Consider the following 144,179-nt stretch of genomic DNA (forward strand, 5'->3'; position numbering starts at 1 on the left):
CATTAAAATTGTAGCTCTAGTAGAGGGATTGAAGCATAATATGTTACGTGTCAGTCAAATCACAGATAGAGGTTATCATGTCACTTTCTATGAAAATCATTGTGAAGTAATCAGCAAAAAGACAGAAGATTGCTCTTACTAGTTACAAGGATGGTAATATTTATGAAGCTAGCCTTCATATAAATACTAGTGACCCTGCAACATGGCTCATAAGTAAAGCATCAATAGAATACAATTAAAACCGGCACAAGAAGCTTTTCCATCTTCATTTCAATAACATTAATGAGTTGGCCAAGAGAGATTTGGTGAGAGGATTACTAAAGGCTCAATATAATAGTAATGGACTTTGTGATGCATGTCATAAAGCAAAACAAAAAAGAACATCATTCAAGAAAATTTGAATCCTCAACTGATGAGCCAGATTAAATGCTACATCATGATTTATTTAGATGGTAAATGTCATGTCAATCAGCAAGAAAAGGTACACTCTAGTAATATTTGATGAATTTTCTAGATTTACTTGAGTATACTTTATGCACAAGAAAGATGAGGCTCCTGAAATTCTACTTGACTATGTGAGACTGATTGAAACTGGTACCAGACATAAGTTTAAAATTCTAAGAAGTGATAATGAATCTGAGTTTAAAAACTCAGTGATGGAAAAGTTCTAAAAATGTAGAGGAATTACTCAACAATTTTCTACACCTAGCATTCAAAAAAGTGGTTTCGAGGACAAAAATAACAAAATCTAATTGAAAATGGTAGGAATGTGTTGGAAGAAGTAAAGCTACAAACATATTTTTAGGAAAAGGTAGTCAACACAACATGCTATACCCAAAGTATACTCTAATCAACAGGGATGGTGTTATACTGTTGCGTAAAATACTAATGTGCAAGTGTACACAATCGCAAACAAGTAATATAGTAATAAATACCAGATATCGTTCCTCAAGGACTATTAAACGTATCAATAACAAATAAAATCTAACAGTCTAGCTATCAAACACACAATAAATTGGTGATGGTTTTTATACCAAAACTAAATTTAACCAACTAAAATTATACTAAAGAGCTTAAAGAGTTTCAAATATGAGAAGATAAGTCAGGATAATTACTTCCCCCTAACACAAGAATATCAGTAAAAGAGTCGCGAAATATTGTAGCAAATCACAATTTACTAGCTAGAATTCAATGGTCATAGGTTTCTCTCGAAATCACCATGATATAATTCCTACAATTAAACCAACATATGTCTATGCCAATTTAATATTCGGAATCCAATTAAGCATCAATTCACAAAGCTATGCATGGTCACAATATATGTCTATACCGCAACTATATTATAATCAAGAGATATAATCATGCACCATTCAAGTCTTGTGTCAATTAATCATAACCTCTCAGTATTGTGATTAACTCGATAACCCACTAAAGTTGATCAGACAATAGCAAGTATTAACATGAAAAACACTTGAATGAGTAAACCATGAAATTGCATACAATATTCTTAACAAAACACCAAAATCCTCATGCTAGGGTTCCATAAAAATCCCAACTTTATATAATTAGTTCATACTGAAAGTATCAAAATCAACTAAGAATAAGAAACACATGTTCATGATAACAAGAGTTAAGGAAAGAATTCTAAACAAAGAGATGAAGAAACAAATCCACTGAATGTCTTCAATGGCTGAAATCTCTTCCGTCTCGCTTCTGCACCTCTCTTTGCTCGAGCCTCCACTCTCTATCTCGTATCGTGTCTCTCTGGTCTCAATACCAAACCCTAATATCTATATTAAAAGTATTTTTAATGAATTAATGAAAATACAAGGAGGTTTCCGAATCAGAATAGAATTCCAAAAGAGGAAATTCGCAGTTGACTTTTTGACTCTGATTCTGGGCTGATTAGACTGGGATAAAAAAGCAAGTCCACCTCTGAATTAAAGGCCTTGTTCTAAGCTTCGCGTGGGCTCTTGAATCGCCTGATTTGGACTTCTAGAACGCCAGATATGGCCCAAACAGTGAATGCTGCGCAGCTAGCTTCAAAATCCGAATTTTATTCGAATTAATCACGAATTCTTGCCATTTAAACTCCAATCCATATTTGATTAGAATTCCTTGCATCCTACAATAAAACATTAATATTTATTAAACAAAAATCCAATTATATACAAAATAACTAAAATACAGGGACAATATTAAGATAAAATGCACGCTTATCACATCCCCACACTTAGCATTTTGCACGTCCTCGGGCAAAGAAAAAACAAAAAAACTATGCCTAAACTAACTAGTACCACTTCCGTAGGTGATCACGATTGCATTTGGCATATGCAATAAGCCCTTAAAACCCCTAGACAGCTCTAGTGGACGAGTAAGGTCTCGTGAGGGTTTATAGTGAATATACCCACAAAATCCTTTTTTTTTGTGTGCCAAGTCCCACATATGCAACATACATGAATGCAAACTATATGAATATCATAATTCCAATCATGCAAGTATCAACCTTGTTAACATATAATCCTCAGAAAATGCAACAGTCAAGGTATTCATCTATCTCACATATTAGTCATGCTACTCTTTCATTGTAAGTGCGGAGTGCATCGTGTGTGTTCAAAATGCTCTCTAGTGAAACAAAATAGAGACCAACAAACTTCAACAGAGCTTTAATCATGAGTCGTTAATCAGAATAATGCTTAAACACTCCGTTACATTAGAGTCAACTCTCGCTTAGGGTCACGAAGGAACTTCCATGCCTCTCTTATATTTTTTTTTCACTACCTACTATTTGGTGTGTATGTGCTCGGTCTAAGGTTAGGACGCTTCTCAGGGTAAGTGAGTTACGACCACCATAAGACTTCACCAACCAAATTGTTCACACATGCAATTTAGGTGGCTTATTTGACCGTGCAATGGTTGAGATCCCTAAAGATTTATGCACTAATACCCATTTAGCGAGTGTTGGGTCAGCAATCCCAAACCATAAAAGGCTTTAGGTTACTAGGCACAAAGTCCCTTCAGACTTAATTACTCGAGTATTAATGAGCTCAACCTAGTCAATTATACCACCATTTTTTTTTTCGTGAACTTTATTGCTACTACATTCTTTTTCTCTTTTTTTTCAATTTTTTTTTCTTTCTATTTTTTTTCTTATTTTTTTCTAGAAAGGCATGTATATCCCAAAGTTCCCCCTTACTTAAGAATTATAGACTCTAAGCTCAAAAGAGAATAATCAAAATTCTACGCCCGGCTCATAGCTAAAACTCAAGAAATAAGCTGATCTAAAATCTTGTCTCTAGAGCATTATATAGTGTAATTAAGATTTCCGCACAAACAACTTCTAAGCATGCACAACATCACATGTAATCAAGATTACTAACCAAGACATCATGCAAATAAGCTCATCATAGGATGTCAACATGGTACAACAACATTCATGGAATTATGAAAATGCACCTAAAAATTAAAATAAAAAAATGCTCTACTAAAAAAACATGCATCTATATGCTCTACAATTAATGCAACTAATATGAGACAAGGCAAAAGAATTTTAATATTTTAATATTTTAAAAAATTTCTAACTAAAAAAAATATTATTACTATTATTATTATTTTTTTATTGAAAACCCCTCCCCACACTTAAGTGGTTCATTGTCCTCAATGAAAAAAAAAAATTTAACAAATATATTAATATAATATAATACAATATAATACTATTAATAATATTTAGAAATTAAAAAGGAAACTCCCCTGAAAGCCGTTGAATTTGTTCTGAATTGCTTCTGACGATAAACCTCTTTATTAAAGTAGATGGACTTGTTAAACAAGTGAAGCAGTTGTCCAAGTGGTGATTTGGTGTCTCACAAACTTTAGATAGGTCACAAGTTCAATTCTTCTCATGCTCATTCTTGCCGAAGTCAAGATCAACTCCAGGACTTGAGCTAGACTGGATCAATTGGACTGGGCCCATCAGGATGGGCTTGGACAAATCAAATGGGCTGAGCTTGAATACTGTGGATTGAGCTGTTAAGTGGGCTTGAGGCCCAGCCCAGCGGAAGAAAAGCGCAAGCTTGTGAGATGAAGACAGAAGCCTGGGACGCCCGTTTAATAAAAATTGAATGTTGGTAGTCTGTCTCGCGCTCAGCAACATAGCAACAGGTAGTAGCTCAGCACCGCGGAACATAATAAATAAAACGCCGCTGTATACTTGCTCTCAAAAATATACATCCAGCTATGTTTTTTTTTTCCAATTTCTTTTCTTTTTTCAGAAACACTTCTCCCAAAATTTAAATAAAACACTGAGTGTCTTAATTAAATTATTTTCTCAGCTAATAAATTACCTGAAACACTTCATAAAAATTCATCAAGGCATCTTGTGGGAGTAAAAAAATAAAAATAAAAATTCTAAAATCCTAAGAAAATTACCAAAATATATTATATAATATAATTAACTTACAGAGACCTTGGGTTGTCTCCCAAGAAGCGCTTTTCTTTAACGTCTTTGGCTAGACGTAACTTCTTTTCAAGGCTCCATTAAATGAACAGAGGTCTTGTCACGAGCAAATTGACCTCCTCAGTAATGTTTCAACCTTTGTCCGTTCACTTTAAATTCACCCCCTTGATTATCGCGCAATTCCACAGCTCCATAAGGATACACTTTGATGATAGTGAAGGGTCCAGACCACCTAGATTTCAACTTACCGGGAAATAATTTTAGCCTTGAGTTAAATAATAAGACTTGTTGCCCCACTTCAAACACTCGAGATTGAATGCCTTTATCATGCCATTTCTTTGTCTTCTCCTTGTAGAGCTTAGCATTCTCATAAGAAAAAAATCTGAGCTCCTCTAACTGTAATGACCTGGATTTTTAAAAATATTTTTATTAGTATTAAAAGTGATTTTTCTTAAAAAGAAGGGAATAAGATTTAATATTTTATTCCAGTTTAATGAGTTTTCAAAGTTTTATATTAAACCCCGGGTTATTGTGTTATTGATAAATAATTGTATTTTTAAAACTGATTTTCATATATTGTTTTGAAAATTTTAGATGATTATTATGTGAATATATGTGTGATGTGAGTAAGTGGTATTGGTGGATTTGTTGGTTAATTAATTATGGTTAATTATGAGTATTATATGATTAATATATGAATTTTTGTGAATTTTATATTATCTGGTTTATTGCGTTAACTGCTCATATGTGTTCGTATTTGAGAGATTTCAAATTCTATATGCTCAGGAGAAAATATAGTTTATTTGGATATTTTCATATCGATTTATGGAATGTTAGATGATTTTATAATCGATTTACGGATTTAATTGTGTATATTTATATTTATTTATTAATTATGTGACTTCCGTAAAACCGTCCACTCGTAACGGTGTAGCGATTTTTCTTCCCGGAAGTTTCGAGAAAACTTACCTTTAGCCTAATTTCAATATTCCGGACATTTTTCGTGTTTTGACTTTTTCGATCCGGAGTACGGTTTTCCCCGGAGTCGGTCCGGCGGAGTTTTTCGGGTATTTTAATTGTTGATAATTATCCAGTTTGTCTCGATAAGCGTGAAACGAGATATTTTGATTATTATATTCATCCTTATCTTGTAATAATTGCAATGGGACCCGCAGACCAATAATTGAGTTAAAAAGCCCCGTTTTGATGATTATCTCGAAAACCGGTACCGATTGGACCCCGCTTTATTAATATAAAGCTATTAAATACGTATTTTCATGTCATAAACGATCCAAAGAGGTACCAATTATTTGTAAATATAAATAGACTTTCCTGTAACTTATTTTCACCGTAGAAATCATTTCAACAGTTTCTCTGCACGAATATCGAGAGAAACCGAGCGGTGTTCTTCGTGTTCTTCATAATCAAACGAAGATTTGAAGGTGTTATTGGAATCCGATGGAGGCGTATAAATAGTCAAAACGAAGCTATCGACGCGTAGAATCAAGCTTAATCATCCGGTTATATGCAGATTCAACAGGTGATTTTAGATTATTTTTCTAAAATTCGAGTTTATATGATTTAAATGATGAATTTTTGCAAACGATTCCGTTTATGTGATTTGATGATTCTATGATGTAGAGCATGTTTTTCTCGTCGTTTTGGTATATTATATGTCAAAAACGGAGTTCAATAACATGTAGAAAAGTCAGTTTGATTATTGAAATTGTGTTCTTGGTGTTCTTGAGCTTGTTGCCGGAAAAGTTTGAATTTTGGCCGGAAAATGGGTTCCGCTAAATCTGGGCAGTAGTGGTATATATGAATAGAAAGAGGAGAGAAAGGGGAGTATGCTGGTGTGCTTGGTTTGAGCGGAGGTGGCTCGAATCGCCGCCATCGGCGGCGGGAAGTCGCCGACTTCGGCCGGATTTTCCGGCGAATTCGCGCGACTTCTGCCTAATTAAAGATGGGGGATTGATTTATGGGTGTGTGTACTACTGATCTGGAGTAGATGGTGAGTGGAGGACGCCTGGAAACGAATTTCCGGCGAGTTAGTATGGTGGCCGGCGGCTTATTGCTGTTTGGTCACCGAAGTTTTGAAGATGATGAAGTTTTTGTACTCAGGTTTTGAAACTTGTGAATTACCCCCTGTAACTTTGAAAAATTGCACTTTAAAACCTGGACAAAACTTTCAAAAGTTGACACTTTAAACCTTTGATTTTAATTTTCAAAAATTATTTTATTTAATTATTTTAATTTCAATAAAATGCTTTTTAATTATTTCTTTATTCAAAAATAAATCTAAATTAGTTTGTTAATTAATTTTAATTAGTAATTAATTATTTAATTGGTCAATTAATTTAAATATTAATTGATTAATTATTTTAATTAATTATTAATTGATTTTAATTGATTAATTAATTGGATTTAATTAATCCTTTTTGATTTAAAAATTCCGAAAAATAGTTTCGAGCTTTAAAATATTTTTCCAAATTATTTTCAAGGCTCGATAATTGTTTATGAATGATTTCAAGTCCAATTTCAAGTATTTGGGACTTGATTATTTATTCGAAAAGTGATTCTTTTATCGATTTTAATTCCGAAAAATGTTTAAAATTTTCCAGAAAATTCCCGAAAAATCATTTTAAACCCAAGACTTGATTTAATATCAATTGGGATGGGAGACCTTATATGAAATATGTTGTATGCTATCTGTTTGATGTGTTATGTGGCGATAGGAGAGTGAGAAAACTGTTTTGAGCATAACTTTTGATCCGTAAGTCGGAATCAAGTGAAACGAAAGAGAGACAGAAGCTTATAACGTCTATTTTAATATGATGTGACTATATGGCTGAGTTTATAAGGTGAATAATTGTTGATAAGTATGCATAATGTGATAATATGTGATCTAAGTGCTATCAGGTGATGATTATGTGAAGTACGTGTTAGTTTTGATATTGTGAAGTGATAAATGATTCGTATGATTGATATTGGATAAGAATATATGGATTATAGCTATTGGATTTTGTTGGTTGATTAATGATTGGGATAAGATAATAGGTGGATAGTCTTATACATAGACGAGACGATGTCGGATTTTCGATAAGGATTTATATGATAATTGATTGGTGATATGTTATGTGGAATATGATTGACTATATGTAAGAGTCAAAGCATGCTTATGTGTTACGTGGTATGTGATAGGTTTAAAGGGGTATATAAGTGGGTATCGATATACGTGATATGTATATGCGATATATTGCTTAGTGACTATAGCATTATCTTATTCTCGTAAAGGATGTGGACGAGACGTGTACGCTCGAAGACGTCAGAAAGTCGGAATGGTATTGCAAAGCGAATAAGGGATGATTGAGTAAGCGAAGCGAAGTGGCGAATAGAGTATAGCTAGAGATGGTCTAGAGATTACGAGATGCATAGATTGTGAAAGTTGAAAGATGAGGTTGAGCTATGAAACTGGAGTCAGATTTAAGGCAAGTATCCTAAACCTTTCTCTTGGATATATTGCAAATATTCTGATCCATTCCTTTGGTATCTGTTGCAAGAATTCGTACCTTTCCTTTCTATATTTAAAAGTGCATATGTTCGGATCTATTCTTTCTATTCTTCAAGTTTCTAAAGAATTTCCATTTTATTAATTAATTCGAAGTTCAGATTGTCATTGAAGCATGTGTTGCTCAGTGATAGTTGGAGCTTTGAATGAATTGGGATCTTCTTGATTATTCAACCCGCCATTGTCATGCTGGTTTAGCAGGCTAAATTCAGTTGCTTAGCCGATAATGGAGGATACTGAATAGTTGAGGATTTCCTGAACTGTGATTTATGAAATGATGGATCATGATTTATGAATAGATTATTATCAAAGTTTGAATTGGAATTATTCTGTTGTTGATGATATTTATGATGATGTTCTGTTAATTTACATTGGCTTCTTGAATTGAATTAGAGAATTGGATTATTGTTTTTATATAAACCTGTGGACCAGATTCGTGGTCATGTTAGGCCAATGAGTGCCTTGGATCCAGTGATAGAGCATGGCGGGGCCTGCTCGGGGTTAGTGCGGAACTGATCAGCTGCCTAACCTTGGTTTTAATTAAAATGTGATAGTCCAATTCAATAATTCTTTGGAAAGATTGAATTTCTCAGTTTAAATGCTGCAAGGTATTGTAAATCATTCTATACAATACCATGAACTCATGAAATCAGGTTGAATCCTCTTATATCTTGAACTCGTGAACTTTTGTTATATCATTTCAGAACTATCATTGTTTATTATTACTTGCTGAGCATTGTTGCTCACCCTTGCTATTCCTTTCTAACCATTTCAGAAAGGCTTAAAGTTGAGATGATTGATTGAGATTGTGGATAAGGCTAATGCTAGGCGAGGAGACAGAGTTGAGGATCCAGTGGTTGAGGAGTGTTCAGGAAAGTTGATGAGGTTGGTGCAAGCTAGAGCTGTGCTATAGGGTTTCAAGTGTAAGTCATAGCTGGAATAGTTGACAGTGATTCCTCTTATCGAAGATGATCTGATTTGGTAAGAAATGCTGTGTAATATTAGTGGTGGATTCTAATTTCAATACTGTAACCTGGATGCGATCCTGTTGTTTTAGGGGGTTGAAATGTGCTCTTTCAAATATTTTATGATGGCTTTCAAGTTTTGAATTTCAAGTTTTAAAATTCTTTTGGATTTTCATTATCTTTATATAAAAAAAAAATATTGCAGGTTTTTTTTTAAGGTGTTTTAAAAATGGTTTTTGTGTGGTGACGTCAGAATCCAGACCCCCGGATTCTCGGGCCGTCACAGTTGGTATCAGAGCAACAGGTTATAAGTATTTGAAATTAGAATATAGATCATAGTTATAGGTTTTCTAGAGAAGAATGTGGTGTAACCTCACATAGAGGTATGGTCGGACTATTTAGGAATAGTCTAGAGATGTGAGTGAAGCATAGAGTTTAGTTAGATGATCAAGTTAAGTGTGGATATTTAAAGAGATTAGGATTCTTAAGTTTAGACGTATGATTTCTAGTATGTTGATTAATTGAGATGGTGAATTGTGGAAAAGGTCAGTATTAGACCTAGATAGAAGAGTTTGATAGTGAATGATTGAATTGAGAATGGTGAAAATGCAGAGTTCAGAGTATTCTGACTATACTGCATATTTGAAATTGGATTATTGTATTGACTTGAGGATGATATAAATGCATGGTTCATAGTATGTTGACCATGTCAGATATTTGGGAGATGTATATTGTTTTGAGTGAAGATATGAAGTGTAAGTGTAGAGTATGAGTTGTATTGGATTAGAAGGAGAGATTGGTAGATAGAGGTTGATAGGTGAGAAGTGAATGATAGAGAATACGTGGAATTGAGTCCAGTTATTAGAGATGATGTCTACGAGTAAGTTAGAACGTTAGTCCTCGACGACAACGCTTCGAGCTAATCGGGATTTCAAATGGCATCAAGGTGGGCCCATAACCCACAGGTTGATGATCCAGATAATCGACGATATGCTACGTGTTTTTGCTATTTACTTCACAGATAATGGGGATGAAGTGGAGGCCAAGACTTATTACGAACGATAACGTCTACTATGAATTTTACAAGGCTGCTACGAACGAACGTTAATCAACTATCAAGAACGTTGAAAAGATGACATAAATCGAATAAACGATTTCGTAAAGTAGAGTGGGAATTTGAGAAGACCTTGGCAATACCTCTCTTCAACTAAAGGTTCTTTTGATTGTTTTCTCATCAGTGAGATATTATCATGATATCTTTTCTACAAAAGTTTTGATAAATGAGATCTTCAATTTCTCAAATTCTAAGATGACATTGGTATTGATTATTGGTATGAGTTGGAAAGCAAAGATGTGTGATAAAGGTTTGTTGTAAAGAGATAGTGATGTTCCTTGATATTGTTTGACATTTCTTGACATTCCTTGATACCCTTTCATCTACCTTGATATCCCTTAGTGTTCTTTGATATTGTTGATATTCATTGATATTCTCTGATATTCCTTAACATTTCTTCAATTTGATTGGGATGAACAACCCTATTTATAGGGGACACAAGGTATACCTGTCTGTGTGATAGGAGTTGGATGGGACGCCATCACTTGTGTGTGTTGTGATTACAAGAAGGTTAACAACCTTTAGTAGTGTCTAATGTGGACACGCAACACCAAGTTCGTTGATCATATAGATCTCTCAGTCACTCCTTTATTCAAATGTGATCTACCTTGAAAACATTTTGTTCTATTCAAAATTCCACAAGATTGATTCTTGGGAAATGAATTTTGCAATTGTAAAAGTTTGATTTTCCTTTTTCATTAAAGTTAAAGGTATGCCAAGATCAACCAAAGGTGAATGACGATATGATATTACGAAGCGTGTACGTTTTAGTTTCTTCGGAGGATTCCGAGGACGGAATCCTTATAAGGGGGGTAGAATGTAATATCCCATATTATTAAATTTAGATGTGATTATTATAAATCTATTTGTCTAGATATTATTGTTGGCTCTAGTTGAATATTGATATGATTATGTGAATAGTTGTATGTGATTATACTTGTTATGTGGATTAATATGGATTTTACAGATTATGCATCCTCCTTCTTTTTCTGATTCCGAGGACGGAATCCCTATAAGGAGGGTAGATTGTAATGACCTGGATTTTTAAAAATATTTTTATTAGTATTAAAAGTGATTTTTCTTAAAAAGAAGGGAATAAGATTTAATATTTTATTCCAGTTTAATGAGTTTTCAAAGTTTTATATTAAACCCCGGGTTATTGTGTTATTGATAAATAATTGTATTTTTAAAACTGATTTTCATATATTGTTTTGAAAATTTTAGATGATTATTATGTGAATATATGTGTGATGTGAGTAAGTGGTATTGGTGGATTTGTTGGTTAATTAATTATGGTTAATTATGAGTATTATATGATTAATATATGAATTTTTGTGAATTTTATATTATCTGGTTTATTGCGTTAACTGCTCATATGTGTTCGTATTTGAGAGATTTCAAATTCTATATGCTCAGGAGAAAATATAGTTTATTTGGATATTTTCATATCGATTTATGGAATGTTAGATGATTTTATAATCGATTTACGGATTTAATTGTGTATATTTATATTTATTTATTAATTATGTGACTTCCGTAAAACCGTCCACTCGTAACGGTGTAGCGATTTTTCTTCCCGGAAGTTTCGAGAAAACTTACCTTTAGCCTAATTTCAATATTCCGGACATTTTTCGTGTTTTGACTTTTTCGATCCGGAGTACGGTTTTCCCCGGAGTCGGTCCGGCGGAGTTTTTCGGGTATTTTAATTGTTGATAATTATCCAGTTTGTCTCGATAAGCGTGAAACGAGATATTTTGATTATTATATTCATCCTTATCTTGTAATAATTGCAATGGGACCCGCAGACCAATAATTGAGTTAAAAAGCCCCGTTTTGATGATTATCTCGAAAACCGGTACCGATTGGACCCCGCTTTATTAATATAAAGCTATTAAATACGTATTTTCATGTCATAAACGATCCAAAGGGGTACCAATTATTTGTAAATATAAATAGACTTTCCTGTAACTTATTTTCACCGTAGAAATCATTTCAACAGTTTCTCTGCACGAATATCGAGAGAAACCGAGCGGTGTTCTTCGTGTTCTTCATAATCAAACGAAGATTTGAAGGTGTTATTGGAATCCGATGGAGGCGTATAAATAGTCAAAACGAAGCTATCGACGCGTAGAATCAAGCTTAATCATCCGGTTATATGCAGATTCAACAGGTGATTTTAGATTATTTTTCTAAAATTCGAGTTTATATGATTTAAATGATGAATTTTTGCAAACGATTCCGTTTATGTGATTTGATGATTCTATGATGTAGAGCATGTTTTTCTCGTCGTTTTGGTATATTATATGTCAAAAACGGAGTTCAATAACATGTAGAAAAGTCAGTTTGATTATTGAAATTGTGTTCTTGGTGTTCTTGAGCTTGTTGCCGGAAAAGTTTGAATTTTGGCCGGAAAATGGGTTCCGCTAAATCTGGGCAGTAGTGGTATATATGAATAGAAAGAGGAGAGAAAGGGGAGTATGCTGGTGTGCTTGGTTTGAGCGGAGGTGGCTCGAATCGCCGCCATCGGCGGCGGGAAGTCGCCGACTTCGGCCGGATTTTCCGGCGAATTCGCGCGACTTCTGCCTAATTAAAGATGGGGGATTGATTTATGGGTGTGTGTACTACTGATCTGGAGTAGATGGTGAGTGGAGGACGCCTGGAAACGAATTTCCGGCGAGTTAGTATGGTGGCCGGCGGCTTATTGCTGTTTGGTCACCGAAGTTTTGAAGATGATGAAGTTTTTGTACTCAGGTTTTGAAACTTGTGAATTACCCCCTGTAACTTTGAAAAATTGCACTTTAAAACCTGGACAAAACTTTCAAAAGTTGACACTTTAAACCTTTGATTTTAATTTTCAAAAATTATTTTATTTAATTATTTTAATTTCAATAAAATGCTTTTTAATTATTTCTTTATTCAAAAATAAATCTAAATTAGTTTGTTAATTAATTTTAATTAGTAATTAATTATTTAATTGGTCAATTAATTTAAATATTAATTGATTAATTATTTTAATTAATTATTAATTGATTTTAATTGATTAATTAATTGGATTTAATTAATCCTTTTTGATTTAAAAATTCCGAAAAATAGTTTCGAGCTTTAAAATATTTTTCCAAATTATTTTCAAGGCTCGATAATTGTTTATGAATGATTTCAAGTCCAATTTCAAGTATTTGGGACTTGATTATTTATTCGAAAAGTGATTCTTTTATCGATTTTAATTCCGAAAAATGTTTAAAATTTTCCAGAAAATTCCCGAAAAATCATTTTAAACCCAAGACTTGATTTAATATCAATTGGGATGGGAGACCTTATATGAAATATGTTGTATGCTATCTGTTTGATGTGTTATGTGGCGATAGGAGAGTGAGAAAACTGTTTTGAGCATAACTTTTGATCCGTAAGTCGGAATCAAGTGAAACGAAAGAGAGACAGAAGCTTATAACGTCTATTTTAATATGATGTGACTATATGGCTGAGTTTATAAGGTGAATAATTGTTGATAAGTATGCATAATGTGATAATATGTGATCTAAGTGCTATCAGGTGATGATTATGTGAAGTACGTGTTAGTTTTGATATTGTGAAGTGATAAATGATTCGTATGATTGATATTGGATAAGAATATATGGATTATAGCTATTGGATTTTGTTGGTTGATTAATGATTGGGATAAGATAATAGGTGGATAGTCTTATACATAGACGAGACGATGTCGGATTTTCGATAAGGATTTATATGATAATTGATTGGTGATATGTTATGTGGAATATGATTGACTATATGTAAGAGTCAAAGCATGCTTATGTGTTACGTGGTATGTGATAGGTTTAAAGGGGTATATAAGTGGGTATCGATATACGTGATATGTATATGCGATATATTGCTTAGTGACTATAGCATTATCTTATTCTCGTAAAGGATGTGGACGAGACGTGTACGCTCGAAGACGTCAGAAAGTCGGAATGGTATTGCAAAGCGAATAAGGGATGATTGAGTAAGCGAAGCGAAGTGGCGAATAGAGTATAGCTAGAGATGGTCTAGAGATTACGAGATGCATAGATTGTGAAAGTTGAAAGATGAGGTTGAGCTATGAAACTGGAGTCAGATTTAAGGCAAGTATCCTAAACCTTTCTCTTGGATATATTGCAAATATTCTGATCCATTCCTTTGGTATCTGTTGCAAGAATTCGTACCTTTCCTTTCTATATTTAAAAGTGCATATGTTCGGATCTATTCTTTCTATTCTTCAAGTTTCTAAAGAATTTCCATTTTATTAATTAATTCGAAGTTCAGATTGTCATTGAAGCATGTGTTGCTCAGTGATAGTTGGAGCTTTGAATGAATTGGGATCTTCTTGATTATTCAACCCGCCATTGTCATGCTGGTTTAGCAGGCTAAATTCAGTTGCTTAGCCGATAATGGAGGATACTGAATAGTTGAGGATTTCCTGAACTGTGATTTATGAAATGATGGATCATGATTTATGAATAGATTATTATCAAAGTTTGAATTGGAATTATTCTGTTGTTGATGATATTTATGATGATGTTCTGTTAATTTACATTGGCTTCTTGAATTGAATTAGAGAATTGGATTATTGTTTTTATATAAACCTGTGGACCAGATTCGTGGTCATGTTAGGCCAATGAGTGCCTTGGATCCAGTGATAGAGCATGGCGGGGCCTGCTCGGGGTTAGTGCGGAACTGATCAGCTGCCTAACCTTGGTTTTAATTAAAATGTGATAGTCCAATTCAATAATTCTTTGGAAAGATTGAATTTCTCAGTTTAAATGCTGCAAGGTATTGTAAATCATTCTATACAATACCATGAACTCATGAAATCAGGTTGAATCCTCTTATATCTTGAACTCGTGAACTTTTGTTATATCATTTCAGAACTATCATTGTTTATTATTACTTGCTGAGCATTGTTGCTCACCCTTGCTATTCCTTTCTAACCATTTCAGAAAGGCTTAAAGTTGAGATGATTGATTGAGATTGTGGATAAGGCTAATGCTAGGCGAGGAGACAGAGTTGAGGATCCAGTGGTTGAGGAGTGTTCAGGAAAGTTGATGAGGTTGGTGCAAGCTAGAGCTGTGCTATAGGGTTTCAAGTGTAAGTCATAGCTGGAATAGTTGACAGTGATTCCTCTTATCGAAGATGATCTGATTTGGTAAGAAATGCTGTGTAATATTAGTGGTGGATTCTAATTTCAATACTGTAACCTGGATGCGATCCTGTTGTTTTAGGGGGTTGAAATGTGCTCTTTCAAATATTTTATGATGGCTTTCAAGTTTTGAATTTCAAGTTTTAAAATTCTTTTGGATTTTCATTATCTTTATATAAAAAAAAAATATTGCAGGTTTTTTTTTAAGGTGTTTTAAAAATGGTTTTTGTGTGGTGACGTCAGAATCCAGACCCCCGGATTCTCGGGCCGTCACAGTTGGTATCAGAGCAACAGGTTATAAGTATTTGAAATTAGAATATAGATCATAGTTATAGGTTTTCTAGAGAAGAATGTGGTGTAACCTCACATAGAGGTATGGTCGGACTATTTAGGAATAGTCTAGAGATGTGAGTGAAGCATAGAGTTTAGTTAGATGATCAAGTTAAGTGTGGATATTTAAAGAGATTAGGATTCTTAAGTTTAGACGTATGATTTCTAGTATGTTGATTAATTGAGATGGTGAATTGTGGAAAAGGTCAGTATTAGACCTAGATAGAAGAGTTTGATAGTGAATGATTGAATTGAGAATGGTGAAAATGCAGAGTTCAGAGTATTCTGACTATACTGCATATTTGAAATTGGATTATTGTATTGACTTGAGGATGATATAAATGCATGGTTCATAGTATGTTGACCATGTCAGATATTTGGGAGATGTATATTGTTTTGAGTGAAGATATGAAGTGTAAGTGTAGAGTATGAGTTGTATTGGATTAGAAGGAGAGATTGGTAGATAGAGGTTGATAGGTGAGAAGTGAATGATAGAGAATACGTGGAATTGAGTCCAGTTATTAGAGATGATGTCTACGAGTAAGTTAGAACGTTAGTCCTCGACGACAACGCTTCGAGCTAATCGGGATTTCAAATGGCATCAAGGTGGGCCCATAACCCACAGGTTGATGATCCAGATAATCGACGATATGCTACGTGTTTTTGCTATTTACTTCACAGATAATGGGGATGAAGTGGAGGCCAAGACTTATTACGAACGATAACGTCTACTATGAATTTTACAAGGCTGCTACGAACGAACGTTAATCAACTATCAAGAACGTTGAAAAGATGACATAAATCGAATAAACGATTTCGTAAAGTAGAGTGGGAATTTGAGAAGACCTTGGCAATACCTCTCTTCAACTAAAGGTTCTTTTGATTGTTTTCTCATCAGTGAGATATTATCATGATATCTTTTCTACAAAAGTTTTGATAAATGAGATCTTCAATTTCTCAAATTCTAAGATGACATTGGTATTGATTATTGGTATGAGTTGGAAAGCAAAGATGTGTGATAAAGGTTTGTTGTAAAGAGATAGTGATGTTCCTTGATATTGTTTGACATTTCTTGACATTCCTTGATACCCTTTCATCTACCTTGATATCCCTTAGTGTTCTTTGATATTGTTGATATTCATTGATATTCTCTGATATTCCTTAACATTTCTTCAATTTGATTGGGATGAACAACCCTATTTATAGGGGACACAAGGTATACCTGTCTGTGTGATAGGAGTTGGATGGGACGCCATCACTTGTGTGTGTTGTGATTACAAGAAGGTTAACAACCTTTAGTAGTGTCTAATGTGGACACGCAACACCAAGTTCGTTGATCATATAGATCTCTCAGTCACTCCTTTATTCAAATGTGATCTACCTTGAAAACATTTTGTTCTATTCAAAATTCCACAAGATTGATTCTTGGGAAATGAATTTTGCAATTGTAAAAGTTTGATTTTCCTTTTTCATTAAAGTTAAAGGTATGCCAAGATCAACCAAAGGTGAATGACGATATGATATTACGAAGCGTGTACGTTTTAGTTTCTTCGGAGGATTCCGAGGACGGAATCCTTATAAGGGGGGTAGAATGTAATATCCCATATTATTAAATTTAGATGTGATTATTATAAATCTATTTGTCTAGATATTATTGTTGGCTCTAGTTGAATATTGATATGATTATGTGAATAGTTGTATGTGATTATACTTGTTATGTGGATTAATATGGATTTTACAGATTATGCATCCTCCTTCTTTTTCTGATTCCGAGGACGGAATCCCTATAAGGAGGGTAGATTGTAATGACCTGGATTTTTAAAAATATTTTTATTAGTATTAAAAGTGATTTTTCTTAAAAAGAAGGGAATAAGATTTAATATTTTATTCCAGTTTAATGAGTTTTCAAAGTTTTATATTAAACCCCGGGTTATTGTGTTATTGATAAATAATTGTATTTTTAAAACTGATTTTCATATATTGTTTTGAAAATTTTAGATGATTATTATGTGAATATATGTGTGATGTGAGTAAGTGGTATTGGTGGATTTGTTGGTTAATTAATTATGGTTAATTATGAGTATTATATGATTAATATATGAATTTTTGTGAATTTTATATTATCTGGTTTATTGCGTTAACTGCTCATATGTGTTCGTATTTGAGAGATTTCAAATTCTATATGCTCAGGAGAAAATATAGTTTATTTGGATATTTTCATATCGATTTATGGAATGTTAGATGATTTTATAATCGATTTACGGATTTAATTGTGTATATTTATATTTATTTATTAATTATGTGACTTCCGTAAAACCGTCCACTCGTAACGGTGTAGCGATTTTTCTTCCCGGAAGTTTCGAGAAAACTTACCTTTAGCCTAATTTCAATATTCCGGACATTTTTCGTGTTTTGACTTTTTCGATCCGGAGTACGGTTTTCCCCGGAGTCGGTCCGGCGGAGTTTTTCGGGTATTTTAATTGTTGATAATTATCCAGTTTGTCTCGATAAGCGTGAAACGAGATATTTTGATTATTATATTCATCCTTATCTTGTAATAATTGCAATGGGACCCGCAGACCAATAATTGAGTTAAAAAGCCCCGTTTTGATGATTATCTCGAAAACCGGTACCGATTGGACCCCGCTTTATTAATATAAAGCTATTAAATACGTATTTTCATGTCATAAACGATCCAAAGGGGTACCAATTATTTGTAAATATAAATAGACTTTCCTGTAACTTATTTTCACCGTAGAAATCATTTCAACAGTTTCTCTGCACGAATATCGAGAGAAACCGAGCGGTGTTCTTCGTGTTCTTCATAATCAAACGAAGATTTGAAGGTGTTATTGGAATCCGATGGAGGCGTATAAATAGTCAAAACGAAGCTATCGACGCGTAGAATCAAGCTTAATCATCCGGTTATATGCAGATTCAACAGGTGATTTTAGATTATTTTTCTAAAATTCGAGTTTATATGATTTAAATGATGAATTTTTGCAAACGATTCCGTTTATGTGATTTGATGATTCTATGATGTAGAGCATGTTTTTCTCGTCGTTTTGGTATATTATATGTCAAAAACGGAGTTCAATAACATGTAGAAAAGTCAGTTTGATTATTGAAATTGTGTTCTTGGTGTTCTTGAGCTTGTTGCCGGAAAAGTTTGAATTTTGGCCGGAAAATGGGTTCCGCTAAATCTGGGCAGTAGTGGTATATATGAATAGAAAGAGGAGAGAAAGGGGAGTATGCTGGTGTGCTTGGTTTGAGCGGAGGTGGCTCGAATCGCCGCCATCGGCGGCGGGAAGTCGCCGACTTCGGCCGGATTTTCCGGCGAATTCGCGCGACTTCTGCCTAATTAAAGATGGGGGATTGATTTATGGGTGTGTGTACTACTGATCTGGAGTAGATGGTGAGTGGAGGACGCCTGGAAACGAATTTCCGGCGAGTTAGTATGGTGGCCGGCGGCTTATTGCTGTTTGGTCACCGAAGTTTTGAAGATGATGAAGTTTTTGTACTCAGGTTTTGAAACTTGTGAATTACCCCCTGTAACTTTGAAAAATTGCACTTTAAAACCTGGACAAAACTTTCAAAAGTTGACACTTTAAACCTTTGATTTTAATTTTCAAAAATTATTTTATTTAATTATTTTAATTTCAATAAAATGCTTTTTAATTATTTCTTTATTCAAAAATAAATCTAAATTAGTTTGTTAATTAATTTTAATTAGTAATTAATTATTTAATTGGTCAATTAATTTAAATATTAATTGATTAATTATTTTAATTAATTATTAATTGATTTTAATTGATTAATTAATTGGATTTAATTAATCCTTTTTGATTTAAAAATTCCGAAAAATAGTTTCGAGCTTTAAAATATTTTTCCAAATTATTTTCAAGGCTCGATAATTGTTTATGAATGATTTCAAGTCCAATTTCAAGTATTTGGGACTTGATTATTTATTCGAAAAGTGATTCTTTTATCGATTTTAATTCCGAAAAATGTTTAAAATTTTCCAGAAAATTCCCGAAAAATCATTTTAAACCCAAGACTTGATTTAATATCAATTGGGATGGGAGACCTTATATGAAATATGTTGTATGCTATCTGTTTGATGTGTTATGTGGCGATAGGAGAGTGAGAAAACTGTTTTGAGCATAACTTTTGATCCGTAAGTCGGAATCAAGTGAAACGAAAGAGAGACAGAAGCTTATAACGTCTATTTTAATATGATGTGACTATATGGCTGAGTTTATAAGGTGAATAATTGTTGATAAGTATGCATAATGTGATAATATGTGATCTAAGTGCTATCAGGTGATGATTATGTGAAGTACGTGTTAGTTTTGATATTGTGAAGTGATAAATGATTCGTATGATTGATATTGGATAAGAATATATGGATTATAGCTATTGGATTTTGTTGGTTGATTAATGATTGGGATAAGATAATAGGTGGATAGTCTTATACATAGACGAGACGATGTCGGATTTTCGATAAGGATTTATATGATAATTGATTGGTGATATGTTATGTGGAATATGATTGACTATATGTAAGAGTCAAAGCATGCTTATGTGTTACGTGGTATGTGATAGGTTTAAAGGGGTATATAAGTGGGTATCGATATACGTGATATGTATATGCGATATATTGCTTAGTGACTATAGCATTATCTTATTCTCGTAAAGGATTTGGACGAGACGTGTACGCTCGAAGACGTCAGAAAGTCGGAATGGTATTGCAAAGCGAATAAGGGATGATTGAGTAAGCGAAGCGAAGTGGCGAATAGAGTATAGCTAGAGATGGTCTAGAGATTACGAGATGCATAGATTGTGAAAGTTGAAAGATGAGGTTGAGCTATGAAACTGGAGTCAGATTTAAGGCAAGTATCCTAAACCTTTCTCTTGGATATATTGCAAATATTCTGATCCATTCCTTTGGTATCTGTTGCAAGAATTCGTACCTTTCCTTTCTATATTTAAAAGTGCATATGTTCGGATCTATTCTTTCTATTCTTCAAGTTTCTAAAGAATTTCCATTTTATTAATTAATTCGAAGTTCAGATTGTCATTGAAGCATGTGTTGCTCAGTGATAGTTGGAGCTTTGAATGAATTGGGATCTTCTTGATTATTCAACCCGCCATTGTCATGCTGGTTTAGCAGGCTAAATTCAGTTGCTTAGCCGATAATGGAGGATACTGAATAGTTGAGGATTTCCTGAACTGTGATTTATGAAATGATGGATCATGATTTATGAATAGATTATTATCAAAGTTTGAATTGGAATTATTCTGTTGTTGATGATATTTATGATGATGTTCTGTTAATTTACATTGGCTTCTTGAATTGAATTAGAGAATTGGATTATTGTTTTTATATAAACCTGTGGACCAGATTCGTGGTCATGTTAGGCCAATGAGTGCCTTGGATCCAGTGATAGAGCATGGCGGGGCCTGCTCGGGGTTAGTGCGGAACTGATCAGCTGCCTAACCTTGGTTTTAATTAAAATGTGATAGTCCAATTCAATAATTCTTTGGAAAGATTGAATTTCTCAGTTTAAATGCTGCAAGGTATTGTAAATCATTCTATACAATACCATGAACTCATGAAATCAGGTTGAATCCTCTTATATCTTGAACTCGTGAACTTTTGTTATATCATTTCAGAACTATCATTGTTTATTATTACTTGCTGAGCATTGTTGCTCACCCTTGCTATTCCTTTCTAACCATTTCAGAAAGGCTTAAAGTTGAGATGATTGATTGAGATTGTGGATAAGGCTAATGCTAGGCGAGGAGACAGAGTTGAGGATCCAGTGGTTGAGGAGTGTTCAGGAAAGTTGATGAGGTTGGTGCAAGCTAGAGCTGTGCTATAGGGTTTCAAGTGTAAGTCATAGCTGGAATAGTTGACAGTGATTCCTCTTATCGAAGATGATCTGATTTGGTAAGAAATGCTGTGTAATATTAGTGGTGGATTCTAATTTCAATACTGTAACCTGGATGCGATCCTGTTGTTTTAGGGGGTTGAAATGTGCTCTTTCAAATATTTTATGATGGCTTTCAAGTTTTGAATTTCAAGTTTTAAAATTCTTTTGGATTTTCATTATCTTTATATAAAAAAAAATATTGCAGGTTTTTTTTTAAGGTGTTTTAAAAATGGTTTTTGTGTGGTGACGTCAGAATCCAGACCCCCGGATTCTCGGGCCGTCACACTAACTCATCAAGCTGTAACATTCTCTTTTCACCGGCCAGTTGCATGTCAAAATTTAAATTTTTCAGAGCCCAATAAGCTTTATGTTCAAGCTCAAACGGTAAATGACACGCTTTCCCAAAAACTAAGCGGTACGGAGACATACCCAACAGAGTTTTATAAGCAGTGCGATAAGCCCAAAGAGCCTCATCCAATCTTGTAGACCAGTCCTTACGGTTCGGATTCACAACCTTCTGAAGAATACCCTTAATTTCTCTATTAGACAACTCAGCTTGCCCATTAGTTTGAGGATGATAGGTTGTGGCAACTTTGTGTCTCACATTATACTTAGCCAATGTATTAGACAACAATTTATTCACAAAGTGCGTACCTTCATCACTGATAATAGCTCGTGGAGTACCAAACCGAGTGAAGATATGTTTGTCCAAGAACTTGACGACAACCTTGGCATCATTAGTGGGATAGGCAGCAGCTTCCACCCACTTAGAGACATAATCAACAGCCACTAAGATGTATTCATTTTTATAAGAAGGAGGAAACGGACCCATGAAATCAATTCCCCACACATCAAACAACTCTACCTCAAGAATATTTGTCAAAGGCATCTCATTCCTTCTTGATATATTTCCAACTCTTTGACAACGATCACATCTAACAACATAGGCATGAGCATCCTTAAACAAAGAAGGCCAAAAGAAACCAGATTGCAATACCTTTGCAGCTGTGCGTTGTCCACCAAAATGTCCACCAGAAGGAGATGAATGGCAGTGGAATAGAATATCTTCTACCTCATAGTCAGGAACACATCTTCTTATCATCTGATCAGCACCTTGTTTGAACAAATAAGGCTCATCCCAAAAATAAGATTTCATGTCATGTAAGAATTTCTTCCTTTGTTGGCTAGAAAGATTCGGTGGCATCAATCCAGTAGCTAGATAATTAGCAAAATCAGCATACCATGGTGTAAAATCAGAGAGTTGTACCCGAAACATTTGCTCATCCGGAAATGTCTCTTTGATGGGAATCATTGAGGAAGATTCATCAATGTACTCCATTCTCGATAAATGGTCAGCCACTTGATTTTCCACACCTTTTCTATCTTGTATCTCGATATCAAACTCTTGAAGTAGAAGCACCCAACGAATTAACCGAGGCTTTGCATCCTTCTTTGCAATTAAATACTTAATTGCCGAATGGTCAGTGAAGACAATAACTTTCGTGCCCACCAGATAAGAACGAAATTTGTCAAAGGCAAATACCACAGCAAGAAGCTCTTTTTCAGTCACCGTGTAATTCAACTGAGCTCCTGTCAAAGTACGACTTGCATAGTATATAGGAGGAAATACCTTGTTCTTTCTTTGACCCATCACTGCTCCCACGGCATAATCACTAGCATCACAAATTAATTCAAATGGCAAGCTCCAATCTGGTGCAATGATAATAGGTGCAGAAATCAACCTTCGCTTTAATTCTTCGAAAGCTTTTAAACATGCTTCATCAAACTGAAAGGGAGTATCATTCTCCAATAACTTGCAAAGAGGCTTAGAAATTTTGGAGAAGTCTTGAATGAACCGTCTGTAGAAACCTGCATGCCCAAGAAAACTTCGAATGCTCTTCACAGAGGAAGGAGGAGGTAACCTCTCAATGACTTCAATTTTCGCCTTATCAACTTCAATTCCCTTCCTTGAAACTTTATGTCCCAACACAATTCCTTCCTTCACCATAAAGTGACATTTTCCCCAATTGAGCACAAGATTGGTGTATTCACATCGCTCCAAAACCTTCCCCAAGTTAGAAAGACAATCATCAAAAGAATCCCCAAATACTGAGAAATCATCCATGAATACCTCTAAAAAGTCACCAACCATGTCTGAGAAGATAGCCATCATACATCTTTGAAAAGTCGGAGGGGCATTACATAGCCCGAATGACACCCTTCTGAAGGCAAAAGTGCCATAAGGACAAGTGAAAGTAGTCTTGTGCTGATCTTCGGGAGCAACTGTTATCTGATTATAGCCAGAGTACCCATCAAGAAATAGTACTCTCGTCCAGCCAGTCTATCTAACATCTGATCAACAAAGGGCAATGGAAAGTGGTCTTTTCTAGTGGCTTTGTTCAGCTTCCGATAATCAATGCAAATTCTCCAACCGGTGACTATTCTCGTAGGGATCAACTCGTTATTTTCATTTTTTATCACCGTGATTCCACCCTTCTTAGGCACACACTGAACTGGGCTCACCCATGCACTATCCGAGATTGGATAAATAATTCCAGCATCTAGCCACTTAATTACCTCTTTTTTCACCACTTCCTTCATAATAGGATTCAATCTGCGCTGGCCTTCAATTGAACTTTTGGCACCATCTTCCAACAAGATTTTATGCATGCAAATAGAAGGGCTAATACCTTTGATGTCTGCAATACTCCACCCTATAGCTTTCCTGTGATTCTTCAGAAGCTCTACCAATTTCTCTTCTTCAGCAATAGATAATTCAGCAGAGATAATAACAGGCAAAGTGGAAGAAGGTCCCAAATAAGCATATTTCAAATGAGAAGGAAGATCCTTTAGTTCTAACTCTGGTGGTTCATCAATTGATGACTTAGGAGTCTTGAACTCCCTTGACGACAGATCCAAGGACTCAAAGCGTCCACTAGTTCTTGTAACCTGTGAATTAGCTTCTAGCCAAGCTAAGAGTTCAACATTATCATCTTCCTCTTGAGAAACATTCAATATTAATTGCTCCAAAGGATCATGAGAAGAATTAGAGTCTAATTTATCAGAAATTAGCTCATCAAATATGGTGATAGCTGAGCAATCTTCTACATCATCAGAATATTTCATTGCTTTAAAGACATTAAAAGTCACCTTTTCATCTTGAACTCTCATAGTTAGCTCTCCGTTTTGCACATCGATTAGAGTTCTTCCCGTAGCAAGAAATGGTCTTCCCAAGATAATGGGAACCTCTCGATCAGCCTCATAGTCCAACACGATGAAATCAGCAGGGAATATGAACTTGTCTACCTTGACCAGAACATCTTCAATCTTTCCCTCTGGATGAGCAAGAGATCTATCAGCTAGTTGAAGAGTGACAGTAGTAGGCCGAACTTCTCCGATCCCCAATTTTCTGAACACCGACATAGGCATCAAGTTTATGCTAGCCCCCAAATCACATAATGCCATTCCACAATAAGAGTCACCAATAGTGCAAGGAATAGTGAAACTCCCTGGATCTTTCATCTTTGTAGGCAATTTATGTTGCAAGAATGAGCTACACTCCTTCGTTAGAGCTACAGTTTCAAACTCCCCCAGCCTTCTCTTCTTTGTAAGAATGTCCTTCATGAATTTCACGTAATTAGGCATCTGCTCAAGAGCCTCTACAAGTGGAATATTGATGTGAAGCTGCTTCAAAACATCAAGAAATTTCTTGAACTGAACATCCTGTTTTTGCTTTTGAAACCGTTGAGGAAATGGAGGTTGTGGTTGCATGTGTGATTTTTCAAGAGAAGCCCTTGGTGGAGATACCTTGTCATTCTCTCTTTCTTTATCATCAGAAATTTTCTCATTGCCACTAGGTTCAACAGAATCATCATGTTTGGCATTAGTAGCATTGTTCCCCAAAACTTTTCCGCTTTTCAGTGTCATGGCTTTACAATGCTCATTCCCAACACCCTTAGGCTTTTCGGTGTCGCTATGGAGAGTGCCATGGGGTCGATTCCTTAGCTCATTAGCTAGTTGCCCAACCTGATTCTCCAAGTTTCGTAAGGATGCCGCTTGACTGTGGACCAAAGCTTCAGTCTGAGATCTACTAGCTTCATTCTTGATGATGTACTCCTTCAACATATTTTCAAGTGAATTAGACTGAGGTGTTTATTGAGAGAATCCGGGTGGATAATTGGACTTTACATTGCCATTTGAAGTTCCAGAATTTGCCCCTTGATTGCTCCAAGAAAAATTAGGATGTTGCCTCCATGACTGATTGTAAGTATTCGAGTAAGGGCCACCCTTATTTTGATTTCCCATGTAAAAGACAGATTCTGGATTTGAAGGACAACTATCGTAAGTATGAGCCTCACCGCAAAATACACAAGAAACATTCTTGGTTTGATTAATCTGTGAACTGAGGGATTGCTCCTTAGATTGAATATTGCCCATGCTCAGATTCTTGAGCATATGCTCCATAGATGCTAGTTAAGCCTTCATCGAAGTTATAGAGTCCACATCATGGATTCCAGCTACCTTTTTACCTGTTTGAGCTCTAGAAGATGACCACTGATAGTTGTTGGTAGCAATTGTCTCAAGAATTTCATAAGCCTGATTATAGGACTTAGAGAGAAGGGCCCCATTTGCTGATGCATCCACCACCATCTTTGTTTGAGCATTGAGACCATTATAAAAAGTTTCCATCTGAATGCAATGAAGAATACCATGATGAGGACATTTTCTGAGTAATTCTTTAAATCTCTCCCATGCATCATACAAAGATTCATCATCCTGCTGTTGAAAAGAATTGATCTCATTCCGGAGCTTTGCATTCATATTGGGAGGAAAATACTTGCTCAAGAACTTTTCTGTCAAATCATTCCATGTTGTGACTGATCCTGCTGGTAAAGAATTAAGCCAGGTTCTAGCTCTGTCTCGCACAGAATAAGGGAATAATTTCAAGCGCAAAGCATCTTCAGTTACTCCTTGAAATTTGAAAGAATCACTAATCTCCATGTATAGACGAAGATGAAGATGAGGATCCTCGGTAGGCATCCCACTGAATTGACCAATAGTCTGAAGCATTTGGAACATGACCGGCTTCAACTCAAACTGTGTTGCTTGAATATTGGGTCTTATGATCCCCGAATTTAATTCTTCGAAACGGGGTGCCGCATATTGCCGAATAGCACGATCTTTATCATCCACAATAAATGCACCCGCTGGAATGTCTCCATTATTAACATTGTCACCCATAGCTACTTTTGTTTGTTTGATCTTGCGTTGTGCTTTTCTTCTTCTATTGAATGTTCGCTCGATTTCAGGATCAAAGTCAAATACCACTGGGTGTCTTTCGCTCATGCACAAAGATACCTGATGAACACAAAAAAAAATTACTCCCGTTAGAACAGAAGTAACAAAAACCAAACTGTAAGAATAACAAATTCGCAATTAATAACTAAAATAGTCCCCGGCAGCGGCGCCAAAAACTTGTTGCGTAAAATACTAATGTGCAAGTGTACACAATCGCAAACAAGTAATATAGTAATAAATACCAGATATCGTTCCTCAAGGACTATTAAACGTATCAATCACAAATAAAATCTAACAGTCTAGCTATCAAACACACAATAAATTGGTGATGGTTTTTATACCAAAACTAAATTTAACCAACTAAAATTATACTAAAGAGCTTAAAGAGTTTCAAATATGAGAAGATAAGTCAGGATAATTACTTCCCCCTAACACAAGAATATCAGTAAAAGAGTCGCGAAATATTGTAGCAAATCACAATTTACTAGCTAGAATTCAATGGTCATAGGTTTCTCTCGAAATCACCATGATATAATTCCTACAATTAAACCAACATATGTCTATGCCAATTTAATATTCGGAATCCAATTAAGCATCAATTCACAAAGCTATGCATGGTCACAATATATGTCTATACCGCAACTATATTATAATCAAGAGATATAATCATGCACCATTCAAGTCTTGTGTCAATTAATCATAACCCTCTCAGTATTATGATTAACTCGATAACCCACTAAAGTTGATCAGACAATAGCAAGTATTAACATGAAAAACACTTGAATGAGTAAACCATGAAATTGCATACAATATTCTTAACAAAACACCAAAATCCTCATGCTAGGGTTCCATAAAAATCCCAACTTTATACAATTAGTTCATACTGAAAGTATCAAAATCAACTAAGAATAAGAAACACATGTTCATGATAACAAGAGTTAAGGAAAGAATTCTAAACAAAGAGATGAAGAAACAAATCCACTGAATGTCTTCAATGGCTGAAATCTCTTCCGTCTCGCTTCTGCACCTCTCTTTGCTCGAGCCTCCACTCTCTATCTCGTATCGTGTCTCTCTGGTCTCAATACCAAACCCTAATATCTATATTAAAAGTATTTTTAATGAATTAATGAAAATACAAGGAGATTTCCGAATCAGAATAGAATTTCCAAAAGAGGAAATTCGCAGTTGACTTTTTGACTCTGATTCTGGGCTGATTAGACTGGGATAAAAAAGCAAGTCCACCTTTGAATTAAAGGCCTTGTTCTAAGCTTCGCGTGGGCTCTTGAATCGCCTGATTTGGACTTCTAGAACTCCAGATATGGCCCAAACAGTGAATGCTGCGCAGCTAGCTTCAAAATCCAAATTTTATTCGAATTAATCACGAATTCTTGCCATTTAAACTCCAATCCATATTTGATTAGAATTCCTTGCATCCTACAATAAAACATTAATATTTATTAAACAAAAATCCAATTAAATACAAAATAACTAAAATACAGGGACAATATTAAGATAAAATGCACGCTTATAGAAGCCAATTCTCAAGCATCTATGTCAAGAGCTTATAGAAGATGGCTTACAAGAAATTCAAGAAGGGCAAGAAGTTCTCAAGGAGAGGTTCAAACTCTGAAAAAAGAGTTTCAGAAAAGGTGAGGGCAGAGATGTCAAATTTGGAAAGGGGACAAGTCTAAGATCAAATGCTTTAATTGTGAAGAAGAAAGATACTCTATACCCGAGTGAAAGAAAGGAAAAGCTAATAAAGGTCAAGCCTACATCACAAAGGAGAAAGATGGGCTTACACTTCAGATTCTGAGGATAAGGTGAACTATGCCTTGATGGCAAATGCTGAAAGTAGCTCTAAAGGTATTCAGATGCAGGCACCTCATTCTACTCTTATTTTTGATACTGATGGAATTTTTGAATTTAGAATTTTTTTTAAAAGTATGCAGGTCAGTTATAACTTATAAGGATCCGACTTTAGAAAATGAAAAATAAAATTTAAAGTCTAGATGTTAAGAGAAGAAATGACTTCCTAGAATCAGACTTAGTTAACATGCTAGAGGTTAAGAAAGAAAGAGAAAATGCTATTTTAGTAAAACTAGAGTTATTGAAAAAGCATGCCTATCTAGAGTCTATACTTATTATATGAAGAAATATTACTAAAACTTGGACTAATTCTGGTAAAACAACTCAAAATATATTGGAAAGTGGTTGTTGGAGAAAAAGGACTAGGTTATTCAAACAGTAAGAAAAATGCTAAGGATAAGAATTTAGAAGCTGATCTACTAATTCAGCATTTACAAAAAGGACTTTAAAGCCCAAAATAAATCCTGTGAAGTTTGTACCTAAAACTGAAAAGCCTAAATCAGTAAAATGAGGAAGGCTCCACATCAGAAGTTAAGAAAACGTAAACTCTGACAAACCAAAACAAGATGAAGTCAAGACTGTAAATATTGGCTTAATGTCTTAGGAAACAGCTTAAACATAAGCTGAAGGAGATCAAGAAAGTGATCAAGGTTAAAGAACCTAGGAAAAACAGAAATGGAAAGGTAGGCATCAATAAAAGCAATAACTATATGCCTATTCCCAATGCTCCTAGGAGAATTGTCGTCATTGTGGTAATTCTAACCATTTTGTTAACTTTTGTAGGAAAAATAAGGATATAAACTCTGTTCTCTCTGAATCAGAAGATAAGAGTAGATCAGGTAAATTTAAGCCACAAAACCCTTGTGTTAGTTCGCAATTTAATCAATAGACTTGAGCGGAATTTTTCTATTGTTAAATTGAATTTCGAATATACTAAGATAAACAACCAATCAGGATCTATATCAACTCAGCTCTTATTGACAACTTTAAGAACTGTTACAAAACTCTCTCAAGAAACACAATCGTTCTCAAGAGCTTCTAGGTTACACAAATATTACTCGTGTTGTGTATTTTCCTCGCTTATTCGCAAGACCTAATATTCTGTGTTTATATAGTATGCAACTACCACAATTACAAACTTGATATGTTCTACTAGAAGTATATATGTCTATAAATAAGCTGTTTCTTATCAATCTTCTTTCTTTCCTTATCAAACTGAATCTCCAAATACTGATTGTACTCGATACGGATGAAGTATCTGCATACTGGTGAAGTTTCATCAATTTATGATGCGGCCATTAGTTTCTGTCCATTGCACTGTTCCTTGTCGCTTCATTTTGATGATCTCCTGATGCATAAATGAATCTTCCGACGTAACACCTTGTTTTCACTGTGGTAGTGTTTAGCATTCAATTTATACATGCAAGGAGTATCACAGTTTATATTATGATTACTATGAACTTAAACCCTCTTTATATAAAGTAAAGGTTGATTCTTCATGTATAGATTCTTATAAAAATTATGTTAGCACAAACTCTAATAAGACCACTACTGTAAAACCTAACAAAAATTAATAAAACCAAAGGATCCAAGCAAGTCTGGGTCCTTAAAATTTTTCATTAGTGGTCTTTGTGATTGCAGGGCAACATGAAACATATCCTAGTTCTGGACAGTGGATGCTCAGGACACATGACTGGTAATAAAGTCCTACTATCAGACTTTGTGGAGAAATCTATCCCAAGTGTTTCTTATGGAGATGGCAACATAGAAAGGACTCTAGGATATGATAATACCAATATTGAAAATGTCATCATCGAAAATGTAGCTCTGGTCTCAGGATTTAAAACATAATCAGATGAGTGTGAGTCAAATCTGTGACAAAGGTTATCATGTTGACTTCTATTAAGAACACCGTGAAGTTGTAAGCAAATCTATAGGCAAACTGGTTCATAAAAGATATAGATATGGTAACATATATGAACCTAAACTTTCAACAAACTATGATGGTTATGTAATATGTCTACTTAGCAAAGCATCAATTAAGAAAGCAAGCGGGGGTTGGCACAAGTAACTTTCTTATTTGAATTTCAAAGCGTAAATGAACATGTGAAAAAAGATCTTGTGTGAGTGGATTGCCAGAATCAGTATTTACTGTAAATGGCCTATGTGACTCATGTCAAAAGGCTAAACAAAGGAAGACGTCATTCAAGGGTAAGACTAAAGTCTATTCTTGAACCATATCAATATTACATGATTATTTATTTGGTCCAGTTAATGTCATGTCTTTTGCAAGGAAAAGATATGCTCTAGTTATTGTTGATGAATACACCAGATACACATGGGTGTAAATCCTGCACAAGAAGATGAAACTGCGTCAATTCTAACTGATCATGTCAGGTGTTATACGCAAAAATCGCCATAAAGACCCGGCCCATAAAAGAAGACTAAGATGGGCTCAAGATTGGATCAAGCCCAAACTAGCTATGTCAACCAGAAGAACCCACTTCAATAAGATTGGGCGCGCCTTATCTTCAGGGCGCGCCAAGTTGAAGCTTAAAGAGAAATATCGTCATTTGAAGGGCAGAAGGGGACATATTATGCCTGGCGGGACGCCCTTAGGTGTATATGGGCTCTACTGTTAACTTTTCGAAAATTCTACCTTGTAGTTTGAGGAGTTGCCCTCCTTGGGAGATAGAGGATGAAGATTAGAGGAGGCCTTGCTCTGTAGTCTGACGAGTTGTCCTTGTCGGGGAGCTTGTGGAACCTTCTCGAAGATATGCCCTGGAAGGCTCTATCTCTGTAGTCTGGCGGTTTGTCCCTGTCGGGGAGTAGAGAAGTGCCCTTGCATTTGGGGTAAGTTTTGGGTGCTCGAGAGTCTACAAGGCCCGAGACTAGGCCTCATCGTATTGGGCCCCTTTCAGGAGGAAGATAGCAGAAGGGGAAGCCTAATCCTATTAGGTTTAGGTTTCTTAGGAGAAAAGAACTATGTACTGGCCTGATCCCATATAAATATAGGGGTACGTAGGCAAATTAGGGGACACGAGTTGGGAGCACATGGAGGCAACTCGAAACCCTAATCTCATCCACCCCTAAAATTTCATCACCACCGTCATAGATCTTGATTCCGGCCACGAACCTCGAATTTTGTTCACTACCAAATTCCTCCGTTAACAAATTGGCGCTAGAAGGAGGGGCTAGTTTCAGGATAATCATCTTTGGAGGAAAGATGAGTGACGATTTACGACAATTAAATTTATACAAAATCGGGAGGCCTGTATAATACAGTTGACACTGATGATGATCGTCGAATCACGGGAGGTCGTTGAAGACAACAATACTGTTACAGTTACTATTCAGGTGGCGTCTTGGACGGTTATCATGAGTTTTTATTTCCGCTACCATTACGGGTGTTTGGAGAGATACCAGCGGATTGAAGTTTGATAATCTTCTTTGATGGCAAGAATTCGATAATGGGCATAGTCACCGATAAAGCGTAGCGTCAACAAAAGTGGGGATATATATGTTAGTGCATCCAGATGATATGAGGATAATCCGAAAGCAAGACCCGCTGGGGGTCATCGTCATTCAGGTGATATGTGTGATCTATCCCATTCATCAGAGAGATAAGTTATCTTTCTAATTTGTTTATGATCTAGTTACAACTGCATATATACGTGTAGGTAGTGCGTATTAATTATTTATGAGCTTGCTTCCACGGGTCTGGCTATGATAGAATCAACAGGTTTAAGGCATTCAAGCAACAACATGAAGATGGCTCGAGATTTTGTAAAAGATGATATAGCCTGAAGCCGCGAATAGTTTCGATATGGAACCATCATGAACACACGTCGGAAACAAGTCTGTAGTCCAGTACTTGATGATTTACAATTGCCAGGAGTATATGAGTAAAGATACTATGAAGAAATAGACATGAGACTCGTCTTATTATACTGATCATGGAGGCGTGTAACTATGCTAGATTTACGGGAAAAGCAGATGGTCATGTATTGCATCAAAAGCCACACAAGTCGAACCTTGATGAGGACAGGAAAAATAGGGGTTTAAAAAGATTAGGCACAGAGCAAGCGTTGTAGAAATTAGAGAAAGTGGATGACATGAACGTGCTGGCTAAAGGCCTCTACGGGTACATACCGGAAACCTGGATTAACAACTCCAAGCAAGCGCGAAGAATGCAGGAGGAAACCAGGTGGCCTTAGGACCAGATGATTCCCACCCTTTCACAAATGCAGCAATGATTCAGGAAAAGGCTACTGGTGTTTTAGTTGTAGAGAGTTGGTTCCGCTACGGCAAACTTGGTGTTGCTTCCCCTGCCTTTCATCTTTGATGACATATATACTTCGGATCAGTTTAGGAGATCAGAATACATGTTACTAATTTCCACATCATCATCAACATCGTGATGTATGTGTCCGCGTACCATCGAGGAAGCTTGTTCGGTGGCTAGTAACAGACACCTATGCTTCTGTAAGTTCTGGAAGGGCTAACGAAAAAGATAAGTGTTCTCTTTTCCCTCTTTTACTAATATTTATTTATTAACATGGCAAATATGTTTGTGTTAATTGATCATTGAAAATATTGATTAGTGTACCCGAATTGCATGTTCTTAACCTCTTATATGTGTATAAGTTATACATATATAAATAAATAAGGGTATGTTATGATGAAAACTAAGAGTTGATTGCTTATGATTCTTTATTTTGCATTAGATAATTAGAGGCAAGTTGCTTGCCGAGAGTGGCACTCAGAAAACAATGGACGTGCTTTGTTAAGTTGGTGTGGAAGTGATTCACATGCTTGATTCCAGCGCTAGCAGGACGTTCAGAATCTATTCCCTGGTCACTGTTACAACTTACAAGATCTGCAACAGTACAACTCAAGGAGATAGGTGGTGGAAGCAGGCCCTCTGATTTCGTGAAGATTTCTGATCATTAATTCATCTGAGAACTAGCCAGCTGGGTTTATAACTTCGATAAGTTTTCTTTACTACCTTCTCCATTTGTTTTAATATTTGTGTCACACATTCCATTATTAATTTAGCATCGATATAAGATATATGCATATTGTGAGCATAACAGCAAGGTGTATAGAATTAAAAGAAGTTTATGCATGGCACGAGCACGATCGAGCACTAGATGACTGGGTGGTACACAACAGAAGCATGACTATTGTTCTAGCTTTGCTCGGAAAGATTTAGTCTCTGCACAAAACTAAGATAAGTGTTTCTTTCTTATCTATTTTTTTAATTCTCATAATTATTGGAACAATCATGCTAGGTGCTAAATATATTTTTATCATGCAAGATCCTACGTGAGAAACAATTATTTAGTATTTTGGATTGTTTAATATTAATGTGTTTTGTACATGTTAACATACTCAGACTCATGCATCAATTTTGTTACCTAATTTTATATATATATATAGAATAATTGAATATATTTGTATCAAGTACACATGTACAACACTTGTTATAATTACTATTCTACATGTTTTAATTTTTATTCATGATTATTGATTTTAATATTTATTGATGACTAACCTGGCTAGACTAATATCAATACGTGCATAAATTCTTGATATATATATATATATATATATATATATATATATATATATATGTGTGTGTGTGTGTGTGTGTGTGTGTGTGTGTGTGTGTGTGTGTGTGTGTGTGTGCAGGTTCTGTCGGTGGTGATTTATGCACTGATTAAGTGATGATGGTATGATGGATTAAAGAGTAGTAATCTATAACATGAGGAGAATTAAAACAATCTAACTACAGTCCAAAGATAAAAGCTAAGTCTTCTTTTTCTTTTTAATTAGAATTTATAATTACACATCGTATGTCATGCACAAAAATTATTTATATATTATAAAATTAGGTGAGGCTTATACCTTATATTAAAAAAATATATTTTCTAATAAAAAGTGTTGTATGCATTTTTATATTTATTAATTTATTAATATGCATGAATCATGTTAACATTATGTATGTGTGTAATATTTACAACTTGGACTTGGACTAATAGATCTGTAGGCTGTATAAACTAATGTTTTGCAGGGAGAGAAAATCATGATGACCGGAGAGGACATGGAATACCACCATTAGGGAATATGATGGGGTCGAAGAGGTTTGATGGTATATTGTGATTTGTGATATAATGTTATTTTACACCAACTATAAGAAAGATTGTAGAAAGGGGGGTTGAATACAATCTTTTACAAAATAAAAGATTGAAGAAAACAAACACTTTAAAACAGCAAAACAGAGAAACACCAAGTATTAAAAATACGGGTGGATTGAATGATCCACCCGTGAGATTTTATATTGAAGAATCTGTGGATTGATTACAATTCGCACAGCTGCAGGTTCATCACTTGAACAGTTTCTAACTCTCAGATTTTCTCTCAAGTTTTTCGAACAAGTTCAACTGATGCTACTAACTTGGTTATATACTACAAGTTTTACAAAGCTTTTAACTAGAATACAAATTGCACTCTAATCTAAACAATGCTGCACATCTTTGTCTTATGCATGCTATTTTGAGATGTCTTCATATTTGACCATCATCTTGATTTGATCCAGATTGCATTGCATGAGATAAGAATGTTTCTGCTTCTTCTTTATTTTCCTAATCAGGCTTCCAATCTTGCAACTGGTGCAACTGTCTCATCAAAATCAATTCCCTCAGATTGAGAGTATCCTTTAGCCACAAGCTTTGCTTTGTTTCAGGTGACAACTCCATTCTCATCCATCTTGTTTCTGAATACCCACCTTGTGCCTACAATTGTTCTATTTTTAGGCTTGGGTACCAGCTTCCATACTTTGTTTCTTTCAAATTGATTTAATTCTTCTTGCATGGCAAGAACCCAATCAGCATCTTTGAGAGCATCTTCTATTACTTTAGGTTCATCCTGTGAAAGAAATGCACTGTATAAACACTCATCTTGAGTAGCTCTTCTTGTTTGTACAGATGCATTTGCATCTCCAATAATTAGTTCAAAAAGATGATCCCTTGTCCATTTTCTCTGAGGTGGAAGTGATTGTCTTGATGATGTAGCTTCATTGTTATAGTTCATATTACCATGTTGAAAAGCTCCCCCTAAATTTGACATCTCATTATTTCTGGATTGATTGAAATTTTGAGACATTCTTTCAACTGATGATTCTTGAGGAGTTTCAACTGATGCTTCCAAAGTAGTTTCAACTAATGCTTCAGTTGAGTTTCCAATGGCAGTTGTCTCTTGTGTCAAGATCTCACCAGTTGGAATATTAATTCCAGGATTAATTCCAGCATTCTGAACAGAATCATCACAATCATCATCACTGTCATATAGATCACCTTCACCTTCATTCTCAAATCTGAGATTTTCATGAAATCCTTCACCTGTCAATCCTTGAATCTTATTATCATCAAAAACTACATGAATTGATTCCATAACAATGTTGGTTCTCATATTGTATACTCTAAATGATTTTCCATTAGAATATCCAACAAAGATAGCTTCACCTGCTTTGGCTTCAAATTTTCCAAGATTTTCACCTTGATTCCTTAGAACATAGCACTTGCATCCAAATACATGAAGAAAGCTTATTGTTGGCTTCTTTCCCTTGAAGAGTTGAAAAGGAGTTAGATTGTGAGGTTTGGTAATTAGAGAAATGTTTTGAGTAAAGCAAGCAGTGTTCACAGCTTCATCCCAAAAATAGGTTGGAAGTTGAGTTTCATTAATCATGGTTCTTGCAGCCTCAATGAGAGTTCTGTTTTTCCTTTCTACCACTCCATTTTGTTGTGGAGGTCTTGGTGCAGAGAACTCATGAATAATTCCCTTATCTTCACAAAATTCTTTCATCACAGAATTCTTGAATTCTGTCCCATTATCACTTCTTATTTTTCAACTTTGACATCTGGATTGTTGTTTAATGCCTTGATATGATTGATAATGATTTTCCCAGCTTCATCCTTAGAATGCAGGAAGAAAGTCCAAGTAAATTTTGAAAAATCATCAACAATTACTAGACAATATTTCTTCTTTGAAATGGACATAATATTGACTGGTCCAAACAAATCCATATGCGAAAGCTGAAGAGGTTTCACAATTGATGAAAGAGATTTGCTTTTGAAAGAGCTTCTCTTTTGCTTTCCTTTCTGACAAGCTCCACACAGACCATCTTTGGAGAATTCTAGCTTTGGTTTTCCTCTAACCAAATCCTTCTTGACTAATTCATTTAATGTCTTGAAATTTAAATGAGACAATCTTTTGTGCCATAGCCAACTGTCATCTGAGCTTGCTTTGCTGAGAAAACAGGTGATTGATTCAGACTTGACAGAATTGAAGTCAGCTACATACACATTTCCTTTTCTTTGTCCAATTAGTACCACATTGCTGTCTTCTCCTTTGGTGACAACACAGGCTGTAGGAGTGAAATTGACCTTGTATCCTTTGTCACAAAGTTGACTAATGCTAAGCAAATTATGCTTAAGACTAGACACCAATGCAACTTCAACTATGATGACATTCTCTTTTGCTATCAAGCCATATCCCATAGTATATCCTTTGCTGTCATCTCCAAAGGTAATGCTAGGGCCAGCTTTCTCTACAAACTTTGTGAGCAAGGAAGAATCACCAGTCATGTGCCTAGAGCATCCACTATCTAAGTACCACAAATTCTTCTTATGGTTTCCATGCACACATTTCCAAAAACAGATCAAGTTGATTTTGGTACCCAAATTGCTTTGGGTCCAGATTTGTTAGTCTTAACAGCTTTTCCTTCATTCTCAACTTTTCCTTTGGATTGAAGTGGTTCAATCTCTGGTTTTGGTTGAGAAATTGGAATTTCAACATTGCTTTTAAAAACAGGCATTTGAGGCATGCATACATTGTTTATACCATGCAAGTTTGAATAGAATTGAGGCATATTAAAGGCATTGAAATATGGATTGAACATATATGGCATGCTAGTCTGAGAATATGAATTGTGAGGCAATAAACCAGGCATCATGTTCATAGCAGATAAGTTCATGTGTAAAACAGATGGCATAGGAATAGGCAATGATAAATTAGGAGCAATCACTGTTTTATAATTAGCAGATAGATGATTTACACTACCACATTTACTGCAGGTTTTCCTAGGAGCACTAGCATTGGGTGTGTAATTAGTGTGCTTGTTGACTCCAATCTTACCATTTCTATTTCCCTTTTTCTTTTTAGTCTAATCTGATTTAGGCTCACTAGCATCCAATTTCTTCTTTGTCTTTTTACTGGAATTATGAATGTTGTTTACACTCTCACTAGTCTCAGAGGAATCATTCTCACCTTTGACAAAGTTCTTCTTGACAGGACCATATTTCTTGTTGAGTTTCTTGAGAACTTTCTTGTCAACTGATGAGTTTTTGTTCAGCTGATGAACTTCATCAGTTGAAGCTTTGGTTTTCAACTGATGATCATCATCAGTATTCTCATCACTTGAGCTGATCTCAGAGATCTCAAGAGCTTTCTTGTTTCTTTTCCATTCATTCTCAACAAAGGTTTCTCTACCTTGCATGTTGATGATATTAGTGGAAACATCTCTCCTAGATTTCCATTTGGCAATTATTTCTTGTTCCTTATCAAGCTGTTTTCTTATGATCTCTTCTCTTTTTAAGACAGCCAAAAGATCATCTTTGGCTGTTTGACATTCAATCTTCAGTTTCTCAAACTCAATGAACTGAGTTTCTAGAGCACTGTTTCTATCACTAAGAAAGGTGTTAGCTTCCTTAATTTTACAATTTTCCTTAGTAAGAGACTTCGAAGAGACATGCAAATGATATAATTCAGTAGACATTTCATTGATAGTAGCATTGCATTCATCTTTAGTTAGCTCTACTAAGTTTGTAATGAATTCCTGACTACTGCTTCCAGTGTTTTCTTCTTGATCTGTGGAGTTGGCAATTAGAGCAAGATTGACAAACTCCTCCTCTTCATCAGAATCATCCCCAGCTGCCCAATCATCCTTTGTAATGAATGCTCTTTCTTTCTGCTTGAGAAGTTCATAATATTTCTTTTTGTAGTCCATGTGTTCACTGGACCTTTTCTCAGCTTTTGCCTTTCTGCATTCATTTGCAAAGTGACCTGCATTTCCACAGTTGAAGCACTTAAACTTGGATCTATCCACCATGCTTCTGTCAGGCTTGGAATTGCTTTTAAATGATTTTGCAGGATTGAAATTCTTCTTGAATTTCAGTTTGGAGAATCTTCTTGACAGGAAGGCCAAGTGCTCATCAATCCCATCACTTTCTTCACCAGAATCAGCTACATCTTTTCCTTTACCTTTGCTTGACTCTAAGTTCTCATCTTTGACCAACTTCTCAGTTTCTTCAACTTGAGATTTTCCCTTGTCCTTGACTGTTTCATCAAGAGATGCAACTAAAGCCACAGATGAATACCCTTTCTTTTGGCTTTTCTCTATCTCTTCATGTTGTTCCATTTCAAGCTCATAGGTCTTCAAAGTTCCATACAATCTCGCAAGAGTGTAGTCTTTGAATTCTTGAGTGTTTCTGAGAGAGACTGTCATGGGTTTCCATTCTTTGGGAAGAGCTCTCAAGAACTTCAATTTTGAATCCTTAACCTGATATATTCTTCCAAAAAGTTTCAGACCATTTAACAGTTTTTGAAATCTGTTAAATGTGTCACTCAAACTTTCACCAGCCTTGAAATGGAATGACTCATATTGTTGAATCAGCAACGACATTTTGTTTTCTCTTACTTGCTCATTCCCTTCACAGATGGTCCTGATGGTGTCCCAAACTTTTTTGGCACTTGTGCAACTGATAACACTATCAATCATTTCTTGATCCAAACCATTAAACAGAAGGTTCATGGTTTTCTTGTCCTTGTGCACTTCTTCAGTATCTTCTTGAGAGTATTCATGGATAGGTTTTGGAATCATTTTACCTACCATGTCTTCACCATCAGCTCCAATACTGGTGCAGACCTTCATGGGGACATGAGGTCCTTTTTCAATGCAGTTCACAGAACTTTCATCAATAGACAGCAAATGCAGATGCATTCTCACTTTCCAGTGAAAATAGTTATCTTTGTCAAGAACAGGAATCTTCACTCCAGCATCCTTCTTTCCCATCTTTCTCTAGCAGTGTTGATCTTTTTCCCGGTTTGTTGGAAACCTGGCTCTGATACCAATTGTTATTTTACACCAACTATAAGAAAGATTGTAGAAGGGGGGGAGGGGTTGAATACAATCTTTTACAAAATAAAAGATTCAAGAAAACAAACACTTTAAAACAGTAAAACAGAGAAACACCAAGTATTAAAAATACGGGTGGATTGAATGATCCACCCGTGAGATTTTATATTGAAGAATTTGTGGATTGATTACAATTCGCACAGCTGCAGGTTCATCACTTGAATAGTTTCTAACTCTCAGATTTTCTCTCAAGTTTTTCGAACAAGCTCAACTGATGCTACTAACTTGGTTATATACTCCAAGTTTTACAAAGCTTTTAACTAGAATACAAATTGCACTCTAATCTAAACAATGCTGCACATCTTTGTCTTATGCATGCTTTTCTGAGATGTCTTCATCTTTGACCATCATCTTGATTTGATCCAGATTGCATTGCATGAGATAAGAATGTTTCTGCTTCTTCTTTATTTTCCTAATCAGGCTTCCATATCTATTTTAGTGTAATTCAATCCATGTGATTTGTCAGACTTAAGCTCTAGTCACTTTCAACTGCTCTTTGCTTCATCAGTTGAAAGCTCTGGTAACTTTCAACCGCTCTTGGCTTCATCAGTTGAAAGCTCCTTCATCAGTTGAACGAATTACAGACTTCATCAGTTGAATGTTGTTTCAGTCTCATCAGTTGAATTCCTTAGCATCATCAGTTGAATACTTTGTCTTCATCAGTTGAAACATTATCCAGTCTTCATCAGTTGAATAGTTACATCTCATCAGTTGAATATCCTTCACTTAGATAAAATTACATGACATTGGAAATTTACAATTAGCCATCCTATTCTATCCATCCGTTGATAATTCTCAAGGACAAGAAGTATAACAATTACAACTGAAATTTTGATAAAGATTCTAAATAAAACATGTTACAAAGTGTATATGTTATCATCAAAAATTATTGATTCCTAACATATAATTTACACACTAATCTGGATCAAGTGAAGGCTGGCACACAAGCTAGCTATATAGCCTAGTCGCATAATTATGAAACTCGGGCTTAAGATAAGTTTTTCTTAATTTCCATTTTATTTTTCATAGTATATTAATTTAAGCTCATGCATGGATTTTGTTATGTGACATATATTATTATATTAAATTATTGTGTGATATACGTACGTGATTAAATTAATTTGGTACTAAAAGATGTACGCGGAGACTTTTGAATTGTGATACATGCAGCTAGGGCAGGTGAAAGCATGAAATCTCTTCGAATATATGTTTCCGAATTTAAAACAATGAAGATAAGTTTCCTACTTCTTTCTTTTAATTTATTTACCTTGCAATTTTATATAAATTTATGTCATGCATTATTATGTTATAAATGCTTTATATATTCTACAAATTCATATATCGTGTCTCTGTATTTAATTCTTAATATTTTATTTCTAATAAATTGCTTCAAGGTTCAGAGTAAATATATGTCACAACACATCTTCGCAACACTGTCTTCACCAACCTACATCTTCAAGACAAGCCAGAACCGGGGGTAGTAGTTGTTACACCCAAAATCCAACATTAGGCACACCATCAGGTCTCCAGAACTAAGATCCTAGTCAACAACAATTGGAAGAATTTGCTTCACCATCAGGGCGCGCCTCATCATCATCTAAGACGTGGTAGAACTGTAGAAGGCACGTTCATCTCCTTTAGTCTTGTCTTCCGCGGCCTCTCCTTCATCCTCGGCTTCCGCGGCCTCATCTTCATCAACTTAGTCTTGGCTTCCGCGGCCTCTTCTTCATCTCTCCTTTAGCCTCGGCTTCTGCGGCCTCAGCTTCAGCCTTGAGTTCTGCGGCCTCTCCTTCAACCTCGGCTTCTGAGGCCTCAGCTTAATCTCTCCTCCAGCCTTGGCTTCCGCAGCCTCATCTCTTCTTTAGCCTCGGCTTCCGCGGCCTCGTCTTCATCGACTCAGCCTCGGCTTCCGCGACCACATCCGCATCAACCTCGTCATCGTCTCCATCAGGCAAGCACTACCTTCACCTCTATCAAGCAAATGCTTCCTTCACCTCCGTCAAGTGAACATCGTCTTCGCCTCCGTCAAGAAGAATCATTTTCATCTTCAAATAAATTCTTCAACATCGGCTTCAGAAGAATCTCCTTCATTCGACTCAGTTGCACTATTCAGACTTAGCTATTATACGGCAACATATGGAGCGCCTAGTTAAAGAACGTCTACATCATCTACATCAACGATGGACAACTAAGATAGGATATCCCAGGTGATGAAGGACATCAAGATCTCGTCGACATCTTCAATGCCACCAAGATCTGGGGGGTAGTTGTTATACGCAAAAATCGCCATAAAGACCCGGCCCATAAAAGAAGACCAAGATGGGCTCAAGATTGGATCAAGCTCAAACTAGCTATGTCAACCAGAAGAACCCACTTCAAGAAGATTGGGCGAGCCAAGTTGAAGCTTACAGAGAAAGATCGTCATTTGAAGGGCAGAAGGGGACATATTATGCCTGGGGGGACGCCCTTAGGTGTATATGGGCTCTACTGTTAACTTGTCGAAATTTCTACCTTGTAGTCTGAGGAGTTTCCCTCGTTGGGAGATAGAGAATGAAGATTAGAGGAGGCCTTGCTCTGTAGTCTGACAAGTTGTCCTTGTCGGGGAGCTTGTGGAACCTTCTCGAAGATACGCCCTGGAAGGCTCTATCTCTGTAGTCTGGTGGGTTGTCCCTGTCGGGGAGTAGAGAAGTGCCCTTGCATTTGGGGTAGACCTGGTAAACAGTTCGTTTCGTGTACTTTCGTGTCGTGTACTTTCGTGTTTTCGTGTACTGCACTCTAAACCCGAACCCGAACTGTTTCGGTTTCGTGTAGCAGTTCTGAAACACGTACACGAACCGAATTATTTCGTGTCAACACGAACTGTACACGTTTAGTACACGAAAAAATTCGTGTACCTTCCGTGTACCACAAACGGTCCGGATGAAATATACACGAAATACACATTTGTACACGAAAGTACACGAATTTCACAATAAATCTATTATTTTTACAATTTTTCTGTGACAAACAATAGATTAGACATACAATAAATTCATAAGATAACAAAAATGAAATAACATAATTAAAATTGATTAAAGAATATATAATAAATAAGTATAATATATTTCTTAATTTATATTATTTATTTAGTTCGTGTACTTTCGTGTCATTCGTGTACTTGTATTAAAAACCGAACCCGACACTAAATGTAACGTGTATTTTTCGTGTTCGTGTACTTTCGTGTTCGTGTACCGAATATTGAAAACCAAACCCAAACTTTTCGTGTCGTGTTTTCGTGTCGTGTAGCGAATTGCCAGGTCTAATTTGGGGTAAGTTTTGGGTGCTCGAGAGTCTACAAGGCCCGAGACTAGACCTCATCGTATTGGGCCCCTTTCAGGAGGAAGATAGCAGAAGGGGCAGCCTAATCTTATTAGGTTTAGGTTTCTTAGGAGAAAAAAACTACGTACTGGCTTGATCCCCTATAAATATAGGGGTACGTAGGCAAATTAGGGGGACACGAGTTGGGAGCACATGGAGGCAACTCGAAACCCTAATCTCAGCCACCCCTATAATTTTATCACCACCGTCATAGATCTTGATTCCGGCCACGAACCTCGAATTTTGTTAACTACCAAATTCCTCCGTTAACATCAGGGAACTGGATAAAAGTTCCATTCATAAACTGAAGATCATAAGAAGTGATAATGGCACTGAGTTTAAGAATGCATCAATGGAAGAATTCTGTAAAAGTATAAGGAAAAAAAGAAAAAAAATTCTGCACCTGACTCTCCAAAATAATCCATTAACCAATACTATGATTTAAGAGTCTCAAATGCTAAGTTCCTTGTGAAAACAGGTCTGAGTATGCTTATGCGGCTGTTTATGTTTAAGTTTCTGTATTCGTTACCAGGTTTATCTTTATACTGTAAACTATCCATCTTTTAAACTGATTAAATCTGATTTTTTTAATTCCAGTAGTGAGTGTGTTAAAATTAGGTGTATGTTTGGTGTGTTAGTATATGTAATCACTAAACTACCTGCTATGTATTAATGAGAATAATTAGTGTATAATGTGATTTGCTGATGTATTTGATACCAATTCAAATTAAAGTGATGTTTAGAAAACTAGCCAAAGTTGTTTCTTTTCATTTCTTAAATCATAATTCCCTGCTCAAATTTCACCAATTACCAGTATCCTTTGCGCTAATGATTGCTCCATACAGTTCCATTGTTCCATGTCTGTTTTTCATATTAGTATCTTTATATATATCATAACATTTCTAGGGATAGTTGGTAAAAATCAATATGATTTGTATGCAATAATATAAATATAGTGCTAAGCACTGGTAACAAAGTTGAATTTGAAACACATTCTTAACAATTTTTTAATGTACTAACTAGGGGAGATTTTCTTAAGTACTATAGTAATTTATAGCTAAATAATACATAACATATTCAGGGGAAAATTTTACAAGAATTTGTAGTAAGAATAGATTTCTAAAAAAAATCTTTAAAATAATTGCAATACAGTTTTCCAATTGTCTCCTCCTTTTATTATTTTCTTGTTTGTACAACTTTGCTAACTTGTCTTTTCTTATCTATTTTGCATATTGTAATTCTTGTGGATTTTTAATGCATTTTTTTATGTGTAGTACTTTGGTGGAGCTACAACGGCCTATCTCAAATAAAGATTGATGAGTTGAGTGACATGCAGTGGCGTATTCGCAGGTGCTAAAGGTAGTACACGTGACCTACAATTATTTTAGATTTTTTTCCAATCTTTTTATATTCATATGTGTACTGATGTACACATCTTGTACTTAAACGGCTTTTTTAATTGGTCAAAGGTGAAAAACGTTAAATAAAATATAATCCGTAGGCTGACCCTCTTTTCTTCTTCATTTGGTAATGTTGCTTTTCCTCTGTCTCTATCAAATTTTCCGACATATCTATCGATCTATTTTTTTCACTCTAAAATTTCAAGTTCTTGACATGATTCATATCCAAAATTCTCCTCTATTATACTCACAGTTTTAGATTTTTAAAAAATCGCAATTTGAAAAAGAAAGAGTAGAGACTACAAGGTGTTCGATAAAATGCCACAGTGAATTTTTGTAGGATATAGTTTGATATTATCATTTTATTTTTGAAGGTGAAAATGAATGATATCGTAGATAGGTATCAAAACAGGAGAAGTCGTAGAGAACAGTTGTAATTGTTTGGGGCATTTCTTTTGGTTATTCAATAAATCAAGCTTTTTCTTAATTTTATCTACATATGTTGAATGTGTGACACACCATAGAATACATCTTGTATCCGCCACTGTCGGATCTAGGCTTCAGGTCTCCAATTGGTTGACCTCGCTTATCAGTTTAACAAATATTTTTTCACCAGCACTCCTAGCATGAACTTTTAACATTTTTGAACGTCATCTATATTTTTTAGGACATGTTCAAATAGCCATCATACAAAATAAAATGCAATTATCATATTATTGCTAAAAATCCTACTAATTGTTAATAAATGAGACGTACACAAAAAATAAAAGGGGGCGTACACAATAAATACAATGCAATTATCATATTACCTACTTCTACTTCTTCGCCTTCACTTCCATTTGGTAAATCTGTATCGCCAACATGCTCTCTCCTCATTTCAGCTTCTAGATTCTGCTTCTGACGTTCTCGCAGGGCCATATACGCAGCAACTGAACCACTTGTTGCAGAATTATCACCTTGCTTTAACAGTTTGCTACATGTTGGTTTTATAAGTTTTCCACTCTTGGTACTAGCAGCAGGAACTCCCTTCTCTGTAGCAGTGTGTACTTATTTTCCTTTATCGATAGGATCCACCGGATCCTTATCATCCAAATTTCTATCATTTGCTCGCGAACGAGTTCTAGGACCAGGTGTAGCTTTCCGTTTCTAGAACTTTTCGAAAAATTAAATCAATTTTTTACAGCACCCTACAAATTTAAAATACAATAATAATTATACTTTTATCAAGTGTCACCCTCCTATGGCACACATTATAGTTGATAAATTTTCTTGTAAATACCCTAGTTTTACGAATAAATAAATATTACCTCTAATGTGTCATCACTTTCATTTCCACTCTCATTTTCCACAACATATTCATAAGATTCCTCCCCATCGTTCTTTTCCTTTGTACTCTGCTGGACTATCGGTTTAATTGGATTAGCAGCATAATTTCCTAATCTGAGTTCCATGAACTTTTTTTTTGTTTACTTCCACATTCTTCAATTTACATAGATGATACTCATTCACTTGACCCGACTACAAGTGTGAAATCAGAAAAATATCGGTTGGTATCTTTGAAAATAATGACACCAATTAGAAGGAAAATAGGTGTGAGCTGGGGGAGCGTATTACTACCTCGATCTTATCATTTTTTGATAACTGTAACCTCTTTTTCGCCACCATTATAGTTACAGCATTGTGGCGTACCTCTATCCACTAAGGGGAGCTTAAAAAAAATTCTATAGGTCCTCCAAACGAGGTGAAATCAACAGATTGTTATTTTGAACCTATCGCAACTGAGTTGAGCTTCGAAGATTCGTCTTATGTAGCTCATGCAAATGAGGTGACTTTAAAAGCTTATTTTTTTAAATCTCATAACTGAGGTGACCTTGTAAGCCTCTTACTTTTCCTTTGTTTTTGAAGTTGATGTGAAGAAACAAAAGTACGCTTACACGATTCTTTGGGAACACCTGTAACAAAATGAAATTTGTATAATAGTAATTTCATCCCAAATATCGTCAAGTCAGAATATCTAAAAATTACATAATTAAAAACCTGACTACTTCACATATTAAATCAAAATTTACCTTTAAGTATGTTTTCTCTTGGTCGTACGACTACAAATGGCACCCCTGACTCCAGTAGCTCGCATTCTTTGTCAACAACATTGTCCACATATATCTAGTTCTCCACCACTTTTGCAGGCATCTACCAGTTGAAACAAATCTGGATCATATTTTAGAAGCTTCCATTGTTGGGGCCTATTCAGGACATATAATCCTCCAATTTTCGTATACTTGAGGCAATCCTTGACATTTTCTAGCGCCACGGTGTACGAAAATTCATGCTCATCTTGGCGGTTGATAATAAAACTCTCCCCCCCCCCTCCTGAATAACTTATCTTCATGAATATGCCATCATAATGATACCTTACATTCAGCAACTTCCCTTCCATCCTACAGAGTTGAGCATATATAGACTAAAACAAGGAGAACAATTATGCGGATAATTTAAAAATAACCGAGTAAAATGACATAAGAGAATAATATAATAGAGGTACGATGCAAATAAACTAGTACAACAAAAACCACATGTATAATCATAGAAAATGAAAAAAAAACAAATAATGACTTGAATGCAAAAACATTTAACACAAGACTTTTGCAACACAAGTTTAATTAACTATAGAAAACCGTTAATTAATTTACAGATCATCACCAATTAAAACATCACCAACTAAATTTTATTCTCTTAAATTAGATACTACCAAGTAGTTTTTAATAAATCATCGCCAACTAAATCTGATTCTCCTAAATTACATACTACCAAGTAGTTTTTAATAAATCATCACCAACTAAAACATCTCCTAAATTACATACTTCCAAAGAGTTTATTACTTAAGTTGGTGAAACAGGGACTTGTCTTTTAGGGATATCATCTCTGAACCAGCTAAATTCACTAGATTGATTTTGTATTTGAAAATCAAGATTAGAATCATGTTTGTCAGGAAGGTTGTTTTCTTCTTCCAACAAATCTTGGTCTTCAGTGTCACACCAAACCCTTGGTAGTCTTTTCATAACATACTGCACAGATTTTGTAATTGGATCTTCCACATAGAATACTTGATGCACTTGTGAAGCAAGAACATAAGGATCAGATTTGTGCCGGGACTTGTTAAAATTGACCCTGCTAGTCATACCATAGGGATCTTCTTCTTCTTGGTACCAGCAGCACTTACAAATAACCATCCTAAATACTCCCCAATAATCAACTTTAATAATATCTTCAATGAATCCGTAGTAGTTCATTTCCCCGATAATTGGGTTTTGGCACTTTGAATTTGCAAAACTAGTGGTTTCAGCAGCCAAAAAACTCCACTGTTCTATGTTGTGCATTGAATATCTCTGCTCTTTGTGTGGAATCGATAACTATTTATGAAATAAATTAATCAATTAAATAATTTAACAATTTAATTATTTAAATAAAGTAGGGCCCACACCTGGGTCTACAAGTGGATCCCACACGCGGGACCCACTAATTAATTGATTGATTGATTAATCAAATATTTAACTAAAGTGGAGCCCACATGTGGGACCGAGTTTATGATTAATTAATTAATTAATTATTAATTAAATACAAAATAACAAATGTAACACTACATTATCAGTTGTAACAATTTTGTGGGCCCGAGGTGTGGGTCCTACCTGTGTGACCCATCTGAATTCAAATAATAAAAATAAAAATAAATAAACTATTATAAAAGTTGGATGTGGTGTTACATGATTGCAATACTGTCACTTTTATTGTAACACTAAATTTCGACTATTGTAATACTATTTGAGTAATGTTACATTATGTCAAAATCTCTCTAGCTATTGTAACACCTGCTTTGTTAAAGCGTTTTAATAGCCCATGTATGACGTAGTGTGTTAGGTCCAGAAACGATTGTAGAAGGGGGGGTTGAATACAATCGCCACAAAATAATCGCGGCGGAATAATCTGATCGGAGTTTAACTTGTTAATCAGATTTAAATTAATTAATATAACAATTTTTAAGTCGTTATATAATTAATATGGTTCGTTTTAATGTTCACTAAATTTCGTAGAATAAATTCGACAGGATGTATTCTAGTTTAGTGATTAAAACAACCGAGTGATCAAAGCCCAGAAAACTGTGGATATAACGAATAGCAAGTTACAAACAACTTGAAAGTTTACAAAGCTTTGAACAAGAACAAATGAAGAGGTTGAAGCCATATTTATAGGCAACACCTTGAACTTGTATGACAATCATGGTATGACCATGCTACAAAGATCAGAATGACAATATGAGCTAATGTCATGCTACAATTGAAATCAGTATGACAAAAGGTGCTAATGTCATGCCATACAAAATTCGGTATGACAATTTGAAGCATTGTCATACTGAACAATTTTCGGTATGACAATTAAGTATGACATATGACTTGGTGGTTAAATATTGAGACGGTATGACAATCTCAAGTAATGTCATACCACTTGAACTCGGTATGACAATCAAGGAGATTGTCATGCCTTGTTCAATTCGGTATGACAAACTGAGATTGTCATGCTAACTGGAACGGTATGACAAACTCAATCAATGTCATACCACTGATGAATGGAACCTTCCAGGTGCGGTATGACAATCTAAGTGATTGCCATACTGTGCCCAAAATCAATATAAATTGATTTTTCTTTAATATAATTAATTCAATAATTATTCACTTAATTATATTAATTATATAAATTCATAAATTAAATTAATTCAAGTGTGAATTAATTTAATAAATAAATTACATAACTTATATAATTATTTTGAGATGTGAATAAATTAAAAGAATAATTATACAGAGCACAGACTTCAGCAGCAAGTCTTCTGACATCCTTTAAATGATCTGATTCTTTGTCTTGATTGAACGACCACCTATTGTTGATGCAGAATATTTAATTGGAGTAGCTGACACACAAATGTACTGTCTGGTTCATCTGTATCTAGCTGAATCAAATATTCTTTATCAAATAAACATTTGAGAAATGGCTTGTTCATCGAGTCTTTGTCTTCGTAGTTCATCTTCATAAGTATAGATAGTTTGGAATCTTCTGAATAAATAAAGTATTAAAACTTTATATCTTCTTGACTTCTGGACGTGCTACAAAATATTATTTGTACACTGAGGCTTGAACATATTAATGAACTTCTATCAGTGGTGTGCAGCAACATCCTGAAATTCTTCAGACATATGATTTTAATAAATCACTTGACGTTCTTCGTACGGATTCCTTCAATAGAGCTTGCCAATTTACTTTCTTTCTTATCAGAGTTGAGTTAATACTCTTAAATACAAATAGGCTTAACATATGCCTTTCAATCTCCCCCTATTTGTTTGTTAACATAACATGCAAATTATCGAGAGGATAACTCAACTAACTGATAAGACAAAGGATTAAACATGAATTGTAAATAGCAAAAAGTTTCTGGTATTTCATTAAACATTCACCAGAATTCAAACAAGTACATTAGATTACATAAGGATGTTCTTACTGAACATATATTACAAATTCCTTAACAAATCTAAAGATCAACTTCTCCTTCTTCGATATCTGAACTGTGAAGGACAGGAGTTGACGGTTCTTCTCTGGATGGCACTTCTGATGTAGTGGACTCACCACGCTTCTTACGTTCTCGTGCCAGAGCCAGTTGATGTAACACTTCCATCTCTACAGGGTCTTCCCGGAAGTCCGATGGCTGAGCCTTTGTAACATTCTTCATCCTCCGGAAATATTGAGAAATATTCCTTCGGGTGCAGTAAGCTAGAATCACATCATCAGCATCAGACTTGGCTTTAGAAGCGAAGCCCTTGGTTCGTAGTAGAGTGGATGCTAGAGCTAGTCGCTTAGCAGGATACTTAGGTAAAGCCTCCTCATTTAGATTGACAGTGCATAAGAGCTCCTTGTGAATGAACTTTATACTATATGGATTTTTAACAACTTGTGGACTATTGAAGACAGCACAGTCCAACAGCTTGTCGCGAAGAAGTTCATTCAGGTTGGAGCATCGCTTTACCTTATTGCGAAGTACCCAGAGCTCAGACACAGAGAATGATTTAAGAAATTCAACAGATAGCCTGAATGAACCATTTCTCCGTGTATATACAATCAACTCCCACTGTTCTAGCAAGTTATTGACTCCAACAGTCAAGTAATCAATTTCTAAAGCGAAGGCATGCATAAAGATATCCTCGTCAGGGTTTACCTCTCGAAGATCGTAGATCAGAGATAAAAACTTTCTGTCATTGAAAGGCTCCCTTTTAAGTCCATTGAAAATCCTTTTTGCAATGTCCCAGCTTTTTCCAACTTTCCTTTTGACATCAAGATTCTTCTGCTTGCACGCAGCATCATAGATTTTCTGCTTCTCTATCTTGATTTGCTCTTCAGTTATCAACTTGTCCTCTAGAAGTTTCTGGTAATCACGAAGCTTACGCTTCCTAGCTTCATTCTCAGCTTTAAACTTCCGGACATTTTCTTCGTGTTCAGGATCAACAGGTTCTTCATCCTGGAATAAATAGCTCTCCTCAAATTTACCTTCTTCCTCTGCTTGACGGTAAGTAGCATCGAAGACGTCATCATCATCCATGTCTTGTGGAAAATCATCATAATTATCAGAATTGAAGACATCCTCAGATTGATGTAACGGCTCCTTGCCTTTTGACTTTCCAGAAGTGTCAGGGGCAGATTCAGAAGTATTCCCTTTATTGCTTTGATTTGAACTATTTCCCTTGTCATCCCTGTCACCTTTGTCTCCATCTCCTCTATTCTCCCCCTTAGTTGAGGGATCCTCTCTGGAGGTATCAGCATCTGACTTTGAGTTCTTTAGGAGTTGATCCAGCTTTCTGTCGATATCATCAAATTTTGACATATACAGTGCATGATTAGATCTCATCTCGACAGTCAACTCATGAATTTCTCCTTTAAGCTCATCCCTGGAAGAACTGGATGGCCTTTCATCAGCTTTCTTCTCTAGGGTCACCAACTGTGCACCCTTTAGCCTCTCATTTTCAGCTATCATCCGGGCTAATTCAGCTCTAAGCTTAGACATTTGTTCCTCAAGCAGAGCCGGGTCAGTGTGTGCACTCACCTCACGTACACTCATAGCTGTTTCACTAGCCTCACGTGCATGTGTATCGCTCGGTGTTTGCCTTTCATCACTCATTGTTTGCACTCTTCCAGCTGTACCTGTATAAACTACCAATGCCCCCTGAGATGGGTTCAAAGGTAGTGGAGGAACAAACTGTCCTCCGGAAGCCTGTGAGGGCAAGTTTACTTGCACGTTGCCAAGTACCGCCTGATCAGAAAAGAAAGTTTGATCAGTAAAGTTTTCATACATGATAAACTGGTTTTGAAAATCTGTGCAATCAATAAACATAGTAACCTGTGTATTTGTTTGGTCTTGCACTAGCGTGAGTGCTAGCGCAGTGCTTGACTCTGTACAGGGTACCGTGGTAGAGCGGTCAACTTCAATGGCTTCATTCTGTTGAGAGAATGAGTCCAGAGACTGTTTTAGTGCCTGTTCCATGTCCAAGCCTTGTTGGGAAGGCAAGGATGAGGCTGCAGATGTCTCCAGGGCTTCTAACCTTGGCTTCTTTATGGAAGACAGAGCTGCGGGTTGACTCGACAAACTGCTTGTACTCCTCTTCCTGGCAATCTTACGGATAGGTTGAGTAGTAGTGATGATTGTTGTGTTTGCAGAAGAAGGAGTAGTTTGAACAATGTCATCAGCTGGGATATGAACCTGTGTGTTGTCAGGTTCATTGCTGGTAGTCTGGAAAACAAAATCAAGGTCACTAACATAATCCGACATATCAATATTAAAGTTAGAAGAGAAGTCAGAAAGTACCTGAGCTACCTGTAGGTCCTTTCGAAAGGACTGCAACTTTGGATTTGAGGTTGAGTCAGCAGGTAGTGGTTGAGAGGTTGATTGTGTTTGAGGTAAAAAGTGGGTGTGTTGTTGTTGTGGTAGTGGTTCAGATGAAGACGGTTGAGTTTCGAAGAAGTTGTATTCCTGACGTTCGTCTTCAACTGTGTGTGTTTGATGTAGAGGGGAATGATGTGGTGATTGGTATGGTGACTGATGTGGAGATTGAAGTGGTGATTGGTGTGGTTCAGGTTGTTGGTGTTCTGGTTGTGGTTGAGGTTGTTGCTGTTGCTGTTGCTGTTCTTGTGCCACTTGAAACTGATGCAGTTGTTGTTGAGCATTGAACTGTTCCAACAAGTATGGAGTCACGACAAGGGGAACATTTTCATGTTTTCTCTTGTTGGTCAGAGATTTCATCAGTTTTGTACAGACACGCGGAGTTGGTGCAATTGGAGAATTGAAATATGAATTCTTCTCCGCGTCTGTCATCTTGTCATTCAGAAAGAGCATTAAGAACCGAGGGAAAAAGCATACCACTTTGGCATTCTGTGCAACTGATCGGCTGCTGAGTGGTCCCAACTTCTTTAAAATCGACTGAAGAAGCAACTTGCCAAAGTTGATTCGTCGATTGTAAACAATACAGAATCCAATTATTTGTAGAAGGGAGGATATGATGTTGTAGTTGCTTCGAGTGGTAGGTGAAAAGACTTTTGCCAGCGTGTCGAAGAACAAGTCCCACTCAGGTTTAAGATTCCCTTTCAGCATTCTCGGTAAATGAATCTCTCCTTGATAGTGAATGGTCTGAAAGAACTGGATAATCTCAGCATCTGTAGGAATCTCAGCAAAGTTGTTGCGTGGAAATCCAAGAATCCTATTTACATCATCCACAGATATAGTGATACTTCGTCCACCAGCAATATTTCCCGAGACCCTGAAGCTTTCTAGCAGAGTGGTGTTGATGGCAGAGGAGTAAAAATCCTGTAGAGGTCTAATCTGCAAATCAGCAGCTGCAGTGATCGCCGTGCTGACTAAGCTTTGACTGTTGAGGAATCTCACCCAGGGTCTGAATCTCACTAAGCAAATATCAGGGTCCAAGTATCCATTGTAGTTCGTCTCCCCGATCACAAATTGGCCAGCCATTGTTATAATTAAGAATTGAATTAAGCGAGAATTTTTCAAATAAAATGTTAATTCTCAAATATCTCGCAAATTTCAATTAATAATTAATTAATCAATTAAACAATTAATTAATAATTCGAATTAAAAGATTAAACTCGAATTAAAAATTAATTAAATTGAAAAAGACCAAGTATGCTTCCACAAATCTCCTACTATATTCCAAATAACCCAAAGAGCCAAACGGGTCCTTATCTTTACTAAAAACCCCCAAAAATTCGAACTCAAAAGATGGGGTTTCAAAAATTTTTGAATCAAATCACCCACAACTCGATCTGTACTGATAGTTCAAAGCCAAATGAGCACAGAACCGGTGACAAAACGCTTAAACTCGGTCGAAATCGTCCTGACTCGGTCGACTCGGTTGAACTCGGTGAAAAGGGTTTCGGTTTTTCAAAAATTCGGCAGCAATTCGTGATGATTCCTTGATTAAACAAAGTAACCAGCAAGCTTTTGGCTTGAAATAACAGTAACCAGCAAGTTTATAAAAAAAACTTGAAAAAATCGAGCAAGTACGATGTCTGTGTGTGTATGTATCGAATGGGGAAGATGAAGTAGATAGTATGACAATACAAACTTATGTCATACGGGATTTGACTTCGGTATGACAATGTGAAGAATTGTCATACCGAGGTTTAAACGGGGTTGGTGGAAAATCTCGGTATGACAATCATATTGATTGTCATGCCGAGTTGAACAGAAGCTTGTATGACAAACCAAACAATGTCATACCGATATAAACTAAGCACAACTCAGACTCGGTATGACAAACCTAAGGTTTGTCATGCCGAGTTAAAACAGATATATATAAATAAATATTATGAATTTTGATTTTCTTAAAAAAAACATTTTTCACTCAAAATCAAAATTCTACTACATATTATATGTTATAAATTACACAAATATCTTGCAAAATTCAACTTTAATTAAATATAAATATTTATGAATTTAACTTTAATTCATTAAAATGAATTAACTTAAAAACTAATATTTATGCTTAATTAATTTTGAAAAATACAAAATAGACACAAATAATTATCTAAATGCTTGAAAAAATAATACAGGGGAGTGTGCAGCACTTAGAAAATTACAGAGACATATATGAACATGCAAAATTACCCAGAAATTTATCAGATAATTTACAAACAATGATATAAAGTCTAATAAAATATATATAATTACACAGAAAATTCACAAAAATATATAATAATATATAAAATACATATTAAATATGTACAAAGAGAATCATGGCATATTTAACATCCCTAGCTCACAAACCAACTTAGAGAAAGTGGATTCATCAAGTGGTTTAGTGAAGATGTCTGCAATCTGATCAGCTGTGGGTACGAAATGTAACACCACAGTACCATTCATGACATGTTCTCGAATGAAATGATACCTGATATCTATGTGCTTGGTCCTGGAGTGTTGCACTGGATTATTTGAAATGGCTATGGCACTGGTGTTGTCACAAAATATTGGAATTTTGTCGACAGACATACCATAATCATTTAATTGGTTTCTGATCCAGAGAATCTGAGCACAGCAACTGCCAGCAGCTATGTACTCAGCTTCAGCAGTAGAAGTGGACACTGAGTGTTGCTTCTTGCTGTACCAGGAAACCAACCGACGTCCTAGAAATTGACAGCTTCCAGACGTACTCTTTCTATCAATCCTGCAACCTGCATAATCAGAATCTGTATAGCCGGTTAAGTCAAAACCAGTATTCTTAGGGTACCAAATACCTAAACCAGGTGTACCCTTAAGATATCTAAAGATTCTTTTGACGGCTATAAGATGTGATTCTTTAGGATCAGCCTGAAACCTAGCACATAAACATGTTGCAAACATGATATCTGGTCTACTCGCAGTAAGATAAAGTAAAGAGCCAATCATACCTCGATAGTTTGTGATATCAACTTTCTTACCAGATTTATCCTGGTCAAGCTTTGTGGCAGTGGCCATGGGTGTCTTTGCCGGAGAAGAGTCTTCTAGATTGTATTTTCGCAGAAGATCTCTGACATATTTGGATTGGCAAATGAATATTCCATCTTCCTTTTGGCTTACTTGAAGACCAAGAAAGTAGGACAATTCACCCATCATACTCATCTCATAATTACTCTGCATCAACTTAGCAAATCTCTTGCACAAGTTATCGTTAGTAGAACCAAATATAATATCATCAACATATATTTGAACAAATATCATATCATTATCATGCAATTTGTAAAAGAGAGTTTTGTCTATGACACCTCTAGTAAATTTATTTTCAATTAAAAATTCAGAGAGGGTGTTGAAAGGCATATGTTTAGCCTATTTGTAATTAAAGAGGTACCAACTCAACTCTAATAAGATAGCAAGGTAAATAGCAAGTACTGTTGAAGGAATCCGTTCGAAGAACGTCAAGTGATTTATTGAAATTATATGTCTGAAGAATTTCAGGATGCTGTTGCACACCACTGGAAGAAGTTCATTAATATGTTCAAGCCTCAGTGTACAAATAATCTTTTGTAGCACGTCCAGAAGTCCAGAAGGTATAAAGTTTTAATACTTTATTTATTCAGAAGATTCCATACTATTGTTACTAATGAAGAAGAACTACGAAGACAAAGAATCGACGAACAAGCCTCGTTTCAAATGTTTATTTGATAAAGAATATTTAATTCAGCTAGATACAGATGAACCAGACAGTACATTTGTGTGTCAGCTACTCAGATTAAGTATTCTGCATCAACTACAAGTGGCCGTTCGATCAAGACAGAGATCTACAAAGTTTAATCTAGCCGCAAGTCTCTGCTGATGAAGATATACAATATTATAAGTATTTATTTAATAATCTCACTATTCAATATAATTAAATTGGTTGTATAATTTATTTATTAAATTAATTCACCTTCGAATTAATTTAATTTATGAATTTATATAATTAATATAATTAAGTGGGTAATTATCTAATATTTATATATATTAAAAAAGCTGATTTATTGATTATTTGGATCGGTATGACATTCTCTGAAAATGTCATACCGTGTCTGTTGTGAAGGCTTTTTCTTCATGACTTTATAAGTCATACTGGTGTGTGTTGAAAGGGTTAAAACATTCGGTATGACTTTCTTTAATTAAGTCATACCGTGTGCCTTATACAGACATGCCCTGGCATGACTTAGAAATGTCATACCGTTTGTGTACTGCATGACATTGTCTGGTATGACTTTAAAAAGTCATACCGTGTCCTGATTCCAGGCTTTGTTGCTTTGTGTATATGACTTGCATGTATATGACTTAAAATGTCATACAAGGCTCAACGGAATGGCTTTTGAGTTGTATGTCATACCGAATGACTTAGTGGCCAAGTTTAAAAAGTCATACCGTGCCTATGCAGTATGACATTCCTTATTTATGTCATTCCTTTCTTGTTTTAGGGCATGGCTTTGTGTAACAATGTCATATCTTCCTTTGTAATGTCATTCCTAAGCTTAAAAGTCATTCCTTTCAATGTCATACCTAGATCTAAGTGGTTTGCCTATAAATATGGCTTCACTTCTTCATTTGTATGTTGTTCAAGCATTGTAAAAGCTTTCAAGTTGTTTGTAACTTGCAATTGTTATATCCACAGTTTTCTGTGCTTTGATCACTCGATTGTTTTAATCACTAAGTTAGAATACATCCTGTCGAATTTATTCTACGAACTTTAGTGGACATTAAAACGAACCTTATTAATTATATAACGACTTAAAACATTGTTATATTAATTAATTAAAATCTGATTAACAAGTTTAATTCAAATCAGATTATTCCGCCGCGATTTTTAGTGACGATTGTATTCAACCCCCCCTTCTACAATCGTTTCAGGACCTAACAATTGGCATCAGAGCTGTTGATACCATTTTTCCGTATCAGATCCTATACACACTCTGTAACGTCCAAATATTTTTTATTCGAATTAATTTTATTTCAAAAATTAATTCTGATTTAAAATATTTTTCTTTCAAAAATCCAAATCTCATCCAAACACTATTCACTTCAAATCCTTAAACATGAGTACACAAAAGATCAGTAGCATTAAAATCCCACCGTTCAGCAAGGAACACTTTGGCCTATGGAAGAGGCACATGTTATTATTCCTCCGCACAGCCAACGGAAAATATATCGGGATATTAAACAAAGGTGTTTCTATTCCGATGAAAGTCATATTAGCACACGAAGAAGAAGGTGTGTTAATACCTCATCAGACCATTCCGAAAGAACTTCATGAGTATACAGATGAAGAGGGTGAACAGATGAACTTAGATGACGCTCTTCAACTAATTTTGGTGGAATCTCTAGATCCAGTAATGTACAATGCTGTTGTTAATTGTACAAACGCCAAGCAAATCTGGGATACGTTAGAGATCATCAATGAAGGCTCAGATGAAGTTAGAGAAAACAAGAAAGAGATACTGATGGCTCAGTATGAACAGTTTGGTTCCAATCCCGGAGAAGGGATTTCAGAAGTGTTTATCAGACTTAATAATCTGATTAATAATCTAAATTTAAATGGGAAATACTACGACAAGAAAGAGGTCAACATGAAATTCCTCTTAACACTTCCTGAACATTTGGAACACAGAATCACTGCCATCAGGGAAAGCAGAGATCTGAATGAGATATCTCTGGAGAGACTCTACGGAGTGTTGAAAACTTATGAACTTGAACAAGTTCAAAGTAAACAGAGATATGGCTGGGGTAAAACACTGAACCATTCGAGAGCTCTAGTTGTTGAGTCACCTGTACCGGAAGAGAAGAAGGATGTTGTTGTTCCTTCTAAAACCACTCAGGAATTTGTTGTACCTGAGATGGGTCAGACTGCCTCTTCCAGTGGTGACGAAGAGTTCTATACAATGGAAGAGCTAGAACAATTAGAAGATCAATCTCTATCTCTGTTTGCCAAGAAGTTTGGAAACATGAGATTCAGGAAGAATCCCTCCTACAAGTACAAACCTACTGTGAACAGGTTTCAGAAAGGAGGTTATTCATCTTCTACGAGCAAAGGAGGATACAAGACTGGGATGGTGGATAGAAGCAAGTTCAAATGCTTCAACTGTGGTGAACCAGGACACTTTGCAACTGAATGCAAACAGCCCAAGGTTCAAGGAAAAAGAAAAGATTCCTACAATGAGCTGAAGCAGAAGTATGATGCACTTGTGAGAAAGCATCAGGGTACTTCTGGAAATCAGAATTACAAAAGCAAGTCTTATCTGGCAGAAGGGAAAAGCTGGGATGATACAGATAGTGATGAAGAGGAGCAGCTAGGGAATGTTGCTCTTATGGCTAATGCTGGATCATCTTCACCTCCTCCTGCTGGAAGCTTTCAGGTAGATCCTACATGCCCTAAACTTTTTATGCAATTAGGACTCGAAAGAGATGATGCTATTAAAAAGTTGAAAGCTGCCAATCTTAAAATTGATACACTAGTCTTAGATATTCATGCTTATAAAATAAATGAGATGAACGTATTAAAACCTAAAATAGAACAACTGACTATGGATTTAGGATTACAATGTGCTAAAGTCAAAGTTCTAGAGAAAGGTGAGATTGCGTTAAGACTTCAGCTAGAGGAAGAGAAAGTGAAATGTAAAGCCTTTAAGGATGCCTCCACTATAGTCAAAGAACTTAATGATAAACAAGAGATCAAGAGAACTGTTGGAATAGGTTTTGACTATAACAAATCCGTAGGTAAGGCTAGTAACATTACTCCTTTTAAGAAGAGTGCTGAGGAGAGAGGGATTCCTTTTGTTTTGAAAGATTCCCCTAAACCTTTGTTTAAAACCTCAGAAGCTGAACCTCTTTTAGAGACTCCTGTTGTCATTAGATATGAACTCAAACAGGAAGACCTTAAATTGAAAGAGAGTAATGAGAAGAGAGATGAGATCCTGACATCACTGAAACCAATCAAAGTGAAAGGCAATGTTAGATTGCCTAAAGCTGGTTTAGGTGTCAACTCTGAGAGAACTAAATTCAACAAGCCTAATAATTTTGTGAATAGTAAGAACAAGAACAATAGATGTCATTCTACTGAGAACTTTAAATCTGTTGACAAGATTAGAGTAGAATCTATTGATGTTCCTACTGCAGTGACTGATATTCCTGTTGTTCCTGTTTTTGATGCATGTCATAAATGTTGTGGTGTTGATAATTGCATGACTTGTGCTTTCAATATGATGTCTGCTTATTTTAGAAATTTGCATGTTAAGAATGAAAACACATCTCCTAGACAACACACAAACAATAAGCATGCTAGATCAAAGACTGCTAGTCCTCCTCGTGTGAGGAAGGAGACTTATGTTCCAAAGCCAAAAACCAAGGTTTATAAGGCTGTTGTTAATGAAGTAAGTTCAGTCAAATCAGAACCAAGTATCAGTCCTAGAGGCTCTGTTGTATTACCTGATAGAAATCAGTTTTTTAAGTATGCTGGACCCAATCAAGTGTGGGTCCCAAAGAATGTTTAATCAAGTTGTCTTTTGCAGGGTGCCAGTGGAGTTGTTCGTGTTACCTGGGTGCTTGACAGTGGAGCGTCAATGCACATGACTGGCAATAGATCCCTGCTGGAAGACATAAGAGAAGGAGCTGGCCCAACAGTCAGTTTTGCTGATAACAGCAAAGGTCGTACTGTGGGATATGGCAAGTACAAAATTGGAAGGATCATCATAGAAGATATTGCAATAGTTGAAGGACTTCAACATAATCTCCTGAGTGTCAGTCAATTCTGTGACAAAGGATATTATGTTCATTTTGAAAAGGAGATATGTATCATTAAACATATCAAGGATAAGCGTCCTTCACTATGTGGCATAAGGAAAGGCAATATATTCGTAGCTGATTTGTCTTCAGGACCAGGAAACGAAGTTCACTGTTTCTACGCCAAAGCTTCTGCTGAAGATAGTTGGTTATGGCATAAGAAGCTCTCACACCTCAACTTCAAAACCATGAACTCTCTAGTCAAGAGAGATCTAGTGAGAGGCTTGCCTTCCCTGGAATTCTCAACTGATGATCTTTGTGAAGCTTGTCAGAACGGAAAAGCGAAGAGAGCATCTCACAAAGGCAAAACCATCAATACCATTACAGATCCACTTCATTTGTTACATATGGATTTGTTTGGCCCTGTGAATGTTGCATCTATTGATGGAGGAAGATATGCCTTGGTTATTGTGGATGACTTCTCCAAATTTACTTGGGTTTACTTCCTGGCTTCTAAGGATGAAACCCCGATGACAGTGATTGATCATATAAAGTTAGTTGAATTGGATAAAGGTGTGCCAGTCAAAGCTGTAAGGTCAGACAATGGCACAGAATTCAAGAATCAAACTCTAATCAACTTCTTCTTTGAAAAGGGAATTAGAAGGCAGTATTCAGCACCAAGGACTCCTCAGCAGAATGGAGTCGTCGAAAGAAAGAATCGTACACTGATTGAAGCTGCAAGAACTATGATTGCTGAATCAAAGCTTCCACTGTACTTTTGGGCTGAAGCTGTGTCTACAGCCTGCTATACCCAGAATAGAACTTTGATCAATAAGGATCATATGAAAACTCCATTTCATCTGTATAACAACAAGAAGCCTTATGTCAAACATCTTCATGTATTTGGAGCCAAGTGTTATGTTCTCAAGGATGGTGAAGAGACCTTGAACAAGTTTGAGCCTAAGGCATCTGAAGCAATTTTTGTTGGTTATACAAATAATGCTTATAGAGTTTTTGTAATTGATACTCTGTCAGTGAAAGTTAGTGTCAATGTAACATTTGATGACACTAAACTACCAAGTTTACAATCTGCTGATCCATCTGAATCTCTGAAGTTTGACAACTATCCAGATTCTGATTCAGATGATGATGTGCCACCTGAGGTTGCAACAGGTGATGACAACAATGATAATGATCCAGGCAATGGTGGAGGAAATGGCAATAATGCTGGAGATTCCACTGATGCTAGTGGTGGATCATCAAGTCAACCTGGCAACAGCTCAGGGGGAGCTGGTGGATCAACTAGTCATACACATCAGCCTAATGATAATACTGCTGAATCATCAAGGACACAACTTCCAAGGGAAAGGATTTGGAGCAGAGATCATCCCTTTGATCTGATTATTGGTGATCCTGATGTTGGTGTAAGGACTAGAAGTGCTACGACAAATGAATGTCTATTCTCTGGTTTTCTTTCACAATTAGAACCAAAGAAAATAGATGAAGCACTTGCTGATCCTGATTGGGTTCTTGCCATGCAAGAAGAACTCAATCAATTTGAGAGACAAGAAGTCTGGGCCCTGGTTCCAAGACCAAAAGGAAAGTCTACAATTGGATCTAGGTGGGTCTTCCGTAACAAGTTAGATGGTGATGGCATTGTTGTAAGAAACAAAGCCAGACTGGTTGCAAAAGGTTATTCTCAGGAAGAAGGAATTGACTACGATGAAACCTATGCTCCAGTTGCTCGTCTTGAAGCCATCAGAATAATTCTTGCATTTGCTGCACACTCCAACTTCAAGGTTTATCAGATGGATGTGAAAAGTGCATTTCTGAATGGAAAGCTAGAAGAAGAAGTATATCTGGAACAGCCCCCTGGCTTTGAAAATCCAGAGTTTGCTGATTTTGTGTACTTCCTATTCAAAGCTGTCTATGGACTCAAGCAGTCACCAAGAACATGGTATGACACCCTCTCTGAGTTTTTAATTGAAAATAAATTTACTAGAGGTGTCATAGACAAAACTCTCTTTTACAAACTGCATGATAATGATATGATATTTGTTCAAATATATGTTGATGATATTATATTTGGTTCTACTAACGATAACTTGTGCAAGAGATTTGCTAAGTTAATGCAGAGTAATTATGAAATGAGTATGATGGGTGAGCTATCCTACTTCCTTGGTCTTCAAGTAAGCCAGAAGGAAGATGGAATCTTTATTTGCCAGTCAAAGTATGTCAGAGATCTTCTAAGAAAGTACAATCTAGAAGACTGTTCACCGGCAAAGACACCCATGGCCACTGCCACAAAGCTTGACCAGGATAAATCTGGTAAGAAAGTTGATATCACAAGCTATCGAGGTATGATTGGCTCATTACTCTATCTCACTGCTAGTAGACCAGATATTATGTTTGCAACATGTTTATGTGCTAAGTTTCAGGCTGATCCTAAAGAATCACATCTTATAGCCGTCAAAAGAATCTTTAGATATCTTAAGGGTACACCTGGTTTAGGTATTTGGTACCCTAAGAATACTGGTTTTGACTTAACCGGCTATACAGATTCTGATTATGCAGGTTGCAGGATTGACAGAAAGAGTACGTCTGGAAGTTGTCAATTTCTAGGACGTCGATTGGTTTCCAGGTACAGCAAGAAGCAACACTCAGTGTCCACTTCTACTGCTGAAGCTGAGTACATAGCTGCTGGAAGTTGCTGTGCTCAGATTCTCTGGATCAGAAACCAATTAAATGATTATGGTATTTCTATCGACAAAATTCCAATATTTTGTGACAACACCAGTGCCATAGCCATTTCAAACAATCCAGTGCAACACTCCAGAACCAAGCACATAGATATCAGGTATCATTTCATTCGAGAACATGTCATGAATGGTACTGTGGTGTTACATTTCGTACCCACAGCTGATCAGATTGCAGACATCTTCACTAAACCACTTGATGAATCCACTTTCTCTAAGTTGGTTTGTGAGCTAGGGATGTTAAATATGCCATGATTCTTTCTGTATGTAGCTTATATGTATTTTATATATTATTATATTTTTTTTGAATTTTCTGTGTAATTATATCTATTTTATTTGATTTTATATAATTGTTTGTAAATTATCTGATAATTTTATGTGTAATTATGCATGTTCATATCTGTCTCTATAATTTTCTAAGTGCTGCATACTCCCCTGTAATATTATCCATGCATTTAGATAATTATATGTATTTATTTTGTATTTTTCAAAATTAATTAAGCATAAATATTTGTTTTTAAGTTAATTCATTTTAATGAATTAAAGTTAAATTCATAAGTATTTATATTTAATTAAAGTTGAATTTTACAAAATTTATGTGTAAATATTTTATATATTGTGTGTATTAGATTTTTGATTAAGTGCAAAAGGTTCTATTTGTTTTTAATCAATCAAAAATCATAATATGTATTTTCTTTATTTAAAAACAGTTGTATTGAGCTCGGTATGACATTTTTAGAAAATGTCATACCGGCTGTAGCTTCTACGGTACTACACACTACGCCATGACTTTCGAAAAGAAAGTCATACCGTAGTCATCACCTACCCCCTTTACAGATCTCGGTATGACATTTTGAGCTAATGTCATACCGCACTTCACAGATAGTCATACTCACTCGTTCGGTATGACATTTCTTTGTTAAGTCATACCGACCATTCAAAAGTCGTATGACTTAACAAAAGAAAGTCATACCTCATTTGTTCATCTCCTCCACACGCCTACACGCACAGACATTGTTCTTGAGCTCGATTTTTTTCAAGTTTTTGCATCAAAACTTGCTGGTTACTTTAATTCAAGCCCATAAAGCTTGCTGGTTACTGATTTATCACGAAGACAAGTCGAAGTGCTGCCGGATTTTTGATTTTTCAAACCGAGTTTGACTGGGTCGACTGAGTCAGGACGCGTTGGACCGAGTTTGCCCGAGTTCTTGCCGGTTCTGTGACCCTCTTGCCGTGGATTAACTGTTCTGATCAGTTTGTAGAAGTTTGAATCAAAAGTTTTTGAAACCCTTGTTTTTGGATTTCGAATTTTAGGGTTTTAAGAGTGTAATTGGGGATTTTTGAAGTTAGTGGGTGCTAAGACATTGTTTGGAGACTAATTTGTGCCATTTTAAGGATTAATTAAATTTTAATTCGATTTTACACATTTAAATCGAATTATTAATTAATTAATTAATTGATATTCAATTATTAATTGAAATTTGTGAGAAATTTGAAAATTGTTATTTTATTTGAAAAATTCTCACTTAATTCAATTTTTAATTTTAAAAAAAAAAATGGCCGGTCGCTTTGTTATCGAGGAGACAAACTTGAATGGATTCTTTGACCCCGAGGCTAGTTTAGCTCGATTTAGACCGTGGGTCCGGTTTCTGAATAGCCAGTCGCTCGTCAGCACTGCTATTACAGCTCATGCAGACCTCCAGATACAGCCGATTCAGGACTTCTACTCGACAGCCCTGAATACTACTTTGTTGGATAATCATCGGGTTTCTGGAGATATACACGGAGGACGTACGATTACTATCAGCACTGATGATGTGAATAGGATTTTGGGGTTTCCAAGGGAGAATTTTGCTGAACTCCCTACCGAAGCTGAACTCTCCAATTTCTTCGAGACAATCTTATATCAGGGAGAGATCAATTTGCCTAGAATGTTGAAAGGCAATCTGAAGCCTGAGTGGGATCTTTTCTTCGACACTTTGGCTAAAGTGTTTGCTCCGACCACTCGTAAGAACTTTAATGTAATAACCTCGTTGCTTCAGAAGATTGGGTTCAGCATTGTTTATAATCGTCGGATTAACTTTGGAAAGCTTATTCTTCAAGCCATTCTCTCCAAGTTGGGACCTCTTAGGAACAGATCTGTTGAACAGAACGCAAAGGTTTCCTGTTTCTATCCTCGCTTTATCATGCTGTTTCTAAATGATAAGATGACTGACGCAGAGAAAGAACACTACTCCAACTCTCCGGTGGCACCAGTTCCTCGTGCCTGTACCAAGTTAATGACTCAGTTGGATAACAAGAATAAATTTGCCAATGTTCCACTAATCACCACTCCTCACATGCTCCAAATGTTCAATACTCCACTGCAACCTTATCAACTTCAAGTGGCTCCTCCACCTCAACCTCAACAGCAACAGCAACAGCAACCACAAGAACCTCAACCCTTGCAAATTCAACAACCTGCACAACACCATCAGCAACAACAACAACAGCAACATTCACCTCAACAATCCCAAGAAGCACAATCTTCACACCATTCATCCAACCAATCATCATATCACTCCCCTATCCATCAACAACAACAATCTAACCCTTCATTTGAAGATCAAAATTTGGATTATGATCTCTTCGAGCATCAACCATCTTCATCTGAACCTCTCCCACACCAAACACAATCCCAAATCATCCCACAAACACAATCTACCTCACAACCCCTTCCCTCTGACTCTCCTATCAACCCAGAGCTGCAGTCCTTCCGTCAGGACCTACAGGTAGCTCAGGTACTTTCTAACTTATCATCTAATTTTAATGTTGATACGTCAGATTATGGTTGTGATCTTGTTTGTGACCTTGATTTTGTTTTCCAGCCTACCAGCAATGAACCTGACAACACACAGGTTCATAACCTAGCTGACGATTCAATTCAACAAACTCTCGTTTCTCCAAACACATCAATCAACACTTCTATGCAACCTGTTCGTAAAGTTGCGAGGAAACGGAGTTCGAGTAGTTTAATGAGTCAACCCACAGCTCTGTCTCCCTCAAAGAAGCAAAGGGTGGAAGCCTTGGAGACAACTGTAGCCTCATCTGTGCCTTCCCAACAAGGCTCAGATTTTGAAATGGCAGATAAACAGTCTCTGGACCCATTCTCTCTACAGGATGTGGCCATTGAAATTGACCGTCCGGCCGCGGTAACTTGTACAGAGTCAAGCACTGCGCTAGCACTCACGCTAGTGCCAGCCCAAACAGATACACAGGTTACTATGTTTACTGAGTGCACAGATTTTCAAAATCAATGTATTATATATGAAAACTTTGCTGATCACCCTTTCTTTTCTGATCAGGCGGAACTTGGCAGCGTGCAAGTTAATCTGCCCTCACAGGCGTCCGGAGGACAATTTGTTCCTCCACTACCTTTGAACCCATCTCAGGGGACATTGGTAGTATATACAGGTACAGCGGGAAGAGTGACTGAACAGAGTGATGTAAGGCAAACACCGAGCGATACACATGCACGTGAGGCTAGTGAAACAGCTTTGAGTGTACGTGAGGTGAGCGCACACACTAACCCTGCTCTGTTTGAGGAACAAATGGCAAAGCTAAGAGCTGAGCTTGCCAGAATGATTGCTGAGAACGAGAAGCTCAAGGGTGCACAGTTGGTGACCCTGCAACAGAAAGCTGAGGAGAGGCCATCCAGTTCTTACAGGGATGAGCTTAAAGAGGAAATCCATGACTTGGCTGTTGAAATGAGGTCTAATCATGAGCTTTACATGTCCAAATTTGAGACCATCGACAGCAAGTTAGATCAACTCCTCAGAAACTCCAACAAATCTGATGATCAACCCTCTGGAGAGGATCCCTCAACTAAGGGGGAGAATAGAGACAAAGGTGACAGGGATGATAGAGGCAATAGCTCAAATCAAAGCAACAAAGATAATACCACTTCAGGATCTGCCCCTGACAAAGAAACTCATAAGTCTAAAGGCAAAGAACCGTTACATCAGTCCGACAATGTTTTCAATTCTGATAGTTATGATGACTATCCACAGGATATGGATGATGATGACGTCTTCGATGCTACCTATCGTCAAGCAGAAGAAGAAGAAGGTAAATTTGATGAGGGTTATTTGTTTCAGGATGAAGAACCTGTTGACCTAAAACATGAGGAGAATGTCCGGAAGTTCAAAGCTGAAAATGAAGCTAGGAAGCGTAAGCTTCGTGATTTCCAAAAACTTCTAGAGGACAAATTGATCACAGAAGAACAAATCAAGATCGAGAAACAGAAAATCTATGATGCTGCAATCAAGCAGAAGAATCTTGATATAAGGAGGAAAGAAGGAAAAAGTTGGGACATTGCAAGAAGAATCTTTAATGGACCTCAAAGGGAGCCTTTCGACGACAAAAAGTTCTTATCTCTGATCTATGATCTTAGAGAGGTAAACCCTGATGAGGATGTCTTTATGCATGCCTTTGCTTTGGAATTAAATTATGTGACTGTGGGGGTCCATAATTTGCTAGAGCAATGGGAGCTAATTGTCTATACACAAAGGAATGGTTCTTTCAGACTATCTGTCGAATCTCTGAAATCATTCTCTGTATCTGAGCTCTGGGTGCTTCGAAACAAGGTTAGGCGAAGCTCCAACCTGAATGAACTCCTTCGTGACAAACTGCTGGAACAAGCTGTATTCAACAGTCCTCAGGTTGTCAGGAATCCTTACTGTGTTAAGTTCGTTCACAAGGAGATCTTGAGCACTGTCTATCTCAACGAAGAAGCCTTGCCAAAGTATCCAGCTAAACAACTTGCTCTTGCCTCCACTCTTTTAAGAACCAAGGGCTTTGCTTCTAAAGCTAAGTCTGATGCTGATGATGTGATTCTTGCTTACTGCACTCGAAAGAATGTTGCTCAGTACTTTCGAAGGATGAAAAATGTTACAAAATCTCAGCCATCAGACTTCCGCGAAGACCCTGTGGATTTGGAAGTACTTCATCAACTGGCTCTGGCAAAGGAACGAAAGAAGCGTGGTGAATCCACTACATCTGAAGTGCCAACCAGGGAAGAACCATCAACTCCTATCCTTCACACTTCTGATATCGAAGAAGGAGAAGTTGATCTTTAGATTCATTAGGGATTTGTAATATATGTTCAATAAGAACATCCTTTTGTAATCTAATGTAATCTTTTGAATTCTGGTGAATGTTTAATGAAATACCAGAAACTTTTTGCTATTTACAATTCATGTTTAATCCTTTGTCTTATCAGTTAGTTGAGTTATCCTCTCGATAATTTGCATGTTATGTTAACAAACAAATAGGGGGAGATTGAAAGGCATATGTTTAGCCTATTTGTAATTAAAGAGGTACCAACTCAACTCTGATAAGATAGCAAGGTAAATAGCAAGTACTGTTGAAGGAATCCGTTCGAAGAACGTCAAGTGATTTATTGAAATTATATGTCTGAAGAATTTCAGGATGCTGTTGCACACCACTGGAAGAAGTTCATTAATATGTTCAAGCCTCAGTGTACAAATAATCTTTTGTAGCACGTCCAGAAGTCCAGAAGGTATAAAGTTTTAATACTTTATTTATTCAGAAGATTCCATACTATTGTTACTAATGAAGAAGAACTACGAAGACAAAGAATCGACGAACAAGCCTCGTTTCAAATGTTTATTTGATAAAGAATATTTAATTCAGCTAGATACAGATGAACCAGACAGTACATTTGTGTGTCAGCTACTCAGATTAAGTATTCTGCATCAACTACAAGTGGTCGTTCGATCAAGACAGAGATCTACAAAGTTTAATCTAGCCGCAAGTCTCTGCTGATGAAGATATACAATATTATAAGTATTTATTTAATTATCTCACTATTCAATATAATTAAATTGGTTGTATAATTTATTTATTAAATTAATTCACCTTCGAATTAATTTAATTTATGAATTTATATAATTAATATAATTAAGTGGGTAATTATCTAATATTTATATATATTAAAAAAGCTGATTTATTGATTATTTGGATCGGTATGACATTCTCTGAAAATGTCATACCATGTCTGTTGTGAAGGCTTTTTCTTCATGACTTTATAAGTCATACTGGTGTGTGTTGAAAGGGTTAAAACATTCGGTATGACTTTCTTTAATTAAGTCATACCGTGTGCCTTATACAGACATGCCCTGGCATGACTTAGAAATGTCATACCGTTTGTGTACTGCATGACATTGTCTGGTATGACTTTAAAAAGTCATACCGTGTCCTGATTCCAGGCTTTGTTGCTTTGTGTATATGACTTGCATGTATATGACTTAAAATGTCATACAAGGCTCAACAGAATGGCTTTTGAGTTGTATGTCATACCGAATGACTTAGTGGCCAAGTTTAAAAAGTCATACCGTGCCTATGCAGTATGACATTCCTTATTTATGTCATTCCTTTCTTGTTTTAGGGCATGGCTTTGTGTAACAATGTCATATCTTCCTTTGTAATGTCATTCCTAAGCTTAAAAGTCATTCCTTTCAATGTCATACCTAGATCTAAGTGGTTTGCCTATAAATATGGCTTCACTTCTTCATTTGTATGTTGTTCAAGCATTGTAAAAGCTTTCAAGTTGTTTGTAACTTGCAATTGTTATATCCACAGTTTTCTGTGCTTTGATCACTCGATTGTTTTAATCACTAAGTTAGAATACATCCTTTCGAATTTATTCTACGAACTTTAGTGGACATTAAAACGAACCTTATTAATTATATAACGACTTAAAACATTGTTATATTAATTAATTAAAATCTGATTAACAAGTTTAATTCAAATCAGATTATTCCGCCGCGATTTTTAGTGACGATTGTATTCAACCCCCCCTTCTACAATCGTTTCAGGACCTAACAGGTGTCATACCATGTCCTTGGTGATTGCTTAAGCCCATAGACAGCTTTGAATAGGAAGTACACAAAATCAGCAAACTCTGGATTTTCAAAGCCAGGGGGCTGTTCCAGATATACTTCTTCTTCTAGCTTTCCATTCAGAAATGCACTTTTCACATCCATCTGATAAACCTTGAAGTTGGAGTGTGCAGCAAATGCAAGAAATATTCTGATGGCTTCAAGACGAGCAACTGGAGCATAGGTTTCATCGTAGTCAATTCCTTCTTCCTGAGAATAACCTTTTGCAACCAGTCTGGCTTTGTTTCTTACAACAATGCCATCACCATCTAACTTGTTACGGAAGACCCATCTAGATCCAATTGTAGACTTTCCTTTTGGTCTTGGAACCAGGGCCCAGACTTCTTGTCTCTCAAATTCATTGAGTTCTTCTTGCATGGCAAGAACCCAATCAGGATCAGCAAGTGCTTCATCTATTTTCTTTGGTTCTAATTGTGAAAGAAAGCCAGAGAAAAGACATTCATTTGTCGTAGCACTTCTAGTCCTTACACCAACATCAGGATCACCAATAATCAGATCAAAGGGATGATCTCTGCTCCAAATCCTTTCCCTTGGAAGTTGTGTCCTTGATGATTCAGCAGTATTATCATTAGGCTGATGTGTATGACTAGTTGATCCACCAGCTCCCCCTGAGTTGTTGCCAGGATGACTTGATGATCCACCACTAGCATCGGTGGAATCTCCAGCATTATTGCCATTTCCTCCACCATTGCCTGGATCATTATCATTGTTGACATCACCTGTTGCAACCTCAGGTGGCACATCATCATCTGAATCAGAATCTGGATAGTTATCAAACTTCAGAGATTCAGATGGATCAGCAGATTGTAAACTTGGTAGTTTAGTGTCATCAAATGTTACATTGACACTAACTTTCACTGACAGAGTATCAATTACAAAAACTCTATAAGCATTATTTGTATAACCAACAAAAATTGCTTCAGATGCCTTTGGCTCAAACTTGTTCAAGTTCTCTTCACCATCCTTGAGAACATAACACTTGGCTCCAAAGACATGAAGATGTTTAACATATGGTTTCTTGTCTTTATACAAATGAAATGGAGTTTTCATATGATCCTTGTTGATCAAAGTCATATTCTGGGTATAACAGGCAGTGGCCACAGCTTCAGCCCAAAAGTACAGTGGAAGCTTGATTCAGCAATAATAGTCCTTGCAGCTTCAATCAGTGTACGATTCTTTCTTTCGACGACTCCATTCTGCTGATGAGTCCTTGGTGCTGAATACTGCCTTCTAATCCCCTTTTCAGAATAAAAGTTGATTAGAGTTTGAATTCAGTGCCATTATCTGACCTTACAGCTTTCACTGGCACACCTTTTTCTAATTCAACTGACTTTATATGATCAATCACTGTCATCGGGGTTTCATCCTTAGAAGCCAGGAAGTAAACCCAAGTAAATTTCGAGAAGTCATCCACAATGACTAAGGCATATCTTCCTCCATCAATAGATGCAACATTCACAGGGCCAAACAAATCCATATGCAACAAATGAAGTGGATCTGTAATGGTATTGATGGTTTTGCCTTTGTGAGATGCTCTCTTCTCTTTTCCTTTCTGACAAGCTTCACAAAGATCATCAGTTGAGAATTCCAGGGAAGGCAAACCTCTCACTAGATCTCTCTTGACTAGAGAGTTCATGGTTTTGAAGTTGAGGTGTGAGAGCTTCTTATGCCATAACCAACTATCTTCAGTAGACGCTTTGGCGTAGAAACAGTGAACTTCGTTTCCTGGTCCTGAAGACAAATCAGCTACGAATATATTGCCTTTCCCTATGCCACATAGTGAAGGACGCTTATCCTTGATATGTTTGATGATACATATCTCCTTTTCAAAATGAACATAATATCCTTTGTCACAAAACTGACTGACACTCAGGAGATTATGTTGAAGTCCTTCAACTATAGCAATATCTTCTATGATGATCCTTCCAATTTTGTACTTGCCATATCCCACAGTACGACCTTTGCTATTATCAGCAAAACTGACTGTAGGGCCAGCTCCTTCTCTTATGTCTTCCAGCAGGGATCTATTGCCAGTCATGTGCATTGACGCTCCACTGTCAAGCACCCAAGTAACTCGAACAACTCCACTGGCACCCTGCAAAAGACAACTTGATTAAACCTTCTTTGGGACCCACACTTGATTGGGTCCAGCAAACTTAAAGAACTGATTTCTATCAGGTAATACAACAGAGCCTCTTGGACTGATACTTGGCTCACTCTTGACTGAACTTACTTCCTTAACAACAGCCTTATAAACCTTGGTTTTAGGCTTTGGAACATAAGTCTCCTTCCTAACACGAGGAGGACTAGCAGTCTTTGATCTAGCATGCTTATTGTTTGTGTGTTGTCTAGGTGATGTGTTTTCATTTTTAGCATGCAAATTTCTAAAATAAGCAGACATTGTATTGAAAGCACAAAGCATACAGTTATCAACACCACCAGATTTATGACATGCATCAAAAACAGGAGCAACAGGCATATCAGTCACAGTAGTAGGAACATCAATAGATTCTACTCTAACATTCTTAACAGATTTAAAGTTCTCAGTAGAATGACATCTATTATCTCTGTTCTTACTGTTCACAAAATTATTAGGCTTGTTGAATTTAGTTCTCTCAGAGTTGACACCTAAACCAGCTTTAGGCAACCTAACATTGCCTTTCACTTTGATTGGTTTCAATGATGTCAGGATCTCATCTCTCTTCTCATTACTCTCTTTCATTTTAAGGTCTTCCTGTTTGAGTTCATATCTAATGACAACAGGAGTCTCTAAAAGAGGTTCAGCTTCTGAGGTTTTAAACAAAGGTTTAGAGGAATCTTTCAAAACAAAAGGAATCCCTCTCTCCTCAGCACTCTTCTTAAAGGGAGTAATCTTTCTCACAAGTGCATCATACTTCTGCTTCAGCTCATCGTAGGAATCTTTTCTTTTTCCTTGAACCTTGGGCTGTTTGCATTCAGTTGCAAAGTGTCCTAGTTCACCACAGTTGAAGCATTTAAACTTGCTTCTATCCACCATCCCAGTCTTGTATCCTCCTTTGCTCGTAGAAGATGAATAACCTCCTTTCTGAAACCTGTTCACAGTAGGTTTGTACTTGTAGGAGGGATTCTTCCTGAATCTCATGTTTCCAAACTTCTTGGCAAACAGAGATAGAGATTGATCTTCTAATTGTTCTAGCTCTTCCATTGTATAGAACTCTTCGTCACCACTGGAAGAGGCAGTCTGACCCATCTCAGGTACAACAAATTCCTGAGTGGTTTTAGAAGGAACAACAACATCCTTCTTCTCTTCCGGTACAGGTGACTCAACAACTAGAGCTCTCGAATGGTTCAGTGTTTTACCCCAGCCATATCTCTGTTTACTTTGAACTTGTTCAAGTTCATAAGTTTTTAACACTCCGTAGAGTCTTTCCAGAGATATCTCATTCAGATCTCTGCTTTCCCTGATGGCAGTGATTCTGTGTTCCAGATGTTCAGGAAGTGTTAAGAGAAACTTCATGTTGACCTCTTTCTTGTCATAGAATTTCCCATTCAGATTTAAATTATTAATCAGATTATTAAGTCTGATAAACACTTCTGAAATCCCTTCTCCGGGATTGGAACGTTCATACTGAGCCATCAGTATCTCTTTCTTGTTTTCTCTGACTTCATCTGAGCCTTCATTGATGATCTCTAACGTATCCCAGATTTGCTTGGCGTTTGTACAATTAACAACAGCATTGTACATTACTGGATCTAGAGATTCCACCAATATTAGTTGAAGAGCGTCATCTAAGTTCATCTGTTCACCCTCTTCATCTGTGTACTCATGAAGTTCTTTCGGAATGGTCTGATGAGGTATTAACACACCTTCTTCTTCGTGTGCTAATATGAATTTCATCGGAATAGAAACACCCTTGTTTAATATCCCGATATATTTTCTGTTGGCTGTGCGGAGGAATAATAACATGTGCCTCTTCCATAGGCCAAAGTGTTCCTTGCTGAACAGTGGGATTTTAATGCTACTGATCTTTTGTGTACTCATGTTTAAGGATTTGAAGTGAATAGTGTTTGGATGAGATTCGGATTTTTGAGAGAAAAATATTTTAAATCAAAATTAATTTTTGGAATAAAATTAGTTCGAATAAAAAATATTTGGACGTTACAGAGTGTGTATAGGATCTGATACGGAAAATGGTATCAACCTCTCTGATGCCAATTGTTAGGTCCAGAAACGATTGTAGAAGGGGGGGTTGAATACAATCGTCACAAAATAATCGCGGCGGAATAATCTGATCGGAGTTTAACTTGTTAATCAGATTTAAATTAATTAATATAACAATTTTTAAGTCGTTATATAATTAATATGGTTCGTTCTAATGTTCACTAAATTTCGTAGAATAAATTCGACAGGATGTATTCTAGTTTAATGATTAAAACAACCGAGTGATCAAAGCACAGAAAACTGTGGATATAACGAATAGCAAGTTACAAACAACTTGAAAGTTTACAAAGCTTTGAACAAGAACAAATGAAGAGGTTGAAGCCATATTTATAGGCAACACCTTGAACTTGTATGACAATCATGGTATGACCATGCTACAAAGATCAGAATGACAATATGAGCTAATGTCATGCTACAATTGAAATCAGTATGACAAAAGGTGCTAATGTCATGCCATACAAAATTCGGTATGACAATCTGAAGCATTGTCATACTGAACAATTTTCGGTATGACAATTGAGTATGACATATGACTTGGTGGTTAAGTATTGAGACGGTATGACAATCTCAAGTAATGTCATACCACTTGAACTCGGTATGACAATCAAGGAGATTGTCATGCCTTGTTCAATTCGGTATGACAAACTGAGATTGTCATGCTAACTGGAACGGTATGACAAACTCAATCAATGTCATACCACTGATGAATGGAACCTTCCAGGTGCGGTATGACAATCTAAGTGATTGTCATACTGTGCCCAAAATCAATATAAATTGATTTTTCTTTAATATAATTAATTCAATAATTATTCACTTAATTATATTAATTATATAAATTCATAAATTAAATTAATTCAAGTGTGAATTAATTTAATAAATAAATTACATAACTTATATAATTATTTTGAGATGTAAATAAATTAAAAGAATAATTATACAGAGCACAGACTTCAGCAGCAGGTCTTCTGACATCCTTTAAATGATCTGATTCTTTGTCTTGATTGAACAACCACCTATTGTTGATGCAGAATATTTAATTGGAGTAGCTGACACACAAATGTACTGTCTGGTTCATCTGTATCTAGCTGAATCAAATTTTCTTTATCAAATAAACATTTGAGAAATGGCTTGTTCATCGAGTCTTTGTCTTCGTAGTTCATCTTCATAAGTAGAGATAGTTTGGAATCTTCTGAATAAATAAAGTATTAAAACTTTATATCTTCTTGACTTCTGGACGTGCTACAAAATATTATTTGTACACTGAGGCTTGAACATATTAATGAACTTCTATCAGTGGTGTGCAGCAACATCCTGAAATTCTTCAGACATATGATTTTAATAAATCACTTGACGTTCTTCGTACGGATTCCTTCAATAGAGCTTGCTAATTTACTTTCTTTCTTATCAGAGTTGAGTTAATACTCTTAAATACAAATAGGCTTAACATATGCCTTTCATAGTGGTAACAACTTCCTTCTTTTCCTTTATCGCTCTGTCAGCAACTTTGTAACTTTCATTGTATTATTTCAACTCTCGTAGACACTGCACAAGAAGAGAGCTCATTAGCACAAGTAAGAATAAAAAAGATTACGAACCGATGAACAACCTTAAACAAGGAATTTACCATCTCGACCATAAAACGAATAAAGCTAATCTTTATCCCAACGTGTGTGAGCATAATCTTATTTGGCACCATTGGCTAACTTAATTGAACAAAGTCAAAACTATCATTAACGATCAGGGCTGGCTAAAGGATTCGGGACAAGTTTATATCCCTTCACACAGAAAACCTATGGTCATGGGTATTTTTATTGGAGGAGTTAGTTTGACACCAATCTGGTCGTCCTAACCTCTGACCGATCGTGTATAATTCATTGCTTTTGAAATTTTTCTAAAGTCATAGTGACTCAAGAAGAACGCTGATCAATGTTGTATACCGAGTCAAAGACGGCAGTGCTGGAACACGTTCATATAGAGAAAGTTGTTCGGATCTAGCTGAATGAGAGTTATTCCTATCTACTTAAACAACTTTTTTGATCAGAGGGAGCATCGGTAACTAGAAGCCATATTTGAAGGCATTCTATGATATCCCGACGTAACGCAATCCCTCGATGGCATTGGACGTGTGGTAGATGAGGTCTACTAGTTCGTCCGCGTGGCACACGTACCACGAGTTGAGGATATAGTATTTCCCTCGTAGCGCGAGTACCTTCTCCTCGGCTAGTGTCAGGGGCATATTTGTCGTAGAGAACTTGGTAGCATCCCCAAAACGGGACATAGCCGAGTATAAGGTCCGTAACACACCTGAAGGCGGATCCATAGCCTACATTCAACAAAGAAGCAAACGTCAGCCATGTATAGAAAAAGTAGAAGATGGTATCTAATATAAGGGAAGATCGAGTATAAAGGGCTGGGAATCGGTCTTAGACGAGCGACTAGACTTACGGCTTCACAAGGGCAAACCGATCAAAGATTATTTAAAAGCACTAATGGTGCGAGGATTTCTCAAAATCCCTATAAATATGTTTTTAACCTTCTATATGCATGTTCTGACCTTTTTAACTATTTTACCACCCACAAGAACCCAAAACCTTAAGCCTTTCATCCAATTAAAGCCTAGTATAAAAAACCCCTAAATGTGCATCGTAAAAGTCCCTTCACTAGTACCAAACCATATAAACTAAGCAAAAACTCATTTCAATCATGAAGTATGCAACAAGAGAGTGCAAGGAAATTACTTATTATTAATGAAGTAGACGGAGTCTGAAAGAAATGCTTGGAAGATACAAGTGGTTGTCGCTACTTGGTTGCTAGAAAATGAACAAAGGTTCTTGGAAAGAAAGAGTTTTTGTGAAAGCTTGAAGTCGAATGGTAGGGAAACTAAAATTTATATGAACTTTACAAAATTAATGGATGACATTAAGAAGCCACTCAGAATTTATGGATGAGATTTACAGCGGGGCTCCATTAGAAAGTAAACATTTGCCTTTTGGATTCTCGTGTCCTTTGAATACCTCGGGATAAGGACGAAACCCATCGACTGAGGGATGATTCCCGAAGGCGTTCCCGAGTTACACTCCAACCGAGCTAAACCCGACCGAAGCCCATGGACATGTTTGATGCCCAATTAGCTGGGTTGCCCGGCTGAAGCGAAGTTAGCCAAAGCCCATCTAGTTCAAACCCGTATTCCAAACCTGCAAGACCACGTCTGCAAAGGCGTGATAAAGACGTTGTGGTTCAACTTCCATCTTCCTGGTTTTGTAAAACCACTTCCACTCACCCATTTTTCTCGGCCACGGCCGAAGGAAGTGGATGATACGTGAATATATGCAACTAAGACAGGTTTGGATGTTTCATTCATAATTTCTAACACACAAGAGCACTTATATTTTCTGATCACTATCCTCTTTAAAGGCCAGTTAACGTACACTCATACCAGAGACAAATCGGGGGGAACATTCCTTGCATTCTACTCTTTATAGGTCACAGTCGATCCGAGTTCTAATAAAAAAATGGTTCCAACATTTATATACAATGTACTCTGGCCTAGGCATCAAGGATCATGCAGCAGCATAATTACCCCACTAGTTGCATTAAATTAAATAGGTACATCTACTTCCTCCTTCCGATGGATCGCAAGGAAAAAGGAAGAAGCTATTTATAGCATCCGCACTTGTGGGAAAGAAAGAGGATAAGAGGTTGAGATGAAAGAAATAAAGGAAAGAGAAATGAATTTTTGATTTGACATGCACCCATCTATTGTAAACCATCATAATCCATATGAAACTATAATAAGCGAAAATATAGATAATTTGGCCATTCAAATTACGTTATTCTCAATGTTTATTTTTTTAAAAAAACATATAAACAATGAGAGACAGACCAACATGTCTTCTTAATTATAACCTTGTCTACTCGAAGACAAATACGAACCATCATATAACTCTTCCTAACCTTAACTTGTTCTATTACAAAATAAACACAAACCATCTTCTAACTTTTTTTTAACTCCAACATTATCTAATCTAAGACAAACATGAAGCCAATGATGAAATGTTGTGAACATCTGACAATACTAGGCCACTAACAAAATGATTTTAAAAATTAAATTATAGATATTAATATTGAATTATATACTCGTTCGTGCTTTGCACGCGTTTAGGACTAGTCTACTATCAGTTACTTCCTAAGTTGTTTTTTTTTTTTTTGAAGAATTCGCTAGGACAGATTCTCATCATCAACGTTAAAAAGATGGGAAAGAAACACAAGGCCACCAAAGGGAAATAAAGACAAGTAGCGGGAGTTTCTTCTTTTACCTACAACCATGGAATTGTAAATTTTAGTAGCACGTAAGAAAAATGCATCTCAATAGTTTCAATGCATGTATGTTTGTTGTGCTTGCACGAAGAAAACACGCTGGATATTATGGAAATGTAGATATAATTCTAGATATTAATAATTAATTTTAATTAAATTTCGTGTCAATTCGGGTTATTGTTGGGTTGATCGCGTATTGGACAAGTTGGGTTTGAGTTGATATATTTAAATTGTTCCGGGTTCGGGTCGGTTTCAGATTGATCCAAAACTGGATCGGGTAAGGCAGCCAAACCCATTACCAAGAGCTAATGCCTTCTTTAGAGAAGAACCTTAAAATGACCAATTTCCTTAGTAAATGACAGTATGTTAGGTCCCGATATAAAGTTAATTAACCTAGAAGGGGGGTGAATAGCTTAATAACAAATTTAAAATATTTATGGAGTCTTGAAAAGTTTATCCCCTTTTTAAAATCTTGTATCGAGAGTAACAACAATTGTAAATGCGGAAGTAAAGAGCAAAGAAAGAAAGATACCCCGCAAGAGATTTTATCCTGGTTCGCGGTGGCTAACTCAACCTTAGGAGTCCACTCACCCCTACTCTAGTCCCTGAGCTCCTCCCCGGACTCGAGATTTTCTTTACTATAAAGATAATCCTTTACAGTAGGCGGAGAAGCCTTTAGAAATATATATCTTGGAGTGTAACTCCCCGTCACCTCCTCACTATAAGTGTAAAAACATACAAAGCTTGTCTCGGAACGTAACTTCCCTTTACTTCCTTAAAGGTGATGTAGAAACCTTGTGTAGTCTTTGTACTTCTAAATCTTTTGCTGGTCTTGAGTCTTAGATATTAGATCTTGGGTCTTTCCTCTTCTTCACGGTGCAATGATTATTAACTCCCCGTCAATACTTCAAGGTCTTAGGTCTTACAACGAAGATCAACTCACTTCACTTCACCTCACTGCAAAAGTTAGAATACAATATCTACGAAAATATCCTTTGTTTTAATAAGATTTTTGGTCCGCAATATCAATCCAATAATAACAGTTAATTATATTGATTCGTCGATTATAACAAAACTGACAGTGATTAGTTCAACAATTTATATCGCTTAGAAAATATAAATAGTTGATTTTAATATTGAGCACGTCACGAAGGAGGGCGCACTACTAGTATGATTAGGATTGATTTTAATAACCTGAGCACACCACGTATGGGCACACTACGAGAGTTATATCAATTAGTGTTGAGTGATTTATAGATATATGATGCGGTCGATAATTACACTCACACACACGGGAACGAGAACCACTAAACTCGTAAGATTAATATTTCCATGAATCACGTCACATATGGAAACGTTCACCAAAACGAGAAAGGGTATGTTGGGCGTAGGGATATATCAGTTAAGCACAGATCACACGCACAACAATAACTAACTTATCACCTTTGGCCTTATATCCGGCTTTTCGTGCCAAGCTAGGCAAAGATCCCTCCAAGTTTGGTGAGGAAATCTCAAAGGATACGACGCACAAGTATAAGTGGCTAACTCGTGTGTTTTGTAATCAAAGAGAACTTTAAAGATGAAGAGAATATTTTTGTTCAAAAGCCCTTTGTCAAAAATGGTCGGTTAAGACATGAATAGAAACGAAGCTAAAAATAACCAGTTATACGATTTTTGCAAAAAGTTCGCCGGAAAAATTCGTCGGAAGTTCGACCGGATTTTGGCTTTGCACACGAACTTTGGGCAGACCTTCGGGAGGACAAAAGAATGGTCTAAAAATGAGCTAAGCGAGATGTGGCTAGGTTGGGTGGTACGAAGCCTCTGCGTATAAAACCTTGCGTATATAATGAAGTATATGAAAAATCAAAGGTTTTAAAGATGAAGTAAATATGGTGGGTACTTGAATAGACTTTGGGAGAGTGTTTATACTGCAAAATCTCAGCATATATTTGGCTCTTAGCTTAGGGAAAATGGGTGGGGGGAGGCAAGTATTTATAGGCAAAGATTGGGGGATGATGTCATGCATGACATAATAAAGACGAAGTCATCCATGACATCAAAAGTAACCCTTGGCCTCCAAGTAATTTCATTATTCCAAGTGCTCAATTAAAGAAGCAAAATGGCATCTTTCAACTAAATTCTCAGAAATTAAAAAGCTCTAGAAGTTGCACGTAAATCGAGATAATCGGTGAAATATCCGTTACACTTAAATAATGCGATTTTACGAACATTCGAAATAAATTCCAGAAAAAATATTATAAATCTTAGAACATTAGAAAATTGCATCCTGGAAATTTTGGTAATTTTTAGTCAACCTTAACTTGGTCAAACGTTTAGTTGATGTTCGTACAGACAGCTAGAAAACGCTGAAAAATGAAAGTCCTCGAAAAATTCCGAAATTTTTACCATGCATTAAGAATAATATATAAATGTCTAATCTCAAGTTTAAAGTCAATTTATCAAGTGGAAGTATTTTATTTGGATTTAAAACGATTAAATCAGTCTTACGAGTTTCGAATAAAATATGACAATTCTTTTAAAATTTCCGAAGATGGATTTTGGCCAAACTTAAAACTTGAATAAATAATTAAAATATATTCTTATAAAGATTAAATACTTTCGTGGATTGAGAAATATTTTAGAGTATTTAAACTGATTTTCTAAGATTCAAACTGGTTTATGAAAAACTTAAACAATTCGTCATTTAAATAACTGAGAAGAACTTTTGATGAATGTTTTGGTACCAAAATACTTAGAAATATTATGTTTATGATAAATCATGATTTTGATACGTTGAAAGACGTTTTTAAGTATTACGAATATTTTTCTCCGAAAAATAAATAATTTGAGAGACCAGGAGAAAATATTCTAAAGGTATATTTAAAAGGATATGAATATTTTTCAAGACCAATACTTATATGGAGTTCATAAATTCTTTATTGAAAAATTTTAATTATTGAAGATTAAAGGGTTTATGAAATTTTAAAGGATTTAAAATAATTTATTCCGAGAGATAATAAAATATTTAAATATGGAATAAATTACTTTAAGTTGAAATTTTTTATTTAATGTCACATGAGTGTTCTAAAGAATATCAAATCTTAATAATCCTTTTTCGAGTTTCATGTAATTTAATGTTGCAGTAGGAAGAGTAAGGAAATCATATATTATGATTCCTTAACACGTTTATTGCGTCACAGAAAAATCCCTTTCAAAAAATAAAAGCATTTTAGTGCAAAGGAATAAATGGTATTTTAAAAATGACTTAGAAAAAATAACTTCTAACTTTTGATTAATCAATTAAATCAATGACCTATTTGGGAGGATTACTAAGTGAATTTAAATTTAATGTTTGTCACAAATATCAAACCAAATATAAACAAATTTATATCGAAGATATCCTTTCTTGACTGGAATCATATTATCTCGAAAATTTTATATTTTTTATTTTGTACATCTTATTTATTAATTTCAAAAATATTTAATATTTACTTAATAATTACAACAAAATCTTAGAATTAAATTTTAAATACTAAAATATAACAATTAAATAAAAAAATTATTTTGAAGTTGAATCCTCAAATTCTGGCGTTTGTTGCTACTTGTGCATGAAGACCGGTGAACCCTAGTGTAGTAATAGATTTTGTGCAATTATTTCAATTTAATTTTGTATATAGTAGTGTGTTTAGGGTGATTTTATGTTTTCTATGTCTAAATATAGTAAAATTTTGTATTTATATTATTAATATAAATATTATATTTTCTTAAAAATTGGGGCCTTTATATATATATATATATATATATATATATATATATATATATATATATATATATATATATATATAGAAGAAAGTTCTATGGAGACTGGATTATTTGGAGACTGTAGAGACCTAATCCTGGCCATCCAATCATTAAACATCCAACGGCTGCATATATTTTGTCCTGCACGTTTGTTTTCTCTCACTATCCTGTCCTGCACTTCTAAATCGATGAACAACAAGCAGTACTTCTAAATCTTGCATAACATAAAATAATAATTCCATAATATTGGTGTTCAATCACCGAAATCCTAACAAATAAAAATAATAATTGCATACAAAACAAAGATGTAGTTGGACACTGCTATGATTGGCACTGAACTCATTGTCATTGTCCTGCAACGAATTAAATTTGTTGCAAGACAAAATAACACTTAGATATATCACAAATATGCAGGACAAATTATTAATATTATCTTACCAGAAATGCAGGACAAGAATAGTGTAAATTACAAACATAGTTTTGAATTAAAACTAAAAACAAGAAATGCAGGACAAGAATATTAATAATACATTACTAGAAATGCAGGACAAGAATAGTGTAAATTATTAATATTACAAAACTAGAAATGCAGAACAAGAAATGCAGGACAAGAAATGCAGGACAAAGAATATTTAATCATGTCCATTAATTGCCATATTATTTAACGGTAGATCTTGTAGTCTCTAATGACTCCAAAATTTTGAGTCTCCATTGAGCCCAACTCTCTCTCTCTCTCTCTCTCTCTCTCTCTCTCTATATATATATATATATATATATATATATATATATATATGAGTGAGGTTCCAGAGAAAACCAAGTTATCAAGAAAACTGAGAAACCCACTTAGATACCGTTCATTTTTTTTGGCATATATAATTGTTTCCCAAATTAAAATCAATCAAATATATATCCTAATCTAAAATACACAGGGGCAAAATCGTAACAAATCTGTTTTTAATCAATTAAAGATTTTCTATATTTGGCATTTGCAAGAATCCAATCATAAATCGTAAAACAATCTCAAATTATTACATATACATACATAGTAACCTGCAGATTATATGAAATTGTAAAAAAAGAAAAGACTACTAGGTCGTGTAAGAACAGCGAGTCACCGATTGAAGGTTTGTAACCCTTATCATTCTCATTGAGCTTAAAACTTTTTCATCCAATATATCTGTTATGATGTTTGTATAATCTCCGCAACCATATATTCCTTTTTCAGAGATATAATGACTGAGAAGAATCTCGATGAGAATACCAGTCATTTGTTGGTTCGAGCAAAACCTATGTTCTTAAAGAGAATCGTGGACAATCTTTCGGATGTATAAAGGCAATGGGTTGTGGAGACTGGTTTCGAAAAATTTCTAGTTTTCAACATCAATGAATACCCTCAACCTTTGAGTTTTTTGATTGCAAAGTCATACAAATCAATCCTTTTTTAGAGATATAATGGATGAGAAGAATCTCGATGAGAAGAATACTATTGAGAATACTCATGCACTGTCATACTGGACAACGGAGAGAATGCAGACGATTGACATAGCACAATTCTACTCAGGTAAAGTTTCAAAGATGCGAGAGGCTAACAAACCTGTAGCTCTTCACACTACAAAGGTATGTACTGTCTTAATATTATTTATTAAGGATGTGTGTGCCTAAGAAAGAGAGAGGTCTGGGGTTGAAATCTCTCCGTTGTTGGAACAAGGCCCTCATGACTTATCATCTGGAACATTGTCTCTCTTAAATGTTCGTTGTGGGTAAAGTGGGTTCATGACTACCGTATCAGAGGATGAAGTTTTTGGAATTCTAAAGAAGCATGGGACTCATGGAGCTGGAAAAACATATTGGCATTGCGTGAGGAGGTTAGGCCGTTTATTCATCAAGAATTGGGCAATGAGAGGCATATTAGTTTTTTTTCGATACCTGGGCCTTGGAGAAACCATTTTCTTTATTTTGTAGTCATCGTGATATTGTGGCAATGAGGTTGAATATTTATGATAGGCCAGCTGATTTTTTTGTTGATGGTTGTTGGAACTGGCCCGCTGATATTCTGGAGAGAATACCTCAACTGTGAGGTCTTCAGCCTCCATTATTAGATACCCTTGATAGAGTGGTTTAAAAATCAAATGAAGGATAGGAAAAAAAAAATTTGTTATCAAGTGCAGAGGGTGGGTTCCTGGGAGTAGAATTGTTTGGTGGAATTTGATTTGGTTTCCGAAAAGCATTCCAAAGCACTACTTCACACGCTGGGTGGATGTTAAGGGAAGACTCCTAACTCAAGATCTATTAAAGAGTTGGCATTCTCATAATCTGGATGCAGGGCGAGATTTATTTATTTGTGGTAGGCTGTTAAGATCTATGTTTGTTGTGATTCTGCGGAGGTTTTTGTGTTGGTCTGATCAGTGGTGTGGTGCTGTTGGTTGCTTGAGTTGTTTAGATTTCAAGAGTCTGGTGCTATTTTGTTGGAGGATTCTCAGCTGAAATGTATAATTTTGTAGCTGTAGGTAGTTTAGTTGGAGCCAAGAAATTCCTATTGATTGAATGCTTGTAAAAAGATTTTTACTTTTGGCAGAATACATAATAAAACTAACTATCAGAATACATAATAAAACTTTTAGTAGAATCTCAAATTGTTATCATATTTATAGATTTCTCAAATCAAATTTGTAAGTAAGTATTTCAAAGAATCTTTAATAAAACGTAATAGAATCTTTAATAAAAGATAATAAAATAGAAAGAATATGACATAAAAAGTGAATAATGTTAATGAAGGAGATTCTAGAAAGTATTCTTTACCGTAATCTTTACATCAACTCTTTATATCTAAGATCTAAGGTTCTCTAAGGTGTTCCTAAAAGTGATCTTAGAAACACGTGGAACCATAATTTTTTAATAGTTAAATTTTTCTAAAATTTATAATCTAAGATTCTCTAAGGTATTTTTAAAAGTGATCTTAGAATATATATAAATAAAAATTAAGGGCTTAAACATTTAATAGCTTATGTCAAAAATATTGAAAATATTTATATATGATGGATTCTTTTAGCGTTAAAATTATATATTTATTGAAAGATTCTTCCAAGTAGTATGCATAAATTTTTTACAACATTAATCATTTACAAATTTAAATAAATAATAAAGTCTTGTATGTTATGGATATAAAATGCTTTATAGAATCTCACATTAGTCATATACATAAAATAATAAATCTTATCACATATTTATAGAAAAGGCTTGATTATATATATATTTTTTCTTTTTAAACTATTGTTTTACTAAGATTCTCTTAAATATTTTAATATAAATTCAACATATTTTTCTATTATAATTTAAATATATTTAAATAATTTTTATTCAATAAAATGGATTTTTATTAACATGTATTGTATTAAGATTCTATTCGGTATTATTTATTTAATAACTATAATCTTTATTTTTATTAAATTCTTGTTTTTGTTGAATCAAATACATCGCCGATAACGAATCAATAAAGTACCTATAGAAAGATAGCCGGATTTTAATATTATTTGATTTTCTTAAGTATTTATTAAGTGATTTTGTAATGATTTTTTTTTAAATTGTTGTTAAATATCTTATAGAATCTCACATTAGTCTTATACATAAGATTAATAAATCACATATTTATAAAAATGCTTTATCATATGTAATTACCATTTTTATGCTACTGTTTTACTAATATTCTCCGAAGTATTTTGTTAAAAAAATTTCTTAAATCTTTGTTATCTGTATAAAATACCTTATAGAGTCTCACATTAGTCTTATACATAGAATTAATAAATATGTTCATATTTTTATAAAAAGAGCTTTATTACATGTGATTCTTAAACTACCGTTTTACTAAGATTCTTGTAAGTATTTTAATATAAGTTCTACATATTTTTTTTATTATAATTTACATATGTTTAAATAATTTTTATTCATGAAATTTAAATTACTTTGTTTAACATGATTCTAGTAAGATTCTATTTAGTATTCTTTATTCCGCTAGACAATTAAGAAAATTTTATTTTTATAATTTAGTAAGTTAAATAAAATCTTATATTAAAATAAATAATTTATTATTTAGTAGAACTTTAATTTTCATTAAAATCTCTAATTTGTTCTATAAAGTAGACATTCATACAAACATAATCAAAGAGTTACTTAATATATAACTTTAAGATTCTCTAGGATATTTTATTATTAAATATTTGTACCATGCAAGATTCTTTTAAAATTTGAGATTTTTCTTGTTAAATTATTTACAATATGATATTTTTTTTTGACTCTTCTAATATTTTTCATAATCATTATTTTGAGAATCTCAAACCAATTAATATAAAAGAATTCTAATACAAAAATTATAATGATATCTGAAGGAACACTTTAAGAAACCTTTTACTTCGGATTATCATAAATAAAATAAATACTAAAATAATATTACTAAATCTTTTTTATTTATCAAGGTGAATCTTTTGAAATTTGAAATTCGAAATTCGAATGTTTGATTGATTGATTATGTGGGATTTGTGAATACTCGGGCAAAATCTTTTACAAATCTTTTTGCATAAGGAAATGTAATAAACGCATTAAATATATACTAATTGCACGCATTAAATATATGGATAAGATTACTATACTATCCTTTATAAAGTAGATTTGATTGATTTTTTGATAAATCACAATTTAGAATATTATCATAAGATCAACGGTGATTAAATGGGTTTCTCAGTTTTCTTGATAAGCTAGGTTTTCTTAGGATCTTCCTCCTATATATATATATATATATATATATATATATATATATATATATATATATATATATATATATATATATATATATATATATAGGAAGATTCAAAAGAGACGTAGTCTTAGCGAGAGACATGAGAGACAATGCATCTGAACATTAATTCTCTTTAAATCCTATGGCCAAGATTATATACATATTAGTCTTGTATTTATACTAATTAGTACCAGAAGGGTAGTATAAGTAAACTAGAAATATAAATTATGCGTACATTCAACACATTAATTCAATTAATTTATTTACATGTACAAAAGGATTGCATTAAATATTGTATACACATTTAATGCTAGACTTTATATTTTTCCATATTCAAGTTGTTTCAATAAATTGATTATGCAAATTCCAATTATATTGATTAGCTTGCACAATATTTTATTTTAATAGTTTCCAAATATACCTCTTGAATGACTTATTCTGAATCTTCACAACCAAATTCAGGTACAGAATAATTGGCAATCATATTTTGGCCCACTGTTTAAGATTCTACTATATTTCAAGAACTTCCCATAAATTTTTTAATTTGGAGTACCTAGTAGTATTCGATTTTGGTAAACTACCTGATTTATCGAACTACCCGATTTTGGAACAACTACTCGATTTTAGAGATTGCATAACGTGTTCGTTAAAGTGATAAGAATAATTATATTTTAATATTAAAATTAAAAATTTAAAATTACAATAATATCAATAAAGTTCTACTTATAATATCCGCAAAATCTTTTGTATTTATTACTATTATGATTTAAAGAAGAACATATCATTCTTTCGTTATCGTTACCTACTAACTTATATCGTTTTAATATTAAATTACTAACATATTTTCACAAGATTCTTTAAGGTGTTCCGTAGACAAATGATAATAATTTCACGATCAAATATCTTGTTTTATCAAAAGTGAGATGACAAGGTGTAAAATATTTTAAATTATTTCAATATTATTTATACTAATTAATGAGTTCTTCACCAATGTAACATATCTTATTCAATAATTTATATTTTCATATTTATTTTTTCTACTGATTTTATAGATATTCTCTAAAATGTTACTTACGCATACGATAAAAATTGCACCTTTGAGTTTTATTTAATTTTAGATGATAAATTTTTTTAAAAAATATTTCATTAAGTGTCTTGCGTGTCAAGTGTACGATATTTTTATAAATTATTTACATACTAATTCAAAATTTTCAGATATTAATTTAATATGTTCTTCTGTTGAGATTATTTAAGGTGTTACGTAGCTATATAAGAAAAATACATGATTCTGTTTTTTTGAAATTTATTAATAGAGATTTATTATTTTAATTACTATGGAGATTTAGTAAGATATTCTCAAATACTAAGGTTCTAATGAGAAATCTACAACATATTTTTTGCTAGTAAACATTTATAAGGAGATTTCATAACGTGTTCATGAAGGTGATAAGAATAATTACATATTAATATTTAAAAATAATTAAAATTATGATATTATCAACAAAGTTTTATTAGTAATATCTGCAAAACCTCTTGTATTTATTCCTAATACTTTTTAAAGAAATAAATCTCATTTTATCGTTAATGTTTAAAGAAGAATTTCATGTAGAGAATTGAAAAAGTTGCTATTAATGATTTAAGGTTTTAATTTATATGGAGATTTCATGACGTGTTCATGACGGTGATAAAAATAAATACATTTCAATATTAAAAATAAAAAAAAATTATAATGATATCAATGAGTTTCTACTTGTAATATCCGCAAAATCTCTTGTATTTAATACTATATTTTACTACTATTTATAATTTTTTGTTATATTAAATTTATATTAATTTCACAAGATTCTTTAGAGTGTTCCTAAGACACACAATAAAAATTTTCATGATTAAATTTTCGTATTTATTTTTAATAAACAGGAAGGTGGTAGAAAGGTGGTAAGATATTATGTGGAGATTCTTTAAGGTGTTCGTGAAGGGAGTGTTAATAATTACAAATATATATAAAAGACTTTTTCTTTCAAAAAAATAGATATAAGATAACTTTAAAATTAATAGATTAACGTAATATTGAACAAAACACTTAATGAAAGATTTTAGAACACTTAAGCGAATTTAAAAAAACACTAGAAAATCTATAAAAAAAATTAGAATACAACATTAAGTAGAATTTTAAATTTTATGACAATAAAATATAAAAAATTTCAAATGTTTTACAAGGGAGAAAATTAATAAATCTTTCTTTAAATACCTTAAAGAATCTTTTGATTTACATAAAAATAGATTGATTTCCATAAATCAGATTCTATGTTAGAGAAAACTACTATATATAGAATACAAGATTCTTATTGTAGCTGATGAAAGAATCGATTTTAAATCTTCTTACAACTATAAATGGTCATTTAATGGGAATAAATTCTTTTCAAAATTGAAAAGATTTTACAATCTCTAAAGATCAGCAACGTACCATATACAAAATTAGACGAGTTAGATTACAAAATGCAAGACCTTCATTATACTATAAAATTACAACAATGCCATTAAAACATGTATTTGTTAGTGTATTAAAATACTAATTGATCAGCGGTCTAGAATAAGTCTCTCATGTCTCTTGATAAGCAGCGTCTCTCTCGAAACCACTCTCATGGAGATATGAGATCTAATCTCAGCCACTCATTTAAATACATTATATTCATCTCTCTCCATTTATTTAATATTTTAATATTTCACCATCTTCTAATTCAACTACCTATCACCTTCAACCACCGCTGACCACCACCACCACCTCCGGCGACCACCAGAAAATCACCACCAGCAAACATAAAATCACCACCAGAAAACATAAAATCACCACCGGAAACTGAAAAGCACCGCCAGAAAACTAAAATAAACGCCTGAAAAAAATTAAAATCACCACACCGCCACCATCTACAAAACAAAATCACCGTCGAAAAATCAAAAACACCATCAGAAAATGAAAATCGCCAAAAAACGAAAAACAATCACCACCAGCAACAACCATTTCTTTCAACCAGTAGCTATGTTGACAAGCATTAATCACCATTGATGATTTGCTCCAGATCTGAGCGACAAAAATAGTAGTATAGATCAGGCGTTCGGACGGAACGCGGCGGGGAAGTCGGCGAATGGAGCCGCAGGCTGAGGAGAGAGGGAGGAGGGAAAGAAACTGTCGGTGGAAAGTCGGGGATGGAGGCTGGGTCGGCGATGTGCTCGCGAGGGAGAGCGAAATGAGGGCGCCCATCCGTGGAGATGTTGGGGAAACAGCTGCAGAACTGGTGGCGGCAACGCTACAACAGCCATGGAGAAGGGGGAGAAAAAGGGAGAGAGAAAAGGCGGTGGGCGGTGGGCGGCGAGTGGTGGGGGATGTGGCTGGTGAAGAGATGAATAAACAAAATGGGAGCAGGATGAAGACACGGAGAGAGAAGAAAGATAGAGATTACGGAGAAACAAAAGGCTTGGATTAAAAGTTTTTATGTAAAATAAAGGGCTGAGATTAGATCTCATATCTCACATTATTTGGGGTTCTCATTTGAGTATATATATATATATATATATATATATATATATATATATATATATATATATTTCACAAAAAATGTAACGATATGTTTTATTTGCAAATATACCTCCTGTATCTCTTCATTTTCAAATATACGTTAAGTCTTTTGAGCCCAATAGAAGCCCACTCCAGCACTTCCGCTCCAAACATCTGTACACTTCACTCCCGCACTCCGTCATCATCAACTAGCATCAAAACGCTTTAACAAGGTATAATCTAGTTTTCTAATTTCAATTCTAGTTGCAATTGAGGACTTAAAACATATGATATCAATTTGATTATGTAGATTTTATTTGAAATTAAAGTTGAATGCTATGTATTGCCTGATTCCAGGTTTGAGTATGATTTTCAGTTTTGAGATTACAGTAGTTTTGTATATGTTATTGTTGATTTCAAAAGTTTGTGTTGCAGTTTATGTTTATTCGAATGTTACTCTGAGTTGCAATTGAAGTTTAATCTGATTAAATTCATGATGCTAGTTGAATTTACTTTTAGTTTTGAGCAGGTTTATGTCCATTTTTGTATTTAGTTGATTGTTACAAATCGGTTGATTTCAGTTGCAATTGAGGTTTCTTTTGGTTGACCAACCATGATATATAAGATTATGAATTTTGCAGCCAATAACACAAGAGTTCATCATTTTTTACTTGTGTTTAAATTTGGACTAGTGGTTGTTGTTGAACTTGTTAGTTTTGAGTTACAATTTATTTTGATTCAGTAGTGGTTTTTGTGATTTAGTTATATTGCATCCCAACTAACATGTTAATTCGGTTGTTTTCAAAGTTGATTTAGTTGCTGATTTAGGATTTAGTTACTTCTGGTTAGATGGCACCGCAGGGGCACTCATTGAAGTTGCAATCAGGATTTAGAAATACATTGAAGGCAATTACATGTACTCCATTAATTTGACTGTAAAATTTTATAGTTTAGATTTTTTTAATGTATTGAGTATTGAGAGGCAGTGACTTATATATTCATATGTGTACAGGTGCATCGGGCAAATGATATTTTGTTTGAATTTCAGAATGGTTATAGAAAAGCTATAGTTGATATTGGTGTGAGAACCTGTACATGCAATAGGTTTCAACTGGACCAACTTACTTGTGCTCATGAAATTGCTGTTTTACAAAAGGCTAATCATGATCCATATGATTATTGTTCACCATATTTCACAAAGGAAGCAATGATTCATGCATATGAAGAGACAGTGTTCCCTGTTGGTCACGAAGACACGTGGGAAGTACCCGAAAATATCAAGTCAATGACACTATATCCTTCACAAGTACGAGTAAGAGTGCGCAGACCAAAAAAAAGATGCAAAACTTTTTGGGAGATAAATGCAAAATGATATGAACAAGTCAAATTCGGGAGTTGCAATCAATACGAACATAATAGAAGAATCGAAATCCTCCACTCAGAGTTGCTTGAATTAGTTACTTTATATGATTACATTGGTTGTTTTTTATAAAGCAAAGACATAATTGTCGTTTTAAGTACACGGAGTAGAACTATTAGTTTTATATATTTGACTTTGAGGTCAAGGTATCAAGTGACTTTCAGTTGCATTTGAAGTTGGTTTTTGTTGCATATTAGCATTATAATGTCCGCTAAACATTAGCAACGCTGAAAGCTACACTATATGCAAATATCAACCTAATTTGCAACCTTGTGATCAACTTTACTCTATTTCTAAAATTTAAAGTGCATCTTCATTAAGAGCCCCTGTGGTGTCAATAATTCAAATGAATTCAGTCTTATCATGCACTGGCATGATATTCCTTGTAAGAATGTATAAACCTACATACATGCAACACAATAAATCATATGCAACATTATATGCAACTTAGTACCCACTTATAATCGTAAATTGTTAAAGTTACTACTATGCAACTTAATAATCCAATATGCAACATTATATGCAACTTATTATATATATATATATATATATATATATATATATATATATATATATATATATATGCAACTTCAGTAACTTTGACAATTTATATTTTAATATGCAACTTGACAACCTAACATGCAACATATTATGAAACTCAGTAATATGATATAAAAAAATTATATGCAACTTAGTGCCCTGATATGCAACTAACAACTGAATACAATTAAAATATCGTAAACGAACCAAATAATAACTTTTCAAACCATATCATTTACATAATTCCTAATTCCAATCATATCGAATTATGTTACATCCCTAACCACTATTACACAGTTCCTTTCAATTACTTGGTGGCACAAAAAAAGAATTAACACAAGCAATTCATTTCAAAGATCTAGTCTTTCTCTTTTTTTGTTGGAGTCTTTATCGCCTTCTCATCTCTTTTTGTGTCCTCTCCCTCGCTCTCGTAACTATATATCTACTTTGCCATGTTATATGAGTAAAATAGGAAAGCAAGTCTGCTTCTATGGGCACAATATCCAAGTGTGCTTGGGGAATTTCCTTCTAATCAGCAAGGATACTCAACAAACGAAACCATGTATATACCAATATCACTGCAACAAATATAACATACTATAATTATACAAGTTTTAAAAAATTTAACAAACTTAAATAGTCATGTGACTTACATAGATGATGACTTAACGCAGTCATGATGCAATACCAGTCCAAAACGATCCGCATCTGACTTGTTCAAATAAGCCTTGGATGAGAAGTCAATATCATCACGTTTGTAGAAACTAGTAATTCTCATATAGTAAAGCAGTAACTTAAAAAATGGACGCAGATGTTTTACAAGAATCTCCTTCACGCCATCACATTTTAGGGTGTTGTACACATGAACTTCCCTATTTGCAAAACGAAGTCTTCCAAGAAACCAATGTTTTTGCTCTCGAATGAATACTGAAAACTGGACATGAGCAACCAAACCCAATGAGTATTATAACAAATGCCATCGCCCATCATAACTCTAGCAATCTCTTCCTTAAATGGTATAAGAACACATCAACATGATGCACAAAAGAATAAGAGGACATTTTATATAAACAGGAATATTATAATACAATTTGAGCAATCAACCAAAATCAACAATATATAACAAACAATATATTTCAGAATGGCCTCGTGTATGCATAAATAATTTGTGACAAACAATTGTTTAAGTTACATTATAAACATTTTTAGTAGTTCTACTTGATTCCTTGTTGCATATTAGCATTATAATGTTGATTCAACATCAGCAACATTCTATGCAACTTAACATCCTAATATCCAAACTTCTGATCAACTTAATCAATTTTAACAATGATCCTAAAATGCAATAAGTGCCCCCGCGGGACCACCTAACCAAAAACAAATAAATCTTAAATCAGTAGCCTGAGCAGTAGAAATATTGGCCTAAAATGCAACTTCATCTACAACTTAACATCCTAATATGCAACCTTCTGATCAACTTAATCAACTGTCACAATGATCCTAATATGTAATGAGTGCCACTGCAGGGCCACCTAACCAAAAGCAACTAAATTCTAAATCAGCAGTCGCAACAGTGGAAATATTGGCCTAAAACGCAACTTCATCTGCAACTTAGTTAACTCATATTCACCTCAATTTAGTCACCCAACATGCAACTTATAAACCTAATATGCAACATCACATAACATATAAACAGATTTGTTGCTTGAAAAAGATAAAACTCTCAGTAATCAAGAACACAACTATCTATTTCTTATACTACCCATTATACAGTTCAAATCTACAAACAACGACATTACATCATAAATAAAGAGATTTGGAGGTTATAACATTCCCCAACTGATATATACAAAATTAAACACGTATACACATGCAACTTCATTCAAACCTAACAAGCTATTTAGCAACAAGTTATCCAAAAGTAAGATATTTAGGGTTTTAAAATACAAAAATCGAACAAATCGAACATATCATATTAAACACAAAATTCACAACAACTCAGGAGTGAGAAGGCAAAGCTTCACCATATTAAACAACAAAACAGAGCAGCAGTGAGAATCACAAAGCTTAATTCGCTGATGAGATCGTCAGAAATTGAACAAGGGAGACGGTATTGAAGAAGAGAGACGTTCTCGCAGCGAGTAAACCCCAGAAACACTCAACTCCCAACCACCGCTCTAAACCCACTATTCCCACTATCGTATTTTTAAAAAAATATACTAACTCTAAGGTATGTGTGATAATAAAAGTACATGGGTTTAAAAGAGATAGTAAAAGTAAAAATATTATTAATTGTGGTAGTAAAAATAGAAATAAGATTAAAAAAATAGTATTTAGGATAAATTCCCTAAAAATTATGCCTCATATTTATGATTCGTCTAAGGGCCAAAGTTTCTTGAGCCGGCCCTGAGTTTAATATAATTAGTAGTATACTACTACATATGATTGTCAGAACTCCAAACTCTTTGTTCATGGCCTACTTTCTTGAGTTTGCACTGATCATCCTTCATTGTTCATTTATACATGTCTCCAGAAAAAGCAAAAAAAAAAAAAAAAGAACCTTAAATAGTTCCCAATATATACTAGAAGATCTGGACATACTGTAAAGGCACCAAATCTAGTTCTAACAAGATAGATTCCAACTTTGTTCCAATTCTGACCTTTTTTCTAATCATCTCTGCACCACTTTACTGCCACAGTTGCTCAACAAGCTGAACTGTTATGCAATATATATACTTTCATCAGCATACTATAGTGATATTAAATCAATCCACTAAACCAAAAAGTATACACATCAATATTTTGGTATAATGCCCATATCTTAAACTAGACTTTTCTCCTGTGGTATCTTTGATGCAGATATTTTACTGGTTTTTTGTTTGGGAAATATTCTTGTTAATGGAAATCAAACAAAATAGTGTATATACACTTTGCAAGAAATAAAATAAATAAAATTCATGTCCGCCTTATTTATGGGGGTCCGAGTCCCTTGCATACGGACATCAGGATATACTAATAGTGGAAAAAACCGTTGGACGGCTTTGATGCATAAATTATAACAATACTCCATTTATTTTAGTACAAGCATTGGACAGACAGTGATGTAACCAACATTTCTAGTATTTGATACTATTATTGCATACTTTTATGTCACAACTCACAAGCATTATCACACTTATGTGTTTGTTTCAGCAGTTTGCACCACCAAAACAGAGTTATTTAAATCTACTCATCTCTTCTCACACCTCATCACTCATAACTCTCTCCCGTTCCTGTTCTTTCTAATTTCTAAAAAGATCCACATTTTTGAGTCTTACATGTTTGTGTTTAAGTTCACTAGTAAAGCAAGCTAAGTACACTTCTGTTTGTTGTTTGTTAAGTGTCTGTTTCTTAATTGGCCTGTATTTTTTTGATAATGTAACTGTCATGCACTGCTATTACTCAATTCTTATGTCTGCGTAGTCCATGCTCATTTCTTGTTGTAACTATGGATCCATAATTGTTTTAGGGGTCTCATTTTGGGAGAATATTCAAGGATTTCTTGTGTTTAACTGATCCCATTTGTTTTAAACCTCTGTAATTACATTTTGATAAATGGGGTTTCGTTAAACTTGTGCGGCCATTTTGGTTTTTTGAATTCTTAGTTGTTCAAAGATTTCGTATTAAGAACATAAAGTTCAAGTCATGTAACTGATTTATAAACTATGTGGTTGGTTCCTTTAGTTAGATTTTCGTAAATGTTAAAAAACATAAGAATTGTGGTTAGGTGATGGATCTTAAGTGTTGTCACCTTAACCGTTAGTTGATGTTGCAATTGATGGGGATTCTTGTAGCGTTTTGTTAAACTGAGTACGTTGATCACTGATGAATATAATTCGTTAGTATCTTCCAGGTCTGCTAAGATATGATATTCAAGTAGGAAAATTACAATCTTGATCAGATTAGTGATAATTAGAAAATATTCTTTTGTCATTCTTTTAAGGATATAACACAATTATTTTTAATGAAGTTGAACTAAAATCATGTCCAGTACTTGTACACTCTAATTCATGGCCCTCCCCCAGGTCCATTTATACGTTGAAAATAATGATCAAGCTATCTCTTACTTTGTGCACATACTTATGAACATATAGTTACCGTTATAATGACCTCTCGAAACCCCTGAGTCAAAACCTACAAGTGTGTCATTTTTAGCTTATCTCAGATCTTTAGTGCTGTAGTTGATTTCAAAGGTGAAAAAAAAAGTCCCTTTCTTCCCTTGGAGAAATTCGTATATATATAATGGAAGAAACATTCGTTCCACTACGTGGGATCAAGAATGATATCCAGAATAGGCTGTTATGCTACAAACAAGACTGGACGGGTGGTCTTCGTGCAGGAATCAGGTATGTGATTTCCACATAGCTCAACAGCAACACCTCGAGTCTCTCATGCTCAAGTGTACGTGCTTTATGATTGTTAAAATTTAACTATATATAATTCTCTGAGTACACAAAGTTACTGAAGTTACTGCTATAAGCATACATAGGAATGATTATGAAAGTACTGCGTATTGAAAGTGTATGATCATGTTGAGCTTTTATTGACCAGAATCTTGGCCCCAACAACATACATATTTTTTGCTTCAGCAATCCCAGTAATATCTTTTGGGGAGCAGCTTGAGAGAGATACTAGTGAGATAACTTCTAAGGCTTATTTTTTGTGTGACATTAGTTATTTTGTCTATGACTGAGAGAAGTTTAATTTTAATATTGCTGCAGATGGAACTCTAACTGCGGTGCAAACTCTTGCATCAACATCACTGTGTGGAATAATTCATTCTATTCTTGGAGGGCAACCACTACTCATACTTGGTGTAGCTGAGCCAACAGTCTTAATGTACACATTCATGTTCAAGTTTGCAAAAGATAGAAAGGATTTGGGTCAGGAGCTTTTCCTAGCATGGACAGCATGGTATCTACTGACCCGACTTAAACCATATGCTTTCAAGCTGGCCATATTCATAAGCTTCTTGGTGTCATTGTTTACAGGGTCTGTGTTTGGACTGCCCTTTTGCTGTTCACTTTAGCCATTTTGGGTGCCTGCTCTATAATCAATAGATTTACCCGTCTGGCTGGAGAATTATTTGGCCTTCTGATTGCAATGCTCTTTATGCAAGAGGCTATTCGAGTAAGAATGCTTTATACACGCAGCTGCCTTTATCTTTTGGTAGAATCTATGATTTTTCCTTAATTCGAAGTAACAACTGTCTTCAGATTTCTGAACAATAGATTGCATATTATTGTTTCAAAACACAATTATCTTCTTTCATAAGTTAGGTTACCTTTAACATTTTAGGCCAAATCTCATAGGTATATAAGGTCTGCTTCAGTGTTCCAATGTGTTGGTACTATTAAGATACTTATATAGTTTATTTTAAAATTTAAGTTTATCATCTTATATCTCTCCTGCAATTCCAGGAAATCTGTACAGCCCCCAAACTACCAAATGTTTCTCAAAAATTCCCACAATCTAGTTGGATTATCAATAATTTTTCTGGAGAACATCTCAGCTTGTTAAGAAAAATTTCTATTTCCTAAGGCTTTGCATCATAATTTTCTGCATCCAGAATCCTTGATGACCAATGTACAAACGTACTATGTAATTGTTTTACTTGCAATTCGAGCATAATAACATCTTTAGCAAAATTTTGTAGGGAGTGGTGGATGAATTTCGCATACCAAGTAGAGAAAATCCCAACCAGGCTGCTCTTCTACCTTCATGGCGCTTTGGAAATGGAATGTTTGCTTTGTTTCTGTCCTTTGGCCTTCTTCTCACAGCATTAAGGAGCCGCAAAGCTAGATCATGGCTCTATGGATCAGGTTTGTTAATTATCTTACGAAGTAGACATGTAAAGTCTATCATTAGGACTTGTTTGTATTTTTTTTGGTGACCTATAAGTTAGTGAACATACCTTAAGAGTTTTTGATAGATGATCCTGTCTATTGACAACTTTGTATCATATTCCATGACATTAGTCTTTAAATAGTTCAGCAGTCCTTATCTATTTGACAACTCATTTTATAATAAATTGTTTCACCTATAACTAGTATGCATTCATCTTCTTTCTTGCTCTATGTTATCTTCCAGCCTCCCTCCATCCTCTATATTGTCACATATCACAGTATTGTTTCGTCAATCACTCATTCACATGATTATGTTAATATTGTTATTATCGTTAGTTTTGCTGGTAAGTACGAGTAACTTTAATAGTCATCTTCCCCCATTTGACATCTAAAATTTTTAGTTTCTAAATTTCAAATATGCTTTTAAGGTTGGTTACGTGGATTCATTGCTGATTATGGTGTGCCACTTATGGTGCTGGTGTGGACGGCTGTCTCTTACATTCCAGCTAATGATGTCCCAAAAGGTATACCAAGGAGGCTTGTAAGTCCAAATCCATGGTCTACTGGTGCTTACTCAAACTGGATGGTTATGAAGGTTTTTCTTATTCTTTTTACATTACTTCAAAACTATCTCTTTACTTGCTCACTTTACTTTGGAAGAGGGTTCTATTCAATTCTTTTGCTTGAAAATCATAATGTGATCGGTTTGCAGGATATGCTGAATGTACCTCCTATATATATTGTTGGAGCATTTGTTCCAGCAACCATGATTGCTGTGCTTTATTACTTTGATCACAGTATTGCATCTCAGCTTGCTCAGCAGAAGGAGTTTAATCTGAAAAAGCCTTCTTCATATCATTATGACCTCCTTCTTTTAGGATTCTTGGTAACCTCTTGATCTTAGAATTAATTTTGGTGGCCACTAAACAGTCAATTGGTGTGTCATTTGTGCTAGATTTCAAGTTTCCACTCTCATTTATTACTTGACCAGGTCATATTGTGTGGGCTTATTGGCATTCCACCCTCCAATGGAGTAATACCACAATCCCCAATGCATACAAAAAGCTTAGCCACTTTAAAACATCAGGTATGATGTGTGTCTGAAGAAAACAATTCAAATTACTTAAGAGTTGATTTTATTTGTGTGGGTAATACATGCCTCTGAGTAACATGAAAAACTTAAAGGGTTCATAGTATAATCTGTATAGTAAAACATTTTAGACTTACGAAACACAATATATATTCTAGTCCACAAAACAATTTGCAGGCTTTATAATGTATACAGTATCTCCATTTTGTTTATCGACCTATTTCCTAGGAAACACACTGCATTCTGATATTAATCTATAGAGAAACTAATGTGTAATGTTACATTGAACAGCTTCTCCGGAATAAGCTTGTCTCTGCAGCTAAGAAGAGCATTAGTAAGAATTGCAACCTGGGCCAGTTGTACCACAACATGCAAGAAGCTTACGAACATATGCAAACTCCACTAGTCTACCAGACTCCGTCTTGTTTGGTAAATACTTGTACATGCTCATTAATTAGAATATACTGTACCTCGGAAACCCTGCTATAATACAATGTCTTCTAACAGGGGCTTAAAGAGCTGAAGGAATCTACTGTTCAACTTGCGTTGAGCACTGGATACCTTAATGCACCAGATGATGAGACGGTGTTTGATGTGAATAAGGACATTGATGATCTTTTACCTGTTGAAGTCAAGGAGCAACGCCTCAGTAATCTGCTTCAAGCTGTTTTGGTACTTTGTTGTTTAGCAGCCATGCCTCTTCTGAAGATGATTCCTACTTCAGTACTTTGGGGCTATTTTGCGTTTATGGCTATCGAAAGCTTACCTGGAAATCAGTTCTGGGAGAGGATACTTTTGCTCTTCACAGCTCCAAGTCGAAGATACAAGTATGTTTTGTGCACATTCGTAGGAAGGATGAGCTTATGGATGGAAAAATATGCCTCACATTTCACTTGAGCTTTGCCTTTCATTTTAGAACTCAAATTTTATTCCCAAATTTGCATAATCAAGTTTAGATTTACCATGAGTTACTAAATTATATAATCAGAATTTTTGTTCTATATTTCCTTAATTTTTATCGCAATCTTTGCTCCATCATTTACTTGTCAGGGTGTTGGAAGAATATCATGCAACATTTGTCGAAACAGTACCTTTCAAAACAATTATGGGCTTCACCATGCTTCAGACACTGTACTTGCTCCTGTGTTTTGGCATAACCTGGTTTCCCATAGCTGGTGTTCTATTCCCACTATTGATCATGCTCCTTGTTCCCGTGAGGCAGTATATGCTGCCCAAACTTTTCAAAGGAGCTCATCTTCAAGATCTGGATGCCGCAGAATATGAAGAAGCTCCTGCTATTACTTTTACCATGTCCTTTGGAGTAAGTCTTCTAAACTTCTTGTGATTTTGCTATACCTGTAAATATGCTTCAACGTGTTAAAAGTCTGGGTATTTTATGGATTTTGTTTAAATTGCTGAGTTATTTCCATTCCAGTGTCAAATTGTACAAGTACAACCACATTTATGCTCCCCACATGTATATTTATCACTAATTTATCCATAAAAACTATGTTACCTGCACTCAGCTGGATCTGTCCTACATAGACATGTGTTTAAGTGTTGGACTCTGCAATTTTTAAGAACTTTGTATGTTTTTCGCCTAAAACAAAGGGCTGAGTATTTATACTCATGTCAGAGAACCGAGTGTCTGAAATGGTTACTTGAGGCTTAAAAAGGAGTCGGTGTGAGCATGTAGATTTCTTAACTTGACCCCTCATTGTCAAGGGAGTTTAAAAACAGAAAATATGTCAAGTAGTGTTTTGCCAGCAAAAGCTGTTATTTCTGTTAGACATGGATCTGTAAGCTGGTGGTTAGCACTAGTATATACTCTGATTGTTCTCATTTTGTATGGTTATGAAATGATTAGTGTCAAATGTTCTGTCATCTTCTCATTTCTAAATCTCGAAAATCTCTCATCTATTCTTCTTGATCATTTATATATGTTCTTATTCGATGCCGAAATGTCCTATAACAGTCATAAGACTATGATTTCTAAATGTCCTATAACGGTCATAAGACTATGAGGGTGTTCTGTTCAAGGTTATTGAGGCTGGTTGATGGGAATCAGAACCTCAATCTCATGCATAAGTGTTTAGATTAGTTATTTGGTTGCATGGAATGCCCAATTCTTTTAGGTGGTTAAATCATACTCTTCCCACCCCTTGGGTTTCCATCTATTCCTTTTCCCATTAACCCGTTCCTATACCCTCCATTGTCATTCCCGATTCCCATTCCCAACCTTAATCCAAACGCCCACTATGATTTCTTACTTCACAGTTACTGTACTTGACTGATCTTCAGTCTATATAGTTTGGTAGCTTTCATCTCTTCTGGTATGTAGTAGACAGGTCTTGTAATATAGAGGCTTGGAATCATGAATCAGTTGCCTACTTGCAGGGTGAACATACGGAAACAAGGACTGCTCAGATTGTTAGCGGGGAAATTCAGGATGAAATCGTAACAAGAAGTGGTGGTGAGATTCGTAGGACACAGATCCCAAAAGTAACAAGTTCCACCATAACTTCACAAGAGGATCAAAACCCTGCATTTAGCCCACGAGCATCACAGAAGGCATGTAGTCCTCACATGAACGAGTTAAGGTGTATCGGAGTGAATGTAAAAGGGATTGAAATAACGCAAACACCCAGTCCAGGGACAAGCTGTCCGGGTTCACCCTCAAGCTAATATTCCAGTAAGAGTTTAGTGGTTGTCGAGAGGTCTTATGTGTTGTGATTTATGTTTGGCGTTGTTAATTTGTCTGCACAATGTAACTTATTTGCCTCCTCGTACTGTTTCATGTATCCAAGTATAAAGAGAGCTTGATGACAACTTCCTGATTATAATCGCACTTGACATTATTGCAGCAATTTCTTCTCTTAACTGTTTTCAATTTTTTCCTAAATTATTATGTAAATGTAAAAATATACGGACCATATTGATCGAATTGTTTCAAGGTTCTGCACACGCGTTTCAAGGTTCTGCGCAGACGTTTCCTTGTAATCAGGCATTGTGATCCCCCCAACTTCATTCCTCATTTCATTTCGATCCCATATCTCCTTTGCCAACTTCATTACTCATTTTTAAGAATTGTATAATCATAACTATTCTTCATACTATTTTGAATAATATAATATTCACTTCTCTCAGAATTTTGGGATGATTTACAAGTTTGACCATTTCAATCCGATAATGCTAGTGTTTGATAGTTAACGGATTGAAATTGAGGTTTTGGCTCGAAAAACTAATTCTCAAAAAGCTACTTTGAGGTGTTTTTTGGGATAGAGGTTTTGATATGTGTCACAAAAAGTTGACAGCTATTTTCGAAACAGTTTCACAATAAACTGCTAATCCAATCCGCTAGTCAAAACATCTATTTCAATCAGTTAATCAAAATATCTAATTCAATCCGCTAATAGCTAACCGCTAATATCTAAATATATCTAATATAGATCGATACTATCGACGCACCAATACAGGCTCTTAAGATATACTACAAAGACGAGCTGTAGCAACTAAAACCAACTTCCGATTCTGTGTTACCAGCTGCAGTGTCAATATAGTAATGCAGTAGTTAATAACATCACAAATATGTCCTTCATTTTCATATACAGCTTGTTCACCGGGCTTTGAACGAGAGAGTTTAGAAATAGAAACTGAAGCCTTTCTTATATTTACATGGTGCAGTTATGTATGCAAAGGAAAAGTGCACCACCTAAAAGGATCAAGTAAGAAACACAAGTATGACGACAGGAGGAAGTGAGAAGCGTGTATCTGGTCCAACTTCCTGAAAATGCATATCACCTGAAATTTAAAAAAATAAAAAAATTACAGTTTTAAATATGAATTTAAGTTGTTATAATGCAGAAGAATGTATTACAAATGGATGCAAACAACTTTTTATGATGGCTCCATCAAAACAATAAATAGTAATATATAATTTCTATTTCGACGGATGCATGCATCTTAGAAGTTGTACCATACTGAAGATGTAAAAGCTGCAATGAACAAAATGAGAGAACGGAAGTGACCAGAATAAACTAAACCATAGGCCCATAATTGGACTAACTAAAATCTTATAGTAAATGTGTATGTATCTGAATATCTGATGACTTCTAATCCAATGTTTATCAGCAAAAGTGACAGTAACTGCCACGCTTGTTCATTTTGCCCCACACACATTCATTTCTATGTTACATCAAGTAGCATAAAAACCAAAAAATGTGAGTTTCCTGGATGGAGATGGAATGGATCAAACTATTGATATAAGTTTCCTGGATGTAAATAGACCAGGGAAATGAAGATTTGTTTTGTTATTTTGACAAAAGATGGATACAGAACTATTGATACCTTAATCAAATGCATAAGGATCATCTGCATATGGATTCAGAGATCCTTCTGAGAACAGATCACCTATATTTGAAGGCTTCTGGAGTCCACCTCCCTTGATTCCCTGCAGATTTGATACATTGGGCTTGAAGTGCTTACAGTATAAAGTGCAAGATTATCAAGTAATAAAAATTCACGTTTTTGTTTGCCAAACCATATAATAATTAAGAGGTCATGCTAGCTGTTCCTTAATGTCTTTTCCTGAAACAGGAGCATGTTGTTATCACACATATGATGCATGCACACAAGTGCTCTCTCCAATTTTTACAGCCATTAAAAAGCTGACATGTATTTTTTCTCTCACAGGTATTATGTACCAATAAGAGGAAGAACTCTTTTAATTAGCAAATGATATGAGTAAAAAAAGTATAAACCATTAAGATTCAATTTGTAAATTCTAACGATGAAAATACAAAAATTATACTTACTTTGACAACATTTCTGGGAGTATTTGCTTTTGTAGTCCTCGTGCTCCTGCTCCTGTTCTTTTCTGGATCCTAGTAACACAGAAAATTGCGAGATTTTAGTAGATACGTGCATTAAATCCACCAAACATCATATTTTGTTGATGGCTTTAGGTGCAAACAGTTATGACTCTTTGCTATTAATACATACCTCAAACATGACAGTACTTTTTGTTCTTCTTCTTTTTGTTATTGTCCTTCCATTTGTTGTTTCAATCTCGTATTCTCGTCGAGTTACCTGATATGACATAGGAATTTACAGAAAGTTATGAGTCTACTGAATTGATATCAAAGACAAGAAACTAAAGATTGGCTGGCTCTTCCTTGCTTTTACTCTGTGAATGTGGTTTTCTCTTTCCAGTTTCCAGTACGAAACATATTCAGCCTTTACAGTTTACACACTCAAATTTTATAAACACTAAGCCACAAAAAAGATGACAAATAAATAGTCACACTTCTGCGTTCAGAAAAAATTAATTAAATACACAACTAAAAAACCTTTTTACTATGTTTGGGAATACTCCTCATGCTTCCTGTATTCTCATTCTTCGTTCTCTTCAGTATGTTTGAAACCGGAGTTTGTGTTTCCCTCAAGTAAGGTGAATCCTGCCACAAAGATTATACCACCGGACATTTTACAGTCAAAATTTGAAGATAAGTTGACAAACTATCAGTTGACTATATAAGAGCAAACACACAGACCTCCTCCTGTTCTTCTTCTCTGACAACAACGCGCTGTCCACTTTTGCCACTATGAGAATTTCTTATCTTGCTCGCCGGAATGGAATAATTCTGTCATGTTATGATCTCACCAAGTGATTACATTTTTTAGGAAATAATGTGCATTTATATAAAAAGCCATCGCAGTAATCACTTTAAGAGCTCATAATAAGACAGAAATATACGAGTACTTTAATGGGTTCACTTTCACACTCAGTTGCCATAACAAAACAATAATTGCGACTCCAATAATCAACCATGCTCATTCTGTACAGAAGAAGTGCACAATATATCCAAGTACAACTCTGTTAGGACCTTAATGATGAAACTGATACAGAGAGTCGCCTATGGGGTTTGAAAATATTAACTACAGTATGAAACTGAGAAAAAATATAGATGGGTGATGGGTTCATACGTACACTGTACTATACTTATGATCGAAAATCCTCTTATTTAACAAGGAGCATTTGCAGAGGCTTAACGAAACAATACATAAGTGATGCAGGAAACTAGTTGGAGGAGGATACTGAACAAATAGCTGGGCCGTGAACTGTTGCCTATGGTTTTACCATCATAATTTATTAATCAAAGACCGACACTACCTATGTTTCACTATGAGGATGGAGATGAAACAAGATACGCATGAATATGATTCTACTGTAAACAAAATTTGATTTGATTGCGTCATTGGGATATATGGATATAAACTGGGACAAGGAATTCTTCACGGCAACAGTAAAGTCACATGTTCCTATTCAATTACTTACGCAAGTTGAGTCATATAATTTTGGGTGTATACAATAACTAAGAGAAATGTAATTATGCCGTTGCTTATGAGGTTGTAAAACGTAAAAATTATGTTGCAATCAATCAAGTCACTTGTTTTTAAGAGTAATTAGCAAGAGAATACATTCAAACAAATAAGGCTTCTTTTATGCGTGAAAAACCTGACATGCACACAACATACTCATGCTCACAACTCATATGCAAAGAGGAAAGCAGGGAATAACTGTCTATTAATTTATCAGTTATCTACAGATATGAAGCAAACCTTTTTAGATTCTACTTCTTGATCCTCCTGAGGGTGGTCGCTCATTACTTTCCACTGTAACTGTAATAAAGCCCTCTGCCTCTCTTCCTGTCATAGTTACAAATCATGTTAATAGTGTTCAATACATTAACTTATAAAGAGCCAGAATGACAAAGTACTTTGGTTCTCTGGACATCTAATTCTTCCTGGAGTTGCCTACACTCGTCTTTATGCTGATCCCTCAAAGCTCTTAATTGGGCATCATGTTCTTTTCTCATTGACATTGTCTTCTGAATATATCAAGGAATCATTAGTTATTCTATGTACAAAATTTCACAAGCTGACAACCCTGTTATTAATTTACTGAGTCCCTTACCTCCCTTAATTCATTTTCAGCTTGAATATTAGCATATTTTAGCTGTTCGCTGTGCTTGTATATGAGGTTCGTTTCCTTTTCATCATGCTCCTGTTGGATTCGAGAAATCTACAAGATAGGCATACCAAAAAATTATAAGGATTTCATTTAAATAGCACTAGAAATAGAAATATCAGTAAAATACATTTAACTTAGAAACTTAGTACAACATTCAAGCAACATGTGAACAACTAAGCCGATATACCAGGACTAGATACCACCAATAATAATGGCCTAGGTAATTTACAAGTGATCGAACATAGGAGGGCATCATCTATTGCTGTACAAAGAGTCATAACATTGTTTTTGGGCTCTGTCAAAATGGTATAGTACACACCCATAAATAAAATTTCGTTTCATGTATGAGTTCTTTGGTGTAAAGATGTACAAATAATACAGAACTAAATAGATTAACAAAGTAAAAGAAGAAGAATAACAAGAGAGGCAGTATTTAACCATTGATACATATGAGATATTATAAGCATAAAATTACTTCACTCAACACAAGTAACACTTCATCAACCATAAAATTTTCTGAAGCATCCCTCTTTAATACAGAGTTGCATACCAAACCAGCTTGTTCTTCTTGTATTCGCTTTGAGTATTGCTCTGATACCTCCTTGCATTCTGCAAGCTTCTGGTCACATTGTGCTTGCATTTCTTCAATAGCTTTACTTGCCTGGGGGTGCATTTGGTTAGTCAAATTTCACAGAGCCAGATAACAACATAGGGTTAAAGACAGACCTTTTCTTTTTCAATTTTGATACTCTCGAGCTTCTCCACCTCATACTTTCTCCGAATGTCATTAATTGCCTAATCGAACTCCACTGGATATTGTCAGTATAACAAAGAAGAAAAACCCTTAGGCATTTAAATAAAGATAGAGGGCTGGACCTGATCATTTTTTTGAGAAATCTCCTTTAAGTGCCTTGATAATTCTAATTGTTTACTTTCTAACATCTGTTCATGCTGCTTCTTGGCTTCTGCAAGGTTACTTTCAGCCCTAACCAGCAACTCTTGAATCTGAAAACAAATAGTATATTAAAAGTGCATTCAAAATATTTCATGAAAATGCAAGAATTAGGAAAGTAAAGTAGTTTGAAGGACCTTGGCATTTTCATCTTCTAGCTCTTTTTCTTTTTCCTTGTACTTCTGAATAAGTCCATCTCTCTCTTCCGATATAACCTCAAACTGATTTACCTTTTTCTCCTGTGACTCTAAACTCTGTTCATGCTTCTCTATCTCCTTTTTGAGGATGTCTATATCTTCTTCTTTTTTCAGTATCTCTGCTTGCAGTTTTTCACAATTATCTTTATATTCAAATTCTAGTTCTGATATCTTCAACAATGACTCTTGCTGCGAATCAAGTAATAAGAGGTTAAGCACAGAAGCATAACCTACAATATAGATGAGTTATTTGAATTCACCATTCTTTTCTCAGATAATTGAGCATTTTCGGCTGTGCTGTTAAGTTTCTCCTCCAATTCAGCAATTAACGACTCCATGTCATTCTTCCTAGAAAGAAGACCTTCAGCTTTGGTTTCTAGAGCTAGAAATCTCTCTTCCACTAAGCGGCACTCTTCTGCATGTTGTACCATTGTGAATTCTCGCTCTTTCTCGAAATCAATGACCTTATTTCTCAAGTCTTGATTGACCAAATACAATACATCTTTCTCTGATGTAGCATGTACAAAGCGATCATGAAGCTGATCATATTTATTTTGAGAGCTCTGGATGCGAAGGTCCCTTCCCTCCTGTGCCAACTTAAAGCAAATATTGAATGAAGTGCTGAGCTGCTTGAAGTTATCTGAAATGGTCAGGCTCTGGTTATCTAAATCAGTCAAGCTCACAGACAGTATATTGACAAGATTTTCAAGGTTCTTAATCTCCCCCAGTGCCCTGTCCAATTTATAGGCAAACCTTTGGTTGCATGATAGAAGATCAATCTTCTCCTTTTCCAATTTCTCCTTAGAACAACTCAAATTGTTCAAGTCATCTTCCTTTAATTTGAACTCGAGTTGCAGACTTTCGAAGTTATGATTCAAGTTCACCAAGTCAGATCCTTTATTAACTATAGTTTCTTCAAGCCTTTTAATCTGAACACCTGCATATACAATGTGAAATAAGTGTTTAAAATCATATGAACCTTTACTACAGAACATATTTATCAATGAGTACAGCAACATAAAAGTGCAAGTTGGTGGCCACAGTTGACCGTAAAAATTCTTAAATTGGTTACAAGTAGATAATAGCAAGTAGAAACACACTCTATTATCTGCAAAGTTGATCAAGATGTTTCTAACTTAATAACTGATATTACTTCTTGCAAGCCGCGGAGAATATTGATGCTGATGTTTAGTAATGAGTCAATGACTTTTCTATTATAAATTTAAGGTAATTTGATGAAAGAGCATAGTAAGCAGTAATGGTTTTGCCCATTCAATTCTATCTTATGCATTTGATGGATGTGCTTGAAAAACCGATCTCTATAAGATCATCATTGGTCCATGTTCTCTATTGGAAAATTACCTTTATCAAGTTGATAAACATTTTAAACATATTATAAATCCCATACTAAAAGAAATGCTTGTCGAGCATAAACAATTTCCTATTTCACACCCTGGTTGTGAAATAATATGACAGTCTTATAGGTTATAATCAAATGAGCAAAGTGCTCACGAAGTATGATGTGTAAAGGTTTATTGGTGTATACAACATCATAGGGTCTCTCTCCTATATAGACTATAGTCATTGGTTTCTTAATCAGTTCCACCAAAAAATAGCCCCTGGAATCATAAGCAGCTACCGTCTAATGACCTACTAAGAAGACTAGAGTATCTTTTAAGAGACGATTTTTGACTTCATAGGCTATAAAGGATTAAATGAATTGTTACACAACATTATTTGTAAATATGAGGAGTTCAAAATACCATTACGTCAGTTACCTTCAAATAAATTGTTGCACAAAAATGTTTTTAAAACTCTGGAGTCAATATACAAATTCATTTTTTTCAACTCAATCATAATCTCAACCACATAAATACAGGGAACCAAGTTCTACTGACTTGGTGAGTTTAGGAACCAGGTACAGAGCTTACTACTGTTTACAAGGATGGATGTAAGAGGAACATTACGATAAAATCCTTATGAATACTTACATATGTAAGGATTTTTACTTCTCATATGTCATGTGTAGAAGCCTACAAGGCCACCTTAATATGAATCCAGAAGACCCAAAAACATTACATCAGAACTACAACTCTAATATTTCTGGTACAAAAATCTGAATAAAATAGGTTTCATTGCATCTGTATTTGCACTATGCTACAACTTTGATACTGCTGATACAAAAAGGTAAAATCAACAAGTTTTATTACATATGTTCAACAGGTTATTTTAGATTCTAGTAATAAATTACACTATGTAACATCTATCACTGGGATACTATCTACAATCTTAAGCTTTAAAGATAATATTTTGTGTGTCAGCAAACAGAATTGATCACACCCAACAAATAGATCTTTGTATTATAATTGGATTTCATAGTCCACAGATCAGAAGAGTTACCTCTTTCCTCAATGAGGCTACAGAATCTGCTTTGCTCATCTACAAAACTTTTCTCTCTTTCCTCTCTCTGAATGCTTAATTCTTGCAGTTCCTTTTCACCTGCATCCATTCGTGAACTTATTTTGTAACAACATATCCTATTCATAAACAAATAAATCTTATCTGCATCCCTAGTAAGAAAGTACACCTTTAAAAAATCCTATGTAAGTATAATCATTGAGTAACTTACGGTTTCTGATAGTGTCATTCGAAAATTCCAGCTTCAATGACAAAGACTTCATTTGATCATTTAATCTATCAAGATCAGCATCTGATGCAGCCAACTTGTTTTCAAAATATACTTTGTCTTTCTCAGCTGTAAATGCATTTTTCAACAATGACTAACATGAAACTTATCCAAAATGCATAAATATATGTGTACTAATTAACGAGTAAATTTTTATACCTTCCTGAACCTGTGCTGCTAAATGTTGCAATGTTTCAGATAACTGATCACATAAAGCCTTGGTAGAAGAAAATTTAGACTCCAGTCCTCTCCAAAGCTTTTCATCCTCTTTCTGCTTCACTTTAAGCTTTGCATTTTCATTAAAAGCATTCTGCAACTTAGCTTCCAGAACAGAAATGTGCTCTGACAATTTCTTCAGCTTACAGTTCTGCAATTTTCTCAGTCAAATCATAATTCTAGCCACATAAAATAGTAATTTCATCAACTTCTAATAAATGATTAGTTTTTTTTTACTATTATGCCTGAAATGAGCAGCCTAACAGCAATATCTTTGAGTGCGAATATACATTTACATATCTCAGAAAGAAGAGGATACTGACAACAACATACCGCCAAGTCAAGATCAGTTTTAGCCGAAGCTTGCTCCTTCACCAATTTCTCTGCATAATTAGCATAAATTAACATGTTTCAGTATAAATCAAATTAACAACCTCCACTCTTCACCACACACACAAGGAAGAAAATTACGAAAAAAGCCTGCTGTGAGCTTCAAATCATCTCTACAAATACGCACACACACAGACATAAATGTATATGTAAAAGCAAGGAAATCTTCAAAAACCTGCAGAGAGCTTCAATTAAGCTATACACACACATTTTAGGAAATTGTTACAAAAAAGCTGTATTAAACTTCAATTCACTTCAAATTAGCGATACATATACATATTCACATACTAATATAACAGACATATACATATAATGAATGAAATTGTGAGACAGACCTGCAGTGAGCTTCAAATTAGCAAAACTCCCAAGCGAAATCGAATCCGAAGGCCTCGGACAATTCGAAAACGTCTTGGCAACTCCCGCACCGGAATACGCCCGAAACTTGTCGAGACTCTTCAATCCTGGCAATCCTGCAAGCTTATTCATTGCGCAATCAGATACGAAACTCGATTAATCTACTCCGATCCTTTCGATTACAGATCGCACTGCTCGAATCGCTATTGCGAGAAATGTACCTAAACGAGAAATAGAGATTTCTAGGGTTTTCAAGCGAGAGAGAGTGATGTGTATGTATATATTGTGTATAGGTTTGTTGTGAAGTGTTGAGAGAGTGGAAGTGAAGGTTTGAAGAAATTGAAATGAAATTGAGCGGTAAGTGGGACGGCATTTATATTGTTTCAGTTGAGGCGGTTAGGGGATTTAGTTGTCTGTGGGGCTGATCACCGTGGTTCAGTAGACGTGGTTTGTGATCATGTAAAACAAATCATTTGTATAACTATCTAGTACACTCTCTCCCATTTGATCCTGTAACAAGAAGCCGAGTATTTGTCTGCTACAGACCCGAAATTGAACCGAACTAAACCGAAAATTTGAATCATTTGTCATGTACTATAAGGATCTATACCGGCTCCTTCAAATTTCTAACCACCCTAAACAACTTCTTTACAAAACTAACCACCTTTTTTTTCACTTCACAAAACTGACCACCCTAATTCATTCACTCCTCGGGCGAACATAAAATTAAAGGGCTTTATATGTTCGCCCCTTCCTCGGGCGAACATCACAAAAAAATATATATATGTTCGCCCTTCCCTCGGGCGAACATACAAGGACTCTAAACTCCTCATACAAGGACCTGCACCACCTGCAGCTGTGTCGGAGTTTGAGTCTCCAAAGTTGTATATATGGCTGGTATTTTACAGTCTTGAGAATCTGTAGCCGCACCCTTCACTTGCAAAATTAATATAAATGCATACAAAATTCTGAGGAACAACATTTTGTTGAGGGAGCACACATGCTTTTGCCATTTATATATTGTATCCACATCTATCAAAACCTTGTTTAACCGGTGTTACAAAAATGGGGAATCGGACTAAATCGGTTGAGCTACCGATTCAGGGATTAATCGGAAATCGGGGATTAATCGAAAGGATTAATCGGTGTGAAAATCGGATTTATTTTAATATAAAAATATTATTTAATATTTAGTTATTATTATATTAGCTATTTAGTAACTAATATATTTGCTATATTCATAAACTTTATAATTACTCATATTTAAAGTAATATGGTATTTTAATTCTAATAATTTATCACATATACTTCGATTAAGAAATATATATAAGGATTAATCGGATTTCAAAAATCGGATCGGTGGCCAACCTTGCAGGGGATTAATCGGTGTGGAAAAATTTAATTTATAAATAATAAATTAAAATTTTCAATTTATAAATTGAATTTTTTTTTCAAATTTTATTTAATTGAAAATTTTAATTTATTATTTATAAATTAAATTTTTCCACACCATTTAAAATATATTTAAAAAATTTCTAAATAATTAAAAAGCTCTCGTGCCTTGCACGGGCTATAAGCTAGTATTTTAAAAAAAAATTGAATTTTTTTTCAAATTTTATTTAATTGAAAATTTGAATTTATTATTTATAAATTAAATTTTTCCACACCGATTAATCCCCTGCAAGGTTGGCCACCGATCCGATTTTTGAAATCCGATTAATCCTTATATATATTTCTTAATCGAAGTATATGTGATAAATTATTAGAATTAAAATACCATATTACTTTAAATATGAGTAATTATAAAGTTTATGAATATAGCAAATATATTAGTTACTAAATAGCTAATATAATAATAACTAAATATTAAATAATATTTTTATATTAAAATAAATCCGATTTTCACACCGATTAATCCTTTCGATTAATCCCCGATTTCCGATTAATCCCTGAATCGGTAGCTCAACCGATTTGGTCCGATTCCCCATTTTTGTAACACCGGTTAAACAAGGTTTTGATAGATGTGGATACAATATATAAATGGCAAAAGCATGTGTGCTCCCTCAACAAAATGTTGTTCCTCAGAATTTTGTATGCATTTATATTAATTTTGCAAGTGAAGGGTGCGGCTACAGATTCTCAAGACTGTAAAATACCAGCCATATATACAACTTTGGAGACTCAAACTCCGACACAGCTGCAGGTGGTGCAGGTCCTTGTATGAGGAGTTTAGAGTCCTTGTATGTTCGCCCGAGGGAAGGGCGAACATATATATATTTTTTTGTGATGTTCGCCCGAGGAAGGGGCGAACATATAAAGCCCTTTAATTTTATGTTCGCCCGAGGAGTGAATGAATTAGGGTGGTCAGTTTTGTGAAGTGAAAAAAAAGGTGGTTAGTTTTGTAAAGAAGTTGTTTAGGGTGGTTAGAAATTTGAAGGAGCCGATCTATACCTGGTTCTTATTTTTTTTAATTTTAAAATGTTCGGTTCTCAGTTCGATTTGGTCTTTGTCGGCAGAGTTGGAAATACAAACAAACAAATGATGAAATAGAAACTAATTTTATTCTGAAAACTAGAAAACATACTTTTAATCACTGTTTATAACTATAGAAATCATTAGTTTCTATGTTGTTAATCACTATTTTATGTAGTGAAATCATCAGTTTTTATTTTTTTTATTTTTTAACGTAGGAACCCGCAGCCGCTACCTTTGGGTGCGCACTGGGTAAACCCACGAGTTCACGTAAGAAATCTACTTATGATTGGTTTTGGTGGTCGATTATTGATGATGAATTATAGTTGTAAAATGTCTATGATGGTAACAAATTAATGACGAGATGAGGTGTGTGATAGTGGTAGATAGTCATTAGTAGTGGCAAGTTATGGTGACAAACGGTGAAAAGCAAATCATGGTTGCAAGTGATGGCGGTAGTAGTGAATCTTGCACTTGAACACTTAAATGAATCTTATATAAGATAAGTGCAATATAAGCACATACGAAAAATGAATAAAATTAGATTTATAGTCGAATATCTAATTGAATCTTTATTTTGAAAAAAATTATAACCCATATATATAAAATAATAAAAAATTGAATATATCATAAGGTAAGCATAATTGTAAGCACGACACATGTGTCAATATTCAGTTAAGTGTACACGTGTATTTTAATATTTATTATTTTATTATATTCAGCGAACATTTTTAAGAATCTCCATCTCAAAAAATGGCATCTTTAAAAAAAATCATAATCTCATTACATTTTGTAACATATAATAAAACTAATAATTAAATGCTCATACAATGATTGAGCAAAAAAATTGATATTGAAATATTTAGAGTAATGTATAAATAAACATCTACTAGAATCTCAACATTCTAATCAACATGATCAATACATATCTCCTCCTCCTCTTATTTCCCTCCAAATTAAAAACGAAACGTCTCTTCCCTTTTGAGAAGCAAGAACGAGGACGAATTGAAGAAATTTCTGCTTACGAAGATGAGTTGGTTCCGGCGTCTTAAAGAGGATGCTGATGTGTATCATCCTCGACAGTGCCCCGATTACAGTGGTAATCTCTTCATTCTTTCTTCTTTGTAGCATATGAAATCCATATTTTCAGTGTTTGTTGTTGTTAGTGGCTAGCTGTTTAGTATTATTGACCTGCAATTGCTTTATACTATCAAAATGGAAGATGCTGATTGTGGGTTTTTAAAATTTAGGGTTTTTACATTGTCTAAGATTCGTTCATTATAAAATCAATTTTTTTCAAATTAGTAATCCACTAAAGTGAAGTTACTCTTAGTTTAATCAGTGTATAGTGCAGTTTATTTTAAATTAAATTGTTTCTATGTACTCTACATTTGCAGAACCCGATGATTTTACCCTAAAAATATATCATGGGAGCAATTGGGTGGATAACCCTAGGAGTTGTGTGTGAGGTACGGTAGATTACTTTGACTTCTGTAATGCTGATCAGATCAGCATAATTGAGATATATAGTATGTTGAAAGAGGTTATTGAGTTTGGATTTCACCAACTGTGGTATAAGCTACCCAGCACTACATTCGATAGGGGTAGTTTTGCACTAGATACTGATGAGGAGCTAATGACCATGTGTGAGCTTATATATGAGGAGGATAAGTATATGGAGATTTATGTCCCCACTATGGCACAATTAAGTACAGAGCCCTGTAGAGATTCGGATGTTGAATTTGTTGAACCAACTCCTAATGAAGCACCTGCAAAGAACAATCCAGCACCTCCTGTCAATATGCCAACTGAGGGGAATCCTGATGATCAGGAAGAGTTTGATTTTGAAAATACAGTCATAAAGCATAACCATGCTCAGAGAGATTCATAAAGCAGTCATGAAAAGGATTCAAGTCAGAAGGGACAAAATGATTAAAGTGGACTTTGTCATCTGCCATGAGCTTGTTGCAAAAATAGTTCCCTAAAATACCCTTGACGACCGTTACTTCGTTTTAACGGATATTATGCGGAGCCCTTAAATCGTTAAAAAAAATAAGTTCAGCAACACAATTGATGACTTTTAAAGGTCGGTCACTAATGTGCAAATTTGAAATAGTACAAGCCACCAAAGTGCAATTTACTCTTAGATTAAAGCAATAATGAACAGTAGATCTGAAGGACAAGTGGTATTTCCATTTATTTCATAACTATAGTATATTGTCTTGTTTTTGCTCAATCAAAATCCTGTAGTATTATATTGAATTGACAATTATAAGTAATTATCCTCCTAAACTTTCTCTACCAAATCAAATCCAAAAATCTTCATGATAAGTACTGTAAAGCAAAACTAGTGCAGAACAATGCCAGCATAAATTGCAGAACTACAACGAAAGATGTAAGTCCGGGGAGTGCAAAACAATGTCGGAAGAAAGTCTAGAAAATAATAGTCGAGGCACAAGTCAGAAGTAACGAGAACCACTACAACATCGAGGAGAAGAACTGGGAGAAATTTTGTAAATAAACACAATGATAGACTAGTTTTACTCGAGAAACGGCTTGCTGATTGACGGTCCTCTTTCAAAGTAACTGTTATAAACTTTTTATACAATGTTAGTATACAAACATATGTATACTACTCATCTTGTTTTTTAATTATAAAATAAAATTATAACAGCTGTTAGATTTAAGATAAATGAAGAGCCAAGATGCAGGATTCCAATACTCTAAACAATTATGGTCTCCACAGAACACACACACACACACACACACACACACACACACATGTTTGTCGTTCATAATTTATTCTCAGTCCCAAAACCCTTATCATTCTACTTAATCGCATTGGTTTGTCTTTAGTTTGTATTTAATTAGTAATATATATATATATAGGGGCTTATTCCACTACAAACCACACTCTCATACAAACCTAAAAACCACTATTTCCACTCCCATTTTTGCTATGAGCACTCCAATCTTTTTATTTTTTATTTTTTTATTTTTCCGGGGGGGGTCCACTGCTGACATCATCTGCCACGTCAGCACCTGCTGACGAGGCACTGCCACATCAGCTGCCACGTCAGCACTGGGTCAGCCCACTGCTGACGTGGCAGATGACGTGGCAGTGCCACGTCAGCAGGTGCTGACGTGGCAGATGACGTGGCAGTGCCACGTCAGCAGTGGGTGTGACCCAGTGCTGACGTGGCAGTGCCACGTCAGCAGTGGGGGGACCCCCTGCGCTGACGTGGCGTGGTGACGTGGCGGGGTGGAAAGTGTAAGTTTGGGGAAGTTGATGGCAAAGCTAGGGGGGTGATATTGTTAGTTTTTAAGAGTTTGGGGGGATATTTGTTTAGTTTTGAAATTGGTTTTTAGGTTTTTATGATAAAGTTGGTTTGTATTTGAACAAACCCCTATATATATATATAGAGTCCTACTCCAATAGAAACCAAATTAGCCTAAAAACTAAAAACCAGTTTCTGGACAGTTTTTTATCACTATTTTTAACTACAGAAATCACTAATTTGTACATAACATATCACTAATTTATATATAGCATATCTCGCGAATATAAATATATATACACACATATATGCAACGTATATGACCATCATTTTCACCCAAATCGTAATAATGAACCTTTTACCACCATTACAAAACGTTTCTATGACTTGCCACCATTGTCTATCATCACCAATAGTCACATAGACTTTCCATCATAACTTACAAAACTAACGACTACTTACCATCATCATTCAACTTCTCTTGCGGCTTCCTACCACCAAGAACTTTCCTACGGATGAAATTAATCATCTATAATGGATTATAAATAATTAAGATAAGTAGATTTTCTCAATTTTGATAATAAAAATCGCTGTTTACATACTGTATAAAAACAGTGATTAGTGCAGTATAAATTAGTGATACCCGTAGTTATAAATAGTGGTAGGAAAACTGGTTCCTAGTTTTTATTTTAAGACTGGTTTCTATTTGATCATGAGCCTATATATATATATATATATATATATATATATATATATATATATATATATATATATATATTAAATAAGAAAATGGTCAAAAAAATATCACAATCAGGTTAAATGACAAAAAATATCACGAAGTAACGCAATATTAAAATACATTTTCAAAATACAAAAAAACACATGATAAACATATGTTTCCAAATATATTTATTTTTCTGGAACACATTTGCTTGCGTTTTCAGTGCATTTTAAACACGAAATGCAAGTTAGAGTTGCATTTATCATAAAAGCAAGTTGAAATTGTGTTTTTAGGTGATACAGAGACCCATAGAAATGTGATATTATTTTGGGTCAATTTATTTGAGATTGTGGGGAGAATGTGTTTAGGATTTTAGGGTTTAACATTCCTCTCTAGCATTTATTACAATGGGGGAAACAAATTGAATGCGGCAAAATCAGGAAGACGAGTTCTATTTGACTCTTGAAACCATTTCTGATAAGTACAAAAAATTAAATTAAAGATCTGATCGATTTATGCGGAGAGGACAAGCCACCTTATTCTTATCGTGTTCTCCCACATTCTAACTCAACAACTGTTTTCGAAAAAAAAATTCTCGGTTTTTATTAGAGGTACAAAAATCTCAATGCAATTGATAATCCTATAGCGAGATCTCTACATTATCTCACGGCGGATTGCAAAACCGAGAGAGAAGTCGCCTGTTTATGCAATTTTCTCGGATGCAAAACAAAACTTCAGAAAATATAATGAAGCTGCATTACAAACGGGACGAGATGAGGTAACAAAATGTTGGTGGCAACTGCAAGACCGAGTATAAATGTATAATACAAGTCTTGTACTAGTTTTTCTGAGAAAAGAAGAGTATTAGATTTTAAGGAAAAACATTAAACTACTAGTATTGTAGATAATGTTGTGCAACGGTAAAAAATTATATAATCTAAATATTAAAATTTTGTTTTCTACGTTATGATTTTGGTATTGAACATTCTGATCAAAGTGGACATGACTTTTTTATGTTGTTGAACGGTAAAAAATTACATAATATGATTATTAAAATTTTGTATTTTGTTTTTGGTATTGAACATTCTAATCAAGGTGAACATGACTTGTTTATATTGTACAAAGGTAAATTATTACATAATATGAATATTAAAATTTTGTGTTATCATTTTGCTATTGATAAAGTCATTAATATAAAAACGATATTAGAGTTGATTTTAATATAATCATTCAAAGAGTTAACGTAAACTGATTAATCATTGTTAGAAAATATTATATACGACCCCTCTTTATTTTTGAAGGTGGATCCGCCATTAGCAAGACGTCAGTGTCACAATCAACATCAACATCTGCAGCTGAACGGGATAGTTTGTTCCTTGTTGATGAAATGGCAGATGCATTTGAGCTTCCCTTGAGTTCCCAGTATGGACACCTTACTCGAATTGGCGAGAGACGAGATAAATTAACTATAGGAAAATATGCATTGATCGATGCATTTGAGTGTATTTATAATGTTGTAACTGAGAAAGATCTTCACAAACTTGTTGCGCATACATTAATAGTTTTGCGAATGGTTCCCGATGCAAAAAAAATGCCCGGCCAATGAATTTTTTGTTTAAGCATTTCAAATCCGGTGAGGAAATTGGTGGATAGGCAAAATCAATTTCGTAAAAGTTCAAAGGATTCGCACCTTAAACCTGACGATAGTGTCTTGGGTGATGAATAGACTTTAATCATGGCGAAGAAGAGTATGAATTGATCATGGCAAATACAACTTATTAGGATACAGTGAAAGGAAAATGGGAATTTTAGCTTCATAATTTAGTATGTGATAGATGATTGTAGCTTAAGTAGAGAATAGACTAATCAATATGTTGAAACATGAAATATTAGTATGCTTATGAGTCAGATGTGACGATGTTAACCCTGCAGATTAACTTGTTAAATATATTACTTTGATGACTGTTGAAAATAATTTGGTTTTTGTTTTATAATTTTGATTTTTATTTCCAGATCTTCATCATCCATCGAATATCAGTTATAGTCAATGTGATATTCTCTTACCATTATCATTGCTTTTTTAAGCTTATTTCAAATCCGGGTTTTATTGATCAGATGGTATGATATGTAATCTATTTTATTGTTATATTTTTCCATTCAATTGTCAATAGTCTTTTTGGCAAATTTTATGGTTTTGGACTGATCATCCTCTATTAACTTGTTCCAAGATCAATTATTACACAGATTCACAAAGTTCGTGGTACTCTAGTTTGTTAAGAAGTTGGAACTTTCAAGTGTAACTTGACATTCTGTGGTGGGTAGATACAGAGTCGTTTCTTTCTTGTTGCATATTTAGCAATCTTATTTTATTACTGTAAGTATTTAATCTTGTTTTATAAATCATGAACCTAATTCTGAAGGAATCTGATGATGATACTAGTGAGACTACCGATAATGACCGTAATCTGAAGAGTTGTTGCGAATACCATTCACTTACTCTATGTTGTCCATTGTCTAGTAAGTAACATGTCCATTTATAACTCGTTTTTTTAATATACTAGTTTATTCAGTCTGTAGCAAGAATGTTTCTTATACATTATTACATATATGAATATTCAGGGTGATTTTCTTTAACAACCCTGCATATCAATTCTATGGTTTCCCTGAGATATATTACACTGATGCCCCCTCTCACGATTTTTTTTAATCGTGCTTATCCTATTTTTTTTTGTTTAGTGCTAGTATCATAATGACAAAATGCAAATCTTGTAAGAATGTATTATGTTTTTGCAAGTTTTATCAAATTTGCAAGATTCTCTAAATGTCTGTAGCAGAGTTCGAAAGTAAGATTTGAAATTTAATTGGGTGGAAGTAAAGTTATGATGTACCAATTTATGTCAACTTTCAAGGATTGTAAAACAGTCAACCTGATATTACATAATGTTTCAGAAGTAATTAAAATAGTAGTTATCAGGTTACGAAGAATTACAAAAGTAGATAGTAAATCTATCTATATAATAGTTTCTGTTTCTGATGCGTGTTATGTACAGTGATATAATATCTAACTAAATGACCCCTGCTTTCCTTTGATTTGCAAAAATGCCACCGCTTCCTTCATCTCTTGCACGTGCTCACTCTTTGTCCGAAAAGAACATATGTTGCTTCCCCCACGCTTCTACAGCTTCTTCGACAAGCTTGGATTTGAAATACAAGCTTCTCCACAGCTCATTTCAGGTACAGTTTTCAAATATCGCAGCTTACTTTTTCAATTTCTCACACACCGACATATCTGCTTACTTTCAATAATGTCCACTGTTTGTTCACGGTGCTTCGATTCAATTTGTAAACTTATTACTACTATGTCTGATCTGTAAGATTCATTTTAACCTCTTTGTTACAGGCCGGAGATGAAGACAATTCTTAGCGTTTATTCACGTCGGAAGACATGATACAGGGTACTTTTGTTTCTGATTACGACGTCTCTTTCCGGATTTCAGGTAATGACAATTCCTAGCTTCCATGATTTAGGGTATGAAAATATTACACTATTTCTAAAATGTTACTTTGGCAAATATCCATTTAAAACTTATATTGTTTTATGATTCAATTTTCATCGATTTATTGTAGTTGAATTTCTTCCGAAAACTGTTTGATAAATTGTCCAAAAGAACAAGATCGATGAATATATCACTATTCAGGTAACTTTTTGTTAGGTCCTGAAACGATTGTAGAAGGGGGGGTTGAATACAATCGTCACTAAAAATCGCGGCGGAATAATCTGATTTCAATTAAACTTGTTAATCAGATTTTAATTAATTAATATAACAAAGTTTTAAGTCGTTATATAATTAATATGGTTCGTTTTAATGTCCACTAAAGTTCGTAGAATAAATTCGACAGGATGTATTCCAGCTTAGTGATTAAAACAACCGAGTGATCAAAGCACAGAAAACTGTGGATATAACAATTGCAAGTTACAAACAACTTGAAAGCTTTTACAAAGCTTGAACACTTACAAATGAAGAAGTGAAGCCATATTTATAGGCAAATCACTTGGATCTAGGTATGACATTGAAAGGAATGACTTTCTAGCTTAGGAATGACATTACAATGGAAGATATGACATTTTAATACAAAGCCATGCCACAAAACAAAGAAGGAATGACATATTTAAGGAATGTCATACTGCCAGGGGCGGTATGACATTTTTCCTTGGCCACTACTCTTCATTTGGCATGACTTAACCAAATAAAGTCATTCGGTTGAGCTTTGTATGACATTTTAAAGTCATAAAGCACAAGTCATACACACATAACAACAATGCCTAATGTAAGGACACGGTATGACATTTTTATGTCATACCAGTGTAAGTCTGAATCAAGCACACGGTATGACTTTGTTTAGAAAAGTCATACCGACTGATTTTGACATGAAAGAAGCATCAGAATGACTTTCTAAAGTCATGGCTAGAAATGTCGCATGGGTGGACACGGTATGACACTATTTGATAATGTCATACCGAGTCTTTTAATGCATAAAACAGTTTTATTAATTTATATAAATATTCAATAATTATTCACTTAATTATATTAATCATATACATTCATAAATTAAATTAATTCGAAGGTGAATCAATTTAATAAATAAACTATACAACTAATTTAATTATTTTGAAGAGTGAAATAATTAAATAAATACTTATAAAATTATATTCCTTGAGCAATAGAGACTTCTGGCTTTGTTGAACGTTGTAGATCTTTGTCTTGATTGAACGGCCACTTGTAGTTGATGCAGAACACTTAAAATGAGTAGCTGACACACAAATGTACTGTCTGGTTCATCTGTATCTAGCTGAATTAAATATTCTTTATCAAATAAACATTTGAGACATGGCTTGTTCGTCGAGTCTATGTCTTCGTAGTTCTTCTTCATAAGTAACAATAGTATGGAATCTTCTAAATAAATAAAGTATTAAAACTTTATACCTTCTGGACGTGCTACAAAAGATTATTTGTACACTGAGGCTTGAACATATTAATGAACTTCTTCCAGTGGTGTGCAGCAGCATCCTGAAATTCTTCAGACATATAATTTTAATAAATCACTTGACGTTCTTCGTATGAATTCCTTCAACAGTACTTGCTATTTACCTTGCTTTCTTATCAGAGTTGAGTTGGTACCTCTTTAATTACAAATAGGCTAAACATGTGCCGTTCAATCTCCACCTATTTGTTTGTTAATATAACATGCAAATTATCGAGAGGATAACTCAACTAACTGATAAGACAAAGGATTAAACAGAATTGTAAATAGCAAAAAGTTTCTGGTATTTAATTAAACATTGACCAGAATTCAAGAGATTACATTAGATTACAAAAGGATGTTCTTATTGAACATATATTACAAATCCCTAATGAATCTAAAGATCAACTTCTCCTTCTTCGATATCAGAATTGTGAAGGATAGGAGTTGACGGTTCTTCCCTGGTTGGCACTTCAGATGTAGTGGATTCACCACGCTTCTTTCGTTCCCTTGCCAGAGCCAGTTTGTAGCGCCCTCCAAACTCGGGTCAGAAGTTTGGGGTCCACAACATATCATAAACCTGTAATCAATATAATATATGCAGTGACCCTTAACTATCCATGGATCGCAACAGGTTAAAGTATAAAACAAGCCACAACATAACTTTAATTATTACAAACCCAAATCCCAAAATATAGACTTAAATCTTACAAAGCTTACACCTCAAACGTTCTCCGCTACTCAACTAGTTTATATATAAAAAAAAAACCAAGTGCTGCTGATAGCTCCCTCCGTCTCTCAGCCTGGAATCCTGATCTTACCACTAGCCTGAGGGTCATCATTACCAACCTTCTCTGCCTTCACTGGAAAGAACATAAAGTATCGCAAGAGTGAGCTAACAAGCTCACCAAGTATGGCAATATTAATTTAAAACATTCATCATAAGCTGAGGGAAACCAGTGTCTAATGGAATAATCTCAATATCAAAATTTGTTTTTTTTTTTTTAGAGTATCAATTAGAATTGGATATTAAATTTATTTTTAAAATCAAAGGTTAGGCTGCTGATCAGTCAGACACTAACCCCGAGCAGGTCCCACCATGCTCGTTTACTGGATCCAAGGCACACATTGGCCTAAAGCGACCACTCATCTGGTCTGACCATTCATTTGGTCCATTTAAGAAAACTATCCAATTCTACCATAATTCAAGATGATCAACAATATAATTCAATAAAATAAAAACACCAACCTTATAAATAAACTTTGAAGCAGAAGTGGAATGCTATTCAAAGTATCTCAAATATATTTCAAAGAGGGAATGAAGAATAACTTCAGGGTTTATCAAAGTATCAGGTATCACATAGTTGGATGGCAAAGCATATCAAAGGCTACTGTTTAAATGAAGAAGGGTTCTAGGTTCACAAAAAGGATCCAAGTATAAATGAATGCTTTTAAGATCAAGAAAATTGGGTTTATGGAAAGAGTCAAACAACTATAAGGTATATGTCATAACAGATGTTGTTTGGTGTTGATCAACTGGTTAAGGTCTGAAGGATATGTGATTAATAAACTGGTTGAGGTATCAAGGGTATGTCATTGAAATGAAATGAGGTTCTTATGGTAATCATTTAGAAGTTTCAAAAATTGAAGGTTTCCAATTGAAATAGGTTTCATAGCAGGTATTAAAGAATCGGGTCAAAGGTTCAAAAATCCATAAGTAAATAATCCATATTATAATTCAAGGAATCTGGTGGAAGGTTCAAGAATCAATAGGATAAATAATCCATATTATAATTCAATAGGTCACAGGGCTTAATCAGAAGGTTCACTAAATAATCACAACAGATACAATATATAATTGAAGGAAAGTCTCAGGGAACTTGCCTTATATAGCTGATCTCAAGTTTCAACTACGCTTGCTCGCTATACTACTCTATCACCACTTGCTTTCCCTTTCTACGTCTCGCTTCTTCTGCTAATCACAACAATTCTTTATCAATATATGGTTTCATACTATTCTTATTATCACACCTTCGCAACTAGTTTCTATCTACCCTTCGTTTCACCCAAATCCGATTTACGGATTAAAAGATATGTCAAAAACAATCATATAAGGTTCACATAGACACGTAACACATCAATCAAATATCACATAACACATATCAAATAAGATATTCAATAAAATTTATCTTTCAAAGAAGGTTTGAAGTCAAAAGGAGTTTTCTGGTATTTGATATTGATTTTAAAACATTTTTCGGAATTAAAACGGGTCAAAGAATCATTTTATAAATAAACGATCACTTTTGGATACTCGCAATCAAGTCCGAAATCATTTGAAATCAATTAACGAGCTTCAAACATATTTCAGAAAAATATTTTAAAGCTCGAAACTATTTTTCGGAATTTTAAAATCATTTAAAATAATTAAATCTAATTAATAAATCAATTAAAATTAATTAATAAATAATTAAAACAATTAATCAATTAATATTTAAATTAATTGACTAATTATAATAATTAATTATTAATTAAATTAATTAACTAATTAAATTAGATTTATTTTTGAATTAATAAATAATTAAAACTAATTTTTGAAATTAAAATAATTAATTAAAATATATTTTTGAAAAATAAAGGAAAAGGTTTTATTTGTAAAGTTTTAAAACTTTGTCGCAGGGGTGTAAAGTGTAAGATTCTAAAACCTGAGGTCAAAGAATGTAAGAAATGAAAGTATGGTACCGCGACTTCACCATCTCCAAAACGTCGGGGACCGAACTGTAATTTTACAGTCGGCGCCGCCACCCGACGCCGGAGACGGAGAAACCGGCTACCTTTAGCCACAAAACTCTCCAGATCACTTCTCATAGTTGCTATAACTCTGTTCCCCCATTCAGATTCATCAAACATAGCCGGAATCGGCCGGAAAAATCAAGAACAATCTCGCCGCCGGCGAGATTGTTTCCAGATTCCGATGAGGTCGGATTCGACCTCCTCCACCACTATTCTATACTGAAATCGACTCCTCTCAACAGCCTAAACATGTTGGTGAACTCAAAATCAACCCAGATTCACCAGATAATAAACTCTCAAATCGAATTAAAAATATTCATATAAACCCATAAACCCTAATTTTCTAATTCGACAATTAAACCTCAAATTGAACACGTTATTGAACTCCAAATCAAGCATATGATATATGGAAATGCTCACAATTCAATTCTCTACAACATACAATCATCAAAACACATAAACAACTTCAAAATCAAAAAGCCCTACTTTAAGCTTATTTAATCCGAATTTAAAATCCAAAATCCGAACCCACCTGATGATTCTGCACTGATTCTGATGTTGGATTATGATTCTACTCGCCAAAACCTTCGATTTGAGTGCTTAATCGCTAAAATCCGAGTCCGATAACGCTTCCAAATCTTCGTTTGAATCCAAGAACGCGAAGAACACTCTCTCGATAAACCCGTGTTTTACTGATATTATGATTTCCCCAAATGAAATAAAATACGGTTAAGACTATTTATAGTTACGAATAATTAATACCCCTCTGGATCATATATGACACGAAAATACGATGTTTAATAGCCTTATATTAATAAAGCGGGTCCAATCGGTACCGGTTTTCGAGATAACTATCAAAACGGGGCTTTTTAATCAATCATTAGTATGCGGGTCCCGTTTGCACGTATTACGAGATAAGAAATAATATAATAATCAAAATATCTGGTTTCACGTATATCGAGACAACCAGATAATTATCGATAATTTAAAATACCGAAAAGCTCCGCCGGACCGGCTCCGGAACAAACCGTACTCCGGATCGAAAAAGTCAAAACATGAAAAGTGTCCGGAATATTCAAATTAGGCTAAAGGTGAATTTTGTTGAAATTTTCGAGAAGTAAAATCTCGGTACCGTTACAGGTTGACGGTTTTCGAAAAATTAAAATAATTAATAATTAAATATAATATACGTAATTAAATCCGTAAATCAAATATAAAATCATACGACAATGCATAAATCGGTATGAAAATATCTAAATAAACTATATTTTGTACTGAGCATATAGAAATTGGTATTCCTCAAATTTAATCAAAAATAAGTAACTAAATTAATAGAACAGGAACCAATTAATTCACGGAAATTCACATAATATTCATATAATATTCATTAATCATCCAAATAATTACACGGATAATCCCAGATGTTACATCCTTCCCCCCTTAAAAGGATTCTGTCCTCAGAATCGCTTAGGTAAACAAATGAGGGTACTTTTCACGCATATCACTTTCTAATTCCCAGGTTGTCTCTTCAACCTTTGGGTTTCTCTACAGTACTCTCACTAAGTTAACTACCTTGTTCCTTAACACCTTCTCTTTTCTATCTAGGATTTCCACTGGTCTTTCTACATAAGATAAATCTGCCTCGAGTTCTATCGGCTCATATTCTATCACATGTTTCGAATCTGGATTATACTTTTTAAGCATCGATACATGAAAGACGTTATGAATATGCTCCATTTTCGGGGGTAATGCCAATTCATACGCTACTTTGCCAACATGTCTCAAGATTTCAAATGGCCCGACATATCGGGGACTTAGCTTGCCTTTCTTTCCGAATCTGGATAGCCCTTTCCATGGTGATACCTTCAGTAACACTGTTTCTCCGTCTTCAAATTCTACGTCCTTCCGGGATTGATCTGCATAATTTCGTTGACGACTCTGTGCTGCAATTAGTCGTTTCTGAATAATTTCGACGACTTCCTTTGTTTGTTGTACTAATTCCGGTCCAAGTATTTTGCGTTCTCCGACTTCATCCCAATATACTGGCGATCGACATTTGCGTCCATAGAGAGCTTCATAAGGAGGCATCCCAATACTTGCGTGATAACTATTATTGTATGCAAATTCCACTAAAGGTAGATGTTCGTCCCAATTGCCTTTGAAATCGATTGCACAAACACGTAACATGTCCTCGATCGTTTGAATAGTTCTCTCACTTTGGCCGTCTGTTTGTGGATGATATGCCGTACTCATATTCAATTTAGTGCCCAAGCATTCTTGAAAACTTTTCCAAAATCTCGAATTAAATCGTGGATCTCTATCTGATACAATGGATACGGGGACTCCATGACGAACTACAATCTCTTTCAAGTACATATGAATTAATTTATCCAAAGAGAATCTCTCATTGATCGGAAGAAAATGAGCTGACTTGGTTAGTCTGTCCACTATAACCCAAATGGCATCATGGTTTGCTTTGGTCCTTGGTAATCCTACAATAAAATCCATAGCAATATGTTCCCACTTCCATTCTGGAATCTCTAAAGGTTGCAATAATCCACTTGGTCTTTGGTGTTCTGCTTTCACTCTTTGACACGTATAGCATTTACTTACCCATTCTGCAATTTCTCTTTTCATGTCTGGCCACCAATAGTTCTCCTTTAAATCTCTATACATCTTAGTGCTGCCTGGATGAATTGAATACTTAGAATTGTGTGCTTCCTGCAAGATGTCATTCTTTAACTCTGTCACCGGTGGAATCCATATTCTGGAAGAAAATCTAAGAATACATTGATTATCTTTCTGTGTACATAACTCTTCTCCTACTAACTTGTTTACATCCTGATCCATTACCTCTTCCTGGCACTTCTTAATCTTTTCTAATAGCTCTGGTTGGAAGGTCATGGTATACACTGCTATCTCTGATGGTTCATGAATTCTTATCTCGATTTCCAACTTTTGGAACTCTCTATACAATTCCTCTGGCACAGTCAATACGTTTAACCTCTCCTTTCTACTTAAAGCATCCGCTACTACGTTGGCTTTTCCTGGATGATAATTAATCGTACAATCATAATCCTTAATCAACTCTAACCATCTTCTTTGTCTCATGTTAAGCTCTTTCTGAGTAAAGATGTACTTCAAACTTTTATGATCTGTGTAAATCTCACATTTTTCTCCGTACAGATAGTGTCTCCATATTTTCAGTGCAAATACAATAGCTGCTAACTCCAGGTCATGAGTGGGGTACTTCTGTTCATGAGGTTTAAGTTGTCTAGACGCATACGCAATAACCTTATCATGTTGCATCAGTACACATCCTAATCCTTTATAAGAGGCATCACTATAAATCACAAAATTTCCTTGATCATCTGGAAGGGACAATACTGGTGCTGACACTAATCTTTTCCTCAACTCCTGAAAACTTTCCTCACACTTCTCATTCCATATGAACTTTTCATTCTTTCTAGTTAACTTAGTCAGTGGGGTTGCAATTCTTGAGAAATCCTGTACAAACCTTCTGTAGTAACCTGCTAACCCTAAGAAACTCCTGATCTCTGTGGGGGTCTTTGGTCTTTCCCAATTCATTATAGCTTCAATCTTTGCTGGGTCTACCTTGATTCCTTCACGACTCACTATGTGTCCTAGAAATTGAACTTCTTGTAACCAAAATTCACATTTAGAAAATTTTGCATATAACTTCTCCTTTCTTAGTATCTCTAAGGCTGTTCTTAAGTGTTCCGCATGCTCCTCAGTTGTCTTAGAATATATCAGAATATCATCTATAAAAACAATCACAAACTTGTCCAAATACTTCTTAAAGACTCTATTCATTAAATCCATAAAAGCTGCTGGTGCATTCGTTAATCCAAAAGCCATCACTAAAAATTCATAATGACCGTACCTTGTTCTAAAAGCTGTCTTAGGTATATCCTCAGATTTGATTTTGAGCTGATGGTATCCTGACCTAAGGTCAATCTTAGAAAAATATTCTGCTCCTTTCAATTGGTCAAACAAGTCGTCAATACGGGGTAAAGGATATTTATTCTTGATAGTAAGCTTATTAAGCTCTCTGTAATCTATGCATAACCTCATACTTCCATCTTTCTTCTTTACAAATAACACTGGTGCTCCCCATGGAGATACACTCGGTCTGATCACTCCATTTTCCAATAACTCTTGTAATTGTTTTTCCAATTCTTTCATCTCTACAGGTGCCATCCTATACGGGGGCTTTGGATACCGGCTCCGCTCCAGGTGCTAAGTCAATTGCAAATTCTATCTCTCTATCTGGAGGAAGTCCTGGTAACTCATCCGGAAACACGTCTGGAAATTCATTCACTACAGGGATATTTTCAAGTTTTACTGGTTCTTGACTTTTATCACTTACATAGGCAATATAGGCTTCGCATCCTTGACGTAACATCCTCTTTGCTTGAATTATGGTTAAGAACTTCTTTACTTGCTTTTGTCCTCTAAACGTTATTACTTTAACATCTGGTGCCATTAGTATTACTTTCTTATTTTTACAATCTATTTGCGCACTATGTTTAGACAGCCAGTCCATCCCTAAGATTACATCAAATTCCCCCAACTTGAAAGGTATCAAATCGGCACAAAACTTATTTCCTAAAATCTCAATTTCACAATCAGGACAAACTCGATTAACGGAAATACGATCCTGATTAGCTAGCTCTACATTCATAACCTCATTCAACAATTCAACCGGACAATTCAACTTATCAACAAAAGCTTGAGAAATAAATGATCTAGTGGCTCCGGAATCAATTAACACCTTAGCATTTAAAGAGTTTACGTTAAGCGTACCTGCCACCACATCGGCATCCTGAATAGCATCCTTCACTGACATATCAAAGACTCTTGCCCTAGGAGGCTCATTCACTTCTGGTACAGTTCCCATGATTCTAAGTGCATTACTAACTGGGGTTGATGTTTTGCAATCCCTAGCCATATGTCCCTGCTTCCCACATTTGAAACACGCATATCCTATAGCTGGAGCTTTACTTGTTGAGCTCTTATTCACCTGATCTCTTATCGCGGGTTGGTTCTGACATTCTCTAGAATAATGTCCTTTCTGGTTGCACTTAAAGCACACTACGTTCGGCTTGTTGCACACTCCTCCATGTCTCTTGCCACATATCTAGCATTCGGGTATAGAAGGCCTCTGCTGATTGGCCTGATTTCCCATAATGAAACGACCACCTTGTCCACTACTGCCTATATTCTGCTTCTTAAAATTTGAACTCCTTCCTGTTTGAAATTTCCCTTTCTTCTGGTACCTCCCCTGATGAGACGGCCCTTCTCTATTGTCTGGCTTTCTCTTCTGATCCTCCTTAGACTTCTGAAACAACTCATTTTCAGCCTCCGCAATCATTGCCTTCTCAACCACTGCCGCATAAGTCTCTAATTGCAAAATAGCTAACTTGCTCCTAATCCAAGGCTTCAGACCTTGTTGGAACCTTTTTGCTTTCTGCCTATCGGTCTCTACATAAGTTGGCACAAACCTAGCCAATTCCGCAAACTTATTCTCATATTCAACCACAGACATATTTCCTTGTTTCAGCTCTAAAAAGTTCAACTCCATTTGGTCTTGAAGAAACCTAGGAAAATACTTTTCTAAAAACAATTCCTTAAACCTTTCCCAAGTAATCTCAACTGTACCTTCCATATTCTTCACAGATTCCCACCAATACGTTGCTTCATTCTTTAAGTAATGACTGGCAAACTTTGTTTTCTGGTCATCACTTGCTGGAACTAATTCAAAACACTTTTCCATTTCTTTTAACCATGTTTGGGCTGCAACGGGATCTGCTGAGCCCTTAAACTCTGGAGGATGAACTGCCTGAAAGGTTTTAAAAGTTACCCTAGGATTCTCTTGATGTTGCTGTTGTCGGGTAAGATGAGCAGTTTGTTGTGCCAAAATTTGAATTAGTTGGGCCACAGCAGGATCTACTGGGCCTATGTTGACATTCTGGTTATCATTATTATCATTGATGCTGTTGGTGCCTTCAGGATCACTGTTGGCACGAGTATGTCTTGTTGGAGGCATTCTGTAAAGGTAAAACAATTCACTTAGTCGTTTTAAATCAAATTCTCTTTTTATAAAAGGTTTTTAAAGAAACAGTATTATACATTTTTGAAAACATTTGTGAGATTGTTTAACTAAATAAATTGCATGCTTCTTTACAGAATGTAAAACAATAAAAGAAAGGGGTGCAATATTATCACAAGAGTTTATGATCGGTTCTGAAAGTAAAGTAAAATAAAACAAGTGCGATAAAGTAAAAGGCAAGACTGTAAAGTAAAAGATGCTGATATATATAAGTCAGTGCTGGAGATACAAGCATCAAGCGCTTCGACAAAAGTAACGTACAACAACAGCAACAACAAACCCATCATCTAGTCAGCTCGGCTAGTCTATATATACATGTCAAAATCTGCTGACAACCACAACAACATACCTATCATCTAGTCAGCTCCGCTAGTCTATATATACATGTCAAAATCTGCTGACCTGATACATACTACTCACTACACACTGCATCATACACACTACTCACTATAATACTGATCATCTCCAACATCTGAGATACTCCAGACCTATGGGAAGTCTGGGCCTCCGATAACATCCAGCTGCTCCAAGACCCAACGAGCCCAGTCTATAATATCCCCAGGGGTACCAAACTCCGAAGTGGCTCCATGTAATCTCGCTGCTGCTATCCTCCTGAAAACAAAGATATCCTCTCTCAACTGTCGCTCTCCCCTGTTAGGATCTAGATCCCTCATCGCCTGTGTCATCTCTCTGATCTGGCCCAACAACTCCTCTCTCTCCATCAGGAGTGCCTGATAATAGTGATAGGGTACCGAAAGAGGGGAACACGGATAAGGGGGTCCGACACCTGAAGATCCAGAAGAATCATGCTCTGGTGGAGGTCCACGGATAGGAGGTCGTATCATGGGAGCAGGTGGGGGTATCACAGGAGCGGGCGGGGGTATAGCCCTAAGTGGTATAGCTGCAATAGGGGTCTGTCCACTACGAGGGTATCCAGGTGGACGTGAAGGTCCAGCTACAGGTGGGGGTGTAGGTGCCCTGGGTGGAGATATAGGTACAACTCCAGGACGGGGTGGGAGTCCCTCAACCGTCGACTCAGAATGATCAGAATGAACCGGGGTGCTGGGGCCTGACATACCTGATAGTCTGAGAATCAACATAAACAAACACGTATAAGAATCTGTATCCACTACCAAAATCAACCCTAAATCTTTTACGAATTATCCTCAACCTCTCGACGTTCTATCTACCTATCACTCATTTCTAATCCTAATCTTCTACCCAACCTAACAATCTAGGCTTGTTTCATTGACTTAAAACATGTTGCTCTGATACCAACCTGTAGCGCCCTCCAAACTCGGGTCAGAAGTTTGGGGTCCACAACATATCATAAACCTGTAATCAATATAATATATGCAGTGACCCTTAACTATCCATGGATCGCAACAGGTTAAAGTATAAAACAAGCCACAACATAACTTTAATTATTACAAACCCAAATCCCAAAATATAGACTTAAATCTTACAAAGCTTACACCTCAAACGTTCTCCGCTACTCAACTAGTTTATATATATAAAAAAAAACCAAGTGCTGCTGATAGCTCCCTCCGTCTCTCAGCCTGGAATCCTGATCTTACCACTAGCCTGAGGGTCATCATTACCAACCTTCTCTGCCTTCACTGGAAAGAACATAAAGTATCGCAAGAGTGAGCTAACAAGCTCACCAAGTATGGCAATATTAATTTAAAACATTCATCATAAGCTGAGGGAAACCAGTGTCTAATGGAATAATCTCAATATCAAAATTTTTTTTTTTTTTTTTAGAGTATCAATTAGAATTGGATATTAAATTTATTTTCAAAATCAAAGGTTAGGCTGCTGATCAGTCAGACACTAACCCCGAGCAGGTCCCACCATGCTCGTTTACTGGATCCAAGGCACACATTGGCCTAAAGCGACCACTCATCTGGTCTGACCATTCATTTGGTCCATTTAAGAAAACTATCCAATTCTACCATAATTCAAGATGATCAACAATATAATTCAATAAAATAAAAACACCAACCTTATAAATAAACTTTGAAGCAGAAGTGGAATGCTATTCAAAGTATCTCAAATATATTTCAAAGAGGGAATGAAGAATAACTTCAGGGTTTATCAAAGTATCAGGTATCACATAGTTGGATGGCAAAGCATATCAAAGGCTACTGTTTAAATGAAGAAGGGTTCTAGGTTCACAAAAAGGATCCAAGTATAAATGAATGCTTTTAAGATCAAGAAAATTGGGTTTATGGAAAGAGTCAAACAACTATAAGGTATATGTCATAACAGATGTTGTTTGGTGTTGATCAACTGGTTAAGGTCTGAAGGATATGTGATTAATAAACTGGTTGAGGTATCAAGGGTATGTCATTGAAATGAAATGAGGTTCTTATGGTAATCATTTAGAAGTTTCAAAAATTGAAGGTTTCCAATTGAAATAGGTTTCATAGCAGGTATTAAAGAATCGGGTCAAAGGTTCAAAAATCCATAAGTAAATAATCCATATTATAATTCAAGGAATCTGGTGGAAGGTTCAAGAATCAATAGGATAAATAATCCATATTATAATTCAATAGGTCACAGGGCTTAATCAGAAGGTTCACTAAATAATCACAACAGATACAATATATAATTGAAGGAAAGTCTCAGGGAACTTGCCTTATATAGCTGATCTCAAGTTTCAACTACGCTTGCTCGCTATACTACTCTATCACCACTTGCTTTCCCTTTCTACGTCTCGCTTCTTCTGCTAATCACAACAATTCTTTATCAATATATGGTTTCATACTATTCTTATTATCACACCTTCGCAACTAGTTTCTATCTACCCTTCGTTTCACCCAAATCCGATTTACGGATTAAAAGATATGTCAAAAACAATCATATAAGGTTCACATAGACACGTAACACATCAATCAGATATCACATAACACATATCAAATAAGATATTCAATAAAATTTATCTTTCAAAGAATGTTTGAAGTCAAAAGGAGTTTTCTGGTATTTGATATGGATTTTAAAACATTTTTCGGAATTAAAACGGGTCAAAGAATCATTTTATAAATAAACGATCACTTTTGGATACTCGCAATCAAGTCCGAAATCATTTGAAATCAATTAACGAGCTTCAAACATATTTTAGAAAAATATTTCAAAGCTCGAAACTATTTTTCGGAATTTTAAAATCATTTAAAATAATTAAATCTAATTAATAAATCAATTAAAATTAATTAATAAATAATTAAAACAATTAATCAATTAATATTTAAATTAATTGACTAATTATAATAATTAATTATTAATTAAATTAATTAACTAATTAAATTAGATTTATTTTTGAATTAATAAATAATTAAAACTAATTTTTGAAATTAAAATAATTAATTAAAATATATTTTTGAAAAATAAAGGAAAAGGTTTTATTTGTAAAGTTTTAAAACTTTGTCGCAGGGGTGTAAAGTGTAAGATTCTAAAACCTGAGGTCAAAGAATGTAAGAAATGAAAGTATGGTACCGCGACTTCACCATCTCCAAAACGTCGGGGACCGAACTGTAATTTTACAGTCGGCGCCGCCACCCGACGCCGGAGACGGAGAAACCGGCTACCTTTAGCCACAAAACTCTCCAGATCACTTCTCATAGTTGCTATAACTCTGTTCCCCCATTCAGATTCATCAAACATAGCCGGAATCGGCCGGAAAAATCAAGAACAATCTCGTCGCCGGCGAGATTGTTTCCAGATTCCGATGAGGTCGGATTCGACCTCCTCCACCACTATTCTATACTGAAATCGACTCCTCTCAACAGCCTAAACATGTTGGTGAACTCAAAATCAACCCAGATTCACCAGATAATAAACTCCCAAATCGAATTAAAAATATTCATATAAACCCATAAACCCTAATTTTCTAATTCGACAATTAAACCTCAAATTGAACACGTTATTGAACTCCAAATCAAGCATATGATATATGGAAATGCTCACAATTCAATTCTCTACAACATACAATCATCAAAACACATAAACAACTTCAAAATCAAAAAGCCCTACTTTAAGCTTATTTAATCCGAATTTAAAATCCAAAATCCGAACCCACCTGATGATTCTGCACTGATTCTGATGTTGGATTATGATTCCACTCGCCAAAACCTTCGATTTGAGTGCTTAATCGCTAAAATCCGAGTCCGATAACGCTTCCAAATCTTCGTTTGAATCCAAGAACGCGAAGAACACTCTCTCGATAAACCCGTGTTTTACTGATATTATGATTTCCCCAAATGAAATAAAATACGGTTAAGACTATTTATAATTACGAATAATTAATACCCCTCTGGATCATATATGACACGAAAATACGATGTTTAATAGCCTTATATTAATAAAGCGGGTCCAATCGGTACCGGTTTTCGAGATAACTATCAAAACGGGGCTTTTTAATCAATCATTAGTATGCGGGTCCCGTTTGCACGTATTACGAGATAAGAAATAATATAATAATCAAAATATCTGGTTTCACGTATATCGAGACAACCAGATAATTATTGATAATTTAAAATACCGAAAAGCTCCGCCGGACCGGCTCCGGAACAAACCGTACTCCGGATCGAAAAAGTCAAGACATGAAAAGTGTCCGGAATATTCAAATTAGGCTAAAGGTGAATTTTGTTGAAATTTTCGGGAAGTAAAATCTCGGTACCGTTACAGGTTGACAGTTTTCGAAAAATTAAAATAATTAATAATTAAATATAATATACGTAATTAAATCCGTAAATCAAATATAAAATCATACGACAATGCATAAATCGGTATGAAAATATCTAAATAAACTATATTTTGTACTGAGCATATAAAAATTGGTATTCCTCAAATTTAATCAAAAATACGTAACTAAATTAATTGAACAGGAACCAATTAATTCACGGAAATTCACATAATATTCATATAATATTCATTAATCATCCAAATAATTACACAGATAATCCCAGATGTTACACAGTTGGTGAAGTACTTCCATTTCCACAGGGTCTTCGCGGAAGTCTGATGGCTGAGATTTAGTAACACCCTTCATCCTTCGAAAGTATTGAGAAATATTTCTTCGGGTGCAGTATGATAGGATTACATCATCAGCATCAGACTTGGCTTTAGAAGCGAAGCCCTTGGTTCTGAGTAAAGTAGATGCTAGAGCCAGTCTCTTGGCAGGATACTTTGGCAACGCTTCTTCATTTAGATATACAGTGCAGAAGACTTCCTTGTGAACGAACTTGACACAGTAAGGATTCTTAACAACCTGAGGACTGTTGAAGACCGCACAATCCAGCAGTTTGTCTCGAAGGAGTTCTTTCAGGTTGGAGCAACGCTTAACCTTGTTGCGAAGTACCCAGAGCTCAGATACAGAGAATGATTTGAGAAATTCAACAGATAGTCTGAATGAACCATTCCTTTGTGTATAGACAATTAGCTCCCATTCTTCTAGCAATCCCTTAACTGCAACAGTTACATATTGCAATTCTAAAGCAAAGGCATGCATAAAGACATCCTCGTCAGGGTTTACCTCTCAGAGATCATAGATCAGAGATAAGAACTTTCTGTCATCGAAAGATTCCCTTTGAGGTCCATTGAATATCCTTCTTGCAGTGTCCCAGCTTTTTCCTTCCTTTCTATTAATATCAAGATTCTTCTGCTTGCACGCAGCATCATAGATTCTCTGTTTCTCAATCTTGATTTGCTCTTCTGTAATCAACTTGTCCTCTAGAAGTTTTTGATAATCACGAAGCTTACGCTTCCTAGCTTAATTTTCAGCTTTGAACTTCCGGACATCCTCCTCATGCTCTAGATCAACGGGTTCTTCCTGAAACACGTAACTCTCATCAAATTTACCTTCTTCTTCTTCTGCTTGACGATAAGTAGCATCAAAGACGTCATTATTATCCATATCATTTGGATAGTCATCATAACTATCAGAGTTGAAAACATTGTCGGACTGATGTAACGGTTCTTTGCCTTTAGACTTTTGATATTCCTTGTTAGGGACAGACCCAGAAGTGGTATTTCCCTTGTTGGATTGATTTGAGCTGTTTCCTTTGTCGTCCCTGTTTCCTTTGTCTCCTCTATTCTCCCCCTTAGTTGAGGGATCCTCTCTAGAGGGTTGATCATCAGACTTTGAAATCCCTGAGGAGTTGATCTAGTTTGTTGTCGATGGAATCAAACTTTGCCATATAAAGTTCATGATTAGATCTCATTTCAACATCCAACTCATGAATCTCTTCTTTGAGCTCATCCCTGTAAGAACTGGATGGCCTTTCCTCAGCTTTCTGTTAGGTCCAGATACGATTGTAGAGGGGGGGGGGGGGTTGAATACATTCGATACCAAATAATCGCGGAAGTGAATCTGATTGAATGTAACTTCATAATTAGATTATAATTAATTAATATAACAATGTTTGAAGTCGTTATATAATTAATATGGTTCAGTTTTAATGTCCACTAAAGTTCGTAGAAATAAATTCGACAGGGTATATTCTAGATTTAGTGATTAAAACAACCGGGTTATCGAAGCATAGAAAACTGTGGATATAACGATCAAGCAAGTTACGAACAACTTGAAAGCTTTACAAATGCTTTGATTTACAAAGTGATGAACACTTGAAATGAAGAAATCTAAGCCATATATATAGGCAAAGCATTGTACTTGTAAGACAATGCAGGATTTCACTTTCGGCCAGACAATTCTATTGTCTTGCAGGCAATCACAAAGCTTCGGCAAGACAATATAATTGTCTTGCAGACTCCCACATTCGGTCAGACAAATACAATTGTCGTGGCTGTGGCTTCAGTGCTCGGCCAGACAATTCAATTGTCTTGCAGAATGTCTTGGCAGAGGTGATTGGCTTCGGTAGGACAATCCATTTAGATTGTCTTGCAGTTGTCCACTACACTTCGGTAAGACAAAATAAAGATATTGTCTTGCAGTATTCTTTTCACCCAATTCACTAGTTCGGCAAGACAATTTGGCATTGTCTTGCTGGGCTAGTTTTAGTGAATTAAAAGTGTAGTTTTAGATTATATTTAATTAGAAAATTATTCACTTAATTAAGTTAATCATATAAATTCATAAATTAAATTAATTCGAGAGTGAATTAATTTAATAAATAAATTACATAATTAATATAATTATTTGAAGAGTGAAATAATAATCTATTAAATCTTTAATCACCCAATCTTCAGTAAAACTGCTTCCTGTCTTCTTTAAACTTTAATAACTTCTTCCTGATTTGTCGAACGAACGAACTACCACTTCTGCTTGACTTCAAATATTTAATTTGAATAACTGATACATAGATGTACTGTCTGGTTCATCTGTATCTAGTAGAATCAAATATTCTCTGTCAAATAAACATTAAGAATTAGGTTTGTTCGTCGAGTCTTCGTCTTGTAAGTACTTCTTCAACAAATGGAATCTTCTGATAAAATAAAGTATAGAAACTTTATATCTTCTGAACTCCTGGACGTGCCACAAAAGATTATTTGTGCACTGAGGCTTGAACATATTAATGAACTTCTTTCAGTGGTGTGCAGCAACATCCTGGAATTTATCTGACATATAATTCCCATAAATCATTTGACGTTCTTCGTACGGATTCCGATGACTTGCTATTTACTGAGCTTTCTTATCTGAGCTGAGTTGTACCTCTTTAAATACAAATAGGCTAAACATATGCCTTTAAATCTCCCCCTATTTGTTTGTTAACATAACATGCAAATTTCCTAGAGGATAACTCAACTAACAGATAAGACAAAGATTTAAACAACGGAATGTAAATAGCAAAAGTTTATGGCTTTGCATTAAACATTAAACCATGATCATAAATAGATAACAAAAGGATGTTCCTCGAACATATCTAACAAATATCCTAATCAATCTATTCACTCAGAACGAGTGACTTCTCCTTCTTCAGCATCTGAACAGTGAATAATTGGAGTAGAAGGCTCATTCTGAGAAGGCTCTTCAGCTGCAGTGGATTCTCCACGCTTCTTTCTTTCACGAGCCAATGAAAGATGATATTGAACTTCTATGTCCACAGGGTCTTCGATGAAATCTGCTGGCTGAGATTGGTTGATATACTTCATCTTTCTGAAGTATTGTGGAATGTTCACCCTTGTGCAGTAGTTCACAATCTCAGTATCAGCATCAGCTTTGGCCTTCGTAGTGAAGCCCTTGGTACGTAGAATTGTTGAAACAAGAACCATCTGATTAACATCATACTTAAGAAGATGTTGGTAGTCTAGGTAGAAGGTTCCAAACTTTCTCTCGTGAATGAACTTAACACAGTAGGGATTTCTGACAACTTGTGGACTGTTATGAATTGCACAATCCATAAGTCTGTCACGAAGGAGTTCATTCAGATTTGAGTTGCGCCTGATCTTGTTACGAATCACCCAGATTTCAGTTAGAGATAGAAACTTGAATAAATCAATTGAAACCCTGAATGTTCCGTTTCTCTGAGTAGAAATAATGATCTCCCATTCATTGAGAAGATTCTTGACACCAATAGTTATGTATTCTAACTCGAGAACAAGAGCATGCATAAACATATCCTCATTAGAGTTAGCCTCTCTCAGGTCATAGATGAAAGATTTGAACTTACCATCATTGAAAGGCTCCTTTTGAGGTCCAGAGAAGATTTGCCTAGCAATATCCCAGCTTTCACCAACTTTCCTGGAGATATCTTCTCTCTTTTCCTTGCACTTAGCATCCCATATCTTCTGTTTTTCCAGCTTGACCAACTCATCAGTTGTCCTCTTCTCATCCACCAGTTTCTGTAATTCCTGAAGCTTTGCTTTGCTAGCTTCATGTTGAGCTTTAAACATCCTGACCTTTTCCATGTGCTCAGGGTCCACAGACTGATCTTCATTGAAAAGAAAGCTTTCTTCGAAACTCCCTTCTTCCTCAGCTTCAAAATAAGCAGAATCAAATGCATCATCATCATCAACATCTTCAGGAATGTTGTCATAATCCTGATTAGTGAAGATGTTCTCAGATTCAGGCATTTTGCCTTTAGACTTGTCATAACTTCTGTCAGCTGCAGAAGAATCCTTTCCACTTGCTCCATCTCCACCCTTATCACTCCTATCGGTATCTCCATCCTTATTACTCCTATCAGCAGCATCAACATTGCTGTGATCATCTTTGTCATCCTTATCTTCCTTATCCTTCTCCCCCTTAGTTGAGGGATCCTCTGGAGTAGACTGAGATGTTGACGGATTAATCTTTAAGTGTTGAACAACTTGAGCCAGAGTTTGCTCCAAGTTATCAAGCTTTGTTAGACAGAGCTCCTGAGTCTTATCAAATTTGTCCATCCTTGAGTGAATGCCCTTGACATGATCATTCAATTCCTTTTGTAGAGAAGTAAAGGAAGGATCAATAACTTTCTCCTGAAGAGTCACCAGCTCTCCACTCCTGAATCTGGCATTCTCAGCATTCAACCTTTCTATTTCAGCTTTTAGAGCAGACAATTGTTCCTGTAACAGATCAGTGTTGGTGTGTGCACTCACCTCACGAACACTCAAAAATTTATCACTATCCTCTCGTGCATGTGTTTCGCTCGGTGTTTGCCTGATTTCACTCGTAGTTTTCACACCGTCACCAGAACCTGTATATACAACCATAGTTCCCTGAGATGGAACTGTAGGAAGTGAAGGAACAAATTGTCCTTCTGATGCCTGTGAAGGCTGATGTACTTGCAGGTTGCCAAGTAGATCCTGATCCAAAAAGAAAGAGTGATCAGAAAATTTTTCATATGACATGTTTTGAAATTCTGTGCTCTCTCTAAGTGAAGAATCAAAAGACAAAGGTTCAGTGTTTACTAGCGTGAGTGCTAGTTGTGTGCTTGACTCTTTACAGGATACCGCGGTCGGACGGCCAATTTCAATAAATGCATTCTGTGGAGAGAATGAATCTAGAGACTATATATTTACCATTTCAGTGTCCAAATCTTTTTGGGTGGAAATGGATGCAGCTGCAGTTGTCTCTGGTTCTGCCACCCTTTGCTTCTTATGAGACAGAGCTGCGGGATCTCTCAAAATTGCACTCCCACTCTGTTTCTGGGCAACCTTTCTAACAACAAGGGTTGAAGTAGTGTTGTTTGAAGTGTTTGATGAAGAATCAGTTGTTGAAATGGAAACGTCAGCTTGGATATGAACCTGGGTGTTTTCAGGTTCAATGCTGGGAGTCTGGAAATCAAATCCAATATCACAATCAATATCTGCAATATCAATATTAAAGGTATCAGTGAGATTCGAAAGTACCTGAGCTACCTGTAAATCAGTCCTGAAGTCCTGTAGTTCAGGATTGATAGCAGAATCAGCAGGCAGTGGCTGAGAGGTAGATTGTGGTTGAGGAATGTTATGTGTATGTGTAGGTGAAGGTGTTGGTTCAGATTGAGAGGGAAAGATGGAGGCTTGTTGGTCTGGGAAGAAGTTGTAATGTGGAGGGGATTGGTTGTGAGATTGGTGAGGAGAGTTGTATGATGATTGGTGAGGTGATTGATGTGGTGAGTTGTAAGGAGGGTTGTAGGGAGAGTAATGTGAGGATTGGCTGGAAGATTGGTAGTCTTGGAGGAGTTGAAGTGGTTGAAGGTTTTGAGGAGGTGATTGTTGGTGCATTTGTTCTTGTTGAATGTCTGGATGAGCCTGTTGTTGTTGTTGAGGTTAATATTGTTGCTGTTGGAGAGGTTCAGGAACTTGAATAGGTTGAAATGGAGCACTGAATTGCTCTAGCATGAAATGAGTCACCACCAGTGGCACATTGTCATGCTTTTTCTTGTTTACCAGCCTGGTCTGGATCTTAGCACAAGTTCTCTGAATGGGAACAACAGGAGAATCGACGTACATGTTCCTATCAGCTTCATTCATCTTATCATTCAGAAATAACATCAGAAATCTTGGATAGAAGCATTCAACTTTTTCATTCTGATGAATTGATCGTTGTGTAACAGACCCCATCTTTCTGATAATCTCCCTCAGCAATATCTTCCCAAAGTTGATCCGTCGATTATAAGCTATGTTGAATCCAAAGATTTGCAGCATCGAAGATATATTGCCAAAATTCTTTCGATTAGTGGGAGCAAACACCTTTGCCAGGGTGTCGAAGAACACATCCCATTCAGCCTTCAGATTTCCCTTAGACATCTTAAGGAGAAAGATCTGAGCTTGATAGTTAATATCTTGAAAGAATTGTCTGATTTCATCATCTGAGGGATCTTGCTCAAAATTTTCCCTTGGAAATCCTAGGATTCTGTTAACATCATCAACAGTGATGACAATCCTCTTCCCGTTAGGTAGATCCCCTATTATCTTGTAGTTCTCCAGGGTCGTAGAGTTGACAGCATTTGAGTAGAAGTCAAACAGAGGTTGCACCTGGACTGGAATATCTGCTGTCAGTGCGGTACTGGCCAAACATTGTCTCGAAAGAAATCTGACCCAAGTCCTGAATCTATCAGAGCAGTCATCAGGGTTCAGGCTTGCACGGTAGTTGGTCTCAGCGATCACAAATTCTCTGGCCATTTTTGATAATTAAAAATTGAATTAAGCGAGAATTTTTCAAATAAAATGTGAATTTTCAAATGTCTCGCAAAGTTCAACTAATAATTAATACTTGATTAATTAATTAATAATTCGAAATATTAGAATATTATCGAATTAAAATTTAATTAACTTAAATGGCACTAATCAATTAATCCAAACACTTCCTTAGCTTTAAATCCCAAGGTAAACAAATATAAGCTTAGCCAAACGTGTCCTTAACTACAAAAGCCCAAAATCGATTCATAAACCCTAAAATTCGCAATCAAACGATCGGTACAAATTTGAGCCAACAATCTTCACAACAACAACACAAACGAAGTACGAACTCAGTTCCAGGTCATAATTCGAGCAAAAACACCACCAGTCGGATCGGATTTAAAAAAAATCGGGCAGAGTTTTGGCATAAAAACACGAAATAATCCAAACCCAGCAAGCAACTATGGCTTGAGAAATGAACACAACAAGTTTTCTTGGTCGAAACTTGAAAACCGAGAACTGAAATGGCGTGTATATATGTATGTACGAGTGTGT

At 35.2% G+C, this 144,179-nt stretch overlaps 4 protein-coding genes, 2 long non-coding RNA genes and 1 other non-coding gene across 10 annotated transcripts; 5 read left to right on the plus strand and 2 right to left on the minus strand.

Annotated features, from left to right (window-relative positions):
• Positions 1-4,906: 4,906 nt before the first annotated feature.
• Positions 4,907-21,684, plus strand: LOC135152092 (uncharacterized). 3 transcript variants are annotated; one of them, XR_010291277.1, is made up of 4 exons: positions 4,907-5,993; positions 7,748-12,270; positions 15,074-18,547; positions 20,302-21,684. It is a non-coding gene; the product is annotated as an uncharacterized LOC135152092 (long non-coding RNA). The 3 variants fall into 3 exon arrangements; XR_010291276.1 differs by having other exon boundaries at positions 8,797-12,270; positions 14,025-18,547; XR_010291275.1 differs by having other exon boundaries at positions 4,915-5,993; positions 14,025-18,547.
• A 2,141-nt stretch (positions 21,685-23,825) lies between these two features.
• Positions 23,826-25,664, minus strand: LOC108203467 (uncharacterized). The gene has a single exon (XM_017372410.2). The coding sequence runs from the start codon at positions 25,662-25,664 to the stop codon at positions 23,826-23,828; it is 1,839 nt and encodes a 612-aa protein (XP_017227899.1).
• A 580-nt stretch (positions 25,665-26,244) lies between these two features.
• LOC135152475 (small nucleolar RNA R71) lies at positions 26,245-26,351 on the plus strand. Its single transcript, XR_010291653.1, has one exon. It is a non-coding gene; the product is annotated as a small nucleolar RNA R71 (small nucleolar RNA).
• A 7,087-nt stretch (positions 26,352-33,438) lies between these two features.
• LOC135152008 (uncharacterized) lies at positions 33,439-56,619 on the plus strand. The gene is made up of 3 exons (XR_010291066.1): positions 33,439-34,857; positions 44,592-44,676; positions 56,243-56,619. It is a non-coding gene; the product is annotated as an uncharacterized LOC135152008 (long non-coding RNA).
• Positions 56,620-91,753: 35,134 nt separating this feature from the next.
• On the plus strand, positions 91,754-92,276 carry LOC108203468 (uncharacterized). Its single transcript, XM_017372412.1, has 2 exons — positions 91,754-91,810; positions 91,917-92,276. Exons 1-2 carry the CDS (start codon positions 91,754-91,756, stop codon positions 92,274-92,276), a joined length of 417 nt encoding a protein of 138 aa, XP_017227901.1.
• Positions 92,277-96,037: 3,761 nt separating this feature from the next.
• On the plus strand, positions 96,038-102,702 carry LOC108192256 (boron transporter 1). 2 transcript variants are annotated; one of them, XM_017372373.2, is made up of 12 exons: positions 96,038-97,249; positions 97,455-97,537; positions 97,625-97,817; positions 97,895-98,033; positions 98,560-98,725; positions 99,178-99,344; positions 99,462-99,635; positions 99,741-99,836; positions 100,131-100,268; positions 100,347-100,666; positions 100,890-101,160; positions 102,237-102,702. In XM_017372373.2, the coding sequence occupies exons 1-12, from the start codon at positions 97,146-97,148 to the stop codon at positions 102,522-102,524; spliced, it is 2,139 nt and encodes a 712-aa protein (XP_017227862.1). In that variant the 5' UTR covers positions 96,038-97,145; the 3' UTR covers positions 102,525-102,702. The 2 variants fall into 2 exon arrangements, with proteins under 2 accessions (XP_017227862.1, XP_063948720.1); XM_064092650.1 differs by having other exon boundaries at positions 97,007-97,249; positions 98,560-98,724; positions 99,228-99,344.
• A 523-nt stretch (positions 102,703-103,225) lies between these two features.
• LOC108192297 (synaptonemal complex protein 1) lies at positions 103,226-112,188 on the minus strand. The gene is made up of 19 exons (XM_017372427.2): positions 111,649-112,188; positions 111,257-111,306; positions 110,867-111,074; positions 110,651-110,776; positions 110,422-110,520; positions 108,282-108,958; positions 107,962-108,210; positions 107,749-107,877; positions 107,599-107,667; positions 107,423-107,533; positions 106,816-106,923; positions 106,619-106,729; positions 106,461-106,547; positions 105,392-105,481; positions 105,188-105,295; positions 104,841-104,927; positions 104,654-104,722; positions 104,187-104,289; positions 103,226-103,640 (listed from the first exon to the last, which is right to left on the minus strand). The coding sequence occupies exons 1-18, from the start codon at positions 111,797-111,799 to the stop codon at positions 104,188-104,190; spliced, it is 2,631 nt and encodes an 876-aa protein (XP_017227916.1). The 5' UTR covers positions 111,800-112,188; the 3' UTR covers positions 103,226-103,640; position 104,187.
• Positions 112,189-144,179: the final 31,991 nt, after the last annotated feature.

Source organism: Daucus carota, chromosome 4 (assembly GCF_001625215.2).
Source record: "Daucus carota subsp. sativus chromosome 4, DH1 v3.0, whole genome shotgun sequence".
Classification (NCBI taxonomy): domain Eukaryota; kingdom Viridiplantae; phylum Streptophyta; class Magnoliopsida; order Apiales; family Apiaceae; genus Daucus; species Daucus carota.

Bases quoted from the DNA above. Each gene is read 5' to 3' on its own strand.
- LOC108203467 (XM_017372410.2), bottom strand. From the start codon at position 25,664: ATGTTGAAGGAGTACATCATCAAGAATGAAGCTAGTAGATCTCAGACT.
- LOC108203468 (XM_017372412.1), top strand. From the start codon at position 91,754: ATGGCACCGCAGGGGCACTCATTGAAGTTGCAATCAGGATTTAGAAAT. The intron at 91,811-91,916 runs GCAATTACATGT...ATATGTGTACAG, and splicing joins GATTTAGAAATACATTGAAG to GTGCATCGGGCAAATGATAT.
- LOC108192256 (XM_017372373.2), top strand. From the start codon at position 97,146: ATGGAAGAAACATTCGTTCCACTACGTGGGATCAAGAATGATATCCAG. The intron at 97,250-97,454 runs GTATGTGATTTC...TTTATTGACCAG, and splicing joins GGTCTTCGTGCAGGAATCAG to AATCTTGGCCCCAACAACAT. The intron at 98,034-98,559 runs GTAAGAATGCTT...AAAATTTTGTAG, and splicing joins TTATGCAAGAGGCTATTCGA to GGAGTGGTGGATGAATTTCG.
- LOC108192297 (XM_017372427.2), bottom strand. From the start codon at position 111,799: ATGAATAAGCTTGCAGGATTGCCAGGATTGAAGAGTCTCGACAAGTTT. The intron at 110,777-110,866 runs GTATAAAAATTT...ATGCATTTACAG, and splicing joins AGCAGCACAGGTTCAGGAAG to CTGAGAAAGACAAAGTATAT. The intron at 106,924-107,422 runs GTATGCAACTCT...CCTATCTTGTAG, and splicing joins AAGAAGAACAAGCTGGTTTG to ATTTCTCGAATCCAACAGGA.